The sequence below is a fragment of the Macaca thibetana genome, chromosome X (genome assembly GCF_024542745.1).
Source record: "Macaca thibetana thibetana isolate TM-01 chromosome X, ASM2454274v1, whole genome shotgun sequence".
NCBI lineage: Eukaryota > Metazoa > Chordata > Mammalia > Primates > Cercopithecidae > Macaca > Macaca thibetana.
In genome coordinates, this window is record NC_065598.1 from 67,472,010 (window position 1) to 67,610,922 (window position 138,913).

Consider the following 138,913-nt stretch of genomic DNA (forward strand, 5'->3'; position numbering starts at 1 on the left):
AATCACGCCTGGCTAATGTTTGGTACTTTTAGTAGAGACGGGGTTTCACCACGTTGGCCAGGCTGGTCTTGAACTTCTGGCCTCAAGTGATCCACCCACCTTGGCCTCCCAAAGTGTTGGGATTACAGGCATGAGGCATGAGCCACTGTACCCGGCTTTTTTTTTTTTTTTTTTTTTAAAGACAGGGTTTTACTCTATTGCCCAGGCTGGAGTGCAGTGGCACAAACACAGCTCCCTGCAGCCTCAACCTCCTGGGCTCAAGCAATTCTGCCACCTCAGCCTCCGAAGTAGCTGGGACCACAGGTGCTCACCATCGTGCCCAGCTAATTAAAAAGATTTTTTTTGGTAGAAATGGAGGTCTCATCATGTTGCCCAGGCTGAGGACTTTCAAAGGTTGGAACCATAGAGCTCTACAGGAAGAGTTAAAGAGGAAACTCTAAGGTTCCTTGAAACCCGAGGGATTGGCTGGACACGGTGGCTGAAGCCTGTAATCCCAGCACTTTGGGAAGCCAAGGCAGGCAGATCACGAGGTCAGGAGTTCGAGACCAGGCTGGCCAACACTGGTGAAACCCCGTCTCCACTAAAAATACAAAAATTAGTCAGGTGTGTTGGCGCGTGCCTGTAATCTCAGCTACTCAGGAGGCTGAGGCAGAAGAATTGCTTGAACCTGGGAGGCGGAGGTTGCAGTGAGCCGAGATCACACCACTGCACTTCAGCCTGGGCAACAGAACGAGACTCCATCTCAAAAACAAAAACAAACAAAACAAATAAAAAACCTGAGGGATGAAGCATTGTGGATGTTATTTATGCAGGAGGCTAGGACCAAATTCATGTGGGTGTGAAGTGTAAGCTCGGGGTGGCCTAAGATATAAAGGGCAACCTGGGGTCTTGAACCCAGATTGGAGATCACAAGAAATAGGATTTTTGAGCTAGAAGAGACTTTAGAGATCTTCTCATATATCACTCTCATTTTACAAATGAGTAAACCAAAGCCAAAAGAGTGAAACTGTCTTGTTTAGGCTCTGGAGTCGGACTGCCTGGATTTGTACCTCTGCTCTACCACTTAGCAATTCTGGACCTTAAGCATGTCTCCTTATCCTAACTCTCATTTTCCTCTGTGAAATGAAAACAGTAACACCATTGAGTTTATATATTTGTTGTGAGACTAAATGAGATAATCCACATAAAGCACTTAGCATGGTACCTAACACACAATAAAAACCCAATAAACATTACTTATCAATATTAGTGTAATTAGCATCATTATTCAACTAGTTAGTGACAGAAATATGACAAGGACTCAGATGTCCTGACTCAATCTAGTGCTCTTTTCACTGTACCAGAGTTATGTCTATGGTCCAAAAAAGTGGTGCCAACTCAAGTCTATGTGGGGCTGGGCATGGTGGTGGCTCATGCCTATAATCCCAGCATTTTGGGAGAGGCTGAGGCTAGTGGATAACTTGAGGTCAGGGGTTCGAGACCAGCCTGGCCAACATGGTGAAACCCCATCTCTACTAAAAATACGCGGAGGTTGCAGTGAGCCGAGATCGCGCCACTGAACTCCAGCTTGGTGACAGAGAGAGACTCCGTCTCAAAAAAAAAAAATACAAAAATTAGCTGGGCGTGGTGGCAGGTGCCTGTAATCCCAGCTACTCAGAAGGCTGAGGCAGGAGAATTGCTTGAACCCAGGAGGTGGAGGTTGCAGTGAGCCAAGATCACACCATTGCACTCTAGCCTGAGCGACAGAGGGAAACTCCATCTCAAAAAAAAAAAACTATTTGGGACTAAAATCTGAGTACTTCACTCTAGGGTGCACTTTATGAGCAAGTACCAACCCTGATGTCTGGAAAATAGTAGACCCTTAAGAAATATTCATTGGCCAGGTGCAGTGGCTCACACCTGTAATCCCAGAACTGGGAGGCTGAGACAGACAGATCGCTTGAGCTCAGGAGTTTGAGACTAGCATGGGCAAAATGGTGAAAATCCATCTCTATATAATATACAAAAATTAGCCAAGAATGGTGGCACACATCTGCAGTCCCAGCTACTCAGGAGGCTGAGGCAGGAGAATCACTTGAACCCGGGAGGCAGAGGTTGCAATGAGCTGAGAGCGCACCACTGCACTCCAGCCTGGACAACAGACTCTGTCTCAAAAAAAAAAAAAAAAAAAAGTCATTAACTGAAAATATTTTTATTTATTTACATATTTATTTGAGACAGGGCCTCACTCTGTCTCCCAGGCTGGAGTGCAGTGGCACCATCACGGCTCACTGTAGCATCAATCTCCCAGGCTCAAGCAATTCTCCCATGTCAGCCTCCCGAGTAGCTGGGACTACAGGCATGAGCCACCACGCCCAGCTAATTTTTTATTTTTTGCAGTGATGGGGTCTCACTATGTTGCCTAGGCTGTGAAAAGATTTTTTAAAACAATAATAGACAGGGTTGGGAGGGTGGCTTCTAAAACAAGGACTAGGCTGGGCATGGCAGCTCACACCTGCAATCCCAGCACTTTCGGAGTCTAAGGTGGGTGGATCGCCTGAGCTCAGTAGTTTAAGACCAGCCTAGGCAAAATGACAAAACCCTCTCTCTACCAAAAAATACAAAAAATTAGCCAGGCGTTGTGGTGCATGCCTGTGGTCCCAGCTACTTGGGAGGCTGAGATGGGAGGATTGCTTGAGTCTGGAAGGTGGAGGTTGCAGTGAGCCAAGATCGCACCACTGCACTCCAGCCTGGCAATAGAGTGAGACCCTGTCAAAAAAAAAAAAAAAAAAAAAAGAAAGAAAGAAAGAAAAAAGACAAAGACTAGAAATCTTTCACAGAAACACATAAGAAAAGACTTAGGGAAGAGAAAAAGCAAATATATGGACGTTCTATATACGTTTGTGAAGATCGGGGATGAATAGAGGTGGTACCTTCTGAGAGTCCTTGAATTTTTTTCATTATTATTTTTGTTAACTCCTGCATTTTCCATGTGTTTATTAGCAAAAATCCTATAAAAATGCTACATGTGAATTGTGTGTTTCTTCAGAGCTGGGTAGTAAGAAAGAAGTGGGGAAATGTCAACCTCAAATCAAATTCATAGAGCCAGTTTGGCAAAAGACCTGTGGTGGGGGCATGGCACCCAAGTAGAAGAGTAGACAGTGGCAGAGAAAGAGTCAAGAGAGCCAAACCCCTATGACCTTGAAGAGGAAAAAAACAAATTGTGAATGGGGGGCCATTTGAGAAAATAAACTCTGGGGTTTCAAACTGGGAGAAAAGCCTGTGTCCTCTAAATCCTGCCATTATCTGTTTGTAGCTTACAGCTACACTGGTTTCTGGGGGCCTCCTATTAATCTTGTTTCCTGCCCAATGTCTTTTTATTTTCCAAGACCATCTTGCTAATTCTGTCTCTTGACTAATGTTATTTTGCAACATTTTCACAGCTGAACAACCCTGACCTCTCTATCTGCGTGCTTTAAAGTCACGATGGTGTTTTTACCATCCCACCAATCCTTTAGCTCGTCCTCCTAAATTATCTGGTCCTATGACGTGTGGTCATTTTTATCTGTCCAGGATTTCAAGGTATACTCTCAACAGCAAAGGCTCCACAAACATCTGTTGATTGATGGTAGAGTTTATAATCTAGTTGGGGAGACAATATGCCCTCATGAAATGAAAAGTCATGTAAGCAGAAGCACAAAGTTAAAGAACACAAGCCGGGCGCGGTGGCTCACGCCTGTAATCCCAGCACTTTGGGAGGCCGAGGCAGGTGGATCACTGAGGTCGGGAGTTCAAGAGCAGCCTGGCCAACATGGTGAAACCCCGTCTCTACTAAAAATACAAAAATTAACCAGGTGTGGTGGCCCTCGCCTGTAATCCTAGCTACTAGGGAGGAAGAGGCAGGAGAATTGCTTGAACCCAAGAAGCGGAAGTTGCAGTGAGCTGAGATCGCACCATTGCACTCCAGCCTGGGTGACAGAGTGACACTCTGTCTCAAAAAGAATAATAATAATAATAAATAAAAATGCAAACTGAGTTCATAGAGGTTCAGGAGATGCAAATTGGAGAAGTGACCTGTCAAGTTGAGCTAGTCAGGGAAAGTTTCCAAGGGCAGGTTCGTTTTGAGCTTTGAACTGGAAATTTAAGGAGGTGATGGACATGAGTTGGTGGAGAGGTGGACCTTTTCAAACAAATGTACAAAGGGAGACAATGCAAGATACAACTCAGGACAGGACAGGTTCCTGCCCCACCCTGCCATTTCCCTGTCTCAGTAACTCTGCATGATCTGCCACCATACCTGTTTCACTTAGAAGAGAGCTCCTTGTGACCTAGTGCCACAAGGCTCTCTCCTCTGCCAAATTCACCACTCATGCAGCACTTACCAAGTACCCTTAGCTGGGGTGAAGGAAAAGGGGGCATGTGCAGGGAATGTTTGTAGGCATTGTGAGCAACTATGTCTCATCTCTCTAGTCTGGACCTCAGATGGGAATATATGGCCTTCTGTATACACCTAGGTGACAGGTGGAGGATAAATGCATGTTGGAGCAGAAGAAGGCAGGAATATGGAGAACCAATATGGCTATTTTACAATGATCAGGCTAATATCACTTTGAAGGCCCAATGTGCTGCCACCGCTGAAAAATCCTTGGTCGCATGGAGATCCTTCTGCACAGAAGGAAGACCTTGTCATCACAGAACATAATAGCAACACTGCAAGTGGCAGACAAGTCAAATTACAGTCTCTGCCCCTCAGAGGTTGCTGTCTAACAATAGGAACAGGGCCAGGCAAAAAATGCATAGGACATGTTTATTTAAAAGTTAAATGTCCAAGTGCTATTTGTGATATTTCATTTAATAAATGATATTTGTCAAGCACTGTGGCTCATGCCTATAATCCCAACACTTTGGGAGGCCGAGGCGGGTGGATAGCCAGAGGCCAGGAGTTCAAGACCAGCCTGACCAACATGGTGAAACCCCGTCTCTACTAAAAATACAAATATTAGCTGGGCACGGTGGCAGGCGCCTGTAATCCCAGCTACTCGGGAGGCTGAGGCAGGAGAATCGCTCGAACCTGGGAGGTGGAGGTTGCAGTGAACTGAGATTGTGCCATTGCACTCCAGCCTGGGTGACAGAGCGAGACTCTATCACAGCTTATTGGGAGAGACGGATAAGTAAACAAATAATTACAATACAATATAGTTTGTGCTATATAACATAAGACTGCACAAAGTGCTTAGGAATGCAGGAAAAGAAAGGAGAACTAATCGCACCTAAGGGAGACAGGGAAGGCTGAATAGGAGTTTTCAAAAATAAGAGACATGGAAAGGAATGACAAGAGGGATGATATCTCAGGATGCAGAGAGAAAGGTATAAAAGGGCATGGTATTTCCAGGAAATAGTGTGAAACTCTGCTTGTAACTTAGTGTGCAGGAAAGGTGTGAAGTGGCCTGAATCTGAGGAGCCTGGCATGCCTTGCTAGGGAATTTGAACTTTGTCACACAGGCAATGGGGAAAATCAGAGGAAGATTTAACCAGGGAAATTACATGATCAAAAACACAAAATTTATAGCTGGGTGCGGTGGCTCATGCCTGTAATTCCAGCACTTTGGGAGGCCAAGGCAGGTGGATCGCTTGAAGTCAGGAGTTCTAGACCAGCCTGAGCAACATGGTGAAACCCCGTCTCTACAGAAAAAAAAAAATTAGCTGGGCATGGTGGCACATGCCTGTAGTCCCAGCTACTCTGGAGGTTGAGGTGGGAGGATTGCTTGAGTGCAGCAGGTCAAGGCAGCAGTGAGCCAAGATCACGCCACTGCATTCCAGTCTGAGTGACAGAGCAAGACCCTGTCACAAAAAAGAAGGAAAGAAGGAAGGAAGGAAGGAAGGAAGGAAGGAAGGAAGGAAGGAAGGAAGGAAGGAAGGGATTATACGATCACATATAAGTTATATAATCCCAGTTCTGCCTCCTTGGGCAAGTCAATCTCTGAGCATCGTTAGTGTCTGCATCTATAAAATGGGGATAATAGTTGTACCTACTTCATGGGGTTGAATTGAGGAGTAAATGAGGAGTAAATGAACTAATGTTCGTAAAGCAATTTGCACAAAGACTGGCACATAATAAGGGCTCCATAAATTTTAGCCATAATTACCAGACATGTTTCTTAGAACGGTAACCTTGTTGGCAGCTCTGAATATAAACTGTAGTGAGGAAAAGACTGATGGAAGGAGATCCAATACTGCACCTTTTTTTTTTTTTTTTTTGACAGGGTGTTATTCTGTCACCCAGGCTGGAGCACAGTGGCATGATCTTGGCTCAGTGTAACCTCCACCTCTTGGGCGACTATCCCACCTCAGCCTCCTAAGTAGCTGGGACTACAGGTGCATGCCCCACACCAGGCTAATTTTTCTATTTTTAGCAGAGATCGGTTTCACCATGTTGGCCAGGCTGGTCTTGAACTCCAGACCTCAAGTGATCCGCCTGCCTCGACCTCCCAAAGTGCTGGTATTACAGGCGTAAGCCACTGCACCCAGCTGATCCTACAATTTAAATGCAGTTATAAATAGGTCTTGAACTGGGATTTGGATGTAGAAAGTTACGGAGATGAAGAGGTAACGGGTAAGTCTAGCTTGGGAGACTGGGTAGATCAGGACTACCATAAGCCAAATTCAGAGATAAGGGTAGCCAGAGGATAGGGGTATGGGTGCAGGAATAGATAATGAGTTTGGGACCTGTTGAATGAAAGTGAAGCCGTTGGAGATGTGAACCTGGAGAATATCAGTGTTGAAGGGAAGGCCAGAAGAGCCAGTGGAGGAAACTGATTGGTAAGTAAGACCTCACTGTCGGTGGGAACTGCATATGGGGGGATGAAGGCGGGTGGAGGGAGGAGGAAGGGGGTGAGGGGGAACACCACCGTGGGCTAACCATTTGTTTATGTTACACAAGCCCCTCCACCCAACTCTCCAACGTGCATACATCCTATGTTCTAGTCAGTTCCTTGCTTCTTGCTTCTTGGCCTCCTGCTTCTTGAAGAGAAGATTTTTTTTCCCTTTTGCCTTCTCCTAAATGAAGGAGGGAAAGGGCTAGCACCTCTCAATCTGGTCACCTAGGCGACTCCGAATCACAAGGGAGACGATGGAAAGGGGGAAAGGGCGAAAAACGATTCTTAAGAAAAGAAAGAGTCCACGACGACTTCTAATAATTAAAGTTCCACCTCGTTATATCCTGCCACGCCGCTCTCCTGCCGCCGTATCGGGCTCCTGGCCGCGAAGCAGGACGGGAGATGTAGTCCTCAAGAGTGACCAGGGTGGCACGACTGAAGAACTCGGTTTCCCGACTGGCTTTCGAGGCGCGTGCGCAGATGGCTGCCCCGGCGAGTGGTAAACAGAGACGTCAGGAGGGGGCTGCTGCTTGGAGCAAAACAAAAGGGAAACCCGGGGGGCGGGGGGTGGGGGGGGTTGATAGGGGAATCGGTGCGGGAATTAGGGAGGCCGCAGCCGCGGGGACCCGGACCCGATTAAGAGTGGCGAGAAGGGAAGAGGCGGGGGAAGGGGGAGTCAGGGGAGGGGCAAGTGACGCGGGGGAGCGGGGCGTGGGGGAGGGCAGCAATCCGGGTGGAGGAAATTTGGGAGGAGTGTCCGGGGGGCAGCAACTTAAAAGGGGGAGGGAACTGCGGCTAAGGAGACGTTCGGTGATGGGAGCGCAATGTATGAGGGGATACCGTGCCTCAGGTTTAAAAGAGCAGGAAGCTAAGTGAGAGGTTGCAGAAAAAGTGTTTTCGCTCGGCAGAGGTTACAGGTGGCATCTCGGAGAGAGCTCTGAGGCTGCAGGCTGTAGTCGCGAAGGGGATCGGAGAACTGTGTGAAGGGACAGCTTAGGGACTAGCGTCCTGGGACTAGGGGGAAGTTCGCGACTTTCTGAGGACTGGCAGGAATGTGCCTCCTGGCCCTCGATGCTTCCCCCCTGAGGGGAGGCATCGTGAGGGACTGTGGCAGGCTTCACTGAACGCTGAGCCGGGGAGGTCCAACTCCACGTATGGATCCGGGGAATGAGAATTCAGCCACAGAGGCTGCCGCGGTCATAGACCTCGATCCCGACTTCGAACCCCAGAGCCGTCCCCGCTCCTGCACCTGGCCCCTTCCCCGACCAGAGATCGCTAACCAGCCGTCCGAGACGCCCGAGGTGGAGCCAGGTCTGGGGGAAAAGGTACACACGGAGGGGCGCTCAGAGCCGATCCTGTTGCCCTCCCGGCTCCCAGAGCCGGCCGGGGCCCCCCAGCCCGGAATCCTGGGGGCTGTAACAGGTCCTCGGAAGGGAGGCTCCCGCCGGAATGCCTGGGGAAATCAGTCATATGCAGAACTCATCAGCCAGGCCATTGAAAGCGCCCCGGAGAAGCGACTGACACTTGCCCAGATCTACGAGTGGATGGTCCGTACTGTACCCTACTTCAAGGACAAGGGTGACAGCAACAGCTCAGCAGGATGGAAGGTAATTATGACCCTCTTACCTTCTTCCCAACACCATCTAGCCCCTGGATTCCCTAGCCTCCCTTACTTCTACTCTGGGGCCCCTTTTACTACCTCCCACCCCCACCCCCTTTGGGAAGCCCAGAGATCCACCTTCAATCTCCAGTTAGACAAACATTTACTTAGTACATAGTATATGCCACACTCGGTGCTTGATGCTGAAGGATCACAGATGAATAAGACACTGTCCCTGCCCTGGAGAAAATCGAATTCTCTGCTCACTGCTCAACACTCGCAGCACTTTGGCTTGGGCTGCCCCAAACACTTATTCCCACAGAGAAGTCTTTATCCTATGTACAGCAGGAACTGTGTGGATTCTCCACATGAACCTACCCTTCCCTCCTCCCCCACCTCCCACCCCAACACCTTTTCTCCCATTCCTGTGGGATTACTTGGATTCCCTGCTTGCCTCCCAATACCTCAGTGTAGTGGTACTGTTCTAGCACTGCTCTACCTGGGAGGAGGGAGTGCAGTGGCAAAGGGTGAAAACAATAATATTCATGGGGAAAGGTAGCTGATCTTATGCACTAAGAAGAAAAAGGGCTGTGAGCTGCCACCTGTCTCAGTTTACCCTGTGCTGCCAAGAAACTCTCCCTTGTAAGGGGCTATCCAAGTTTTGGGGGGAAGTCATCCTTTACTGTTAAGGAATATTAGTCATAAAGAGGAGGTAGGGCTCTGACTTTAGAGCATGAAGTTGGGAGTTCCCTTGGCCTTCCGTGAAGAAACTGTGAGGGAAGATCTCAAAAGATACTCTGAAAAACTTGTCCTGAGAAATATGGGGCTCTAATCACAAAATTGGGGAGCTTCAAGCCCTATTGCTGGCTTGTACCTCTGTAGGTGGTGAGGTCAGCATATAACCAAGTACAGAGGGTTGGATGAGCAGAGGAACTTCCCCTAGGTATAGGAGACTGAGGGATCAGATCTGTGCCGTCCCTAGGGGCTGGGCAGAACAGAAGACAGGACAGCTGACTGAGACCCTTGGCACTATTTCTGGGTAGACTGCCACGCCACAGTCTCAGCTCATAAAAAGCTCAACTCCTTGGACCCAGCCTACACAGCTGTTTTTCTTTTCCCTTAGGTTCATTTTCCAGTGTAGAGGAAATAACAAGTTGTTAGTTATATTGTGGGAGTATCGTCCGTCCTTATAATCTACACTTATGTGGGGCTTTAGAGTTTACAAAGTAGTTTTTAAATTTTTTATTTTATTAATCTTTACAGCAATTCTGAGATTCCACATTTTACGCATTAGGAAACTACGTACCGAAAGGTTAGGAAACTCACCTAATAACAGCAGGGTGAGGACTTGAACTCAGGTCTAACTATAAATCATACTCTCTAAGAAGAGCCTGGCTTGCTCTAATTGGAATGATGGCAAAATCAAATCAGGCTGAGCCTGGGACTTCAAGGCCCACCACCCCCCCCGCCCCCGCCCCCCTCTGAGGGAAGTCTCATGCCTGAACTGGCCTCCCTGATGATATGCCAAGGTTACTCCCACCCCACCAGGGGGCGGCACTCACTTAGAACAAGAAAGTTTAGATTAGGTGGTTTGGGGAGCAATTAGCAGTCACCCCTACCACCCTGCCCTCCAACATGTAAGAGTTATGGGCTTTTGGGAAACTGACCTCTCCAATTAAGAGGCTGTGTACCACTTGCTAGTTCCAAGGCCTAAAGAAGAGGAGACAAATGGGCCTTGTGGCTATTAAGTAGTAGAGAAAGGAATGGACCTTCTCAAGTAGATCCAGAATTAGAGGATAAAAAGAGGAGAAATCATAGTGCCAGGTCATGGTCATTGTGGTCCTTAGTTACTATGAGGTGAGGTCGGATGGACAAGTGCCACTCCTTGAAGGAACGTCAGCACAGTTGAAATGCCATTACCTCAGGGTCCCAGGAACACAAGGCGTTCTTTGGCTAAAGAGCCCTGGAACAAGAAGCATCATTTGCCAGGCAAAGGGTCTCCTTATCTTAAGAGCACCAGTCAGAGAAACAAGTAGTTTCTGACCGTCCCATGGCCTCAGCCTCCTAGTTGCTCCAAGCACTTCTGGGCTCCTCCTGAATTTCTAAACTAAAGAGCTCCATGTGGGAGGTCAAATGCCCCCAAGGTTGAAGAGTTTATGCACAAATTCCTGAGAAATAGGGGAAAGGCACTGGAAAGGAGGTAGGGAAAAGAAGGCAGGTTTCGGGAAAGGGGGGTGGCCAGGGGAGGGCCAAACCCCTTGTGTAACTAGCCTGCCCCGCGGCAATCAGTAAATATAAGCTGCGCTGGGGGCTGAAGAAGCTGCCAATCTCAGCTCCCTGGCCACTGGAAAGCATCGTCTCTCTAGTAGAATGTCACCAGTAAGGGAGGAAGGGAAAACATACAGCTTCTAATACCCAAGACACTGAAGAGCTGGCAGAGCCTCAAGGGGAACCTCACCATTGTCAACCCAGGGGCAACCCACCAATCAGGTACAAATATTGATTATGTACTGTGAGCTTGAGTAGGTATTGAGTATGTGCTGTGAGCTTGGTGCTCTGGGAGGGCTCTGTTGGGGGATGTGGGACTGGAGGACATTACACTTGGCACTTACACTCGATGAGACGAATTACATGAAACCGTAAACCACACAATATAAATTGGGTAAAATTGTGTGGTGCAGATTTTTAAAATACTATGCTAGAAATCTGGCTGCCAAAGTCAAGCAGCCGCTTTATAAAAGAGGTGGAACTGAAGCTTGGTCTTGACGAAACTAGTAAAACTTAGAGAGGGGAGATCCCTCTTCGGAAAAGAGGGGAGGGGAAGATTGCACCTCACGTATTTGAGGCACAGCAAGAAACCTGAACCTGAACTGAATGTAGTTGAGGGTGTGTGTTGTGGATTGGAAGAAATAAGGCTGGGATTCAGGGAGGGAAGAAAAAGGAATCTTTAAATTCTATAGAGAGCTGGGTGGCCCAAATGCTCTGTGGGGAATGGAGCACCTGCTGTGCTGAGATTCCTGCCCTTCAGCCTATTCAGAGAACTGGCTCTGGGCAGGGCGGGTCCATCCTGGGCTGGTGCTGTACCACTGTCCGGTAAACTCCACCCAAACCCGCACGCAAGGAAAGGGGTTGAATGCTCTTTCCCACCTGAACCTAGTTCTTGCCGGGCGAGGAGCACGTCTCCCCAATGCGCACCAGCCCCAGGTACCCCCCACCCCCGGCAAAACACACATAGAGCCCTGGGAGGAGCACGGTACTAGGAGCTTTTCCAGGGTAGGCACCCCTGTGCCCTTTGCAGTGGGTTATTACATTTTATCTCCCACCCGCTGTACAGAGAAGTCTGGAGCAGAGGCTGAGCAGCTTGTCTGGGAGCGGGAAATGTGTGTGGTCTCCCCTCACACCCCACCCCCATCCCTACTTCTACCAGTTTTCCCCCCTGGATTCAACTTTCTTTGAGTCTCTAGGAATACCCCTGCTGTGTTCCAGCATCCTTTTATCTTTTATCTTTTTTCTCTTTTTTTGTAAATTATTTAAAGTTTTTCTTAAACTTTAATGACCTGGGAAATGAACCCCCGAAATGAACCCCGCTGTGGTGGTGGCACCAAATCCTAACCCCTAGATCTTTGTGGACCAGCATCCTCTTAGACTTGACCGCTGGCCACACTGGCCTCCCCTACACACACCTCACGGCCCTTTCCTGCCTTCTCTGCCCCTCCAGAACTCGATCCGCCACAACCTGTCCCTGCACAGCAAGTTCATCAAGGTTCACAACGAGGCCACTGGCAAAAGCTCTTGGTGGATGCTGAACCCTGAGGGAGGCAAGAGCGGCAAGGCCCCTCGCCGCCGGGCCGCCTCCATGGATAGCAGCAGCAAGCTGCTCCGGGGCCGCAGTAAAGCCCCCAAGAAGAAGCCACCTGTGCTGCCAGCTCCACCCGAAGGTGCCACTCCGACGAGCCCTGCCGGCCACTTTGCCAAGTGGTCAGGCAGCCCTTGCTCTCGAAACCGTGAAGAAGCCGATATGTGGACCACCTTCCGTCCACGAAGCAGTTCAAATGCCAGCACTGTCAGCACCCGGCTGTCCCCCTTGAGGCCAGAGTCTGAGGTGCTGGCGGAGGAAATACCAGCTTCAGTCAGCAGCTATGCAGGGGGTGTCCCTCCCACCCTCAATGAAGGTCTAGAGCTGTTAGATGGGCTCAATCTCACCTCATCCCATTCCCTGCTATCTCGGAGTGGTCTCTCTGGCTTCTCTTTGCAGCATCCTGGGGTTACCGGCCCCTTACACACCTACAGCAGCTCTCTTTTCAGCCCAGCAGAGGGGCCCCTGTCAGCAGGAGAAGGGTGCTTCTCCAGCTCCCAGGCTCTGGAGGCCCTGCTCACCTCTGATACGCCACCACCCCCTGCTGACGTCCTCATGACCCAGGTAGATCCCATTCTGTCCCAGGCTCCTACTCTTCTGTTGCTGGGGGGGCTTCCTTCCTCCAGTAAGCTGGCCACGGGTGTCGGCCTGTGTCCCAAGCCCCTAGAGGCTCCAGGCCCCAGCAGTCTGGTTCCCACCCTTTCTATGATAGCACCACCTCCAGTCATGGCAAGTGCCCCCATCCCCAAGGCTCTGGGGACGCCTGTGCTCACACCCCCTACTGAAGCTGCAAGCCAAGACAGAATGCCTCAGGATCTAGATCTTGATATGTATATGGAGAACCTGGAGTGTGACATGGATAACATCATCAGTGACCTCATGGATGAGGGCGAGGGACTGGACTTCAACTTTGAGCCAGGTACAGTATCCCCTAATCACCACAGCACCTCATAGCCTGTGACCACTCCTAGGTGCCCAGTTAGTCCCATGATCTGGGCGAAGGGGAGATTTAGGACAAGTGGTAGCCAGATCTCCCGGGGGAACTGGAGGGAAGATGTCATATTAGAGTAGCATGGTTTCCGGACGGGACCTCCAGGCCCCTCAGCTGTGCCCACCCCTGCAAGGTAGCACAGAAAAGGTACGTGTGTGGAAGCGGGGTAGGTGCCACCATCTTCTTTGGTGGGAATCTGGATGATAGAATGTTGGCAAGCCCCAGATAAGCCTCTTACCTTGTTCTCCGTTTCTTCTTCCCATAGATCCCTGAGCCATGGCTGGAAGCTTTCTCCCCTGCTTCAGAGGTGGAGCCAGGCGTGTCCATATCTGCTCTTTACCCTTGAGCCCTCCCCAGGAATTTGGGACCCTGCTTTAGAGCTAGGGTGGGTCTGGTCACACACAGGTGTTGAAGAAATTATAAAGATAAAGCTGCCGCATCTGGGGACAATATGGGGAGGGAGATGGGAGGGGAAAGGGGAGAGGGTTTTTCTCACTGTGCCAATTAGGGGGTAAGGCCCCCTCTCAGGAGCCATCCTCGGCTTTCCCTATTCCTACCCTCTAGGCTTTGTAGCGAGATGAGCAATGCTGTTGGAAATGCGAAGTCACCAGTGGCCTTACCCCTGCCTTTGGGAGCAGGATTTTTTGTAGAGAGTCTTAGCTGAGCCAGGCTAGCTGGAGCCTGGGATTTCTATGCAGTGGCCCCTTAGGCCAGTGATGTGGGGTGGGTGGGCAGTTTAGGGGATCTGGAAGGGCCAAGGTCTGAGCACCGGAGTGGCTCGCCAGGCCAAATCACCCTTAGAAGGCTGCAGATAACAGAAAGGCTTTTTATAAACTTTTAAAGAAATACAAACACAAATATAGAGATTTTTTTAACCATGGCAGGGTGCTAGTGGTGGGCAGAATGCTTTTTTTTCTTTCTGAAGGCTTTGTGATAGTGACATGATACAAACACTACAGACAATAAATGCTAGGAGAGACACACGGAAGTGGGGAGAGGAGGGGAGTAATAGTAAACACAGGGAAGAGCTCCCCTATGGACCAGGTGTAGAGAAAGGTCTATGCAGAAATAAGTTGGAGTTTCCCCTAACGAAAAAGCTAACCCAGGTCCCCTCATTCCTTCAACTTGTACCTGGAAGTGTGTGTTGTTGGGGTGCAGCCACACTCTTCTATGACCCAGCATGGGTTAGTGCTACAGTGGGAGAGTAAATTGAAGGCCTGGAATTAGCTTGGGGCCAGGGAAGGGACTGGGAGGGGAGAGAAGAGGAGGGAAGGATTTAGGATGGTAAAGTTAGGTACAGAGACCTCCCTGTTCAAGGCCCCTGACAGCTGTCCCTGCCCTTCTTCCCCTTCCCTGACTGCAGGGGTTATGTGGAAGTGTGTGTGGCAGCAGGGAGGGGAGCAACGGGGAAGGGGGAGCTGGGGAGCTTGGCTGAGGGTCTGGGAAATGAGCAGGGATGGGGGGGAATGTGGATCAGGTTTACTAGCACCTGCCAGGGAGGCCATCTGGGGCTCCTTCTCCACCCCAGCCCCCAAAGCAGCCCTTCCCCCAGTGCCCTTTGCATTGTCCCCTCCCCCACCCCTGCTGTGGGTTCCCATCATTTCCTGTGTCAGCGCCTGGCCTACCCAGATTGTATCATGTGCTAGATTGGAGTGGGGAAGTGTGTCAAATCAATAAATGAATGAATTCAATAAATGCCTATAACCAGCTCTGGTTTCTGCTGCCTTGCTTCTCCCCTTGGATAAGGGGGAGGGAGGGTGAAAGGCAAAGGGCGGGAGGAAGAAACTGCCCAGAGGCAGAGACATGGAGGAGGGTGGGGGAATTTCAGCCTGGGGAGGTGGTGGAGTGTGGGGGTGGAGGGACACCTAACCCCTGCAGGAGTAGGCGGGCTGTGAGATAGGCCTCCCAAGGGGAGGTAGTCTGGTTTGAGAAGACCCCACCCCCTACTCCGTCCCTCAAAGGCTCATTGTACTAGACTTCACAGCCTTCCTCACTCCCACCCATGTGCTTGCCCCAGCCCTCTCCTGCCGTTCCCATCCACCGTCAGAGCCTCCTCGGTGCCTGGGGCGTACGTACTCAAGCCTTAGTGCAGATACTGGGAGAAGGAGTCTTTCTAGAAAAAGAAATCTCACGTTAAATTCCAGTAATGTCACACCTAGTATTACTTCTTTTGCTTGGTGGTTTTATTGAGTTGGCGACGTTTATCCTTCTTCAAGTCTGGTCTGTTCCTAAAGGTCGGAGACTTGCGAGTGGACTTCTTTTTCTCTGATCGTCCTGATAGCTTGGACTAGAAAAAGAAAGTAAGTAAACAAAGAGGCCCCTGCAGGGAAAGTTTCTATAACCCAGGGCCAAAGGAAGGAAAAAAGAAATTGGAGGCAGGAAATTCATCTCAGAGGGCTGGGATGGAGGAACATTCAGTCGGCTGGTGGGAGAGGTGGGTGCTGGGGCAGACCACATTTGGCGAGTCTTACCGGGACACTCGCAGTAGGTTCAATTATAACGACCTTCTTGGCTTCTTGCATTTTAAGCATCTGAATTCGTCTCCTCTCCAGGGCGTCACATTGTATGCGCAGTGCAACTAAGAACAAAGAAAAGGCACCTGCACCTCTGAGAACTAGAGACCTTACCCTTCCCGATGCTCCCATTCATTGTTCAAACCATCAGCTGGAACCCCACCTGGCCTAAGATGGAAATGCTGGAATGGTGATAGGGAGATATACGGAGAAGATGGCCAAGAAATAGGGGAAGCAGGGAGTAACGCATGCACATTCCACCTGGTGTGAGCTAAACATCCCTCCTAAAGTGGACCTGGACCCTGCCCCCTTTTTCCTAGGCTCCTATCATCTGACCTACAATATCTCGCTAGTCCCACCCTACATTCTCCATCACACAGCTATATACTGTACCCTTCATGTTCTTCCCTCCCCCATTTCACTTCTTACCAAGCAGCCGAGGCTCCGGATTCTTGAGGAGAGGCACAAAAGCTCTGTAACCATTCTCCAGCCTGGTTCCTGTGAACATAGCCGTGTGCTATCTCCACCCGTCAACCAGTCTCCACCCTTCAGAAGCCCAAGATTCCAGGACCCAACACTAAAGACTACCCACTGGCCGTGGTGGCTCATGCCTGTAATCCCAGCATTTTGGGAGGCCGAGAGTTCCAGACTAGCCTGGCCAATTTGGTGAAACCCAGTCTCTACTAAAAATACAAACAAACAAACAAAAAAATAGCCAGGCATGGTGGTGGGCGCCTGTAATGCCAGCTACTCCAGAGGCTGAGGCAGGAGAATCGCTTGAATCCAGGAGGCGGAGGTTGCAGTGAGCCAAGATCATGCCACTGTTTCAGCCTGGGTGACAGAGCAAGACTCCATCACAATAAATAAATAAATAAATAAATAAATAAATAAATAGATAGATAGATAAATAAAAAGACTACCTTGCCGGGTACAGTGGCTCACGCCTATAATCCCGGCACTTTGGGAGGCTGAGGTGGGTGGATCAACTGAGGTCAGGAGTTCAAGACCAACTTGGCCAACATGGTGAAACCCCGTCTCTACTAAAAAATTAGTTGGACCTGGTGGCAGGCGCCTGTAGTCCCAGCTACGAGGGAGGCTCATAGGAGAATCACTTGAACCCGGGAGGCAGAGGTTGCAATGAGCTGAGATCGCCCATTGCACTCCAGCCTGAACAACTGGACAACAAGAGCGAAACTCCGTCTCCAAAAAACAAAACAAAACAAAACAAACAAACAAACTACCTTGAGCTAGTGGATCTTACTTCTTCCCCTTAGGTATGGACTTAGGGGAGAGTATGTGTCAGATAACCTATTATTATAGAGGTAGTGCCCTTCCTTAGGCTGACTAGAGATAGTCAATTTGGATCTAGTTGAGGGCGTTCTGTTTTTTGAGGGTGTTCTGTTTTTTTAATTTGGTTTTGGTTGTTTTTGGTTTTGTTTTTGGAGGCAGGGTCTTGTTATGTTGCCCAGGCTAGTCTCAAACTCCTGCCCTCTATCAATTCTCCCGCCTTGGCCTCTCAAAGTGCTGAGATTACAAGCATGAACCACTGTGCCCAGCCTTGGATGCCTTGTTTTAAAGATAAGGTTCATAATCTATCTTGAAGGCATTGTTCTGTTTCTGGGGAACATTCCTGAGCCTCTACCTGGTGGCCCACGCTCCACCTTACAAACGTAGTAGGTGCTTCGAGCTGTAAGGTATTTGCTGGCATACTCTGCATGGGTGGGCTTCATCAGGAAAAGCATCTTCATTTTCCCCGTTTGTTCACACAAATCGATGGTGCCTGGAGGGAGATCACAGGGTAATTGGGGCAGCTAAGGAAAGAGAGTGGGAGCAAAAGGAGCCAGTGATCCTATACAGAATGGGTTGGAGGAAGCTGTAAGGATATGAGGAACTCCCTTCTTGCCAGGAGGAGGGCTTGGGGGTTAGAGATGACCCAACTCCTTCTGACCTTTGGCCATTAGTCCCCTCCCCAAGCTCCTCACTTGTTTTAGGCAACTTTACTTTACTGCGGATGTAATACAGCAACACAACGACAGCACAGTTGGTATTGACCAGAAACTGCTGATTATCTGAGAAGAGACAGGATGGGACACATGGGCCTGTTTCTGTGATCTCCACTGCCCTCAGATCCCTCCACCCCCATCCACAGACTCTAGTTCTATGCTGCCCCTCACCTCCATGTTTGATGAAGATGAACATGCCCTCAGGATCGCCTCACTCTTCACAAAATGCCCTGATGAGTCATGCAGAAGGAGGTGTTCTAGAAGCCTTGTGTGGGGCAAATAGGCCTATAGGGTTGGTGGACTGGAGAGGCAGATGGATTTCATAGGCTGAGGATGCCCAGGCTGGACAGGCAGGAGAGAGCTGTTGGTAGTTGTGGATAACCAGTATCCCCAGGGGTGGGGCCTGAGGCTGCAGTTGAGGGATTATGAGGTCAGAAGTGGCAGGTGTGGCCAAAAAGTGGAGTAATGATAAGGAGAGAAAAACTTGGGTACTTGGGTGGGGTATGTTAAAGATTAGTTGGAAAGGGGGGGCAACATGGTAAGTCTAACTCTTTTTTTTTTTTTTTTTTTTTTTTTTTTTAGACGGATTCTACCTCTGTTGTCCAGGCTGGAGTGCAGTGGCACAGTCTTAGCTCACTGCAACCTCCGCCTCCTGGATTCAAGCGATTCTCCCGCCTCAGCCTCCTGAGTAGCTGGGATTACAGGAGCGCACCACCATGCCCGGCTAATTTTTGTATTTTTAGTAGAGACAGGGTTTCACCATGTTGGCCAGGCTGATCTCGATCTCCTGACCTTGTGATCCACCCGCCTCAGCCTCCCAAAGTGCTGGGATTACAGGCGTAAGCCACCACGCCCAGCCCATTCTAAGTCTAACTCTAAACTAAACCCTGGAATGAGTGCAGGGCACCTGGAAAAAAGTCAGTTTCCAGAACAGTACTCTTTTTCTAGCGAATTGGTAATACTCCTGCCTCCACAGCATAAATGTACTACTCCTTTTTCTTCCCCTCCCACCCTCCTTGTATCCCATGTTTCCCCTACTCCTCACCCCCATGACAGACATTTTTGATGATTATCAACAGAAACTTTATTTCTCATCGGTTCAGGAACAATCAGAGGGTAGATGGAAAGAGGAAGGGAGAGAAAGAGGGAGGGAGGAAGAATCCTGTGGAAAGGAAGGGCCAGACTGAGGGAGATGAAAAACATGTACAGGGCAAAAGGGTAATTCTCAAGTGGGGAATGCCGAATGAAGAGGCGCTTACATGGGGACACAAAATTCCAAATCAGCCACAGTGGGGTGAGGTGACTATGAGACGCGGATGGGTTGAATGAAGGAAAGTTAGTACCACTTAGGGCTACAGGACCCTGGGGTTCTTCTGTCAGAGGATTGGGGTTCAGGTTTCAGGCTTCAGGGTGTAACATGGGGGGGCCCAGTAGGGGCTATGCTGGTTGCATGGGGAGGGCCCAGGCCCCTCCCCGAGGGCCCCTCCTTTTGGGGGAATCTCACTGACGAGGCAGAGTCGTTCACTGTAGTCTGGCTGCAGACTCTCAGCCAGTCCCTTAGACACACCACTCCAGGCCTAAAGACAGATATGTCCAGGTCAGGGGTCAATTAGGGGCAGGAAGTAAAATACTGAGCTCTGTGCCAAAGGAGTACTCATGATGTCTGCAACCACTGTAATTGATTACAGAAGGGATACACAGACTCCTGGGCCCCCAATACCAGTTTCCATCTGCCTCACTCAATCTATAATCTGCGCTTCTGTGTGTGTCTCTCTCTGCATAGTCCATCCCCCATTTGGTCGGCCACATCCTGACAGTTAGCGCAGGGCCTCCTTCTCTCTCCTCTCTGCCCCCACCCCCACACTCTGTCTGTCTTGCTGGCAGGCAGTTGGCAGTTGATAGACTGCAGCATGCTTATGACAGCGTTCTCACCGAAAAGTTCCCGTGGTATTCAGTAACAAGATCCTCTAGGTTCTTCAGGGTGGGAATTCGGGGCATCGTCCTGACAGAGGAGAAAGAGGGAGCAGGAGCACATAGGTTAAAGCTTTTTTATCACCCTTCTCCCAGTTGTCCCATATGAAATAAAGTGATTCTGTGTTCTCTGTGCCTGTGGCTTCCTTCCATCACCAAACTCTCTTGGGTAATCTCTCATTTCTTACTGTCTCATCCTTTACTCCTAAAGACCCTGCAAAACCCTCCTCTGCTATTCTCAGCTACTGTTCCCCTTATTTTTCTGGGCTTCTCCAAATCTCACCGTTCCAGCCAGAAATACACACAGAGAAGGCTGATAATCAATCCCATGGAGCCAACGGAGATAACCACGGCTTCCAATGCAAACAGGAAAGGATTCTCTACAGAAAAAAGAAAAGCAAAGTGGACCTTATATTTGTTGTGCGCCTACTACATGCCAGGCACTGGTGCCAGGCACTGTGCTGAAGATATATACTCTGTTTAATCCTCACAACAGCTCCTGTGAGGCAGGAACAATTATCTCCATCTTATATCTCAGGAAACAGAATCCAAGAGTTTAGTGATGTACCCAAGGCCAAAGAGGTAGTAGTATGTGGCAGAGCCTAGATCCAGCTGGTTCCAAAGCCATCTTCACTTTGCAGGCTCTCTAGGAATGCTTCAGGGAAATCCTATACACTCTATAGCCCCCTTGAGTACCCCTAAGCCTCCTTCTCAATCCACCCCCTCTAACAACACACTAACCCAACCCTACACAGAAAAACCTTGATTTCTAGAGGTTGGGGTTGGACAGTGTGGGGAGATGGGGCACCAAGTTTGGGGGCTTTAGTGATAGGGGAGTGGAGCAAAACACAATGGTGTTAGAAAGGCTGGGGTGTTGGGCTTATGGATTGGGGTCCTGTGGGCCCATTTTACCTTTTGAACTATTGCTCCCCCAGTGGATTGGGTGGCTCCATTCACTCCAATGCTGAGCACTTCCACAGAGTGGGTTAAAGCGGCTCCGAACACGAAACGTGTAGCGTTTCTGCCCATCCACACTAGGCAGGGAGAACTTATGTCTATAATCCACTGACTGTTCCTTGAGGAAAAAGAGGATGAGGGAAAGTAGGTGTCTGTGAGAGAAGAGAGAATTAAAACATACCCCTGAACACCCACCAGTATCATCTCTGCTACTTCCCAGTTTCTCTCTCCTGAGTACTCAAGCCACACTGCTCCCTTCACTGACTTGAATCTAATGCCTCCCCTCTGGATCCCCTTAATGGCTTCCTTTTATTTACTTGTTTATCTGGTATCAGGAAGAGTATGGGTAGGGAATCCTTAATGAAAACTCACTGGTGTCAGGCATGGTGGCTTACACCTGTAATCCCATCACTTTGGGAGGCCAAGGTGGGCAGATCACCTGAGGTCAGGAGTTCAAGACCAGCCTGGCCAACATGGCAAAACACTGCCTTTAGTAAAAATACAAAAATTAGTCAGGCATGGTTGTGCATGCTCCCAGCTACTCGGGAGGCTGAAGCAGGAGAATCACTTGAACCCGGGAGACAGAGGTTGCAGTGGGCCCAAGATCGCCCCACTACACTCAAGCCTGGGTAACAGAGTGAGGCCATCTCAAAAAAAAAAAAAAAAAGAAAGAAAGAAAGAAAAGAAAAGAAAAGAAAAAAAGAAAACTCACTGGGGATTACAGGGAAAGGAGTTGGAGGAGGGAGGGTAGGGGGTGAGCAGAGAAGCTGGGAGGCAGAGAACAGGAGCTTGATATTAGGTCCTCCTATCTGTCTGGTTGAATCCTTTAGCCCCACTTGCTTGGCCTTAGCTGCTACATTCACATCCCTAGTCACTCACAGTCCAGCTGTGGTCCCAGTCAGTCCGGTACTGCACCAAGTGCTCCAAACAGTGGTTCAAGAATCTGTTGTTCCAGTTCAGTTCTAGCTGGGATTCACTCAGTTTGCGAAGTGTTAGGTTCTCCGGAGCCCAGGGGATCACTGGAGATATGCGTGTGTATGTGGTCATTCCCCTGGCCTAGATAAGTCAGGATCCTGAAGGTAGTGCCCCTAATACCTCCTCCCTTCCCATCCTGATCCCCTACCTCCTTTTTTCTGCCCATCTACCCTTATGATAAAATAACACTACTCCGTAGACTCCAATGTCCCACAGTATCCCTGGTCTCTTGACCCTTTCTTTCCAAATTACCCAGATTCTGCAGTTTTAGCATCTGTGTGGCCTGTCTCCTGGGTTCCCGTGGGTCCTGGAGCTGAACAACAAATGTTTGGTAGAGGTGGATCTCCTTTTTTTGCAACTGACAGCCAGAAGTGATTTCTTCAGAGAATAGATAGTGGCTGCACTTCTGGACTTTATCATTATCCGAATTCTTGTACCTAGAGGAGAAAGGTTGGAAGGAAGAGGAACAGTGGGGCCAATCTGGGTACCGCAGCTATCCAGAGCCTAGCCTCATCTCCCCTCAACCGACTTATGACTTACCCCAGGAGAAAACAGTGGGGCACCTGGGAGACTTGGTACCCTCTTTCTTGGTCTCTGATCCAACCCACCTCTTGTTCTTCCCCTCCCCATCTTCCCTTCCCATACCAGTAATGCAGAGTGAGGTTGGTAGGCTGGGGCTCAGAGCTGCTGTTCCAGGTGCAATTCATGTACTCGACATTGAACACAAAACACTGAACCTCTGGGAGGGGCAGAGTGGAAACACTGAGGGAGTCAGTGGGCATAGAGGTCAGGAAGAAATCTAGATTGGGAAGAAAATGAAGGCAGGGAGGGAAAGAGAAGAAATGATGGTCAGAAGGAAGAGGCTGAGCATGGTGGCTAATGTCTGTAATCCTGGTGCTCTGAAAGGCTGAGGCAGGAGGATCACTAGAGGCCAGGAGTTTGAGACCAGCCTGGGCAACATAGCGAGACCCTGCCTCAAAAGAAAGAAACAAACAAACAAAAAAGAAAGAAGAAGTAGCATGAGGCAGGGAACCCTCCCCCTTCCCCTTCCCATTCTACTTTTCAATTCTGCCCACATGATTGTAATGGCCAGTGGCAGGTTCCAGATTTCTGTACAGCCCCTTCCCACAGCCACCCTTCTCACCAGCCCCCTCCAGTCCCAGATTTCCCACCAGTTGTGGCGTCTTCATTCCCATTGGGCGTCAGAATTGCCGTGTTCAGCGCCACTCCCAGCAGGGGCAGCTGCAGGACTAAGAGGGATCTGAATGGTAATGATGGCTTCAACATGGCGCTTGCTCTTCATTCCCTGGGTGTAGTTTGTCTGTGTCAGGAACCTGGGTCCCTCACCCACCACCCCTCCCCACCCACACATTTCCTCTGTCATAGCTTCCGGTGGAAAGAACCTTATAAACCAGGGCTTTACAGAGGGTGTGGCAAATGTGTGCTGTGTGACAAAGGCCAAGTCCTCTCAGAGATTAGGTGCTGCTGTAAGGTGGCAAACATAAACTAAGGCTGGATATACAATAGTGTCAGAGACTCAAAAATCCTCAGTCCACCTAGATCCTGGGAAGGATCTGTTCACTACCACTGGCACCATTCTCAACCACCTTCTCCTCTAAATCACTACCTTCTATAATGGAAGTTCTGAACCCCACCCCCGACATCACCATCCTATGCCATGCCTCTTCCTTGACTCGGTCACCCTTAAATCTCTGTCAAAGCTCTACTGTTTTGGGAGGATGGAAAATACCGTCTTGGCTCCTGTGGGCACATATACAGCTGTCTTTCCTCTGATCTAATCCAAACCAGAATACCCACCCTTAGCTGCTGCCTGAGCTGGGTCCCTGTTGAGACTGGCGAGGAAGTGTGACTTATAATAGAAAAAGATTCTAGAAATGGAGAAACAACAATACTAGCTTCAAGCTTCCCATCTTCCCCCAACTCTGCTTCTCTTCCTGCCTTCCCCACCTCAGTCGATGGTATCGTCACCCTCTCGGTCACCCAAACTTGAAACCTCAGAATCAGCTTCAATTTCTCCTCCTCTCTCACCCGGAGAATATAACCCACTCTGCTTCTCTGGTGTTTCTCCCAACAGTTTCCTCCTTTCCATTACCACAGCCACTCTGCTAAATCAGTCTTTCATTAGCTCTAGTCATGATTCTTTCTAGACTCCACCAACTGGCCTCCCTTTCAAAAGGTCCTCTGCTCTCTAATCCATTCTTCAAGTTGTTGCCAGTTTTACCTTCCCGCAAAACACAGAGCTGATTGGAGAATCAGAAACTATTTATTCAGCAAACATTTATTAAGTCTTTAATATGTGCCAGGCACTGTGCTTATGTTCTGGAAATAGACCAATAAGACATCCTCATATTTCCAGATGCTCACAAAAAAGTGGGGAAGACATAAACAAGTAATACAATACAGTGTAACAAGTCCTATAGCATAAATGTAGAGATACTACAAAGTATGTGAGCACAGAAGAGGAAGTAACTAAATTTACCAAGATGGAGAGAGGGGTAGTTTAGTGAAGGCTGTGCTGAAGAGGTGCTATTTCAGTGGCATCTAAAAGAATGAGTGTAATTTTACCAGACAGAAAGTGAGGTAGGATACCAAGCAAAGAAAAAGAGCACTTGCCTGGGAGTCTCAGGAAAACTGGACTATATGGCCCAGTTTAGTATTTAGTATGTATCTTTAGTATGTATTAGTTTGCTACGGCTGCCATAGTTATCCCCAAATTGAGTGGCTTAAACCAACAGAAATTTATTCTCTCAGCCGGGTGCAGTGGCTCATGCCTGTAATCCCAGCACTTTGGGAGGCCAAGGCAGGTGGACTACTTGAGGAGTTTGAGACCAGCCTGGCCAACCTGGTGAAACCCCGTCTCTACTAAAAATACAAAAATCAGCCAGACATGGTGGCGCACACCTGTAATACCAGCTACTCGGGAGGCTGAAACACGAGAATCACTTGAATCTGGGAGGCAGAGGTTGCAGTGAGCTAAAATTGTGCTACTGCACTCCAGCCTGAGCAACAGAGTGAGACGCCATCTTAAATAAATAAATAAATAAATAAATAAATAAATAATAAATATTTTTTAAAAAGGGGGAAAAAAAAAAAAGACATGTATTCTCTCACAGTTCTGGAGCCCAGAAGTCTGAAATCAGTGTGGCCAGGGTTGGTTCCTTCTGGAGGCACTGAGGAAGAAGTTGTTCCATGCCTCTCTTCTAGTCTCTGGTGGCTGCCATCAATCCTTGGTGCTCCTTGGCTTGCAGACACATCATTCCAATCTCTGCCTCCATCTTTGCATTACCTCTTCTTCTCCTTTACATCTCCTTTATCCTCCTCTTCTCTTACAGGGACACCTGTCATTGGATTTATGGCCCACCCTAATCAAGGGTGTTGTCTCCTAGGAGCTTTGCCTTAATTACAGCTGCTAAAAGCCTTTTGTCAAAGAAGGTGACATCCACAGGTTCCAAGTGAACATATCTTTTTGGAGGCCACATTCAACCCACTACAGAGGGCATTCTCCAACTTAAAAGTCTTCAAAAGCTACTCATGGCCTTCAGAATAAAGTCCAAGCTCCAGTGATCAATTCCAGCCACACAGGATATGTCATATGCATTGACTCTCTCTGGAATTAGTCTCTTCCTTTCCGTAGGCTAAAATCCTTCAGAGGGCAAAACTCCGTCTCTACCAAAAATACAAAAATTAGCCACGTTTGGTAGCACTCACCTGTAGTCCCAGTTACTCAGGTGGCTGAGGCACAAGAATCACTTGAACCCAGGAGGCAGAGGTTGCAGTGAACTGAGATCGCACACTGCACTCCAGCCAGAGTGACAGAGCAAGACTCTGCCTAAAAAATAAAAAATAAAAAATAAATCCTTCAGGGTTACATGCCTATTAGAATAGCCAAAATCAACTGGGCAAGGTGGCTCACGCCTTGCCTGAAATCCCAGCACTTTGGGAGGCTGAGGCGAGTGGATTGCCATGGCAACACAGCAAGATCCCATCTCTTGTTTGAAAAAAAAAAAAAAAAAAAAGAGGCCGGGCACAGTGGCTCACACCTGTAATCCCAGTACTTTGGAAGGCCAAGGTGAGTGGATCATTTGAGGTCAGGAGTTCAAGACCAGCCTGGCGTACATGGTGAAACCCCATCTACTAAAAATACAAAAATTAGCCAGGCAGTAATGGCGCATTCCTGTAATCCCAGCTACTTGAGAGGCTGAGACAGGAGAATTGCTTGAGCCTGGGAGGTGAAGGTTGTGGTGAGCCGAGATTGCACCACTGCACTACAGTCTGGGTGACAAAGTGAGACCCTGTATCAAAAAAAAAAAAAATGCCCGAATCCAGAACACTGACAACACCAAATACTGGCAAGGATGTGGAGCAACAGGAAAAACTCTCATTTGTTGCTGGTGGAAATGCAAAAATGATACAGCCACTTTGGAAGACAGTTTGGTAGTTTCTTATAAAACTAAACATACTCTTTCAGCAATCATGTTCCTTGGTATTAACAAAGGAGGAGAAGACTTGTGTTCACATAAAAACCTGCAGACGGATGTTTATAGCAATTTTATTCATAATTGCCCAAACTTGGAAGCAACCAAGTTGTCTTTCAGTAGGTGAGTGCATAAACTGTGGTACATCCTGAAAGTGAAATATTATTCGGTGCAAAAAGAAATGAGCTATTAAGGCCGTGAAGAGACATGGGAGAAAACTTCAATGCATATGACTAAGTGAAAGAAGCCATGCAGAAAAGGCCACATACTATAGGATTCCAACTATAAGACATTCTGGAAAAGGGCGAAACTATGGAGACAGTAAAAAGATCAGTGGTTGCCAGGGGTTGTCGGAGAGGGAAGGATGAATAGGTGGAGCAGAAAAAGATTTTAGGTCAGTGAAAATATTCTGTAAGATACTACAATGGTGGACACATGTTACTCTTTTATCCAAACTCACAGACTGTATAAGATAACATCAAGAGTGAACTCTAATGTAAACCATGAACTTTGGGTAATGATGTTCAAGGTAGGTCCATCAACTGTAACAAATATACCATCTATGTGTGAGGGCAGACAGTATATAGGAATTCTCCGTACCTTCCTCTCAATTTTGCTGTGAACCTAAAACTGCTCTAAAAAATTCTTTTAGGGTCGGGCGTGGTGGCTCACGCCTCTAATCCCAGCACTTTGGGAGGCCAAGGCAGGCGGATCACGAGGTCAGGAGATCGAGACCATCCCGGCAAACACAGTGAAACCCCGTCTCTACTAAAAAATGCAAAAAAACTAGCCGGGTGTGGTGGCAGGCGCCTGTAGTCCCAGCTTCTCGGGAGGCTGAGGCAGGAGAATGGCGTGAACCCGGGAGGCGGCGGAGCTTGCAGTGAGCGGAGATCGCGCCACTGCACTCCAGCCTGGGCAACGGAGCAAGACTCCGTCTCAAAAAAAAAAAATTCTTTTAGTCCGGGTGCTGTGGCTCACGCCTGTAATCCCAGCACTTTAGGAGGCCAAGGTGGGTGGATCGCTGGAAATCAGGAGTTTGAGACCAGCCTGAGCAACACAGCAAAACCCCATCACCACCAAAAAAAAAAAAAAAAAAGCAAAAATTAACCAAGTGTGGTGGCTTGCACCTGTGGTCCTAGGTACTTGGGAGGCTGAGGTGGGAGATTTGCTTGAGCCCGGGAGGTGGAGGTTGCAGTGAAGTGAGATTGCACCACTGCACTCTAGCCTGGGCCACTGAGTGAGACCCTGAAGAAGGAAGGAAGGAAGAAGGAAGGAAGGAAGGAAGGAGGGAAGGAGGGAGGGAGGGAGGGAGGGAAGGAAGGAGAAAAGAAAAGAAAAGAAAAGAAAAGAAAAGAAAAGAAAAGAAAAATTATCTTTTAAAAATATCCTTCAGGTCGGTGGCTCACGCCTGTAATCCCAACACTTTGAGAGGCCGAGGCAGGTGGGTCGCCTGACCAGCCTGACCAACATGGAGAAACCCCGTCTCTACTAAAAATACAAAAAAAAAAAAAAAAGAAAAAATTAGCCAGGCATGGCAGCACATGCCTATAATCCCAGCTACGCAGGAGGCTGAGGCAGGAGAATCGCTTGAACCAGGGAGGCAGAGGTTGCAGTGAGCTGAGATCGCGCCATTGCACTCCAGTCTGGTCAACAGGAATGAAACTCCGTCTCAAAATAAATAAATAAATAAACAAATAAATAAATAAATAAAATATCTTTCAGGCTGAGCATGGTGGCTCACACCTGTAATCCCAGCACTTTGGGAGACCGAGGTGGGAGGATCACTTGAGGTCATGAGTTCGAGACCAGCCTGGCCAACATGGAGAAACCCCGTCTCTACTAAAAATACAAAAATTAGCCAGGCGTGATGGCGTGAGCCTGTAATCCCAGCTACTGGGGAGGCTGAGGCAGGAGAATCACTTGACCCTGGGAGGCGGAGGTTGCAGTGAGCCGAGATCATGCCACTGCACTCCAGCCTGGGCAACAAGAGCGAAGCAATAAATAAATAAAAGCAATAAATAAAATAATAAAGAAATAAAACAAAATAAACAAAAATATCCTTCAGAGTTAGTTCAAATGTTACCTCAGCCTCCCAAGCAGCTGGCATTACAGGCGCCCACTACCACACCAGCTAATTTTTGTATTTTTAGTAGAGATGGGGTTTCACCACGTTGGCCAGGCTGGTCTTGAACTCCTGACCTCAAGTGATCCACCCGCCTTGGCCTCCCAAAGTGCTGGAATTACAGACGTGAGCCATCGCTCCCGCCTTGAATTACTTTTTCTTTCCATTGTGATTCAATAGCATTTTATTTTTGTTACTGGTGTTATTTTTGTTTATTGTTATTTGCTACTTTTGTTATAGCACACTGGCTGTCTTTTCTCTAGAAGGCAATACAAGGCCGGCACAGTGTCGCACGCCTGTAGTCCCGGCTACTGGGAGGCTGAGGCAGGAGGATCGCTGGAGTCCAGGAGGTTGAGGCTGCAGTGAGCCGTGATCGCGCCACTGCACTCCAGCCTGGGTGACAGAGGGAGAATCTGCCTCAAAATAAATAAACAAATAGCAATACGACAATAGGATATTGGCTCTGGAATTGAGAATCTTAGTGCCAGCTCTGTTACTCAGTAGCTGTATAATACTGGGTAAGTGAATTTTCACACTTTGAAAACCAGCTTCCTCATCTGCAAAATCGAGCCAATAATAATCCCTAACTCATGAGGCTGTGAGCAGATTAAAGGAGATAGTGTCTGAAAAGCATCTGACACAGTAGGTGCCTCTTTCGCTAGACCAAGGGTTCTTAACCTGGAGTTCATGGACCCTTAGGGGATACATGGATGAGCTTCAGGGGATCTAAGAATCTAAAGTAACATTTTGCATGTCAATATATGCATATTATTATTATTTCTGGGAAGAAGGTCCATAGCTTTCATTAGCACCTTTAAGGGTTTGTGAATCAAAAAAGTTACTCTGCGGTACCCTTGGGCAGAAAAAAACAAACAAAAAAGGTTAGACAACTCGATGGTAGACCTTGAGGGATTAGAGCCAGCCTTTCAGGGTTTAATAGGTTCTTTCTCATGCATACGTAGTTTCTAATGTTCACAATAGCCCCTTGAAGGAGGTGTTAGCGCACCTATTTTTCAGATGCCGGAACTAAGAAACGAACTGATTTGTAATAGACGGAGTTCCTAACCAATGCAAATATTATTGAAGACTTTTCTAGGCCAAAACCGAGCTAGGCTCTGGGAACCGAATTCCAGTCAGAACTCAGCACCACAGAGGCCTCCCTCTTCCCTGGTTTGCATCCCCAGCTCACTCTGCGCCTCCGGAACGTTTCATAGATTTTTGCTGAGTGAAATCAACTTACCGCCGCCGCCGCCGAAAAACTCCCGGGGCACAGAGCTCCGCCCCCACCGGGCCAGGCCCCACCCCCTCTGCGGTCGGTATTGTCCGATGGTTCCCGGCGTCCCTCGGCTTCCCTCGGTAGTTTCCGGCAATGGTCGAGAGTTTCTAACGTGCCCCCTTGTTGTCTCTCGGCCGCCGTCCTCTCAACCACCGCCCCCCTTTTCGGCTCCCTCTCCCCCTTCCCGTTCCCCCAGTCAGCCTGGCCCTGCTGGCGCCTCCGGCGCTACGGGCTGGGCAAGATGGCGGCCTTCGGGATCTTGAGCTACGAACACCGGCCCCTGAAGCGGCCGCGGCTGGGGCCTCCCGATGTTTACCCTCAGGACCCCAAACAGAAGGAGGTGCGTTCGAAAATCGGGGCTCTGGAAGGGCCGGGGGCACGCGGTCAGCCTAGGAGGAGGCATTGACGTCTGGGAATGGGGGGCGGGGCGGTTCGGTGAGAGCGAAAGTCCCGAAAGGGGGAAGAGTAAAGTGGGCTGGCGTGGGAGGGCAGGACGGGGCGCGGTGGGGGGTTCCAAGGTATGAACAGGGGGTGGTGTAGGGGCCGCACCAGAAGCGCCCTCCTCCACACACATCTCAGAAAGTTGTCTGAGACAGCTTGGTGGGGTACGGCTGCTCGGATGTTCGCAAGAGAAGAGTGATGTTTGAGGGCGCCCTGGGTGATTGGGAATCGTAGTGACCATGGGGGTGACGGTGGGGTCCAAGTGAATGTAAGGGCCCAGCTTTAAGTAACGATCTGTGCTACACGGAACCCTCCTCCTGCCCTTTCACCTTGTTCCTTCGCTTCTCCTGCCCTACTCTCCCATCCCCTCCCCCTCCCCCTAAGGAAAAAACAACTAAACGCCGCTTTCCTGCCTCAGGATGAACTGACGGCCTTGAATGTAAAACAAGGTTTCAATAACCAGCCTGCTGTCTCTGGGGATGAACATGGCAGTGCCAAGAACGTCAGCTTCAATCCTGCCAAGGTGAGACAACTCTGCCAGGCTGAAGGAAAAGGCTGGAAGAATCTGAGAAGGAGCAAAGGCCCTGGGTAGGGAAGACTTATAGGGACAACCTAAGTGGCTGAGTTTGCCTTCATGACCTAATGCTGTCTCATTGGCATTTGCCCAGCAAAAGGCAGGCCACCTGTCTGCCCCTTCTTCCCACCCTGAGGTACAGTTTTCTTCCCTCAGATCAGTTCCAACTTCAGCAGCATTATTGCAGAGAAGTTACGTTGTAATACCCTCCCTGACACTGGTCGCAGGAAGCCCCAAGTGAACCAGAAGGACAACTTCTGGCTGGTGACTGCACGATCCCAGAGTGCCATTAATACTTGGTTCACTGACTTGGCTGGCACCAAGCCACTCACGCAACTAGCCAAAAAGGTAAGGTACTGTTTCCTGTCCTTCAGGCCAAGGAGGGAGCATAGGGTACCAAGTATCCTCCTATTCCCATATTAAGCTACATGGGTGTCAGCTCATGGGGATAATAGAGACCTCACTATTTGCAATGTCCATCCAGGTCCCCATTTTCAGTAAGAAGGAAGAAGTGTTTGGGTACTTAGCCAAATACACAGTGCCTGTGATGCGGGCTGCCTGGCTCATTAAGATGACCTGTGCCTACTATGCAGCAATCTCTGAGACCAAGGTTAAGAAGAGACATGTTGACCCTTTCATGGGTGAGTAACTCCTAACACCAGGTGTACGGCTGATGGCTTCAAGGAGGGATAGAGACACCCTTGCAAACATTCTCCTTCTTAATCTAGATTCCTTGTTTCTGCTTGTTTCTTGCATTTGCTTGATCAGTAAACACTGAGAAATTTGAGTGTCTACTGTGCACATATACTGGTCTACAAAAACGTCCAGTGCATAATCTCTGCCCCTAGGATACTAGTAGTCTAACAGGGCTGCTAAGGTATATGTACAAATAACATAATTAAATATAGAAGGTGGTGAATGTCAAGCTAGGAGCAGAAGGTTCTTTGAGTGGACAAAAGATTACTTTCTTATGGGGATACCCAGAAAGGCTTTAGGAAGGTGGGATTTGACTAGAGACGAAGGATGAACTGAATTTACAAATATGGTGGGTGATTGGGAGTGGGGTAAGGTATTCTAAGTAGAAGGATATTCTTTTTTTTTTTTTTTTTTTTTTTTTGAGACAGAGTCTTGCTCTGTCACCCAGGCTAGAGTGCAGTGGCAGGATCTTGGCTCACTGCAACCTCCACCTCCCGGGTTCAAGTGATTATCCTGTCTCAGCCTCCCAAGTAGCTGGGATTACAGGTGCCCACCCCTGCGCCCGGCTAGTTTTTGTATTTTTAGTAGAGACGGGGTTTCACCATCTTGGCCAGGCTGGTCTCGAACTCCTGACCTCGTGATCCACCTCAGCCTCCCAAAGTGCTGGGATTACAGGCGTGAGCCACCACACCGGCCAGTAGAAGGAAATTCTAAGCAGAAGGATAGTATCAAATAGCCCTTTTTCCCTGTTTCCTCCAGAATGGACTCAGATCATCACCAAGTACTTATGGGAGCAGTTACAGAAGATGGCTGAATACTACCGGCCAGGGCCTGCAGGAGGTGGGGGCTGTGGTTCCACGATAGGGCCCTTGCCCCATGATGTAGAGGTGGCAATCCGGCAGTGGGATTACACTGAGAAGCTGGCCATGTTCATGTTTCAGGTAGGGAGTAGGGCATGCTGTGTGGGGCATTAGGTTGAGCCTGAACTTGTACTCTGCCAATAGAGAACAGAATCTGCTTGCCACCTTGCCCCAGTTGTGGTTCTCTTCATCTTTTCATTTACTTTATCTGCTTCATCTCTAATAGTCCCCTCTTCCCTCCCCTGGTACCCATAGGATGGAATGCTGGACAGACATGAGTTCCTGACCTGGGTGCTTGAGTGTTTTGAGAAGATCCGCCCTGGAGAAGATGAATTGCTTAAACTGCTCCTGCCCCTGCTTCTCCGAGTAAGGCTTGGAATTTTGGTGGTGGTGGGGCAGGGGGAGTCTAAGAAGGATTTAAGGAAGAATAAAATGTCAGAGCAGGGTCCCCTGGAGAGAACTAGGGGCTCTGATGGTCATGTCTTCACAGTACTCTGGGGAATTTGTTCAGTCTGCGTACCTGTCCCGCCGCCTTGCCTACTTTTGTACACGGAGACTGGCCCTGCAGCTAGATGGTGTGAGCAGTCACTCATCTCATGTTATATCTGCTCAGTCAACAAGCTCGCTACCCACCACCCCTGCTCCTCAGCCCCCAACTAGCAGCACCCCCTCGACTCCCTTTAGTGACCTGCTTATGTGCCCTCAGCACCGGCCCCTGGTTTTTGGTCTCAGCTGTATCCTACAGGTAGGTACTAGGCGGGCCCAAGGAAGCATTGAGAGATAACCTGAGAAGAATCGGGTGCCCATCCCAGAGTATAGGGGTAATTCCAAATTGGATGTGGGAGTAGGTGCTGAGTACTTGCTTGGAGGTGGCTGTTTCTTGGTAATGGGGTGTTAGTCCCCTTTGGGGGTTTTGACCAGCCTCTCTCTCCCTTCCAGGGCTAAATAGTAGGCCCAGAGCCTTTTAGGAAAGTGAGTGAAGGGAGGGGATCAGGGGTGGAGTGATGCCTGTCTTGGGGGCCCAGTCAGAATAACTTTGGATCTGGAATCTACGGGTTTGGTCTTAGAATGGGATTCCAGAGGGGTAGCCATGTGAACGAGTTGGACTTAGCTGTTTCTATCTGGCAGACCATCCTCCTGTGTTGTCCTAGTGCCTTGGTTTGGCACTACTCACTGACTGATAGCAGAATTAAGACCGGCTCACCACTTGACCACTTGCCTATTGCCCCCTCCAACCTGCCCATGCCAGAGGGTAACAGTGCCTTCACTCAGCAGGTATGTCTGACCACTCGCCTGGTACTCTCAGATTGGGCTATGAGGCTAAAGTGCTCTCTCAGAAATAGTGATTTGGAGTCTGGTACTATTCTTCTAGCCTGGGGCTCTGGCCTTTTGTATGCCTTGGTACATCCTTATAGCCTTCCTTTTTAACATTGCAGGTCCGTGCAAAGTTGCGGGAGATCGAGCAGCAGATCAAGGAGCGGGGACAGGCAGTTGAAGTTCGCTGGTCTTTCGATAAATGCCAGGAAGCTACTGCAGGTATGTGTCGGAGAACAGATAATAGGAAGTATGTTTGAGGAAAGGATGGAGATAGTAAGGACATGTAGATCTGAGAGCCAGAATGCACTGGGCCTCTAGTTCAGTCCCCTTTACCACTTTTCCTCCTTAGGCTTCACCATTGGACGGGTGCTTCATACTTTGGAAGTGCTGGATAGCCATAGTTTTGAGCGCTCTGACTTCAGCAACTCTCTTGACTCACTTTGTAACCGAATCTTTGGATTGGGGCCTAGCAAGGATGGGCATGAGGTAAGCGAAAAGGGGAATAGAAGGAGCAAAAAACATTGCAAGAGCAATAATATATCTGAGGGGAAGTCATGGTGAGGCATTGAAAGCAGAGCATATCTGCAGAAATGATCTTACTGGGCCCAGAATGTTTTATGATGGAGTGCAGTCTTCAGGAAATTGGAACTCATTTCTTTGTCCCCACCCCTATCTTACTCCTCCCTCTCTTCCTTTGGTCTCCAGATCTCCTCAGATGATGATGCTGTGGTGTCATTGCTATGTGAATGGGCTGTCAGCTGCAAGCGTTCTGGTCGGCATCGTGCTATGGTGGTAGCCAAGCTCCTGGAGAAGAGACAGGCGGAGATTGAGGCTGAGGTTAGAGGGCAGAGATAAGAGAATGAGATTGGCCAATGGGAAGGAATTTACTGGGGTTGGAGACCAAGAGATGGAGGTGGTGGAGGGACCAGAGTTGAAGGTGTGAGAACAGAGGAAAGAAGTGGAAGAGAACCTAAAGGCAAAGTTACGGACATGAGGTGAAAGTAGAGAAGAGTGGATTGTTATCAGAATTAGAGATAACATCAAGGCTTCAGTTGGGAGGTGGTAAAGAAGATGGAGGTCAGCAGGGGAATGAAAATGAAAAGCATGGGGTAGAGGTCAAGCAGGTAGTAGTTTAAGGCCTACACATTGAGGAGTGAAGAAGCAGGTAAAAGTCAGTTCTACAATTTGTTCTGTCATCTTGCAGCGTTGTGGAGAATCAGAAGCCGCAGATGAGAAGGGTTCCATCGCCTCTGGCTCCCTTTCTGCTCCTAGTGCTCCCATTTTCCAGGATGTCCTCCTGCAGTTTCTGGATACACAGGCTCCCATGCTGAGTACGGACCCCTACCACTCTCTAGTTGCGTCTGCCTAGACTCAGTTACCCGCCACTGTCATCAAAAAGTATATTTCTCTCTTGGGCTCTATGCAGAATGACTTTTAGATGTAGTTCTAGTGATCCTCTTTAACTGATCATTTTACAGTTAAAGTAGAGAAATACAGAGAAGGATTAAAACAAGAGCTTGTGATTGAAGCATTTTCACTGCGTAAATCGCAACAAAGATATTACATTCCTTTCTGAGATGGTGTGTGGGGCAGCATGCGGGGTAACCAACCACGCTTTGTCCCTCGACAGTTTCTGGGATTTTTATTTTATCACTCCTATTAATTGCCTTAGGTGTGTCCCTCTCTCTTTTGGCCCACCTTTTTGTGTTCTCCTAACTCATGTTTCCTCATTCCCTTCCTCCAGCGGACCCCCGAAGTGAGAGTGAGCGGGTGGAATTCTTTAACTTAGTACTGCTGTTCTGTGAACTGATTCGACATGATGTTTTCTCCCACAACATGTATACTTGCACTCTCATCTCCCGAGGGGACCTTGCCTTTGGAGCCCCTGGTCCCCGGCCTCCCTCTCCCTTTGATGATCCTGCCGATGACCCAGAGCACAAGGAGGCTGAAGGCAGCAGCAGCAGCAAGCTGGAGGTGAGTGGGCTTTTCCTTGCCCTAGATCGTTTCTTCTGACATTTCTATCTTCATGGCTCCCAGAGGCCTCTAAGAGGGTCTTTTGCGTGGGGCAGGGGGGTAGTATTTTCTTAGCACTTGGTGATTGACCAAGCACTATCACATCAATTGTTTCATTGGTTCCTCCCATCAGCCTTGTGAGGTACTCTTGTCCCCATTTTCAAGCTGAAGGAAGCAGAGGCCTATACTGGTTAAGTGATTGGATGACTTGACTCCAGATCCTGTGCTTTCCACAATCTGGTCTTCTCTCTCCAATTCCCCCGTGAAGTTTTCTAGATGGTGGGAGCCGCTCCCTAGGGCTAAAGCAACTTTGCTTATGTTCTATGCCCTCAGGATCCAGGGCTTTCAGAATCTATGGACATTGACCCTAGTTCCAGTGTGCTCTTTGAGGACATGGAGAAGCCTGATTTCTCAGTAAGTTCAATCCTGAGCGTGGCAGAATCTGGCTCCTTTGATCTGCCCATTATGCCTGCGTTTGGCATTTCTTTACCCCCGCTCATCCCCTTTCCTTCTTCTCATGTTCTGCCTTCTCACCTTTCTCTCAGTTGTTCTCCCCTACTATGCCCTGTGAGGGGAAGGGCAGTCCATCCCCGGAGAAGCCAGATGTCGAGAAGGAGGTGAAGCCCCCACCCAAGGAGAAGATCGAAGGGACCCTTGGGGTTCTTTACGACCAGCCACGACACGTGCAGTATGCCACCCACTTTCCCATCCCCCAGGTACTGTTCCCCAGCACCTTGTGATGATCTGTTTTGAACCTAGATTGCTGTCCAAGGAATTTGCTGAGGGGTTGGAGCTGTTCCTGAGGATGTGGGTTGGGAAAGGGAAGGGCTTTAGCATGTGGATGCTGAGGGGTGTGGAGCATGATTTCAAGAGGAGGGAAGGAGATCGGTGCTGGAGTCTGATGGTGCTGCTGGGATGCAGGAGGAGTCATGCAGCCATGAGTGCAACCAGCGGTTGGTCGTACTGTTTGGGGTGGGAAAGCAGCGAGATGATGCCCGCCATGCCATCAAGAAAATCACCAAGGATATCCTGAAGGTTCTGAACCGCAAAGGGACAGCAGAAACTGGTGGGTTTGAGGCTCCTTAAACAGATCTCCCCCAAAGAGTGCCCTAGTCAGTCTTCCCTTCCCCAGCATAGGGAACTCCCCAGTCATGTCCCAATGTCCTGTCTCTTGGAGTCTCCTGAGAGCTCTAGTCCTTTTGAAACTTCCCCCCTCATTCCCCCCCTCTACAGACCAGCTTGCTCCTATTGTGCCTCTGAATCCTGGAGACCTGACATTCTTAGGTACCTCACAGTAAGCCCCATACTGCCCTCCCTCCCTCTCCCTTCCCTCCCTCAACCTAGCACCTCCCTGTACATATTCCTTTAAGGTCCACATAGTCTGTGGTCCTCTAAACCTTTGCTTCACTGTCCCCTTCCCTTCATTCCTCCCCCATCCCTTCCTTGACCCTCCCTTCCCTGTTTCCCTCTTCCTTCCTTCCCTCCCTCCCTCCTTCCCTCTCTCCCTCCCTCCCTCCCTCCCATAGCCTTCTCTCCATACCCCACTCCCTACCCCTAGTCAACTAGTTATCTTCCCTATCTTGACTGGTCCCTTTCAACTGTCCCCTCAGGTGGGGAGGATGGGCAGAAGCGGCGACGCAACCGGCCTGAAGCCTTCCCCACTGCTGAAGATATCTTTGCTAAGTTCCAGCACCTTTCACATTATGACCAACACCAGGTCACGGCTCAGGTGTGGGCCTAAGCCCAGCCCCTTTCCCACATTCTGGCCTCCTCTCCTGTTTTCCTTTTCTTCCCTATCTTCTCCCCGCTAGGCAGGCTAAGCCTCCTGGTCTCATCCCCTTCCACTGGCATCCTTTCCTGCTTCCCTGGTTCTTTCTTCTCTCCACTCCCGTCTCACTCCCACTGCCCTTATCAGGTCTCCCGGAATGTTCTGGAGCAGATCACGAGCTTTGCCCTTGGCATGTCATACCACTTGCCTCTGGTGCAGCATGTGCAGTTCATCTTCGACCTCATGGAATATTCACTCAGCATCAGTGGCCTCATCGACTTTGCCATTCAGGTGGGGAAGTTGGGGAGATGAGGGTGGAGGAAGGAGTTCGTGCCATATAGGGGCTATGGAGGGTCATAAGGACAGGGGTAAATGCTCCAGCCAGTTTCCCAGGCTATTTGAAGGGGCAAAAAGACTAGCACGGGGGAAGTGGAACATGAGCTGAGACTGTAGGAATAGAGACAAGTGCTCCCTGGGAAGGCCAAGAGGCAGATTAGAGCATTGGACACAGACCGTCCTCCCACTGTGGAGTTCATAGAACTGTATCGTGGATACTGGTTAGAGGTGGTGTTGATAGACTAAAGGACCGTGGCATAGGGTAACGAGCCCTTCTATCCTGAGGTGGCTCCAGCAGGAAGGGGCTCAGGCCCAGCCTTGCCAGCGTCCGCACAGGAAGGTGGGTTCTATGTAACATGAGGGGCCTCTTTGCATTTCTCACCCCTGTTCACTCTGCTAGCTGCTGAATGAACTGAGTGTAGTTGAGGCTGAGCTGCTTCTCAAATCCTCGGATCTGGTGGGCAGCTACACTACTAGCCTGTGCCTGTGCATCGTGGCTGTCCTGCGGCACTATCATGCCTGCCTCATCCTCAACCAGGACCAGATGGCACAGGTCTTTGAGGGGTAAGCAGGACATTGGAATAACTGAAACAAAGCTCTGGCGAATGCTGGTGGAAGTGGCCTGGGAAGAGCATGCACTTCCTCATACTCTGGGGAAGTGCCTGCCACTCAGATGGGAAAGGAATGGTATTTCCCAGAGGCTTGAATCCGTTTGGAGGAGCCCGCATACCATCTGCTGACCCTCCCAACCTTGCTTCTTCATGCAGGCTGTGTGGTGTTGTGAAGCATGGGATGAACCGGTCCGATGGCTCCTCTGCAGAGCGCTGTATCCTTGCTTATCTCTATGATCTGTACACCTCCTGTAGCCATTTAAAGAACAAATTTGGGGAGCTCTTCAGGTAAGAGCGGTGGAAGGTAAGGGGTAGCAAGTGGGACCTACTCCCTTCTTCCCATAACCACCCAACTCAGGAGGAGAGCATGGCCCGGGACCCTGCTGCCTGTCTAGGGTCATTTGTGGACTGTGTCCTCCACATACTGTTGTGTTACCAAGAGTGGGCCCTCTTCCTCAGCAGGCTTGCCTGCCACCTATATCTGTGGGGCCCAAACTCTTCCCCCTCTTCCTCGCTGCCTTCAGAGGCCCCAGTTCCTTATTCCCATGTGGTTCCTTTCCTGCCCAGTCCGTTTTGTCCCATCTCCCTTTTCTTGTCCCAAGATCCTTCATCCCTCACTTTCTCCTTTTTTTCTTTTCTCCCATTTCCTGACCATCCCTCGACCTCAGCAGACCTTCTTCAACACTACTATCTCCTTTCCTCCATCCCTGCAGCGACTTTTGCTCAAAGGTGAAGAACACCATCTACTGCAACGTGGAGCCATCGGAATCAAATATGCGCTGGGCACCTGAGTTCATGATTGACACTCTAGAGAACCCTGCAGCTCACACCTTCACCTACACAGGGCTAGGCAAGAGTCTTAGTGAGAACCCTGCTAACCGCTACAGCTTTGTCTGCAATGCCCTTATGCACGTCTGTGTGGGGCACCATGATCCCGATAGGTATGGGGTGTACTGAGTGAGGAAGGGCACCATGCCCCCACCTGAGATAGGGAGGGCTGAGGTATCTGGGAGGTACTACAACCTTGATTATATACTGGGGCAGAGATGAGAAGTTAATGGGTCTGAGGTTTTGTGGAGCAAGGGTTTTCCTGAGGGCATTTGTACTTTTCCCTAGGGTGAATGACATCGCAATCCTGTGTGCAGAGCTGACCGGCTATTGCAAGTCACTGAGTGCAGAATGGCTAGGAGTGCTTAAGGCCTTGTGCTGCTCCTCTAACAATGGCACTTGTGGTTTCAACGACCTCCTCTGCAATGTAGATGTGAGACTTGGGGTGGGGTCTTGCTAGTGGAGCAGTGACCAGGGCAGGGGCCGGTCATGATCCTCTGACCAGGGACAGAGTTCCATAGAGTGGAGGCACACTGCTTTGAGTGGGCCTCCACTCTGAGTCGTGGTGTCTGTCTGTTTTTTCCTCCAGGTCAGTGACCTGTCTTTTCATGACTCGTTGGCTACTTTTGTTGCCATCCTCATCGCTCGGCAGTGTTTGCTCCTGGAAGATCTGATTCGCTGTGCTGCCATCCCTTCACTCCTTAATGCTGGTGAACTACCAATCTGTAACCCCTAGCATTTCTAAACCTCAAATTTCAATACACACTGGACGGCCATCCTCTCATTGTTCACTGTGGGAGACCTTGCTGCGGCTCCCTGGCCTTCCCCAGAAGGCCAGTCCTTTGGTATGCTGAAGGCTAGAAGGAACCTGTTTTTTAGCCCTGGATTTGCAGCCCTGACCTTTCCAATTTCTGACCCTTCGACTGCATAACAGTTCTCTGCTCTACCTCGCTTTCAATATTATCTTGCTTTTTCTCCTTTCACTTTACCTCATCTTCTCTCCCATGCCCCTGCCATACACTTGCATGCATGCAGGCACACACACATACAAACCCACATGCATTTCAGCTTCATCCTTCCCAGATCTGTTTTGTCTTCCTTTTAGCTTGTAGTGAACAGGACTCTGAGCCAGGGGCCCGGCTTACCTGCCGCATCCTCCTTCACCTTTTCAAGACACCGCAGCTCAATCCTTGCCAGTCTGATGGAAGTAAGTGACCCTGATCTGAACCAGCCAACAGTAGAAAGTGTGGTTCCCCTGCCTCCATGGATTCCACTTTTGCTTCCCCTGACTTCATCGCCTTCCCCAGACAAGCCTACAGTAGGAATCCGCTCCTCCTGTGACCGCCACCTGCTGGCTGCCTCCCAGAACCGCATCGTGGATGGAGCTGTGTTTGCTGTTCTCAAGGCTGTGTTTGTACTTGGTACGGGGGTAGGAAGGGAGTGGTGCCAGAAGTGTGTATAGGGTGGAGTGCCAGCTAAACTACAAGGGACAGTCTTTCTCCCTTCTGAAGGTGGTCTCTCTGACCTTTCGGGAGGAGGGGAGGGAGAGAAGTATATTTCTGTCCCATAGGGCAGGATTTGGGGTGTTTCTGCCTCTGTGGGCCCAGGGTGGGTCTCCACACAGTGTTCCAATCTCACTCTGCCCTCCCTATCTCCCACCCGTGAACCACAGGGGATGCGGAACTGAAAGGTTCAGGCTTCACTGTGACAGGAGGAACAGAAGAACTTCCAGAGGAGGAGGGAGGAGGTGGCAGTGGTGGTCGGAGGCAGGGTGGCCGCAACATCTCTGTGGAGACAGCCAGTCTGGATGTCTATGCCAAGTACGTGCTGCGCAGCATCTGCCAACAGGTCAGTCTCACCTTCCTCTCACACCTCCTAAATGCCTCTGTGTAATATAGTCCTGTTTCCAGCCCATGATCACACCACCTCCCTACTATACATTGTGTTCCTTACCAACTCCAGCCCATCCCCCATATTCCTAACCCCCTCACTGGTTGCTCCCAGTCCCTGATTGTCAGCTTCCTCAGGAATGGGTAGGAGAACGTTGCCTTAAGTCGCTGTGTGAGGACAGCAATGACCTGCAAGACCCAGTGTTGAGTAGTGCCCAGGCGCAGCGCCTCATGCAGCTCATCTGCTACCCACATCGACTGCTGGACAATGAGGATGGGGAAAACCCCCAGCGGCAGCGCATAAAGCGCATTCTCCAGGTAGGCCAAGGCTGTGGGGGCCGCAGAGGAAGCAGTGGGCCCAATCTGGGGAGGAACAATAGGAACCTTGAGAAAAGGAGAGGGGGAGTTAAGTAGAGAGGAAGACAAACAAGGATATAGTGGAGGGGAGAGGTAGCGAGAGAAACACGGCTCCAGCATGGGCTGAGGAGTAAGTCCAATAGGGTCTAGACTCCAGTGTAAGAGTATTAGGTGAGGGCATAGCTATCTGGAATGAATCTAGCTTATCAATGGGAAGCATAGCATCTGGGAGGCCTAGGCGTGGGCCTTGTATATTTGGCATTTTGGCCATGGCTCAGAACTGAATAGTAATGGCTACTACTTGCTGAGCATGTGTTTTGTGCCAGGTACTGTGCTAGGTACTCCGCACACATTTCCTCATTTAATCTTTATGACCCCATGAAGTAGATGAGCCTCCCTGTTTGACCGATGAGGAAACTGAGGCTTGAAGAGGTTAAGTAACTTGTCTAAGGTCGCATAGCTGATAAGTTTAGAGTCAATATGTGAACCCAGACATGTCTGTGCACTTTCCACTTCACATTGCCTCACACCTTCAGATGACCAGAGAGTGGAAAAATAAAGCCATTGAGGAAAAGCTAAAGGAATAAGGTCTCTTCAGCCCAGGAGAGACAGTGTCGAAGAGAGATTAGCTAACAGTAGCCTTCTGGTCTCTATAGGACTTTGAGAGATTGTCTTATAAAGGTCCTGTCAGGGACTTTGAGCAGTTGGTCTAAAACGAGAGAAGCAGGCTTCGACTTTAACATCAAGGATTTCAAGGTTAAGCATTAAGCAGAACTTCCTGATACGAAGGGATGGGAAAGATGTGAAATCTTTCCTGAACTGTTTTAAAAATTGGAAAGATTTTCAACTAGTTTGGACTATTTAAATGTAGTCTTTTTTTTTTTTTTTTTTTTTTTGAGACGGAGTCTTGCTCTTGTCACCCAGGCTGGAGTGCAGTGGCGCGATCTCAGCTCACTGCAACCTCTGCCTCCCAAGTTCAAGCGATTGTCCTGCCTCAGCCTCCTGAGTAACTGGGATTACAGGCGCCCACCACCACGCCCAGCTAATTTTTGTATTTTTAGTAGAGATGGGGTTTTGCCATGTTGGCCAGGCTGATCTCGAACTCCTAACCTCAGGTGATCCGCCTGCCTCAGCCTCCCTAAATGTAGTCTTTCTTAAAGATGGGGACATAGAGGTCCCTTTCAGACCTCCAGGAGTCTGTGATTCAATGTTGCAGGAGAACAGGAATTGGCCTCAGATTGGTGGGTAGCTGGGGGTAACACGATGATTACTAGCCTGGGTGTGGGGCCTCTATCACAGAACTTGGACCAGTGGACCATGCGCCAGTCTTCCCTGGAGCTGCAGCTCATGATCAAGCAGACCCCTAACAATGTGAGTAGTGCCCGGACCCTCCCTTTCCTGTGTTCACGTTCAGCTCCATGTGTCAGGGAGGCGGTCCACCACAGAAGAACCTAGATCCTACCCTTGGGCTCTTGAGCTGAGAGATAAGAGGGGATGGGAAAATGGTGAACAAGTGGAGCTGATGATAAGGGAAATGGGTTGAGAGTGTTGGAGCTCTGAGCTGTGGGGAAGCTTGGTGGTGGTGGTGGTGGAGCCTGTTTATCTGGCCATAGATGTAAGGAGGTATGTAAAGGAGAAGACAATGAGGAATTGGAGAAATACGGAGGTACTAGAGGACATGAGTCCCAACAGAGTTGGGTTCCTATCTCCCCATCAACCTCCGCCAGTGCTGTCCTTCTCCCTCATCTCCCATCTCTCCTACCATCTGCTTTCCTTCACCCTTAGCTACCTATTTTAGCACTTCTGTGCCTTTCATCCTCCCCAGGAGATGAACTCCCTCTTGGAGAACATTGCCAAGGCCACAATCGAGGTTTTCCAACAGTCAGCAGAGACAGGGTCATCTTCTGGAAGTACTGCAAGCAACATGCCCAGCAGCAGCAAGACCAAGCCTGTGCTCAGGTCGGATAGAAACATGTTAGGACCCATCCCCTTAGGAATTTCTCTGCTGGTAGCATGAGTGATGTCAGATGCGTGGAGATACCAGCATGTCCATCAGGGAAAGGAGAGGATGGATTGTTCCAGCCTTGCCTGGCTCCCCTGTGACCCTGTGTCCTCTGTTCTCCAGCTCTCTAGAGCGCTCTGGTGTATGGCTGGTGGCCCCCCTCATTGCTAAACTGCCCACCTCAGTCCAGGGACATGTGTTAAAGGCTGCTGGGGAGGAATTGGAGAAGGGTCAGCACCTGGGTTCCTCTTCACGCAAAGAACGTGATCGACAAAAGCAGAAGAGGTAAAGGGGCTTAGGGAGTGGACCAAGATTGAGAGGTAGAAAGGAGAAAAGGCAGGCCTGGGGAAGAATAAAATTGGGGCTAAGGAGAAGCATCATAGGAAAGTGGAAAATCAGAGGATAAGAGTGGGCATGGCTGAGCAAGAGGCTAGGTCTTAGGAGAGTAGAGTCTGGAGAATGAGGTTGGAAGTTGACTCCCAACCCACAGTCTCCCTTTTCTCCTCTTCTCTCCTCTCCTCTTCTTCTCTTCTCTTCTCTTCTCTTCTCTTCTCTTCTCTTCTCTTCTCTTCTCTTCTCTCTCTTGTCTCTAGCATGTCCCTGTTGAGCCAGCAGCCCTTCTTATCACTGGTACTAACATGTCTGAAAGGGCAGGATGAACAACGCGAGGGACTCCTTACCTCCCTCTACAGCCAGGTGCACCAGGTACAGATCTCTGGGCCATGGAGGTGGGCAGGAGGGCAGGGAAGGATGCACCTAAGGGGTTACTCTGTACTTGGAAACTTCAGTACTTTCTGATAAACATATTGGCTGTTGTGAGATGGAAACACGAAGATCCCTGAACTGCATATTTTATTTGTTTCTATTCTAGATTGTGAATAATTGGCGAGATGACCAGTACTTAGATGATTGCAAACCAAAGCAGCTTATGCATGAGGCACTCAAACTGCGGCTCAACCTGGTGAGAAGGCCAGCTAGGGAAAGAAGGAAGAGGGTAGGGCTAGAAATGCAGAGTGCAAAAGCCTCAGGTTGGGGAGAATGGGGGTAAGGATAGAAGCCCCAGGTTATTCTGAGTCTTGAAGTTTGTTTTGTTTTGTTTTGTTTTGTTTTGTTTTTGGAGTCGGAGTCTCGCTCTGTCACCCAAGCTGGAGTGCAGTGGCACCATCTCAGCTCACTGCAACCTCCACCTCCCGGGTTCAAGTGATTCTCAAGCCTCAACTTCCTGAGTAGCTGGGACTACAGGTGTGCGCCACCACACCTGGCTAATTTTTGTATTTTTCATAGAGATGGGGTTTCACCATGCTGGCCAGGCTGGTCTTGAACTCTTGACTTCAAATGATCCGTCCATCTCAGCCTCCCAAAGTGCTGAGATTATAGGCATGAGCCACCGTGCCCGGCCTGAGTCTTGAAGTATTAACCGTGTTCTCTGAAAGAATGCAGGGACTGAAAGTGGTTAAGGGGGCTGTATCACTGTGGTCATGGTCCAATAGATTATGTACCCTGGATCCTTGCAGGGACTCTGCCTCAGTATCCTAGATTCTGACTGGGCCCTAGAAGCACTGGAAACCCATTGTGGAATGTTGAATGGAATCCTGGAAATCATTCAGTCCAACTCCCATCACTTTCTAAGTATGGAAACAGAGGCCCAGAGATGTCAAGAATTCCCTCATTGTCTTGAGATCATATAGTAAATCATAGGTTCAACTCAAGCATGAACTCAGGCGTCCCAACTCAGATTTGAACTAAGCTTTCCTTAAACTCTGGCCTTGTCCCTGAGCCATCTGACTGACTTGTTGTGGCCCTGGCAGGTTGGGGGCATGTTTGACACGGTGCAGCGCAGCACCCAGCAGACCACGGAGTGGGCCATGCTCCTCCTGGAGATCATCATCAGCGGCACTGTCGACATGCAGTCCAACAAGTAAAGCATCCCCACCTGCTCCCTGCAGTTTCATACCCAAGAGGCTCCCCTTACTCCCACGTCAGGTGCACCCACTGAGATTGGTATGGCTGTTACTGTGGACTCCATGGCCCTGGGCTCCCCATATGGTTTTGGTGCCCTCGGGATGACATATTAAGCACCTCTCCCTGTTTGTGTCCTCTGCTGAGGCCTTTTTCTATCTTCACCTCTTTCTTCTCTGGTTTTCTCTCTGGCTTCCTGTCTCAGTGAGCTCTTCACTACTGTGTTGGACATGCTGAGCGTGCTCATCAATGGGACATTGGCTGCAGACATGTCTAGCATCTCCCAAGGTAGCATGGAGGAAAACAAGCGTGCATACATGAACCTGGCAAAGAAGCTACAGGTGAGCAGAGGAGGCAGGGACAAGGATTGCGGGAACCGGAATCTGCTGTCCAGCCTCAGGAACTTGCTTCTGGCTTGAGCCCTCTACCTTTCCTTCTCATGTCTATCTTTTCTTTGTTACTCATGCCATGAGCATTTACTGAGTGGGGGTCTTCTCTGTGCCAAGTTCTGTGCTGTCCCCTGAGACTTCCCATCCCTGTTTTCTGTATCTCTGAACTCTTGTCCCATCTTCCTGTGCCTGCAGAAGGAGTTGGGGGAACGCCAGTCAGACAGTCTGGAAAAGGTTCGCCAGCTGCTGCCACTGCCCAAGCAGACCCGAGATGTCATCACGTGTGAGCCACAGGGCTCCCTTATTGATACCAAGGGCAACAAGATTGCTGGCTTCGATTCCATCTTCAAGAAGGAGGCATGTTCCATTGTCTGCCCATGTCCCTTGCCTTTTTTCCCCTTTGGGCAAGAACTTTCCCTGCATCAGCTTTGTAGCTCCAACAGACTCATCAGATTCAGGAGCCCATCCAGTCTCTGCCAGTGAACACCATCTCGGGGGTTTTCAGCAAATCACTTAACTTTCCTTACATTTCATCTCCATCTCTGGAGTCCCACCCTCTTTCCTTCACCCTGCCCTCACCTTTTAACATACCACCCATTTCTCAATACCCTAACCTCCTCTTTCCTCTGCTCCACCTGCCTCATGTCCTACCCCACCCATCTATCTGGCTGACAGCCTGTATCTCTTTTATTTCTGTGTTTCTCTCCCTACACCCACCCATCTCGGCACAGTTTTATCTTTTCCCTCTCTGTCAGTTGCGTATTTGTTGAGTAACCATAATTATTGTGTATAGTTTAAAACCCAAAGTCTAACTCCTTCATATATACATTCTCTTCATCTGTCTTCCTAGTCCATCTGTCTCTTTTCCTCTGTCTCTGTCTCTCTCCGTGTCTGACTCGTTTGCCTTTCTTTGTCTCTCCACCTTTTTGTCTCTCTTCCTGTTTCTCTCTCCCTCTCTGACTCTGTCTTTCTCTGCCTGCCTAAAGGCAGAATCTCTCCCTGCCTTCCTCTCTCTCTTTCTCTGCCTTCCTTTTTCTGTCTGCCTCTGAATGTCAATCCCTCTCCCTCCCCACTTCCTCTCTGGCTTTCTCCCCAACCCCTTTCTCTCCCGGTCTCGGCTTCTCTCCCCACACGCCCGCCGCCCGCCCCGTTCATTCGTCTCCTCTCCTGGTCCTGGCTGGCTTCATCTTGCGCCTCCATACCTCTCCCTGTCCCCCACCCTTCACACTCTCCCCGCATAACTCTCTTCTGCATGTATGTGTGTATCCGTGTCTGTCTGTTTCTTACCATCTCTCTTGAATCTACCTATGACTTTCTACCCACTCCTACAAGTGCTTGCGGTCTCTCTCGTGTTTTCTAAGTCCCAACAGCTTATTGTTTTTCATTTACTGGAGCAGGGTCTACAGGTTTCCACCAAACAGAAGATCTCGCCCTGGGATCTTTTTGAGGGGTTGAAGCCGTCAGCACCGCTGTCTTGGGGCTGGTTTGGAACAGTGCGGGTGGACCGGCGAGTGGCTCGAGGAGAGGAGCAGCAGCGGTTGCTGCTCTACCACACACACCTGAGGCCCCGGCCCCGCGCCTATTACCTGGAGCCGCTGCCACTGCCCCCAGAAGATGAGGAGCCCCCTGCTCCTACCCTGCTAGAGCCTGAGAAAAAGGCTCCAGAGCCCCCCAAAACTGACAAACCGGGGGCTGCTCCACCCAGTACTGAGGAACGCAAGAAGAAGTCCACCAAGGGCAAGAAACGCAGCCAGCCAGCTGCCAAGACAGAGGTGAGCGTCTCCCCCATGACAGTTCTCCCACAGCCTCTTACTTCATGACGCTCCAGTTTCTGGTTTGTGGGAGGGGTGGGGGCGCATAAGGAAGGGGTGCCATTAGAATCATAATAAAAATTAACCATGTACGAATCCAGCTCCTCTTTACCTCATTCTCCCCCAGCTCCCCGACCCCACTCAGCTACAACCCACTCACCCTCTTCTTCTGTCACTCACACAGGACTATGGAATGGGCCCGGGTCGGAGCGGCCCTTATGGTGTGACAGTGCCTCCAGACCTCCTGCACCACCCAAACCCTGGTTCCATAACCCACCTTAATTACAGGCAAGGCTCCATAGGCCTGTACACCCAGAACCAGCCACTACCTGCAGGTGAGTGCCAGCCACTAGGAATGCTGGAGGGACCTAGGTGTATACTCCCCCTGCCCAAAGGGTGATGCCGTTCCCCTGAGGAGCTATGGATGTCAAGGACACTGAGCAAGAGACAGAGGGATGAGGAGCCTAGAGGTCAGCCCACTCTCCTTTCCAGGTGGCCCTCGTGTGGACCCGTACCGCCCTGTGCGCTTACCAGTGCAGAAGCTGCCCACCCGACCGACTTACCCTGGAGTGCTGCCCACAACCATGACTGGCGTCATGGGCCTAGAACCCTCCTCTTATAAGACCTCTGTGTACCGGCAGCAGCAACCTGCGGTGCCCCAAGGACAGCGCCTTCGCCAACAGCTCCAGGCAAAGATAGTGAGAGGGGCAGTAGGGAGGGCTGTCAGGGAGAGGGGCTTTTGAGGGTCACAGGACTGAGGAGACACGGGATCTTCACAAGGACACTCAGAGCAGGAGACACAAGAGATGAGATGGCAGCAAGCATTTCCTGAGTTTGAGTTGTTCTCTTCTCTCCCTTTAGCAGAGTCAGGGCATGTTGGGACAGTCATCTGTCCATCAGATGACTCCCAGCTCTTCCTACGGTTTGCAGACTTCCCAGGTAAGAGCCTGGGATTGTGAGACTCGGGGGATGAGGCAAGCTGCTTTGCATACTCTCAGCCCTGATTCCCTCTCTCCTCCTTCCCTCCAGGGCTATACTCCTTATGTTTCTCATGTGGGATTGCAGCAACACACAGGCCCTGCAGGTACCATGGTGCCCCCCAGCTACTCCAGCCAGCCTTACCAGAGCACCCACCCTTCTACCAATCCTACTCTTGTAGATCCTACCCGCCACCTGCAACAGCGGCCCAGTGGCTATGTGCACCAGCAGGCCCCCACCTATGGACATGGACTGACCTCCACTCAAAGGTACCCAAAGTAGTGGTGAGCTAGGAAGAGATGCAGAGGTATAAGGGAGCATTTGACTTGGGAAAGCCCGTGCCTGAAGGTGATGGGACTGGTCAGAACTTTCGGAGACGTCAAGAATACTTATCTGGCCACATAGCCCATAACCACAGAAGTCTCGAGCTGGAAGGGACCCTGGAGACCAATAGTTTCATGTGTACTTCCTTAACAGTTCTTTGAGGCCCAGAGAGGGGAAATTGTTTATCTGACTCATGGAAAAATCTGGGCTGTGTGGTAGCTCACACTGGTAGTCCCAGCACTTGGGGGCCCAAGGTGGGAGAATCAGTTGAGTCCAGGAATTCGAGGCCAGCCTGGGCAACATAGGGAGATCCCATCTCTAAAAAAATAAAAAAACATATTTTTTTGAAACAGAGTCTCACTCCAGTTGCCCAGGCTGGAGTGTCGTGGCATGATCATGGCTCACTGCAGCCTCGACCTCCCAGGCTCAGGTGACCCTCCTACCTCGGCCTCCCAAGTAGCTGGAACTACAGGTACACACCACCACGCCCAGCTAATTTTTTGGATTTTTAGTTGAGATGGGGTTTCGCCATGTTGCCCAGGCTGGTCTTGAACTGAGCCACCACACCTGGCCAAAAAAAATTTTTTTTAAATTAGCTGGGCATGGTGGTGCATGCCTGTAGTCCCAGCTACTCAGGAGGCTGAGGTGGGAGGATTGTTTGAGCCTGGGAGTTTGAGGCTGCAGTGAGCTGTAATCGCACAATGAGCCAAGATTGATTGCGCCATTGCACTGCAGTGGTGACAGAGTGAGACACTGTCTCAAAAAAAAAAAAGAAAAAGAAAAAAAAAAATATCTGGAGTTCATAGATGAACTACATGATAAGGAGTCCTAAAGCCGGTACCGGCTTTAAATACCAGGTTGAATACCAGGATGGATTAATGAATGAATCCTCCCACCATGGTTAATGTTAGTCAAGCCTTAGTTCAGGCCTTGTAACCATGTTTAGAGACTCCAAAGCTTGGGATTAAGAACACTGGGGAGTGGACTAACTGCCCATTGTGTGGCCAGCACTATACCAGGACTGGGTGAGGTGAAGAAAGATAGCAAAAAACCCCAAAATGCATAGTTCCTCACTACAAAGAATCTTTACTATAGCTGGGGAGATGAGACTTACAGAAGAACATTGAGAGAACACTCTGAGCAAAGATATAATCAGGTATGCAGTTGTATGCTATGAGGTAAAATGCGGATTGAGAAAAAGTACGGGGTAGTATCTGTGGGCCTGACTCATCAGAGAATGTTTCATGAAGGAGGTCAGACTTGAGTTGGCCTTTGAAGAATAGCTGTGATTGGGATTTGTGGAGAAGAGGAAAGGGCATTCCAGGTAGAGGATGTAACATGAACAAAGACATGGGGACAAGAATGAGATGGTGTCTGGGGAGAAGGGCCTGGATGGAGTGTAAAATCTGTGCTGGGGAAGTCACTGGGGCTAGGCTAGGAGGGGGCAGGCTGAGAGATGGCCTTGAATGCTCAGCTGAAGAATTGAGACACAGTCCCAGTAAGGACTCTTTTGATCAGAAGAGTGATAGGAGGAGTTGGGTATGTTGCAAGACTCCTTGGAATGAATGCATAGCATGTGTACTGGGAGGTGCAAGAAGAAGACTTCAGGCTGGGCGTGGTGGCTCATGCCTGTAATCCCAGGACTTTGGGAGGCCCAGGTGGGCAGATGACCTAAGGTCAGGAGTTTGAGATCAGCCTGGTCAACGTGGTGAAATCCCGTCTCTACTAAAAATACAAAAATTATCTGGGTGTGGTGGCATGCGCCTGTAATTCCAGCTACTCGGGAGGCTGAGGCAGGAGAATTGCTTGAACCTGAGAGGTGGAGGTTGCAGTGAGCCGAGATTGCATCATTGCACTCCCACCTGGGCGACAGAGTGAGACTCTGTCTCAAAAAGAAAAAAGAAGACTTGAGACGGGGAGCCTGGCCAGTAGACTCTTGGAGTGATATACAGGTGTAGTAGAACAACTTGAAATGTTATTGGGGAACAACAACAGCAACAGCAAAAAACCTCAATGAGTGTTTATAGAATGCCTATCTTTTTTTTTTTTTTTTTTTTTTTTTTTTTTTTTTTTTTTTTTTTTTTTTTGAGATAGAGTCTCGCTCTGTCGTCCAGGCTGGAGTTCAAGCAATTCTCCTGCCTCAGCCTCCCGAGTAGCTGGGATTACAGGCGCTCACTACCACGCTCAGCTATTTTTTTTTGTATTTTTGCTAGAGACGGGGTTTCACCATGTTGGCCAGGCTGGTCTGGAACTCCTGACCTCAAGTGATCCGCCCGCCTCAGCCTCCCAAAGTGCTGGGATTACAGGTGTGAGCCACCGTACCCAGCCCTATTTTTCATTTTTGTAAGAGAAAAAATAGCTAATGCAGATGAAAAATTCCTAACCATTAAGGTTATGAGACACTAAAATAGAGTATCATCTTATGCAACTTATTCCCCAGACTGGAAGTCTGGTTAGTGACAAGAGGAATGAATGAAATAACCTGCTAACGTTTCTTTCAGGTCAGGGACCCGAGGTTTATACTGACCCCCTCTCCCCACCTCCCTCACACCTTGACCTCTGGTCCTCTTGTCTTTGGAGGTTTTCACACCAGACACTGCAGCAGACACCCATGATAAGTACCATGACTCCAATGAGTGCCCAGGGCGTCCAGGCAGGCGTCCGCTCAACAGCCATCCTACCTGAGCAGCAACAGCAGCAGCAACAGCAGCAACAGCAACAGCAGCAGCAGCAACAGCAACAGCAACAGCAGCAGCAGCAGTACCACATCCGGCAGCAGCAGCAGCAGCAGATCCTGCGGGTAAGGCACTGGGGAAATTTCCTCTGGGACCTGGGAGCCCAGGGAAGAGGAGAGGCACAAGTTCTTCCCACACAGTTACCAAGACTAAACGAGGCAGTGTATCAAAACACCTAGCAGAGCAGCTGGCCTCTAGTGGTGCTGGAGAAGTTAGTTTCCTACCCTCCCCCTTTTTGTTTTCTGGGAATCATAGTAGGAGAGAGTTGGACATTGTCCACTGGGTACCCTAGATTTGGTTTCTTTCTGGGCAGCTGTCTAAAAAGGGAAGGCAGTAGACCCCGAGCTCCCACCCTGCTTCCTCATCCCCTGCCCTCAGCCCTCCAGTTCTGAGTCTTAGCTTTCTCCCTCTGCTCCTTCTGAAGTATCTTTTATGTTCTTATAGCAGCAGCAGCAGCAGCAACAGCAGCAGCAGCAGCAGCAACAGCAACAGCAACAGCAGCAGCAGCAACAGCAACAACAGCAACACCAGCAGCAACAGCAGCAACAGGCGGCTCCTCCCCAACCCCAGCCCCAGTCCCAGCCCCAGGTAGCTACTGGACTAGAGCCCCAGGCTCAGGGACAACTGCCCAGGTTGGGCATGCAGCCAGTGAACTGGGTTGGGGACAGTATGGAATAGGGTAGAGGTGGGAGGCAGGGCATGGCACCCTAAAGAGGGATTGGGAGGCCAGGTGCGAGGCTCACGCCCGTAATCCCAACACTTTGGGAGGCCGAGGCAGGTGGATCACTTGAGATCAGGAGTTTGAGACCAGCCTGGCCAAGATGGTGAAACCCCATCTCTACTAAAAATTAAAAAAAAAAAAAAAAAAAAAAAAAAAAGCCAGGCATGGTGGTGGGCACCTGTAATCCTAGCTACGTGGGTGGCTGAGGCAGAGAATTGCTTGAACTTGGGAGGCAGAGGTTGCAGTGAGCCGAGATCACACCACTACACTCCAGCCTGGGGGATGGAGTGCGACTCCGTCACAAAAACAAAAACAAACGGATTGGGAAAGGAGGTTAAAGAAGGAGAAAAGTTAGACTTCAGTCTTCCACTTCCTATTTCCACCCAGTTCCAGCGCCAGGGGCTTCAGCAGACCCAGCAGCAGCAACAGACAGCAGCTTTGGTCCGGCAACTTCAACAACAGCTCTCCAGTAAGCCTGCCTGCCTTCCCAAGGAGAACCCCATGGAATAAATTTAGGGGGCGGGGTGGGCCAAAGTAGCTGAAAAGATGGCTTCAGGCCCAGGTTATGAGAGGAGGCATTCCATTCCATCCCCTTCCCTTGATATCTGAACAGCTTTCCTCGTGCATACCCACACCCCTGCCTGGTCTTCCATCCCTGATAATCTCTGGTTTTTCACAGATACCCAGCCACAGCCCAGTACCAACATATTTGGACGCTACTGAGCCACCTGGAGGAACTGCTTGTGCACTGGATGTGGCCCCACCCTTTCCTCTTAATTCCCAATCCCGTTCCTGGGCTAGCACCAGTAGTGGTTGGGGCGCTTCCCTCAGGCTCCGTTTTTAATAAGTTTTTAGTATTTTTGTTAATGTGAGGCATTGAGCTGTTGGGTTTTGTATATTATTTATATAGAGACCCCAGAGCTGTTGCACCCAATACACAGAGCTTCTTTGCAAAGGGAGTGTGTGAGTTCTGCATGTCTGGGAAGGGTGGTCTCTTGGGAGAATGCTGGGGGCTGGATCAACAAGTCAAAGTCTTCGTTCTATTCCAATCATCTCCCCTGTTTACCTTACACTCTAAATTTCTTTTTTTTCTTTCTTTCTTTTTTTTTTTTTTTTGAGACGGAGTCTCGCTTTGTCGCCCAGGCTAGAGTGCAGTGGTGCAATATCAGCTCACTGCAACCTCCGCCTCCCAGGTTCCAGCGATTCTCCTCCCTCAGCCTCCTGAGTAGCTGGGATTACAGGTGTGTGCCATCACGCCCGGCTAACTTTTGTATTTTTTTTTTAGTAGAGACAGAGTTCCACCATATTGGCCAGGCTGGTCTCGAACTCCTGATCTCATAATCTACCTGCCTCAGCCTCCCAAAGTGCTGGGACTACAGGCGTGAGTCACCGCGCCTGGCCTAAATTTCTTACTTCTAATTGGATTGCTACCCTCTCTTCCTCTTCTTCAACATGGCAACACGTTAAAGTACAGGGGCCCTTAGTCTCTTTTTATTTATTTTTGAGACGGAGTTTTGTTCTTGTCGCCCAGGCTAGAGTTCAGTGGCACAATCTTGGCTCACTGCAACCTCCGCCTCCCAGGTTCAAGTGATTATCCTGCCTCAGCCTCCCGAGTAGCTGGGATTACAGGCATACGCCACCACGCCTGGCTAATTTTTGTATTTTTAGTAGAGACAGGGTTTCACCATGTTGGCCAGGCTGGTCTTGAACTCCTGACCGCAGGTGATCCGCCCACCTCGGCCTCCCAAAGTGCTGGGATTACAGGCATGAGCCACCACACCTGGCCCCTTAGTCTTTTAAGAAGCGGCAGTGAACCTTCTCAACTAAATGTTGCAGCCATAAGCTTTCCTCCATGGGGGATATACCATTGGGATTGAGGAGGGGCCCTTAGGCCAGGGGAAACATCAATGGAACCTGATTCTTCCACAACACCCCAGATGTTGGGCCTCAAACAAGCTGGGGAGGGTGGAGATGACAGACACTGCCTACGCTTCTTGTCATCTTGTGTGGTCCCCATCATGCACCAAGTGGCATACCTTTCACAGGACAGAGAACTTCCCTGAGAGTCACATGCCTGGATGAAAAATTGCCCTCCATTGGCATGTGCCATCATAGAATAGGTCGTGCAAGGACCGCTTGGTTCTAGGAGGAAGAAAGACCAGTAAAAATAAGCACCCTTTCTCTCTCTGCCCTGCTGCCAGAACTGCCTGTTCTCACATGACCCACCTTGGCAGTTACCCAGGATGACTGTTGCTCGCTCCCATTTTACAGTAGAGAAAACTCAAAACTGTTACCCCAGAGTCACATTTCGAGCTGTGGCAGGGCCATTCTCACCCTCTTGCTTTCCAGTTTGAGTTCTAGATCCAAGGCTGTCCAGGAGAGCCAACTCGTTTACTACAATGGAGTCTTGGAGTCTTGGAGTCTTCTGCCCTGCCTAGCTAGGGCTGGAAGAGGATCAGCCTCAGCCTTGTGAGTGGGTGGTACAGGATGATTTGACAACTTAAGGATAACATGCAAGCCATAGTTGCACCCTATTACTGGGAAGTGTCTAGTGTGCTGGCAAAACCAGGAGCGCCAATCAATACCCAAGTTATAAAAAATAAAATAGCCCTCTTTGAGGCCCACGAAGCCCTTGCTTATATGGGACTTACCAAGTTTAAGAGTTGCGTGCACAAGGAATGGAACTCCTTGACAGCGTAAAGGCAAACGTGACCGAAACTTTCTTCTCCCTTACTCTATCCTGCCAAACATTCTGAGGAGTCACAGGAGTACAGGCTTGGCTGGGATGAGGGACATTCAGCGGGGCTTGGGGGTTGCTAACAAACGGCAGGTGCGCCACATACAAAAACACAAGACACAAAGACACTGAACCTGGAGGGGAGAGACTGAAATGGTCAGACAACTGGCATGCTGACAGTCTGAGTCTGACATGCCCCAGCAGAAGCAGCAGAAGGGAAGAGCACTGACCTTTGGGAGAGTGACAGGATGAGAGCAGAGTGGCCCCACTGGTTGCTGCTTGGGTAGTGCTGGTGCTGAGAAGGGATGCTGACTGAGGTGGAGGTGTGTTTTTGTGTAGTATGACTGAGGGTTCCTGCAGGCAGTGCCTCAGTTTCTCCCTTTGGGTCAAGGTCTCAAGCTTTGCAGGTAAAGATTGGGCTAGCTGCCCTGGAAGATCACCTGTCTGATAGCTTGCAATCTGAGGTGTGTGTGTGCGCGTGCATGAGAGGGAGCGGAACGTGCCTGAGCATGGGGGGAATTGGGCCATGCCCCAGGACTTGAGCCATCTCTGGCACAAAAGGAGTTAATGGCAGGGACCGCGCCCCCCCGTGTCCGGGCACGCGCAGCGCGCCCCCTCGGTGCGCGGGCACAGCAGCCAGGCTGCCGGAGAGCTGATCTCGGGGATTCGGGTGCGGAGCCCTTGGCCTGGAGGCGATATGGGTGGTCCGTGGCCCGGTTCAGTCGCTTGCAGCAGCCCGGGGAACAGGTGAGGCCGCCTGCCCCGGTCTCTCATCCTCTAGCTGCCCATACCTTGCCCCCATCCTAACCCCTCCCAATCCCAGGCTCCTCCACTCCCCAGCCAGTGGCCCCCATCCCTCTCAACCCCATGTTCTCCATCGGCACCCCTGACCCCCGATCCTCCCCTGCTTCTGTTCTCTCCTCTACCTCCTCCCTAAATCCCGCATCCCTATCATCCTCCCGCCCATGGTTCCTCTATTTCCACAGCCCATCCTGCATGCTCATCAAAATACCCCTATTGAGGGCCCCCAGCCCCATCCCGGGATTGCACATTGCCAGTCCCCCCTCCCCTGCAGTGCAGCTCCATCCCCCTTCCATCATAGCATCTCATAGCCAGGCTCCCTCCCCCACTCTCTGCAGCCCCCCCACCCAATGGAGGCCTTTATCCTATCCTCCCCCATTCCAGTGCAACTCCATCCCCCAATCCGTTCCAAGCCCTCATAGCCCCCAATACTGCAGTTCTCAATATTGGTCCATTCCTGCACAATGCCCCGCGCCCAACACCTCTGCAGCCCCAAAAGTACCCCCAGATGCCATTCTCATCCCCGGCATTGCTGCCTCCCCTTGTCTTCTCCCAAATTGCAAGTTGGGCAAGGATGGAGATCTTGGCCTTGGGGATTCACAGTGGGTCCTAGGGTACAGAGGGCGTTTGGGGGTCGGTCCGATTGTCTAGGTGTTCACGGGGGAGGGGCTGCAGGGAATTGACTCAAAGGAGAATTTGGCATTTGGCGCCGAAGGGTTACTGGAGAGGGGGTTATCCCGAAAGGGTTAATGGAATTTGTGGGGTGGGGGCAGCACCGAGGGGGTTAATGTGGGGGGGTTGCTGGCGGGGAAGCTGTGTGAATGAGCGGTCTGTGCCCTGGAGTTGCCATGGAGACGGTGAATGGGGGGATTGTGTGAACTCAGCTGCGGACTATCCCCCCCCATACACACACCCACCCACTCCCTCCTGCCCCACCTCCCTACTCCTACCCCTTCCTTCCCCTTCCCCTCCTCCCCCGACCCGGGTGCATTCTGGGCAGTGTCTGGGATCTTTCCCCCCAATACTTTGCTCCCCATTTCCTCATTTCCTCTGAGCCCCCACCCCTTAAGCCACTTTACCCGCCCTCCCTCCTCTTCCTTTTTCTTCTTTCTGTCTCTCTCTCTCTCTCTCTCTCTCTCTCTCTCTCTCTCTCTCTCACACACACACACACACACACACACACACACACACACACACACACACACATTCTCATTCCCCTCTCGTGGTGGCTGATTGCCGGGCGTTCCCAATCTCCCTCCCCCACCCCTTCAACCAGTTCTTAAAGGAGCAGGCCTGCAATCTGGGAAGGCGGGAGAAACGGAGGAAAACTAAATGTGCATGTGGCGTGCATGTGGCGTGCATGTGCATGTGTGTGCGTGTGTGTGCGGGAGCATGCGGGAGTATCTGTGTGTGCCTGTGTCTATGTGTTGACTGTGTAACTGTGTCAGAAGGCCTGTGTGTCTGAGTGTGTTGCTATTTCTGTTTCTGTCTCCACCTATGTGTCACCATTATGCTGCATGTGTCTGGATATTTACCTATGCGGGTATGTGTGATTATATTTCAGTAAGTCTCTGTGTGTGTCTCTGAATGTATCACTCTGTGAGGCTCTGGCTGTGTGAGGCGCTCTGTCTCAGAATGTGGGACTATATGAGGGGATCTCTGTGGGTTTGGAATGTATGTCTCTGTGAGTGAATATCGCAGTGTCTGTGATCCTGGCTTGGTCTCTCTCATTCCCTCTTTGAGTCTTTGTGAGTTTATTTCTATGAGTCTCTGAATATGTGTTCCCCACGCTCCGTTGTTTATTTTATAATACACCGGAAGAGCATCCACAATGCCTAGGGTGCTAGGCAGAACTCTTTCTACCTCACTTCTGGAATTCGGTGTGAATTAAGAGAGAGCCAACTGAAAGGACCAAGGCTTAAGGATTTGGGAGCAGTGAGGGCTGAGGAGAAATGTACAGAAGGGGCGCAGGAAGGTCCAGGGACTCCGGTGAATGGCTGTCCTGCCCTCTGCCCTGCCTGAGGGTGAGGGAGTCTCTCTGTGGGACTCTGCCGATTCGCTGCTTTCTGTTCTTGTGTCTTAGTGTCCCGGAGTGAGGTTGACAATCCCACCCTGTCCTGAAGTGGAGGTCCCTGTGTGGGCTTACCAGGTCCCAAGGGCTACACAGCTCCGTTCAAGCAGCATGCCCGGGGACCTGAGCTCCATCTTTGTTTCTCCCCACCCACTGGCTGTCACACGCTACTCTGGCTCCAGCCGACCCTGATGAACCTCTTTGGCTGTGGGGTTGAAGTTGGGCACCGGGAACTTGCAGTGGCAACAACTGTCACTGTCAAACCCCTTGGATTGTCCAGCCATGGCCAGGCACATAGAATGGTTCTGATTGGCAGTGGATCATCTGTGAGTCCCTGGGCCCCTGGCCATGTGAAACCTCTCCTGCCTATAAGAGAATAGCCCAAGCCCAGCGGGGCCCCCAAAGACCAACTCTGTCGCCCTCCCAGACCATCTTGGATGACACATACTTCCCTCTTTCCACAGGCCTGTCTGGCCCTGAGGGAGTCCCTTTTCTGAAGCTGTGGTGCTTGGACGACCTGCTCTCTACGTTGCTGGGCACCTGTAGGTGTCCCTCGAGAGCTCAGTTTTGAGGTTCAAGTCAGTGTGGCCATGAAGGGGCTGCCTATTGGGCTGATGCTGTGACCCTGGAGTCTGCCTCTCCTGCCAGTCCCCCTGCCCGGAACATGTGGCTGCGGCTTGGCCCGCCCTCGCTGTCCCTGAGCCCCAAGCCCACGGTTGGCAGGAGCCTGTGCCTCACCCTGTGGTTCCTCAGTTTGGCGCTGAGAGCCAGTACCCAGGCCCCAGCACCCACAGTCAACACTCACTTTGGGAAGCTAAGGGGTGCCCGGGTACCACTGCCCAGTGAGATCCTGGGGCCTGTGGACCAATACCTGGGGGTGCCCTACGCAGCTCCCCCGATCGGCGAGAAACGTTTCCTGCCCCCTGAACCACCCCCATCCTGGTCGGGCATCCGGAACGCCACACACTTTCCCCCAGTGTGCCCCCAGAACATCCACACAGCTGTGCCCGAAGTCATGCTGCCAGTCTGGTTCACTGCCAACTTGGATATCGTCGCTACTTACATCCAGGAGCCCAACGAAGACTGTCTCTACCTGAACGTCTATGTGCCAACGGAGGATGGTGAGTGCTGCGGCCAGGCACTGTGCCCTCCCTGCCTCCCGCCTGCCCTGTTGTGTTTGTGGCTTGCATGTGGTTGTGTGCCCTGCAGCATGCGTCTGTCTGTCTGTGAAAATGCTTCTAACCATCACTCTGCTTGGCCTCCCACCCCCCTCCCCGTTCTTCCCTCTCCCAGCATTGTCTGAGCTCCCATGTGTGAGTGACACTGTTGCCAGGAGGGGCCTGGCCCGGCCTGAGAGCTGTGATGGGTCTAGGTCCAGTGCTGGATGGGGGTCCCCTGGGGGAGTATGGGTCACGACTGGCAGCTGCCCGCGGGAGGATGCTGGCTCCACCAGGCCCCCCTGTTGCCATTCCACCTGCTTCGAAAGGTGGTAGGTGTGTGTGGCCAAGGACGCTGGGTGTGTGGGTGGCGGGGGGCAAGCCTGGTGGGCAATGCTTAGGTGCCGCCTCTTTCACTAGCTGATGCCTCCTCCCGCGGGGGTCACACTAAGGTAAGTGACAGAAACAAGGAGATGGTGGGACAGGCTCTCTGCCATGTGCCGCCTGCAGAGCAGCTCAGCTCTTGGGGCCTGGGGGGTGGGGGGTGCATGCCCCTGGGCAGAGGCCTCCTGTTATTTTTTAGTTTTTTATTCATTTTACAGTAAAGCGGATTTCCAAGGAATGCGCCCGAAAGCCCAACAAGAAAATTTGTAGGAAAGGAGGTAGGTAGCGAGCCGGCGGGGAGGGAGAGAGAGAGAGAGGGAGGGCTGCCTGCCCACCTGCCCTTGCCCCCAGGACCCAGCCTTCCTCTAAGTAGCCCAGGCTCAGGGGGCAGTGAGCAGGCATAAGCGCCACCTCATCCGAGGGCCCTGGCTGCCTTGCAGGGAGGATTTGGTGGCCTAAGGCAGCCTCAGAGCAGAAGCAGCAACCCTATTTCTTTCAATATTCCCAGCCCCAAATTCCACCCTAAAGTGTGTGCCAAAAGCAGAGCCAGTGGCTCTCTCGGTGACACCTCAGGAGAAACTCTAGGAAGCCAAGATGGAGCCAGAGGCTCCACCCTTTTCCTAGTGGGTGGAGCCAGAAGACCACCCCTTCTGTGTTCTTTCTCCTGGATTGAAAGTCTAGACTCAATTGTCCCACCCTGAAGCTTAGACCAAACACGTGTACACAGGTTTAATAACTCCTGCCATACACACCTCTGCCTCCCACCCCACCACCTCTGGCCAGAGTGTAGCTGATAGACCCAGGCTGCTCTGGTGGCAGAACTTGGGGGTCTCTGGGAACTATGGACTTTAAAGGAGGCACAAGATCCTGAATTTTAAATTTGCCCTCATGCTGAGAGGAGTTTCTCCCCCTGTATAATAATTCTTCCTGTTGGAATATCACTTTATGTTTTCTGTAAAGTGCCTTGGCATTTACCTTGTAGAATCCTCCCTACATCTCTGGAAGCATCTAAGGCAGGAATCAGTATCCCAATTTTACAGATGAGGAAACAGGCCCAGGGGAGTGACTTGTTGCTGCTCAAGGCCCCCGTCGCTGGTCTGTGGCAGAGCTGGGACCAAAACCTGGGTCTCTTGACCCTCAGGACATGTTCTTTCCACTGTAGCACACGGAAGCAACTCCCATCTGCTCATTCCCATCTCCCCAACTCAAAAAAATGGTGAGATGTGGCTGGACTGGGGAGAATTAGAACAGTAACAGCCTAAGGAACAGGTGGAAAAATCACAGCTTGATCCCTACAACCCTCTGGCAAGCTGGGAGTTTGTTTTCCTTTGATGTCCTAGGGCAGGGTTTCCCAGAATGGGGTTGTCAGGATTCCTGGGATGGGGTGCTCCTTACTGAATAAGAATTTCTGGGGGCAGAGCCTGGGAATCTATATGTTGAACATGAGCCCTGAGTGCTTCTAATGCACACCTGAGCATGAAGTAAGACCCGCTGCTCTAGGGATAGTATTTCACCACAGCCCCATATCCCACCCAGGACCTCACACACTATAGGCAATTGATGTTTTTCGTGTAATTCAGAAGCATCATGGTGCTGCAGAAAGAGTACAGGTCTGGGAAGCACAAGGCCTGAGTCCCAGCTCTGCTGCCAACTCACAGCGAGACCTTAGCCAAGTCTTTTCCTTCAAGAACCTCTGTTTCCACATCTGAGGTTGGTAGGGGACAGTTCTGGCCTTAGCATTCCATTAGTCTATAAATGAATTCAGGAAGAAGGTCTCTTAAACCTGCAGGAGCGGCTGGGCACGGTGGCTCACGCCTGTAATCTCAGAACTTTGGGAGGCTGAGGCGGGCGGATCACGAGGTCAGGAGATCAAGACCATCCTGGCTCACACGGCGAAACCCCATCTCTACTAAAAATACAAAAAATTAGCCGGGCGTCGTGGCGGGTGCCTGTAGTCCCAGCTACTTGGGAGGTTGAGGCAGGAGAATGGTGTGAACCCGGGAGGCGGAGCTTGCAGTGAGCCAAGATCGTGCCACTGCACTCCAGCCTGGGCGACAAAGCAAAACTCCGTCTCAAAAAAAAAAAAAAAAGAAAAAGAAAAAGAAAAGAAAAGAAACCTGCAGGAGAGGAGATGGCATTCACATTAACCATTTCTTAGGAAGAATGATCTCCCAGTAAGAGCCTTGGGCTGTCCAGTCCAGCCCTGAGAGTGTGGCCAGAGAGCAGACTGGAAGCCCCGGCTCAAACATGCACATTTACCAATTGTGATTGTTGACTGTGGGCAAGGCCATGTGCTAGGTGTTGTTGGGATGTGGAGGGATGTAAGGTAGAGGAAAGATCTAGAAATGACTAAAGGCCTAATCACTGCTCTGAAGAAGCTCTTAGCCTTGTATTAAAACTCAGCTGGTTTGGCCGGGCGCAGTGGCTTATGCCTATAATTCCAGCACTTTGGGAGGCCAAGGTGGGTGGATCACTTGAGTTCAGGAATTCGAGACCAGCCTGGCCAATATGGTGAAACCCCATCCCTACTAAAAATACAGGCGCATGGTGGCACGCACCTGTAGTCCCAGCTCCTCAGGAGGCTGGGGCAGGAGAATCGCTTGAACCCGGGAGGTGGAGGTTGCAGTGAGCTGAGGTGGTGCCATTGCACTCCAGCCTGGGCAACAAGGGTGAAACTCCATCTACAAAAAAAAAAAAAAAAAAAACAACTCAGCTGGTTTCCCTAAGTCCCATGGGCCAATCAGGAAGTGGGTTCCAGACAGTGCAAGGGAAGGCATTTGGTCATTTCGCTGTTCAAATTAGTTCCCTACCCAGGACCTGGTGGCCATTTGGAAGAGTGACAAATCCCGCCTCTTGAGGGAGACCCATCCCCAGAGGTCGTTAGGGTTGTGGTGTGCAGAGGTCTGGGGGCTGGCCTGGCTGGGATCCCTCAGCGGCACAGGGTCTGGGAATGGTGGTCGGCAGTCAGGCTGGCCTGGGTAAGAGGCATGGCAGCTAGGAGCCGCTCAGCAAGTGCCAAGCTGAAGGAGCAGAGGCATCTGTGTGAAGGAGGCTGGGACAATGCAGCAACCCAGGGACACTCTCAGAGGGGTTCACAAGGGATGTATCTTCTAAGTCAGGGATGATGGGAAATGAAGGGTTTCCTGGGGAAGACCTGCCCCCTCTCCCCAACACCCCACCCCATCAAGTTGGAAGGAATTCGTGTCGGGATAAGTGACTCCTTTCCGTTTGGTAGGCTGTCCACAGTGTGAGGGATGATACCCATGTCCCATTAGGTTTCTGAGGACAGCAGTGGCAGGTGTTGAGCTAATGTATTAAGACGGTAGGTGCCACCGGAAGTTCAGGGAGCCAGAGGCAATTTCTCCCCTAGAGCTGTGCTCTTGTCCTAGTTGAAAAGCCATTTTGTAGGATGAGGGCAGTTCCTGTTTTGATGAATGGCTGTAAGGAAATCTAGTCATCAGAGTCCAGACCGGCTGGGAAAGAGGGCTCTTTGCTCCTTCCAGGCTGAGGGTATCTGATGTCATAGATGCAAGAGAGCAAGCCCTGGGGTGGCAGCACAGCCCCCTCTGTTTCCACACACTGACCAGCATCCAGACAGCCGGTCCTCTCCCTCCTTGGCCATCACCAGGATGCGCTTCTAGCCTCCTTAGAACAGGAAGGAGAATTTGTGCCAGCTTAGCTCCAGATCCTAAATGTTTCCCTTCTCACCTCTAGTCTCTTCTTTTTTCTCTACCCTCCTTTCCCCTTCTCTCCCCTCCCCTCCATGCCCCACTGCTTTTCTCATCTAATTCTTCCCTCCCCTCCCCTTTCCCCCACCCCAGAAAGGTGGCATGATGCAGTGGAAAGATCATGGGCCTTGGAGTCAAGCAGACCTGGGTGTGAATCGCACCTCTAGCACTTCCTAGCTGTGTGATCTTGAGCAAGTCACTTTACCCCTCTGAACCTCAGTTTCCCCATCAGTGAAACAGGAATAAAGATAGGACCTATCTCATTGGGGTATAAGGATCAAACAATATGGCAGAAATAGAGTGTCTGGCACATGGTGAATATTCAGTACATGGTTGGAGCTGTGACCATTATTCCTATCTCTTTGTTTCTCTTCTATTTTTTTTTCTCTCTCTCTCACCATCCCTTTCTCCTCTTCCCCTTTCTTCTCTCCCTCTGTCCCTCTCTGGCTCTCTCTACATCTCAGAGCAATGCTTGCTGCTCTCGACACTGGTTCCTGTGGGCAGGAACCCCATTTGCCATTAACCAGAGCAGGGGCTCCAACAAGGAAGACCAGACGGAAAGCTTCATCTCCCATTTTCTCCTGTGGGGATCAGGGTCAGCTGAGGCCCAGCTTGAACCTGCCCACTGGGCCCCAGGAGCTCAGGCCTGGGGTCCCTGTACACATCTCTGCCCTAAGTACCTCGTATCCACAACCTCCACACTTGCTGGCAATGTCGCCCCTCACCCTTGGTACCTGACCCTGCTCTCCAGCTCAACCTGCCTGTGTACACACGAGCAGCCCCTTCCACCCAGAATGAATCCTTCCCCTGAGTGGGTCTCTGGCTCTGTGCCCTGGCCCACTTGCTGCTACCTCCTTCCTCACTGGAAAGGTAGTTGGTTGAGATGGGCTGTCGGGGACAGGGAGGCGGGGCAGGGCGGTGCAGAGAGGCCAGCACAGCAGGGACCTGCAACACCATCATCCTGGTGAAGGTCTGGGCCTCAGCCCACCCATTCCCTCAGTTCTTGCCATCCCTCCTGCCTGTCCTGGGCCCAGGCCCGGAGCTGGCTTGCTGGGCCACACTGCAGTCATGCTGTTTTTGAATTCTCTCTCTGTTTTGTTCTCTGTTCTGTGCTGTTGTGTCTCCCCGTGTCTGGTCCCCAGGATCCGGCGCTAAGAAACAGGGCGAGGACTTAGCGGATAATGACGGGGATGAAGATGAAGGTATTTGGGGGCTGCAGGGCGCGGCGGCTGGTGCATGGCACAGAGCCCCTCCCCTTCTCGATGGGGAGAAGCCCCGTCTGTCTGTCTGTCTGTCCGTTGGTGTGTTTCTGTTCCTGTACAAGGCCGTTGGGCTGTTCATCTGTCTTTGGCCCCGTTGGCCACTGGGAGTTCCGGGGTGATGGACATGGCTGGCAGGAGCAGGGGACCACAAGCAGAGCCATGGGGAGGACATCCTCCTTGCCTGGGTCTCCCGCCCCTTCCCCATCTTCTGTGGTTCAGAGGCACCTGCCCCTACTGAGCAGCAGGGAGAGTGGAGAGAAAGCAGGACCACTGAGGGTGGGGAGAGGACAAAGGCAACGGAACGGCAAGGAGATTACCTGTGTTTCAGTGAAGAGACCCCTGTGTCTCACGGGGAGCCTGGCTTCTGGGAAAGGGACCCCGCAGGACGGCGAACTGGGGAGTGAGGCAGTGACAACCAAAGGGGCTGGAAAAGCAGCACCAGAACCTCCCCAGCCTTATCCTAGAAAAGAGAGAGATGGTCTCGGGGCCAGGGGCTGCAGTAGGTACAAGACAAGGCCAGAAAGAGTGGGCTAAAATGCCAGGCTAAGGCCAGGACACCACAGCCATCAATAAATGGCATGAGATCCTTGGGCAATGATCGGACCAGCCTTCCTCCTTGGAGAAACAAGTTCTGTTTGCTCTGCAGCAGAGAGCATCCCTTCCTCCTCCATGCCCTGGCCCCGCCCCTCTGTCCCGAAGGGGCCAGGCAGCTCAGGGGGGCCCAGTGGTGATGGGTAGGGCTGTGCTGGCATGGCAGAGAGTACTGGTCCAGTTCACAGACTGACAGGCTACAGGCAGAGGTGATCAGGCCTGGAGCCTTCTCTTGACTGCCCCAGCCCTGATGCCGTGCCACCTGGGCTTGGAAGCAGCTGCTTGATGGTCCCTTGTTGAATGGCCTCTGGGGAGGCTCCATCTTCATCTTGGTGCTGACTGGGAGCAGGCTCTGTCATTCTTAGTTCTGCCCCATCCCCAATGCTTCTGGTTAAGTCTGCCCGGGGAGAATGGGGAAATGGGCACATGGCTAAGAAACCATGTCAACAAGGTTCCCCCCACCCTATCTCTGCCATTCACTCCCCTTTCCCCACATCCTTCCTTGTTCTCTCCCTGTGCCACCCCTTATTCCCACACCTCTTGTCTCTGTCTGCACTGGGGGGCCAGCTGCTGCCAATGGCCGTTTTTCCATGTAACTGGTCTAGTCTTGGGGGTTTCAGGGCTCCCCAGCTCCTGCTCTCTAAAGCCATGTCAGGTCCCAGGACTCCTGGGTGCCCAGGGCAGCGACTCACCTGATGTGGCTAAAGGACCAGCCCTTCCTCTTTCTGCTGCCCCCCGCCCCCAGGGCCCAGCCATGGCCCACTGAGGCCTGGCTATATCACATGCCTGGCTGCCTTCAGCTGGGAGACACTTGAAACCAGAGCCTTCAAAAACATCACTGAAGTCCCACTGTCTCAGGCTGATGCTTGAGCTCCAGGTTGAGCAGCCTCATGAGTCCTGCCCTCAGGGATGGCGGTGGTGTCCTGGCACCTGGGATAGCTTTGCTGCCCGCACCCACCCCCCGGGCTGGCGGGGGTTGGGGAGGAAGGGCATCCCACCCAGCCTGTGTCTCACCCCTTCTCCTTGCAGACATCCGGGACAGTGGCGCTAAACCCGTCATGGTCTACATCCATGGAGGCTCTTACATGGAAGGGACAGGCAACATGATTGATGGCAGCGTCCTCGCCAGTTATGGCAATGTCATCGTCATCACCCTCAACTATCGGGTTGGAGTGCTAGGTATGGTTCCCTGTCTGGTGCCTAGAAGGAAGACTGGCTTCTTAAGGAGGGGAGGAAAGAATGCTGGAGAATTTAAAAACAGAGAGCCTTGCTTCTCTAGCTGGTGCTAATAACCACAGTCAAAATGGTGTTATCCTCTGGCCCCTACCCAAATGCTAGGGGCTTCCCCATATCCCCAGGCCCTTTCTTAGAAGGTTTAGATGCCACTGGAAATTCAATTCAAACTTCACACCTTCTCTCAGGTCCCAAGCCAGGTCTCTGCTTCCAGACTTTCACTTGGCTGGGTTTTGTAGGATGCTTCAATTTTCCACTGTCCCGTCTTCACCTCTACCCACCCGCCCCATATCCCTAAACACCCCACACATGTACAGATATTCCTTCCAGTCCACTCCATGGCCACACACCTATTTACCTTCACGTGTTTACACATCCACCCCGCCATGCAGCTGCAGGCAGACGGTGCTTTCTCACTCACCCCCACAAAGTACACACACCTAGCCCCACATTCACATCTCCAGGCCCCTCACACAGAAACACATTCTCCCAGCACTCCAGGTAACTCCACTCACATAGTCTCTCCAGAACACACACCCGCACACCCGCACACCCGCACACGCGCACACCCGCACACCCGCACCCACACACGCGCACACCCGCACACGCGCACACCCGCACACCCGCACACGCGCACACCCGCACACCCGCACACGCGCACACCCGCACACCCGCACACCCGCACACGCGCACACCCGCACACCCGCACACGCGCACACCTGCACACCCGCACGGTCTGTGTACTCCACATCTGCACCCCGCAGATGGCTCTCACCCTCTGCATGTGCACACACATGCTCATGTGCTTCTCCCCATGTCTCTGGAGCCACATCTACACCCATACCCATGACGCATACACACCCACACCCACACTTTACCCCCGTATTTACAGCCCACACAAAAACCTACACCCTGCACATCCACGTCCACACCCAAACTCCACACATATACACCTTAAACGTATATAAATATTCCTTCCACCCACCCCACACACATACCTGTACACGCCCGTATCGCCCTGCACACCCCACTTCTACATCCACTTTACACACCCACCTGCTACCACACACACCTGTCCCTATCTCCTCAGAAACACAAACCAACATTCCCCTTCCCTACACACATATACTCTTACCTGTTTGTCCACACTGTCCCACCCTACACATACACAGATACTACACACACACCATATCCACATCTACATACATCCCACATACTGCCCTTATGTCGTTCCCCTACACATACACTCCCCCACACACACACATCGTGCATGCATGCATATACATGTGCACACTCTTCCATACACAGCCTGCATATGTACACCCAGCACACACCCACGCACTTCTCCCCTCACCCCACCCCACAAATACATACACATCCGTGTACATGGGGGCTGCACCTGTATCCATACATGCACACACATCTCTACCCATGCCCAACCGCATCCCCCCAAGTCCCCCCACACTTCCTTACCCCGTATATGCACACATACACACTCCTTGTACTCTCTCTATGCATGTCCCCTGCACACTCCCACCCATCGCACACATACTCCCATTCATACGCGCTCATTGCCCAAATGCCTCCTCATATGCACCCATACACCTCCCCACCCGCGCATTCTCTGCTGTGCACAAGCTTGTGTCAGTCATTTAGGCTGCCCCTGAACCCTGTACCTTCCTTGGTGACCACCCATGCCTATCTATGGTGAAGGTCTTGAGGTAAATGAGGTGCCTCAGAGAGGGTGACTAAGCACACAGGGCCCTGCTCATGCTTCCCCAAGCCCCGCATCCCTGTAGTGGCATGAAGAAGCCAACTTCTTCCTGGAGAAGAGTTTCAGCGGGAGTATAGGCTCTTGGTCAGGTCTGTAGGCATATGGGTGCTAAACCAGCAGTTAGGCATGGCTTATTCCATGGCTAGTTAGGGGACATGACCGTATTTTATTTCATTTCATTTCATTTTTATTTAATTTTTGAGACAGGGTTTCACTCTTGCCCAGGCCAGTTTTGAACTCCTGAGCTCAAGTGATCATCCTCCCACCTCAAGGGCCTTATTTTAATTTTTTTTTTGAGACGGAGTCTCGCTCTGTCACCCAGGCTGGAGTGCTGTGGCCGGATCTCAGCTCACTGCAAGCTCCGCCTCCCGGGTTCACACCATTCTCCTGCCTCAGCCTCCCGAGTAGCTGGGACTACAGGCGCCCGCCACCTCGCCCGGCTACTTTTTTGTATTTTTTAGTAGAGACGGGGTTTCACCGTGTTAGCCAGGATGGTTTTGATCTCCTGACCTCGTGATCCGCCCGTCTCGGCCTCCCAAAGTGCTGGGATTACAGGCTTGAGCCACTGCGCCCGGCCGGCCTTATTTTAATTTGCTTTTTCTCTTTTTTTTTTTTTTTTTTTTTTGAGACAGAATCTTGCTCTGTTGCCCAGGCTGGAGTTCAATGGCACTATCTTGGCTCACTGCAACCTCCACCTCCTGGGTTCGAGTGATTCTCCTGCCTCAGCCTCCTGAGTACCTGGGATTACAGGCACCTACCACCACGCCCGGCTAATTTTTGTATTTTTAGTAGAGACAGGGTTTCACCATGTTGGTCAGGCTGGTCTCAAACTCCTGACCTTAGGTGATCTGCCCGCCTCAGCCTCCCAAAGTGCTGGGATTACCGGCATGAGCCACCACGCCTGGCTCTTAATTTTCTCTTGACTATATTGCTTTGTCAGTTCCAATCCCAGAGGCCCCGGGGCTGCATTTCACTTCTGGGTGCAGTTGTATGCGCAGAATGGCAATCTTCTCTTGGCTTACAATTAATACTATGTGAGATAGGAAGGTACCTTTTTGGGGTTCAAACTGCAGAAATGATATTCCTTGAAAAAAGCAAAGTCTGTGTCCCCTTCATTGGCACCTGGGACACTGAATATGGAGCATGCAGGCCATTCACGCTGGTCTCCCCAGGGTCTGGTAGGCTTGGGATGTTGGGATGTCATGGTTCTGTCCCTGCCCCTCTGTCTTTCTGCATTACCTCAGACACCATGGTGAGGCTCTTGTAAGCTGTTCTGTCCTGTTGAATCTCATGGTACCGTGAAGGTGGCTGGAAACCCGCACACTAGGGCTGCACACTTTCTTTTTTAATTAATTAATTAATTAATTAATTTTTTTGAGACAGAGTCTCACTCTGTCACCCAGGCTGGAGTGCAGTGGTGCAATCATGGCTCACTGCAGTCTTGACCTCCCAGGCTCAAGTGATCCTCCCACCTCAGCCTCCTGAGCAATTTGGGATTATGGATTACAGGTGTGCACCAACACACCCAGCTAATTTTTGTATTTTTAGTAGAGACAAGGTCTCACTGTGTTGGCCAGGCTGGTCTGGAACTCCTGACCTCAAGTGATCCGCTTGCCTTGGCCTCCCAAAGTGCTGGGATTACAGGCGTGAGCCACCGCGCCCAGCTGGGCTCCATAGTTTCTAGAGAGGAATGAACGTGCAAATGTAATCACAAACAGATATACAGACACATGTACACGGTAGTTCAAAGCCAAAAGTAATTTTGCTACTTTCTTTTCTTAGAGTGACAGAAAACACTCAACTCAGCTGCTTAAAAAAATATAAACACAATGCTCCATTCTATAAGGTTTACTGGAAAATACAAAGAATATTAAAAATGTGCTTCAGAGCAGCTAGGGATGAAGAAAGAGAGCACGGAAAAGAGGGCGAGAGACAGGAGAAAGCAAAGAAGAGAAGAAAAGGAGAGGACGAGAGAGTCAGGGAGAGGAAGCAGAGAGGAGACAGAAGGAGAGACTTAGGATTTGGAGAGAGGCTCGGCATTTCACGTAGGATGTGAACTCTCCACAGTGTCAGTTGGGAACTGCGGGCCGCACAGAAGGCTGTCGCTGGTGAGCATTCCGTATGATATCCTGATTTGCTGATTACTTCAGAGTCCTTCAGCTGCTGTAATCCTTAAGCTTCTACACCAGAAGTTCTTAACCTTTTGGGGGGTCTTGGACCCTTTTGAGATTCTGATGAAAGCTCTGGACTCTCCCCTGGAACGATGCACACATGCACGCGCACACACACACAGACACACACATGCTTAAGAAAACAATTTTACAGGGCCAGGTGCGGTGGCTCATGCCTGTAATCCCAACACTTTGGAAGGATGAGGTGGGTGGATCACCTGAGGTCAGGAGTTCAAGACCAGGCTGGTCAACATGGTGAAACCCTGTCTCTACTAAAAATACAAAAATGAGCTGGGCTCGGTGGCGGGCGCCTGTAGTCCCAGCTACTCAAGAGGCTGAGGCAGGAGAATCGCTTGAACCTGTGAGGCGGAAGTTGCAATGAGCCAAGATCATGCCACTGCACTCCAGCCTGGGCAACAGAGTGAGACTCCATCTCAAAAGAAAAAGAAAGAAAGAAAGAAAAAACAATTTTACAGATCCCTCTTAAGTTCATCCATGAAAATCAGGTTAAGAACTCGCACTTGACAGCCCCCTGTCATTTGGATAACCAGAACAGCACATCTGGGGGGCAGGAACATTCTTCTTTGGGCTTAAGCAGTTGATGATCAAATATTACTGAAAACTCAGAAGGAGTCCTACACTGAGATTTGCTCAGAAGTTCCTCACCACTTCCTACATACCCTTCAGTTCCTGTTTTGGAACACAAATATAATCAATAAGCCCATATTGGATCCTGGGTACATATAAGATGTTTTTGTCTCTTGACACCAGATGTAGAACATGAGTTTGTCCCTGATGCTTGGGAATTTTCCTGTGTAGTGGAGCCTTTGTTGTTTTGTTGCCCAAAGCATCCCAGAACAGGTGGCTTGTTTTGGACCCCAGTCACAGGCATTCATTCACTCTCCTTCCCATCAGCTTTCCTGAGCACTGAACTCATCAGGTGGATCACTCTAAGGTGCTTTTCTTTTTTCTTCTCTTTTCTTTTTCTTTCTTTCTTTTCTTTTTTTTTTTTTCTTTTTGAGACAGAGTCTCGCTCTGTCACTCAGGCTGGAGTACAATGGCGCGATCTTGGCTCACTGCAACCTCCGCCTCCCGGGTTAAAGCAATTCTCCTGCCTTAGCCTCCCAAGTAGCTGGGACTACAGGCACCTGCCCCCACGCCCGGCTAATTTTTGTATTTTTAGTAGAGACGGGGTTTCACCATGTTGGCCAGGCTGGTGTCGAACTCCTGACCTCAGGTGATCTACCTGCCTTGGCCTCCCAAAGTGCTGGGATTATAGGCATGAGCCATCACACCCGGCCTCTAAGGTGCTTTTCTAGATATCTTGGGTGATTCATGCATGTTGAGAATATCACAGGCTAATCCATGAATCCTCTCCAAGGCAGAGGGGTAGCTATTATTTGAGAAGGCCCCACTGGGCTTGAGGCCAACAAAGAAAGGGACTCCAGCAGGATATAGGATGTGGATATCCCTGAGGCTGAGCAAGCAGGAACTTGCCAAGTTTTTACTCCAGGTTCCAGAATTGAATCCTACGTGCTTGCTCAGGGACCCTCCAGGCAAACCGAAAACCCAGTAAACATCAAGTCTTGAGTGACACAAATATCTGGTTTTGTTGCAATCTGCCAGATTCCCCCATCTTCTGTTGACGAGCAGTTTACCATGAACTACAGTATAAACTTGGGTCCAGGGAGACTGGCTCCGATTTATTCTGACAGTTTATGGAGTTGGGTATTTCAGCCTTCATTCTCACACGGTTTCTGTGGATGGCTGAGTTACTGGGAACTAGCAGTGAGTGACCTCTCCCAGAATGCCAGATTTTGTGTGCTTGCGGTTGGTCAGGTTTGCTGTCATCTTCCTGAGCCTGTTAGAGATAGTATTTCTTTTTCTTTCTCTCTTTTTTTTTTTTTTTAAGATGGAGATTCATTCTTGTTGCCCAGGCTGGAATGCAATGGCACGATCTCAGCTCACTGCAACCTCCGCCTCCCAGGTTCAAGCGATTCTCCTGCCTCAGCCTCCCTAGTAGCTGGGATTACAGGCATGTGCCACAGGCGTGCCTGGCTAATTTTGTATTTTTAGTAGAGACGGGGTTTCTCCATGTTGGTCAGGCTGGTCTCGAACTCCCGACCTCAGGTGATCCGCCGGCCTCGGCCTCCCAAAGTGCTGGGATTACAGGCATGAGCCATCGCGCCTGGCCTGGAGATGGTATTTCAAGTAGGACTCTTCGTGGAGTAGGGATCATTGACATGGCATCATCCACATGCTTCAGGGCCCCTTATCCAGAGGCTCATAGGATCTGAGGGAGCAGAGAGTGATGGTCAAAGCCTCTATCCAATCACCTGAGGTCAGGAGTTCATGACCAACCTGGCCAACATGGCGAAACCCCATCTCTACTAAAAATACAAAAATTAGCCAGGTGTGGTGGCGTGCACCTGTAATCCCAGTTACTTGCGAGGCTGAGACAGGAGAATCACTTGAACCTGGGAGGCGGAGGTTGCAGTGAGCCAAGATCGTGCCATTGCACTCCAGCCTGGGCGACAAGAGTGAAACTCCTTCTAAAAAAATAAAAAATCCAAAAAAAAAAAAAAAAAATCCTCCATCCAGCCCTTTCAGGCCTTTGTTCCTAACCCAGGAAATTGATACATGTTGGAGAAGTCTGCTCTATTACATCCAAATGCAGGCTTTGCCTGCTGATCAGGGCAGACATGTTTGACACATTTCAGTAAATGATGCCTTGGAAAAGGCTGAAGCCAAGACCACTATTGCCTAAATGAAAGAAAAGGAAAAGAGAATACAGGGGAAGGAGAGAGGAGGGAGGGTGGACTGAAAGAAGGACAGTGATTTCTGCCAGAGGGTCCCAAGGCTTGGGCAGCTGGGTTGGATCATGGTCAACAGAGTTGGGGTTTTGAGGGATTTTGTTTGTTTGTTTGCTTTTTTAGAGATGGAGTCTCATTCTGTCCCCCAAGCTGGAGCGCAGTGGGGTAATAACAGCTCACTGCAGCCTTGACACCTAGGCTCAAATCATCCTCCAGCCCCAGCCTCCTGAGTGGCTGGGACCACAGGCATGCACCACCACAACTGGCTAATTTATTTTGTTTTAAAAATAAAAGGAGACAGGGTCTTGCTACATTGGTCAGGTTGGTCTCAAACTTCTGACCTCAAGTGATCCTCCCACCTCAGCCTCCTAAAGTGCTGGGATTACAGGCGTGAGCCACCGTGCCCAGCCAAGGTTTTAAGACTCAAAGGAGCAGTTTCAATTTCTGAATGGGCCACGCAAAGGAAAAGCTGGTTTCCTTGTCTGGAAGAGCAAGGGTTCCTTTGTTCATCCTCATGCAGGCTTTCTCTAATTCATTCTCATTTCCTCCTCTGCAACCTGGGGCTAAAGGGGACTTGTAACTAGGGCCCGGGAGAAAGAACTAAGTACTTTACATACTTAAATTGTACCAGAGGTAAATTAATAACACACTTGAAGAGGATGAGATGAGCTCTTTTGCAGAAGCTAGGTACAGAAGGACTTGAGAAAGACAGTGGTGAGGTCTTGTGACTGCTTGAGTCTATTTGAATTCAGCCTCTGCCTATGGACTGCAAGGACCACCAGAGAACTCCCCATGAGCTCTGGGAGCCTTCTCCAACATGGCCTCTCACAAAGTTGATTCCAGGTGCTGTGAATGAGCTTTTAACCGGGGAGTAAAAATACTGATCCAAGTGTGGGTTTCCAATGTGTAGGAGCTCCACAATTACCCACCTCCAAAGACTTCTTCCAAAAGCCTATGGCAGGAGAAGACAGAGCCTTCCAACGGACCCAAGGATTCAGGGAAGAGAGATGAAATAAGGCCGCAGGATCAGTCTAAAATGGAAGCAGAGTAGGGGGGAATATAGGACATCTCTGTGGGATAGCCAGCAGGTGGGCAGGAAGGTAGTCTCCATGGCAACAAGTCTCCACAGCAGCAAATCCCAGCAGGTGGGTGGGAAGGTAGTCTCCATGGTGACATGTCTCCTCAGCAGCAAATTCCAGTGGGGGGGCGGGAAGACCTGTTTCTGTGGTAACGCACTGCGCTACTTCCCTATTTCTCCACCAGATGAAAAAGATGGTCTGATCCAGTGGTTTCTCAACTTTAGCAGGTGTCAGCATCACCTGGAGAGCTTGTTAACACAGATTGCTGGGCCTCACCCCCAGAGTTTCTGATTCGTTAGGCCTCCAAGGGAGGGAAATGAGGACCTGCCCTGAAAATGAGGGGAAGGGGGCCATCGAGGCCCCAGAAAGAAGTGGAGAGGGACTGATTTGAACAGGAAGGGCAAGGAGAGTTTAGGGATTGTTGCCTCTTGGGATCATCTACACTTCCTTTGGAGAGAGAAGAACGGGGAAAGAGGAGTAGCTATAGAGCTACAATGTGCTGAGCATGTTCTAGATGATTATATTCGTTTTATCCTTGTTACAACCCTGTGAGGTATTTGTATCCCCATTTTACAGAAGAGGACACTATGGCTCAGAGATTTTAAACTAAGTGCCCAAGGCTACATGGCTGAGATGTGATAGAGCCAGGATTCAAATCAAGGACTGTCTGACTCCAAGGTTTCCATTCTATCTTGCCAGATGTTAGGGTAAGGTCCTCAATAGTAGCTCAGAATGCTGAGTTCTAGACATTTGCAGTTTCTGCAGTTTGTCTCCTACCTGGAGGCATCCACTTCAAATGGTCTGCAGACCCCTCCTTCCAAGCTGGATAACAGGTGGGAGGCAGGGAGCCGACCCCTCCTCTGTTGACGATGCTGGACATTGCAGAAAGGAGCACTGGTTTAAGTTAGCTAGGTGGGAAGAACTACGCTGCGTGCTCATTCTCTATCCCCACCTCCCCTGTTGACCCTGCCTGCCGTCATCACCCAAATCCTCCATCCCTCTGCCTTCATTGTCCTCATGCCCTTTGTCGAATCCAGGTTTCCTGAGTACTGGAGATCAGGCTGCCAAGGGCAACTATGGGCTCCTTGACCAGATCCAGGCCCTCCGCTGGGTGAGCGAGAATATTGCCTTCTTCGGGGGAGACCCCCGCCGGATCACCGTCTTTGGCTCGGGCATTGGTGCATCCTGCGTCAGCCTCCTCACGTTGTCACATCACTCAGAGGGTGAGTAACTCCTAGGGCAAAACATGAACTAGCCAAGTGCTGGCTGCCCAGCGTGCTCCATCCATGTCCCAGGGCATCCAAGGGAATCGGCCAGCTCTCTTCTACCAGCTTGGTATCCCTTTGGCAAGAAGTGGAAGAGAAATGTTCCTCTGAGAGAAGTACTTCTCCCAAAGCTGGAGAGGGAAGGAAGAGAATCCCATTTATGTCCCGGGAAAGCAAGATTCTCCTTCTGATGTGGGAGTCTTATCTGGGGGAGTGGGAATAGAACAACTGTCCCCTCAGAGGACAATAGTTTGACAGGGGTTGGGGGAGATCTTTCAGTATGGGAAGGACATGTTACTTCTCAGTAGAGATATAGGGTGGAAATTGGTTTCTAGGTCTAAGAAACACCCATTCTCTGCCTTTCTCTCTGAAGAACAAGTCTGTACAAGAGGGGAAACGTCCTAGAGGGGAAAGTGGATCTGAAATGAGAGTCCCTAACCCGTGAGGTGGGCTCCTTCCATAGGACGATGGTCTATTATCGGACTCCAGACCTCTTCCTGGACTGTGCAAGCTGCCGGGGAGATTTTCATTTTTGGCCTCTCTCCTTGTGGTGGGTCCCTTTGCCAGTGACCCTTCCAAGAGAGCAGAATAGGTCCTTTTTGCTCGGCAGGAAATGTTTTCTCCACCTCTGGACTACAGGGAACATTCTATCTCTAAGAGGCAAAGCTGAGCTTCTCAAGAAGGAAAGATCTTCCTGAAATAGGTGCCCTTTCCTTTTTTTTTTTTTTTTTTTTTTTTTTGAGACGGAGTCTCGCTCTGTCGCCCAGGCTGGAGTGCAGTGGCACGATCTCGGCTCGCTGCAAGCTCCGCTTCTCGGGTTCACGCCATTCTCCTGCCTCAGCCTCCTGAGCAGCTGGGACTACAGGCACCCGCCACCGTGCCCGGCTAATTTTTTGTATTTTTAATAGAGACGGGGTTTCACTGTGGTCTCGATCTCCTGACCTTGTGATCCGCCCGCCTCGGCCTCCCAAAGTGCTGGGATTACAGGCGTGAGCCACCGCGCCCGGCGTAGGTGCCCTTTTCTGAAGTAAGGAAATCTGTGAGCGAGGATGCTTTCTTTCTTTTTTAATTGAACACTAACCCCCTGAGTTAGGGACATTCTCACAGGAAGACCTTCTGTCTCTCGGAAGAAGTTATCTCTCTGAGAGAGAAGAACCACCTTCTTTGACCTAGAAATTCTGTCTTTGCCCCTCCAGGGACTACCCTGGTGAGGGAGGACTCAGGTGGGATCTGCATCTCTAAAGAGAGAGACTGTGTTCCTAGGTGACCATAGTGGGAACAGGAATCTCCCCTTTTTCCCCAAAGGAGGGTGAAATGACAGGCTGCAAGGGTGCCTTGGCCTGAAGAAACGTTCTGTGCCTCCTCCGACTGGGGACTCCTCCCCCTGGAGTGGTGCTATGCTTTGTCTCATAGGGGGCCTGTGTCTCTGGAGGTTTGACTTTTTTTTTTTTTTTTTTTTTTGAGACAAGATCTCGCTTTGTCCCCCAGGCTCTGTCTCCCAGTGCAGTGGTGCAATCACAGCTCACTGCAACCTCCGCCTCCCAGGCTCAAGTAATCCTCTTGCCTCAGCCTCCAGAGTAGCTGGGGACTACAGGTGCATGCCACCATGCCCGGCTAATTTTGGGGAGAATTTTTTTTTGTAGAGACAGGTTTTTGCCATGTTGCCCAGGCTGGTCTCGAACTCCTGAGCTCAAGCGATCCGCCTACCTCGGCCTCCCAAAGTGCTGAGATTACAGGCGTGAGCCACTGTGCCTGGCCAAGGTTTGACTTCTTTAAAGACCTGTTCTCTCTGTTTTTCTGTAATTGATGCATGGAGAATAATTTTTGGGAAAATGAGGCTGTCTTTTAAGTAGTAATCTATCATTTCTTTCCCTCTCTTTCCACTCATGCAAACTGGCTTTCTCTTAAAGGAATGGAATTGTGTGCCTAAGGGACAAATTCTCCCTTGGGAATGTTGGGTCCAGGGAGGGAATGATATCCTTTTTTTTTTTTTTTTTCCTAGAGGGGGAAAATTATCTTCTTTTTGAGTTTGGGGGACTGGTTCCCTCTCTGCTGGGGGAAAATCTGAATTTGAAGTATCAGTAGCTTCAGATAAAAGGAAAGTCTCTGCCAGGTGCGGTGGCTCATGCCTGTAACCCCAGCACTTTGGGAGGCCAAGACAGGCGGATCACCTGAAGTCGGGAGTTCAAGACCAGCCTGACCAACATGGTGAAACCCTGTCTCTACTAAAAGTACAAAATTAGCCTGGCGTGGTGGCGCATGCCTGTAGTCCCAGCTACTCGGGAGGCTGAGGCAAGAGAAATGCTTGAACCTTGGAGGCAGAGGTTGCGCTGAGCCAAGACCCCGCCATTGCACTCCAGCCTGGTCAACAAGAGTGAAACTCCATCTCTAAAAAAAAAAAAAAAAAAAAAAAAGCAAAGTCTCAGTGGAGACCACAGATGGGGAGCACAGGTTCCCTGGAGACTTTCAGACCCCAAGGCCTTTGCCCTTGGGCTCCTTCCCCAAACCCTCAGAATGTGGGGCTCTTGCCTGCCTGCATTTCTCATCTCTCATGAAAAAGACTCCTTTGTGGTGCAAGTGCCAGCTCCCTGGTGGTGCGCTGGCACAGAGCTGGGCCCAGCTGGGCAGGAAGCAAGAGGGGAAGACAAGGAGAGATAAAGAGAGGCGGCATAAGGGGGCTGACGTCTGGGATTCAAGGGGTTAATTCTTCCTGACATTGCCTTAACCCCTAAGTTACCAGTCATTGCACCAGGACAGGGAAGGGATGGAGGAAGCTGTCAAGGAAGGGGTTCAGCAACCCCTCCTTTGGCCCTACATCATCCCCTGCCAAAAGAGTTGTTCCCCCTTCCTAGCCCATTTAAACCATGGGGCAGCCTCAGTGACAAAGGAATGAGGGGATTTATGGCTATGTATGACACGACAGATCTGACCTAGTGCTACCTGTCTTCTGTAGGACTTTTCCAGAGAGCCATCATCCAGAGTGGCTCTGCTCTGTCCAGCTGGGCTGTGAACTACCAACCAGTGAAGTACACCAGCCTGCTGGCAGACAAAGTGGGCTGTAATGTGCTGGACACCGTGGATATGGTGGACTGTCTTCGGCAAAAGAGTGCCAAGGAGCTGGTAGAGCAGGACATCCAGCCAGCCCGCTATCACGTGGCCTTTGGCCCTGTGATTGATGGTGATGTCATTCCTGATGACCCTGAGATCCTCATGGAGCAGGGCGAGTTCCTCAACTATGATATCATGCTAGGTGTCAATCAGGGCGAGGGTCTCAAGTTTGTGGAAGGGGTGGTGGACCCTGAGGATGGTGTCTCTGGCACTGACTTTGACTATTCTGTCTCCAATTTTGTGGACAATCTGTATGGCTATCCTGAGGGTAAGGACACCCTGCGAGAGACCATCAAGTTCATGTATACAGACTGGGCAGACCGTGACAACCCTGAGACCCGCCGTAAAACACTGGTGGCACTCTTCACTGACCACCAGTGGGTAGAGCCCTCAGTGGTGACAGCCGATCTGCACGCCCGCTACGGCTCACCTACCTACTTCTACGCCTTCTATCATCACTGCCAGAGCCTCATGAAGCCTGCTTGGTCAGATGCAGCTCATGGGGATGAAGTACCCTATGTTTTTGGGGTTCCTATGGTAGGCCCCACTGACCTTTTCCCCTGCAACTTCTCCAAGAATGATGTTATGCTCAGTGCTGTCGTCATGACCTATTGGACCAACTTTGCCAAGACTGGGTAAGGAGAAAATAGGGTTTTTTTTCTTCTTTGAGACCCCAGCATGCCCTCCCCTCCGCTCCTCTAGCTAAATCTCTTCCATCATATCCCTTCCTAAGATGTTCCCAAAATCTTGCTTGGTACCCCTTCACTCATCTTCCTACCTCCCTTTCCTGAGTCTTTCATGCCATTTTTCCTTCCTTCAAAAATGTCGTTGAGGCTCAGAACTCAGTTAGCATCGGGACTAGGAAGGAATGAGAGTTACTGGAAGAACTGTGAGATTGAGCCAGGCCCAGTGGCTCACGGCTGTAATCCCAGCACTTTGGGAGGCCAAGGCAGGCAGATCACTTGAGCCCAGGAGTTCAAGACCAGCCACGGCAACATAGAAAGACATAAAAGGAAAAGCATTAGCCGGGCATGGTAGTGTGCACCTGTAGTCCCAGGTACTTGGGAGGCTGAGGTGGGAGGATCGCTTGAGCCCCGGAGGTTGAGGCTACACCGAGCTGTGATCATGCCACTGTACTCTAGCCTGGGTGACAGAGCGAGACCTAATCTCAAACACACACACACACACACAAACACACAAACTACGGGATTCAAGGTTTGCTGGTCAGAGGTCATGCGAAATAGGAATGCAGTACTTCAGAAAGAGCCTTCAGGGCCAGGCGCGGAGGCTCACACCTATAATCCCAGAAGTTTGGGAGGCTGAGGCAGGCGGATTGCCTGAGCTCAGGAGTTCGAGACTAGCCTGGCCAACATGGCGAAACCCTGTCTCTACTATAATACAAAAAATTTCCCAGGCGTGGTGGCAGGCGCCTGTAGTCCTGGCTACTTAGGCAAGAGCATTGCTTGAACCCAGGAGGCAGAGGTTGCAGTGAGCCAAGGTTGCAGCCTGGGTGACTCTGTCTCAAAAAAAAAAAAAAAAAAAAAAGAAAGAAAACAAAAGAAAAGAAAGAAAGAGACTCCAGGTTCAGCAATTTCTGCTTGCTTAATGAAAGAAAGAAAGAGCCTTTATTAGGGGGCTCCTGGCAAAACTGGGCAGCTGAAAAGATTGATAAATGCTCAGTAGCATGTGCAAAGAAAAAGCATCTATAGCCTTAATATTAAAGGATGAGTGCCGGGAAGGAGGAGATAGGAGTTCAGGCTCTGGGGAAGAAGCAGGTGTGGGCAGAGCAGGGGGACCCTGAAAAAGATGGAAACGGTAGGAAGTTCTGAACTGGGAAAGAGGTTTGGCTGTCACAGGAAAAATGCTGGGCCTTGTCCTCAACCAGATAGAGTGGTGACCCCAGATTTCCATGTGGTATTTCAGGGATCCCAACAAGCCGGTCCCCCAGGACACCAAGTTCATTCACACCAAGGCCAACCGCTTTGAGGAAGTGGCCTGGTCCAAATACAATCCCCGAGACCAGCTCTACCTTCACATCGGGCTGAAACCAAGGGTCCGAGATCATTACCGGGCCACTAAAGTGGCCTTTTGGAAACATCTGGTGCCCCACCTATACAACCTGCATGACATGTTCCACTACACGTCCACCACCACCAAAGTGCCGCCTCCGGATACCACCCACAGCTCCCACATCACCCGCAGGCCCAATGGCAAGACCTGGAGCACCAAGCGGCCAGCCATCTCACCTGCCTACAGCAACGAGAATGCCCAGGGGTCCTGGAACGGGGACCAGGATGCAGGGCCACTCCTGGTGGAGAACCCTCGTGACTACTCCACTGAATTAAGTGTCACCATCGCCGTGGGGGCCTCCCTCCTGTTCCTTAACGTTCTGGCCTTCGCTGCCCTCTACTACCGTAAGGACAAACGGCGCCAGGAACCCCTGCGGCAGCCTAGCCCTCAGCGGGGAGCCGGGGCCCCGGAATTGGGAGCTGCTCCAGAGGAGGAGCTGGCAGCGTTACAACTGGGCCCCACCCACCACGAGTGTGAGGCCGGTCCCCCCCATGACACGCTGCGCCTCACTGCGTTGCCCGACTACACCCTGACCCTGCGGCGCTCCCCAGATGACATCCCACTCATGACCCCCAACACCATCACTATGATCCCCAACTCCCTGGTAGGGCTGCAGACATTGCACCCCTATAACACCTTTGCTGCAGGGTTCAACAGTACCGGGCTACCCCACTCACACTCCACTACCCGGGTATAGCTCCAGCTCAGAGCACAGCCAATGTCCCGGCTCCCTCCCTCCCAGATCCAGGAACACACGCACACACACACACACACACACACACATGCAGACACACACGCACACACATATATGTATACGCACGCACCCACACCCTACAGCAGACCCACCCGCACAAACATAGACAGATGTGGACATGCACCCGCATGTACAAAAACACAAATACGGAAGTAAACCTGAACAAACCCTTTAAATGGGGACGCAGATGAGTCCTTGGGAAACCGAGGACCCATGAAACAGCAGCTGAAGCCAGCTCCCTGAGCCTGACCACAGACACTCCTGGGGGGCCTGAAAGCAACAGCCGGACACCCCCTTGGTGCTCGCCTTCGGCCTCTCTTGGAACTGCACCACCGACCAACTCCAGACTTGGGAGCTCTTCCTCCCCAGGACTTGGTCTTTTTTCTGGGTCTTGTTTTGTTGATTTTTCTTTTTTAATTTTGGAACAAATGCTTTTCCAACCCGTGAGTGCTAAGAGGCTCTGGAAGGGAGGGCTCCAGGCCCGAAGGTCTCTCTGGCTCTAGGACCCCCCAGTGCTCACACAATCAGACCAAGGAACAGGATCCCCAGGAAGGAAACAGATTCAAGCAAGACCATGGGGTGGAAGGAGAAAGGGGCTAGCACTGGATGGGGCTGGAGGGCCGTCGGGGAGAGATCTCCAACGCTCTCTGTGTCCATGTGGAGGGCTGCAGAGCCTGCAGGGTGACCTGCTTCCCCAGAAGCCAACAGCGTTGGCCTGGCCAGACCAGGGGACCTTAGATTTGGGGAACAAGGTACTACGGAAGCCACATCACTATTGGGCCCCCGGGTCTGATCTGGGTTTTGCCTCTGCCCTTGGGGAAATGCTATCAGAAATTCACCCCATTTTCTTTACAGTCTCTTTTGTGTCTGTCATTTCTCTTTCAAAAAGGCGGTGTTTTTGTTGTTGTTGGCTTTTTTTTTTTTTTTAAAGAAAAGTTCTTAAAACACTAACGGAAACCCACGGAGTTTGTCCTTTGTAAAAATTTTAAACACAGTGTCTTGATATAAAAATAAAAAATCCAGTTAGCACTCCCAACCTGCCTCCCTTGCACAGGCCTTGCCCCAACAGACCTCTGAACAGGGTGCCCCTGTGGGCTGGGAATCAGGCAGTCTCCCCCTGCCTCCTGTATCTCTAAGCTGATACGAGTCTGGGCTGCACTGTGCGGGGTTGGGCGGGGGGTTGGCGGCCCCTGCGTGAAGGCCTCTCCAATCTTAATCAGGTTGCTCTTCCCATCCCCCTGCCCCCAGCGCGCTGGGTTCCTGCAGCTGAAGCCTCATCTCAGCACTTCAGGCCTCCTAATGAAATGGCAAAAATACTTCCTTCCTCCTCTGCTATGGCTGCGGCCTCCTCCTCCTCTTCCTTCTCCTCCTCCTCCTCTGCTGCAACCACCCTGCCCTCACCTTGGACTGGGGGCTGGGAGGAAGTTTGACCTCTAACATGCTGAAATTCTTTCTCCTATCTGAATCCAGTGCAGCGTCAGACGTGGACTCCCTGGCCTTGAATGACTGACAGAGCAGGGGCCCTCTCCTTCCCCAGGAATACTTGTTTGCTGCTCTGTGAATTAGAACTGGAGAAGTCCTTGGGGCCCTGGGAGCGATTTTTCTACAGGATTGTGATCAATGACTCCCTGTCAACCCTGGGGCATGGATTCAGTGGGGCCCCACAGGGTTAGCATTATGGGATTTCACATTATTCTCAGTGACTTGAAAGACTGAAATGGGAGTGTGCTCGGCAAGTATGATAGTTGGGTGGGGTTGCTGATACCTCAGAAAGCAGGAATAGAATTCTTCAAATGACCCTGACAAAATGAGGGAGATGAACCATCACAAGCAGGACCATGTCCAGAGAGGACGAACACAGGTAGTGTGCACAAAGACCAAAACCCAGAACTAATACACTAATATGGTACACTGGACAAGGGAGATGGGCAGTGATTGACTTGACACAAGTATAGTTAAAAAGAAGAACTGGGGAGATGGTGTCAGGGTACATCACAAGTGAGTCCATGATATAAAACTGGTTTTCTCCCTCCTTTCCTCCCACCCTTCTTTCCTTTCTTTTTTCCAAAACTAATGTGGATCCTGCATATAGTAACAAAAACCCAGCATGGAGGAGCTGAGAAGCCATCCAAGTGTGAGATTTAGAACCAGAAGTCACCTGAGAGTCATCTAGTCCAACCCATTTATTTTATAGTTGGGGAAATGGGCCCAGAAAAGCCCGTCACAGTTAGTATTAGAAACAGACGTAGGATGCCACCCAGCACTACATGACCCTTGCCACAGTCCCACTCAACTTGTTCCATTCTACCTGCCATTGGTCATACCTTTCAAAGCATGATGGGTCTACCTTTGACCAACACATTTTTAGCATAAGTGGAAAGCTAGAGAGGATCTGGAGAAGAGCATAAATAATGCCACAGGACTGGGTGCTGTGTGCGTGTGTGTGTGTATGTGTGAGTGTGTGTGTGTGATCTAGAAAGGAAAAAGCTGATGAGGTAACATTCAATGGTTGTAGAGCACCTACCATGTGAAAAGTGTGCTATACCCATCTTCAAAATTTAACTCCTAAATAAGGACAGAGCTGATGACCTGTTCTCCATTTCTTTTGAGAACGATAGAAGGGAAAATGAGATCAAGTGACATACAAGGAATAACTTTGCTATGAATAGGAAATGATCACAAGCACCTAGTGAGTCCTCAATAACAGTTGCCAAATTGAGTGAATGGCTACTAAGGGAAGCACTGGTATTTCTCATCTTCCTGAAAGCAGAGGGCTAGATTATATGCCTTTTTTTTTTTTTTTTTAAACAGAGATGGGGTTTCACCATGTTGCCCAGGCTGGTCTCGAACTCCTGGGCTCAAGTAATCCTCCCACCTCAACCTCCCAATTGACCTTTTGAAGTCAATCCAGAGTCTTTGTTCTTATGTTCCATTCTTTGATTGGTCCATTTGAGATATTACGTGGCCTCCTATTTGAGACCATATCTGGCCTCCCGCTCTGGAGTGGGAAGTGTACCTCCAAGTTAGGAGGGCTCTCTATTTTGGGATGATTTAGACACTGCCTCTCCTCTAAGAACTCAAGGCGCCATAGCAAAACCAGCTCCAATCCTATTAGGGACCCATCAGTGAGAGATTACAATTGGTCTTCACACTTTTGAAATGTCTAGGTGGAAGAGGTGATCTCCAAGACAGGCAGGATTTCAATCTAATTGACAGTCAATTCCATGCCCATGTAGCTTCAGGTTCTCAGCCCTGTTGCTGACAGCTGGCCCTGGGCCCAGCTAAAAAGCCCAGCTCCTTGTTTGAAGTGAAGTTGAGGATATACTTGGATTTTATTTAACATTACAAAACGCATTAGTGCCTAGATGGGGTCAGTCCACATCCCTAGATTTATCTGGTTTCTATTTTAGTCTTTTAAGGAGCTGGACACAGCTATCATATGATCTGAATTTGTAGTGTGTGTGAAGGGTCAGAGGTTGGTCACTGTGGAAATCTCCATAGCTTGAAGTATGGTTACCAGGACCGTAGGCTTGGCCCTGTGCTAGTTTACATACTATGGGGGATAGAAGACACCAGTTGCATACGGTCAGGAAAACAAAACGGAACCACAATCAAATGAATGAAATGCATGTGCTTCAATTGTATGGTAAAGGTTAAAGGGATTGGAGAAACTGTAAAAGAGGCTATGATGGGATTGGGGTGGGTGGGTGGATAGAGTGGGCATTGGAGGGAAAACACAGCCAAATCATGGAGATGAGAAGGTCTAGGTGTGCTTGAGGGGACTGGCCAAAATGGTGGGAAATCAGCTTGGTGAGGCAGCTCATGAAGATCTTCACAGCAGAAGAGTTTGGCTACTACTGAATGAGCAACTGGACACCCTGATTGAACTCTTTTGCGAATGGTTTTATGGTGGAACAACAAAGCCTCCTCAGCTCCTCTTTCACTCCTTCTCTTCTACAAGGAAAAGGATTTTCACACTAGAAAGGACAAGGTGAACACCAGAGAGAAGCTCCTGAAGGCAGTCTAGTCCAAGAGAGCCGTAAACTGCCCTGAGTAACTCCATTTCATTGTCTGAGTCAGTAACATCCCAGGGCACTTAAGGACTTGCAGCTCAAATTGCAGGACAACGGGTGGTGGCCCTGAAAACCCCATAGAGAAGGGAAGAGATACGTGCTGCAGCCTAGAGATGGGCAAACATGGCCCCACTTTGACAGATGGGAAAAGGTAAACTCCACAAACTTTAGATCAATACGTTTGATATTGATGGAGGGCAAGATTCTAGGACAGATGATTAAAAGGATGGTTGGTGAGCACTTACAAAAAGAAGCAACAGCCGGGTGCGGTGGCTCACGCCTGTAATCCCAGCACTTTGGGAGGCCGAGGAGGGCGGATCACGAGGTCAGGAGATCGAGACCATCCTGGCTAACATGGTGAAACCCCGTCTCTACTAAAAATACAAAAAATTAGCCGGGCGTGGTGGCGGTGGGCGCCTGTAGTCCCAGCTACCCCGGAGGCTGAGGCAGGAGAATGGCATGACCCCGAGGTGGAGATTGCAGTGAGCTGAGATCGCGCCACTGCACTCCAGCCTGAGCGACTGAGCCAGACTCCATCTCAAAAAAAAAAAAAAAAAAAAAGAGGCAACGATCACGCAGTCCCCACGTGGATTCAGGAAAAACAAATCATGCCCCGCTGGGTTAATTTCCCTTGACAGAGTGACCGGAGAGGTAGAGGAGGGAAAAGTTATCACCCACAGCGTATCTGGAGTTCAATCAAACATTGTCTCAATGCTTTTGGGACAACATGTATACATGTGGGGTGGGTAAAGGTAAACCTAGGCGAATTCTTAACTGGTTGAATGACTACATACAAAATAGTTCTGTTTTAATGTCACTAGATCAAATTTACAAATTACACAAAGTTGGTAAAGTCCCTTATTTGAACTTCAAAATGTGGCAGTACAAATGTAAGATGTGAGAGATGTGGCTTAGAGGGGTTTTAGAGTGAATGAAAGCTTATGAGTTGAAAGTGTGGTTTGGTTGCTATAAAAAGTATTGTGACCTTGGGCCATATTACTAAGAGTACAACTTTCAGAACAAAGGAGGTGATCATCTTGTGCTACTCTGCACTGATCAGACCACATCTGACGCCCAGTGTTCAGTTATGAGCACCAGACTTCAAGGGAGATGTTAACAAAAGTATATCCAGAGAAGAGTGAGAGGACTGAAGAATCCCAGGAGAAATTTGTCTACTGTCAGTGAATAATTACTGGGCTCACAGTAGATTTGTTCTGTGTGACTTCAGGGCTCCAAGATCTAATGGATGGAAATTATAGGAAAACAGATTTGGGTTCAACATAAGGAAGAGGCTCCTTTTCCTTCCTTTTTTATAATGAAAAATTATAATAAAAGTTTCAGCTCCTGATTCCAGCCTCTTGAAGTCCTTTAAAATGTATTACCAACAGTTTCAGAAACAGAAGAAAAATGTCCTAATCCCAACATCTAAACGTAAGCATTTTGCTGTGTTTGGGAAGAACTTTCTAGTATTAGTAGTACTCTCTGCAATTAAAATGGACTGCCCCTAAAAGTAGGCAGCTCTCCATCACAGAAATATTCAAGCAGGGACTCCATGTTGGTGATGCAAAGACGATTAAAGCATCTGATAAAGGACTGAACCAGATGACCTTTAGGGTTACTGAGATTCTATCGTACATGAGCTGGAAGGTCTCATGGTAGAATATTCAAGAAAATATTTCTAGAGCCTACGTGCAAGGTGAGCTGGAGGAGGAAAGCCTGGAAGCAAAGATAATAACTAGTTCAGAGGTACCTACTCTGAGGGCTACAACTATTTTCGCCTCCAACCACCCCCCGCCCCGACTTGAATTTCCAAATTATAGTGTCAGAAGTAGCTTTAGGCTAGGTGCGGTGGCTCATACCTATAATCTCAGCACTTTGGAAGGCCGAGGTGGGAGGATCTCGAGCCCAGGTGTTTGAGACCCGCATGGGCAACATAGGAACACTCTGTTTCTAAAAAACAAAAAAATTAACCAGGCGTGATGATACATGCCTGTGGTCCCAACTACTCAGAAGGCTGGGGTGGGAGAATCACTTGAACCCAGGAGGTCGGGGCTACAGTGAGCTGTGATCGAGCACTGCACTCCAGCCTGGGTGACATAGAGAGACCTTGACTCAAAAAAAAAAAAAAAAAAAAAAAGAAAGCCTTACTGGTTACCTAGTTCCCCTCCCTTATGATCTGGTGCTTTATTCCCTTCTGCAATCTCCTTGCCAAGTAGTTATTTTGCCTCTGCTTAAATATTAAATACTTCCATTGATAGGAAATTCTTGTCCTCCCCAAAAAGACTAGTGCATTTTATAGCATCTTAAACCATTATGAAGTTCTACCTTATGTTGATTCAAAATCAGCTTTCCCACAGCACCCACCCATTGCTCCTGATTGCACACTGTTACAAAGCAAAACAAGGTGAATCCCCCTTCTATATGAGGACTCTTCCAACACTTGTATTGTTTTCTCTTTTTAATGTTTTTATTTATTTTAATTATTATCATTATTTTTAGATGGAGTCTTGCTCTGTCATCCAGGCTGGACTGCAGTGGTGTGATCTCGGCTCACTGCAAGTTCCGCCTCCCAGGTTCAGGCAATTCTCCTGCCTCAGCCTCCCGAGTAGCTGGGACTATAGACACACACCAGCTAATGTTTGTATTTTCAGTAGAGACGGGGTTTTGCCATGTCGGCCACGATGGTCTCGATCTCTTGACCTTGTGATCCACCCACCTCAGCCTTCCAAAGTGCTGGGATTACAGGCGTGTGCCACCAAACCCAGCCAAAAATTTTTTTAAATATTTTTATAGAGAAGGGGTCTATGTTGCCCAGGCTGGTCTCCAACTCCTGGGCTCTTGTGATCCTCCCACCTCGGCCTCCTAAAGTGCTGGAACCACAGGCGTGAACCACCTTGACCTATCCCAATATTTCAAACCTGTATTTGAAAACTGGATCCTGAACCACCATCATCACCCTGTTGATCCCTACTCCAGGTTAAATAGCTCCAGTCATTCATACACAGTGATTTTCAAGTCTTCCCACACTTCTGGTCTCTTGCTTTTGTACATGCTCCAGGTTGCTAACATCCCTGTTCATATACGGTAATTCAAGGCTAAAGACAATCATCCACTGTGGTCTAATGAGCAGACAGGAAAGCAGAACTGTAATCTCTCCCATTCCAGACCCTAACATATTAGCATTTGGGGCAGCTAGTGTCAAAAATAATGAGGTTACAATTACTCCAAACACTTAAAACCTTTTCACACATGTCTCTCTTACCTTGCACTTAAGCATTTGGTTTTAAAAACTTGATTATGAAACTTTACATTTCATCTTCCTCGTTCATTATGGACTCTTGGGATTCTTTCTGAAGCCAGCTTCATGTCATTTGCAAATTTGATCAGTGTGCCATCAATGTCCTCATCCAAGTCATTAATTAAATTATTGGCTAGGCAAAGGACCTCCCTCCAGGCTGACAAAGATCCGTTAGTCACCAGCTGTGAATACACCCAACTGTCCTGTCTTCACCCCACATTTTTCCTTCTTATCTACAAGGACATCTCACGCCAGGGCATTCTTCAACAAAACAAGATTGCATTTTGAAATTCTTTTTGGAAACAGGGAGTGGGGAGGAGAAGGGAGTGGGAACGAAAGGCGTTTGACCTTTAGATCTTCTCCTCCCTTCTCCCCAGCCCCCAGGATGAGCCCTGTGGCTTCAGTCTCCAAGAAGGAATTTTCCAACCAACAGCTCAGATGTAGAAAGTTGAAATAACTTGACTTAGGGTCAGGAAACATGCATTCAGATCCATCTCTGCCTCTTCCTAGCTGGATGACCTTGGTTGAAGTGTTTAACGTCTCTGAGTCTGTTTGCTCATCTGTAAAATGGGGACAGGCCGATTACACCTACCTCACAGGGTTGTTGTGAGGATTAAATGAGATGTATGTGAATGTGCTTCGGAAACTGTAAGCGTTATACAAATGTAAGATATTATTATTATGACTGAATGCCTACTGTGTTCCCCAGTATAGGCTATAAAAAGATGAATACGACGTAGTCTTTGCCCTCAGGGAGCTCACAGTTCTGTAGGGGAGATATGTTCACAAATAGCCATGGTATAAAGTATAACAGGGCAAATGACCCAAGTTGTTACAGTAATTCAGAAGAGGGAGCAGGCCCTTCAGACTGGGGGGAACCAAAAGAGAGGCTTCAAAGAGTTTGATCTGTACCCTGACAAATGGGATGGATCTGACACATGGACACGGCTGAGAGAGGACAGCATTCCAGGTGGAGGAGTCTAGGAATGGGTATTTATGGAACGCGTCTGTGGTGCTGGAAGCAGGCCTGTTTGATTGTAAGAAGTAATGAGGCTGGTCAGCCACATCACAACTTTTTTAGACACGGTCATTTTCAGCATGCCCAGGGTAGAGCATTCAGTCCTTCAGAATGAGGACTAGAATTTAAGCAGAGCCTCTGAGGTCTCATGTCCACTGTTCAACTGACCTCCTTGGAGAAAAACAACTCTTCTGGAGGGTGGAGGCATCCACAAAGGTTCTAGGAAAATCACCCTTTTCCTCTTCTGAAGCTGAAAAATAGGTCTCTGGGAAGAGCAGGGACTAAGGCCATATTTAAATCCTAAAAATTGGCCAGGCGCGGTGGCTCACGCCTGTTATCCCAGCACTTTGGGAGGTCAAGGCGGGCGGATCACCTGAGGTCAGGAGTTCCAGACCAGCCTGGCCAACGTGGTGAAACCCCATCTCTACTAAAAATACAAAAATTAGTTGGGCGTGGTGGTGGGCACCTGTAATCCTAGCTACTCGGGAGGCTGAGGCAGGAGAATCGCTTGAACCCAGGAGGCAGAGGTTGCAGTGAGCCAAGATCACGCCATTGCACTCCGGCCTGGGCCACAAGAGTGAAACTCCGTCTCAAAAAAATAATAATAATAAATCCTAAAAATCTTCAGCTGGAAGTGGCTCTGGCTTAAGAATTCAAGAGTTTTAATTGAAGGAGGGTCATCCACCATATCTGAAAGGCTTCACACTCTTCAATTTCATGTGGGGAGTGGGGAGGGAGAGGAAAATAGTTCAAGGGCTCTCAAGGTCCATTTCCTGATGGTTTCTTTGGAGCTATGGTTATGATTTGGTGCCACCTGGTGTCCAAGACAGAATATAGCGCCCTCGTGTAGAAGCTGCCTTCCCCCTCCTTCCTAAATCAAGAGCACTGAACTGCTTCCCAGCATCTAGGGATGGGACTAGCTTCCTTCCAGCAGGATAGAGCCAGTCATTCAGAGGCATTCTGGGGTCTGTGTAAATAGAAAAGAAGAGGAGGAAAGGGAAAGTCCTGCACCAGGCTTCATAGCCATCCTTTCCTATGTTACCAAAGTTTCTATTTTTTCCCAGAGCACCCCTGGGGTAAATAGAGTATCTTCCCCCAGAGTACCTTCCCCAGAATACTACAGGACTGGGTTTGCCATGTCCCCCTCTCTCCACCCACACACATTCTCTTATGATGGCTTGAGTATCCACAAAAGATTATTACAATACCTCTCTCTCAGACGTGACCAAGAGAAATTGTCATGATTGTCTAGGGTGGCCAAGGGAGGAACAGTAAATGAGTCTTGTTCCCCACTCAGCTCAAGTTTAAGTGCTGTTTCTTCCTGAGTGGGCTATACTATTCTAGAATGACTGGGCTAGAATAGCTCCTCCGTAAGAAACCTGTTTATTGAAACTACACTTAGAAATCCTACAGCCCCTCTTAAAGGTTAGGGGAGGGAGAAACGGTGCCTCTGATAATAGAACAGATGGTGGCCCCCTTTTCCCTCAAGCCCCTTTCCTAAATAGATTCAACAGGATCAATAAAACTGACACTGCGGCTGGGTGTGGTGGCTCACGCCTGTAATTCCAGCACTTTGGGAGGCTGAGGTGGGCAGATCGCTTGAGGTCAGGAATTTTCAAGACCAGCCTGGCCAACGTGGTGAAAACCCATCTCTACAAAAAATACAAAAAATTAGCCAGGCATGGTGGCAGGTGCCTGTAATCCCAGCTACTCTGGAGGGTAAGGCAGGAGAATCACTTGAACCTGGAAGGCGGAGGTTGCAGTGAACTGAGACCGCGCCACTGCACTCCAGCCTGGGTGACAGCATGAGACTGTATCTCAACAACAACAATAAACAAACAAACAAACAAAAAAAAAAAAACAGGAAAAAACTGGAGTGGTCTGATGATGTCTTATAAAGGAGTATTAGTAGAGCATAGTTTGAGGGGATGGCTTGAACTGGGATGGCCAGAGCTGAGCAAGGATAAGACTGAGCTAATGAAAAGGTTAATCCTTCTGCCACTACTTCCATTCCTAGGTACCCTTAAAGTCTGAGTTTCTGTTGTGTCCACCTCAGGCTCTTCTGGGTGCTGGAGAATCCTGGACCAGCTCTCAGTTTGGATTGTCAATTGCAGGTGAGGGGCATGAAAATGGCAGAAGTGCAAAAGAAAGAAACCATCAGCTAGATTAGCATGCTTCAATTCATGGATCACTACTTTTATTTGCCTCAATTCTTCCCTGGTCCCTACATTACAGGGCTGCCAGAGTGCATGCCCTCTAACTGTACTGGCTAAGAAGTAAACAAATTCCTTTTTATCTTTTAGTTAAGACAAGGCTGCAATTTTTGAAAAGTAACATTTGCTAGGACACTAATGGATAAGAAAGTAACCAAAAAAGGTAACAAGAGAACACACAAACTAATGGGCTTACAATGTTCACATTTCTTATCCTGTATCAACTAAAGTTTAACCATAGTTGGCCGGGCCTGATGGCTCACACCTGTAATCCCAGCACTTAGGGAGGCCGAGGTGGGCAGATCACCTGAGGTCAGGAGTTTGAGACCAGCCTGACCAACATGGTGAAACCCTGTCTCTACTAAATAAAAATAAATTAACCCCATCTCTACTAAAATACAAAAATTAGCTGGGCATGGTGGCACACTCCTGTAATCCCAGCTACTTGGGAGGCTGAGGCTGGAGAATAGCTTGAACCCGGGAGGTGGAGGTTGCACTAAGCTGAGCCACTGCACTCCAGCCTGGATGACAGAGCAAAATTCCATCTCAAATAAATAAATAAAGCTTAACCATAGAGGAGGCCGGGTGCAGTGGTTCACGCCTGTAATCCCAGCACTTTGGGAAGCTGAGGCAGGTGGATCACCTAAGGTCAGGAGTTCGAGACCAGCTGGGCCAATATGGTGAAACCCTGTCTCCACTAAAAATACAAAAAATTAGACAGGCGTGGTAGCAGGCACCTGTAATCTCAGCTACTTGGAAGACTGAGGCAGGAGAATTGCTTGAACCCGGGAGGCGTAGGCTGCAGGGAGCCGAGAGAGTGCCATTGCACTCCAGTCTGGGCAACAAGAGTAAAACTCCGTTTCAAAAAAAAAAAAAAAAAAAAAATCATAGAGGAAGTTATCTGGTTCAATGTATAGGGCACCTTAGCAAATCCTTTTTTGCCAGGGCAACCTTTCCCAATTCATGATAGGTCAGAGGTTAGACAAAGCTGCCTAGACCTGAACCTGAAGGTTGGTGCAAAAGTAATTGCGGTTTTTGCAATTAACGTTAACGGCAAAAAACCGCAATTACTTTTGCACCAGCCTAACAGATCTACTGAGTTTCACAGTACCTGGTGGAATCAGTTTCCCATACTGCTCTGAGTGCAGAGACCCTAGTGGGTGCCTTCTATCCTGGCACGTGCTGCTTGCCGGTTCTACAGTCACCCTGGCCCTTGGGTTTCCCCCACCCTCCTCCCACCCTTTTCAGGCCTCCGGAAAGAGAAGACCCCCAGTGAAACTCTACCCCTTCACATAGTTTTGATGACTTAGGACATGTGTTCGGACAAATACAAATAAACGTGCTTACGATTCTAATTAGAAAAAGACACTTAGAATTGAGACTGCTTCTGAAAATCTGATCCTGTGCTGGCAGTTCCTGTTGATATCAGCTAGTATTTCGTTTTAGTCCCCTAAAGTGGCCATGTGACCTTGATGGCAAACGCCATCTTTCTGCGGAGCACGCCTGCGCTGCATCAGGCTGCTCTGACGGCTCTCTCGCGCTCCGCCTTTTCCGATTTCAAAAGCTTTAGACCGCCCACCAAGACCCTTTTTCCGGTCGGAGAGGCCAGGTAGGCTCTCAGTTCATTTGCGGAGCAAACGTGATTGACACAATCTGCGTCTAATGAATGTTCGTCTGCTTCCCAGCTCGGATTACTAGTTCCGCTCCCTTTCCCAGCTTCTTTTTGATGACTCATCCTTCAAATTCTTCACACGCTCGCCTGATTCCCGCCCCTCCCGTCCTCTCTCGCCTCGTTCCCACTTGACGCCCACCCCCCACCTCCGCCGCCTTGCTCTAGGGAAATGGATTTGGTGAATCCTATCGAGGATCGTTTTTTACAGTGTATTTTGAACATATAGAAGCAAAAAGCACAATTTCCGCACAGGAAAGAGGAGGTTCATTTCCTTATAAGGAGCTTAACCCCTCATTGTTCTTTGAGCTTTCTCCCTTCCGCAAGATCGGGGTGGGGGCAGGGGCGGGAGAAACGACAGCGGGGCTTTTGCCTCTCGGTTTCCAGTTCAATTCCAGACCCCCCGCAGCTCTGAGTCCCTAGCAAAGGTCAGCTGCCTTGCCCCAACCGCCGGCCCCACCGAGAGAGGAGTCTGGGGAAGTATAATCCAGGGTTGAAGATTTACAAACATTTCTCCGGGTCTTGGGCATCTGCAGTGGGCACCTGCAGTGGGCACGTATAACAGTTTTGCCGGGGACTGCAAATGCAAAATTACAGCCCTAAAGAGGAAACAGACCTTCAGTCGTTAGGAGGAGGGGGAAAGGTAGGAGGAGTAAGAAAAGTAGGGAGCTGCCGGGCGCGGTGGCTCAAGCCTGTAATCCCAGCACTTTGGGAGGCCGAGACGGGCGGATCACGAGGTCAGGAGATCGAGACCATCCTGGCGAACACGGTGAAACCCCGTCTCTACTAAAAAATACAAAAAACTAGACGGGCGCGGTGGCGGGCGCCTGTTGTCCCAGCTACTCGGGAGGCTGAGGCAGGAGAATGGCATGAACCCGGGAGGCGGAGCTTGCAGTGAGCTGAGATCCGGCCACTGCACTCCAGCCTGGGCAACAGAGCGAGACTCCGTCTAAAAAAAAAAAAAAAAAAAAAAAAGAAAAGTAGGGAGCTGAGACTGAAATAACAAGCTGTTCTGGACCCAAACTCCTGAAATAGGCGAATGAATGGACTTCCACCTGCACAAGAAATCCTAGCTTTCCTGGATAGGGTCAAATGAAGCCAATAGAACATCCATAGTGGGAAGTTGGCAAGAGACTGGCTAAGTTTGCCCCCTTTGGGCTGCTGCTTGTAGTCTCATTTGCTTTTTGATGCTCACGCAACCATCACCACTTCTCTGCTGTGTGTCTTCATCCCACAGCTAAAGCATGTGATTGAAAACTTGCAGTTTGACCTAAGTTTAACACTGCCTTGTATAGAGCTTTGTGAATAATGGGTGCAGGATCAATTCCCCGGAGCCTGAGTATCATACCAAAGGCTAGAGACTCAGGGGCTTCCTAGTGTGCAAAGTGCTCTCAGACTCAGGCACATATTCTGAGAGAGCTTTTGCATTTTGGTATTGGATCTCCAGGAGAGGGGAGGAGTTTCCGACTGGGAAAACAAAGAAGGTGCTAAGAAATAGGTGGCCACCTTATTTTTCGATTCCCTCCTAGGCAGCCCTGCTGCTCTCCCTTTGGAGGCCCCTTGGCTAAGTCTCATCCAAAGTTCATTTGCATTGTCCAGCTTGCCCCTCTGGCCTCAGAGAGGAATGTAGCCAATGAACAGGAAAGAGGAGGCATGCTTTCTGTCCCTGCTGGGGTGAAGAGTAAGTGGAGACACAAATCCTACCCCCTCCCCAGCTTCTGCTTCCAGCGCCTCTCCTTCATCTTCATCACAAAACGTTTCTAAGGCATTTGTCTGTCCAATACTCCGTCCACATTAGTTTACACGCAGTCGTTGTCTTGACAATCAGAGACAACAAGGGCTGAGTGACACTGAAAATGCAGAAAGCGGCCAGTCATGGTGGCTCATGCCTGTAATCCCAGCACTTTAGGAGGCCGAGGCAGGCGAATTACTTGAGGTCAGGAGTTCCAGACCAGCCTGGTCAACATGGCGAAACCCTGTCTCTACTAAATTACAAAAATTAGCTGGGCATGATGGTGCATACCTGTAATGCCAGCTACTCAGAAGGCTGAGGCAGGAGAATCGCTTGGACCTGGGAGGCGGAGGTTGCAGTGAGCCAAGATTGCGCCGCTGCACTCAGTGAGACCCTGTCTCAAAAAAATAAAATAAGAAAGAAAATGCAGAAAGCACATATATGCAGGGTGGGGAGAAGTAGGTTCATGTGTAAAATATGTAATCCACAAATGTTCACACCAGCCACACATCTGAGATCAGTGCAATTTCACGGGGAAGGAATCAGGATAAATGCATGTAACAGATGAAAAGTGGAAGTGGGCAATTGTGAGAGTTTTTGATTTATCTAGGCAGATTGGGACCAGGAAAGCTATTGGCTCTCGACTGCACAGGATTCCTAGAGGACATGGGATTGCAGAAATATCTGAGCGACAGAACCAAATGGTGATAAGGTACTTGCCTCCTGAGGTGGGAGTGGGATTAGCAAATGGAATAGACTTTGATCAGGAAATGGAATAACCAGCGATTGTTATTTCTTTTCCTCCTCCCCTCTCAACACACATTTGTTGAGTGCCAATTCTGTCATAGATACTGGAAACATAAAAACAATAATGATAGAAAATAGTTCTTGGATATTTACTTGGGTGCCAGCTACTATATTAAGCATGTTATCTTCTTTAAATCTCACAGTGACGTTCTGATGTAGGTATCATTATCATGCCCATTTTGCAGATGAGCCAGCTGTGGTTCAAAGAGATGAAATGACTTACCCCAAGACCACACAACTGGTTGTAAGTGAAAGAAGTGGGATTTGAATCTAGGAAATTAAAGTCTAGAGCCTGTGCATTTAATCAGTATGCTCTACCTTATCTTTTAGCAGGACAGTGATAGAAATTGGATTCCTTTGGTGACAGGGGATGCTAGAACAGGGAGGGTCAGGACTGTGAGAGCAGACAGATGGTCCAGGGTAAAGCAGATCCCAGAAGTAGAAGCAGAGCCTCAGCCAGCTATTTAGACAGGCAGGTAGAGCAAGCATCTGGGTAACCAGGATGCAGCAGAAGCCAGGAGGAAGCCCAGACAGGCAGGTGGTTGGCAGCCAGAGTGTCTGGCAGCCAGTGACAGAGGCCCTGCCATGGGGCCTGGGCTTCCAGGGAAGGATGCCAGGTGTCAAAAGGTCTGGCAAGAGCTAGACAAGCACTATCCCTGTGAAGATGAAGGTGCCAGACAGGGCACTAAGATAGGATGCAGGAGCTGGGGGCACCAGAACAGATGCTTCAGGTAGGGGCTTCTATACAACAAAGCAGGAAACAGTCTTATGAGAGCAGGGACCAGCTTCACTCATTCACCCTTCAATCTACTCTTTGAACAACATTTTTTGAGCTCTTGCCATGTTCCAAGTACTATGCTAGGCTCTGAAGTAACACACAGTCCGGCAGGGGAGCCAGACCTGTTTTACAGGTATCTCCAATACTGTGTGATAAGTTCTATATTAGAGGCACAGACAGTGTGGGGATGGGGGTGGGGAATACTAACTTAATCCTGACAGAGTTCTCAAATAATTGTTTTGGTTTTGTTTTTTTTTGTTTTTTTTTTTTTGGATGGAGTCTCGCTCTGTTGCCCAGGCTGGAGTGCAGTGGTGCAATCTCGGTTCACTGCAACCTTTGCCACCCAGGTTCAAGCGATTCTCCTTCCTCAGCCCCCTGAGTAGCTGGGATTACAGGCATGGGCCACCATGCCCAGCTAATTTTTGTATTTTTAGTAGAGACGGGGTTTCACCATGTTGTCCAGGCTGGTTTTGAACTCCTGGCCTCAAGTGATCCGCCCTCCTCAGCCTCCCAAAGTGCTGGGATTACAGCCATGAGCCACTGTGCCTGGCCCACAAAGAATATTAACTCTGAGCTGGATCTTTAAAGAAGAGAAATTTTGGCCGAGCGCGGTGGCTCACACCTGTAATCCCAGCACTTTGAGAGGCCAAGGCAGGTGGATCACGAGGTCAGGAGATTGAGACCATCCTGGCTAACACAGTGAAGCCCCGTCTCTACTACAAATACAAAAAAATTAGCCGGGCGTGGTGACGGGCACCTGTAGTCCCAGCTATTTGGGAGGCTGAGGCAGCAGAATGGCGTGAACCCGGAAGGCGGAGCTTGCAGTGAGCCAAGATCATGCCACTGCAGTCCAGCCTGGGCGACAGAGGGAGACTTCCATCTCAAAAAAAAAAAAAAAAGAAGAAGAAGAAGAGAAATTTTCCAGGCTCAGAGTGGTGGGGAGGATTTCAGACAGAGGGAATAAAGTTTTGAAAGAGTAAGGCACATTTCGGGGACAGTAAGCAATTCATACAGGACAGTGGGTACATGGTAGGGAGGGGTGGGGAACATGAATCTGAAGAAGACCTAAGGCAAAATTTTAAAGGCTTTTCTGAGAGCTGCTGAAGATCTTGGATACTTCAGCATACCATAGGTAAAGGGGAGCCAGCTGTGGTCTTTATGTCAGCAAGTACCTGGATTACATTGGGGTGTTTTAGAAAGACCGAAAGTGATAGTACCCGGATGCACTGGAGGCAGGCAGATAACCCAAGAGGTTCTTGCAATTGTGCAGGCAAAAAAAAAAAAAAAAGAATGATAGGAGCGGCCAGGCGCAGTGGCTCACGCCTGTAATCCCAGCACTTTGGGAGGCCGAGGCAGGCAAATCACAAGGTCAAGAGATCGAAACCATCCTTGCCAACATGGTGAAACCCTACTTCTACTAAAAATACAAAAATTAGCTGGGCATGGTGGCACATGCCTGGAGTCCCAGCTACTCGGAAGGCTGAGGCAGGAGAATCACTTGAACCCAGGAGGCAGAGGTTGCAGTGAGCCAAGATTGCGCCACTGCACTCTAGCCTGGCAACAGAGCCAGACTCAGTCTCAAAAAAAAAAAATGATAAGAGCTTGAACTAAGATAGTGACAGAGAAGATTAGTTTGGGAAAACATTTCTGAAGGAGAATTGACAAGGCTCAGTGATTGATGTTGTCAGTGAGGGGGGAAAAGGAGTCATAAACAACTCAAAAAATTTTGTGCTTGAGAAACTGGGCCTGTGGTGACATCATTCACGTAGGGACTGGGAATCTAGGATGGGGAGCAGGTTTTACGGAGGGAGATAAGTGATTCAGTTTGGCATATGTTGAGTTGGAGGTACCCAGTGGTGTGCTGGAAGACATTTAACTACTGGCTCTAGATGGTGGGAAAAGCCTTGACGAACCAATTCCTGTGGTAAATACTCCCACCCCTAATTTCAAGCCACCCCTAATGTGACATCAATCACTCGAAAAATTCCTAAAATTTTAACAACTGGTCTCAGAGACCCATGGAAAGAACTATACCAGATACTTTGAGAGCACAGGCTTCTGATGGCATTGCTTAAATAACTTTGAGACTGTACCACTGGACTAAGTCGAGATTTCCAGAACTCCAGTGGAGAAGCCGATGGGGTCACAAAACTGCTAACCCAGTATCTTAACAGAAAAAGAATTAATTACATAGGACTGAATAAACTGATGAAAGATTATTATGGTTTTTATTTAGAATATTGCTGCTGGATTTAAGAAAGCCCTTTTCTCTTTTCAGTTATCTATAGTCATAACAACTAGTAGATTATACTTTTATTTATTTGTTTATTTTTATTTATTTGAGATGGAGTCTCGCTCTGTCGCCCAGGCTGGAGTGCAGTGGTGCAATCTCAGCTCACTGCAAGCTCCGCCTCCAGGGTTTACGCCATTCTCCTGCCTCAGCCTCCTAAGTAGCTGGGACTACAGGCGCCCACCACCACGCCCAGCTAATTTTTTTTTTGTATTTTTAGTAGAGACGGGGTTTCACCGTGTTAGCCAGAATGGTCTTGATCTCCTGACCTCGTGATCCGCCCACCTCGGCCTCTCAAAGTGCTGGGATTACAGGCGTGAGCCACCACACCCGGCCTATTTATTTATTCATGTATTTATTTTTGAGACGGAGTCTCACTCTGTCACCCAGGCTGGAGTGCAGTGGCGTGATCTTGGCTCACCGCAACCTCTGCCTCCCAGATTCAAGTGATTCTCCTGCCTCAGCCTCCCTAGTAGCTGGGATCACAGACGGTGCCACCACGCCTGGCTAACTTTTGTATTTTTTAGTAGAGATGGGGTTTTGCCATGTTGGCCAGACTGGTCTCGAACTCCTGACCTCAGGTAATCCATTCACCTCAGCCTCCCAAAGTGCTGGGATTACAGGCATGAGCCACCGTGCCCAGCTTTTATAAACAGAAATGAGATATTTATCTTCTCTCCCTGACTGATTCCTATGGAATTTGGGAACTCTTATTGAGTACTCTTATTTTCATGGCAATATAATTATCTGCATAAATTCAATAAGAATCTGTCCTCTTCTAACAGGACATAATTGAAAACATTGGTTCTATAACCGGGACTCTGACCAGAATGTCATATTCAAGAATAGTATGCATAGAATGAGATATGACCAAACAGTTTTAAGAAGCTAAGGTTGACTTTATGGACCAAATGCTTACAAAGCCCTCATGAGAAAACTGACCTGGTACCTGGCTTATAGGGATCCCAACCTTATTCTTGTTTACAAAACAAGCCTGGTCTCATTAGATTCAGTGTTATTCCCCGGGCATGATGGCTCATGCCTGTAATCCCAGCACTTTGAGAGGCTGAGGCGGGTGGATCATTTCCCCAGGTAAGACAAGGTCACTTCATGGCAGGCAGGCTCAAAAACCTTAGGATATTTATGGGACCTTGAGAAGAGAGGAATTCACCCAAATTTATAAGTACTGCACGTAAAATCTGGTCACAAGTTCTTGGCTTGGCTTCCTAGCCTCCAGAAGGCTTTTAAAAATCTAATATGAAACTCCAGCCGGGCGCGGTGGCTCAAGCCTGTAATCCCAGCACTTTGGGAGGCCGAGACGGGCGGATCACAAGGTCAGGAGATCGAGACCATCCTGGCTAACATGGTGAAACCCCGTCTCTACTAAAAATACAAAAAACTAGCCGGGCGAGGTGGCGGGCGCCTGTAGTCCCAGCTACTCGGGAGGCTGAGGCAGGAGAATGGCGTAAACCCGGGAGGCGGAGCTTGCAGTGAGCTGAGATCTGGCCACTGCACTCCAGCCTGGGCGACAGAGCGAGACTCCGTCTCAAAAAAAAAAAAAAAAAAAAAAAAAAGAAACTCCAGGCCAGGCACCGTGGCTCATTCCTGTGATCCCAGCACTGTAAGAGGCCAAGGTGAGTGGATTGCTTGAGCCCAGGAGTTTGAGACCAGCCTGGTCAACATGACAAAACCTCATCTCAACTAAAAATATAAAAAAATAGCCAGGGATGGTGGCATGCACCTGCAGTCCCAGCTACTAGGGAGGCTGAAGTGGGAGGATCACCTGAGGCCAGGAGGTCAAGGCTACAGTGAGCCGAGACTGCGCTGCTACACTGCAGCTGGGGCAACAGAGTGAGACCCTATCTCAAATAAAAAGAAAAGAAAAGAAAAAACTAATATGAGTTTCCTTATTAAAAGTTACAGCAAAGCAAACTGAAAAAGTCCTATGTGGCCACATACCATTCTTCCTGCTCTTATGTAAATAATAACCCCAAGTTATTTTATTTATTTATTATTTATTTATTTATTTTGTTTATGTATTTATGTATTTATGTATTTATTTTGAGACGGAGTTTCGCTCTCGTTGCCCATGCTGGAGTGAAATGGCACGATCTCGGCTCACTGCAACCTCCGCCTCCCGGATTCAAGCGATTCTCCTACCTCAGCCTCCCGAGTGGCTGGAATTACAGGCATGCACCACCATGCTCGGCTAATTTTTTGTATTTTTAGTAGAGACAGGGTTTCTCCATGTTGGTCAGGCTGATTTCGAACTCCCGACCTCAGGTGATCCACCCGCCTCGGCCTCCCAAAGTGCTGGGATTACAGGCGTGAGTCACTGCACCTGGCCCATTTATTTATTTTTGAGACAGGGTCTCACTCTGTCACCTAGGCTGCAGTGCAGTGGCATGATCTTGGCTCATCGCCACCTCTGCTTCCTGGGTTCAAGCGATTCCCCTGCCTCAGCCTCCGGAGTAGCTGGGATTACAGGCATCTGCCACCACATCCAGCTAACTTTTGTATTTTTTAGTAGAGACGGGGTTCACCATGTTGGCTGGGCTGGTCTCAAACTCTTGACCTCAAGTGATCCACCTGCCTCAGCCTCCCAAAGTGCTGGGGTTACATGCATGAGCCACCATGCCCAAACAATAACACCAAATCTAATGAAACCAGACTTGTTGTGTAAACAAGAATAACCTTACTGGCCTGGGTGTGGTGGCTGGCTCATGCCTATAATGCCAGCACTTTGGGAGGCTGAGGCAGGTGGATTACCTGAGGTCAGGAGTTCGAGACCAGCCTGACCAACATGGAGAAATCCCATCTCTACTAAAAATACAACATTAGCTGGGCGTGGTGGTGCATGCCTGTAATCCCAGCTACTTGGTAGGCTGAGGCAGGACAATGGCTTGAACCTGGGAGGCGGAGGATGCGGTGAGCCGAGATTGCGCCATTGCACTCCAGCCTGGGCAACAAGAGTGAAACTCCATTTCAAAAAAAAAAGAATAATCTTACTCTGATTATTTTTTGTTTGTTTGTTTTTGTTTTTTGTTTTTGTTTTTGTTTTGAGACAAAAACAAAACGACCCTCTGTCACCCAGGCTGGAGTGCAGTGGCGCCATCTTGGCTCACTGAAAGCTCCACCTCCCAGGTTCACGCCATTCTCCTGCCTCAGCCTCCCAAGTAGCTAGGACTACAGGTGCCCGCCACCATGCCCAGCTAATTTTTTTTTTTTTTTTGTATCTCTTAGTAGAGATGGGGTTTCACCATGTTAGCCAGGATGGTCTCAATCTCCTGACCTCGTGATCCGCCCACCTCAGCCTCCCAAAGTGCTGGGATTACAGGTGTGAGCCACTGCACCCGGCCTCTTTTTGTTTTTAATTGAGACAGAGTCTTGCTCTCTCACCTAGGCTGGAATACAGTGGCATGATCTCGGCTCACTGCAACCTCTGTCTCCCGGGTTCAAGCGATTCTCCTGCCTCAGTCTCCCAGGTAGCTGAGATTACAGGCACGTGCCACTATGCCTGGCTAATTTTTGTATTTTTAGTAGAGATGGAGTCTCACCATGTTAGCCAGGCTGGTCTCAAACTCCTGACCTCAGGTGATTCCCCTGCCTCGGCCTCCCAAAGTGCTGGGATTACAGGCGTGAGCCACCGTGCCGGGCCTTGTTTGTTTGTTTGTTTTTAAACTCCCCTTCTGCACACTGATTTTGGTTGTCATTGATCAAAAAAGGGGGTGACTATAGAAAGAAATTTTATGTTTCAATAGAAAACTTTAGCACACCCTTGTGGGTTATTAGATTCTAGTCCTGTTCATTGTCTTTGAAATATTTTTCACCACTTGGCAATCTACATTTTACGTTTTACTTTGTTATCTACCTATAAGTTGGACTAGATTCTGCTGTCCTGTGCATTTTGTTAGTCCTCAACAAATTCTCAATTCTTCCAGTTTCCTTCAATATATAGCTATAACTCTCTAAATTGATCTTTCCAATTATTTTCCCACCCTCCTGACTTGGTGACACTGGGAACTAAAACCTGACTGCCTAGATCCTTACTGGGACTCTAGATTGTCTTGTAGCTGACTTTCTTTCTCCCCAGGATCTAAAGAAGCCCTACAAGTGAAAGCAAGACACCTTGATATAAAACTTCAAAAGGATTCGTCACCAAAGCCGATCATGTATGAACAACCTTCATGCCTGCTGTTGTGTGGGCCACTCAGGAAGTTCAGTGGAACTTCCATGCTCTTCCATGCTTCGCTCCAGGAAATAACCATGCAAACTGCAAATCAGAAAATCCCTTGGCTTGCCACTGCTGTCCTCACTCCACCATCTAAAGATGCTTCAAGCCCAGTGTATAGAAATCTTCTCAACTGGTTGTCCTCTGGACTCATGAATTTATAGTCTGCTCCAACCATCAGTCTTTTTTTTTTTTCTTTTGTTTTCACAGAAACCACCCTCATTAAATACCTGATTGCAAATATCCTCTACTACCAAGTCTCAACACATGGTTCAGCTGGTCCTTAATGAACAAAAGGCTACTGAATAAGAAATGATTTTAAATTGTTCAGAGGAAAGAAGAATGTCACTTCTTGCCTTGAACAAGAGGAAGGACTGAAAAAGAATCTCTCATTGACCAAACTTTATTTAGGCTCCTCTGAGCTCTCTTTTTGACTAGGCCTCTACGTTGGCCCTTGTCCTTCCTTGTCCTGCCCAGTCAAGTCTTAGCAGGGAATCCTGCTAAGTTATCCCCATCTCGTTAATATCTGATCAAATTCTTCATTGCCCCACTTTTTGCTTTGTTTTGTTTTGTTTGGATGTTTTGTTTGTTTGTTTTGAGACGGAGTCTCGCTCTGTCACCCAGACTGGAAAACAGTGACGCGATTTTGGCTCACTGCAACCTCTGCCTCCTGGGTTCAAGCGATTCTCATGCCTCAGCCCCAGAAGTAGCTGGGATTACAGGCAACCGCCACTACGCCTGGCTAATTGTTGTACTTTTATTTTATTGTATTGTATTTATTTATGTATTTATTTATGTATTTATTTATTTATTTTTCAGACAGAGTCTTGCTCTGTCGCCCAGGCTAGAGTACAGTGGCATGATCTCGGCTCACTGCAACCTCCACCTCCCAGGTTCAAGCAATTCTCCTGCCTCAGCCTCCTGAGTAGCTAAGACTACAGGCGCCCGCCACCACGCCTGGTTAATTTTTTGTACTTTTAGTAGAGACAGGGTTTCACCCTATTGGCCAGGCTGGTCTCGAACTCCTGACCTTGTGATACGCCCGCCTCGGCCTCCCAAACTGCTGGGAATGCAGGCATGAGCCTTATTTTATTTATTTATTTATTTATTTATTTATTTATTTATTTTATTTTATTTTATTTTATTTGTGGAGACAGAGTCTCACTCTGTTGCCCAGGCTGGAGTGCAGTGGCACGATTTCAGCTCACTATAACCTCTGTCTCCCAGTTCAAGCGACTCTCCTGCCTCAGCCTCCCAAGTAGCTGGGATTACAGGCGACTGCCACTACGCCCGGCTACTATTTTTGTACTTTTAGTAGAGACGGGGTTTTGCCGTGTTGGCCACACAGGTCTCAAACTCCTGACATTGTGATCTGCCCACCTTGGCCTCCCAAAGTGCTGGGATTACAGGCATGAGCCACCGTGCCCGGCCATTCCCCTACTTTTGATCTCTAAATCCTTAGTCCTACTCTTGATGTCTCCTCTCAATAATTGTCCATCCACTGACCCCTTACACCACTCCTCAGCTATAAATAAATCCCCACGTGTCCTTACTGTATTTGTATTGTATTTGGAGTTGAACTCCACCTTTCTTCCCTATTGGAATAGAATAGTCTTTTCTTTCTTTCCTTCCTTCTTTCCTCCCTTCCTTCCTCCCTCCCTCCCTCCCTCTCTTTTCCTTCTTTCTTTCTTTCTTTCTTTCTTTCTTTCTTTCTTTCTTTCTTTCTTTCTTTCTTTCTTTCTTTCTTTTCTAGAGACAGGGTCTCACTCTGTCACCAAGCTAGAGTGCAGTGATGTGATCATAGTTCACTGTAGCCTTGAGCTCCTGGGCCCAAGTGATCCTCCTGCCTCAGCCTCCCAAGTAGCTAGGACCACAACAGGCTAATTTTTTATTTTTTAATATTTATCTATTTATTTATTTATTTATTTATTTTTTTTTTTTTTTTTGAGACGGAGTCTCACGCTGTTGCCCAGGCTGGAGTGCAGTGGCGCGATCTCGGCTCACTGCAAGCTCCGCCTCCCAGGTTCCCGCCATTCTCCTGCCTCAGCCTCCTGAGTAGCTGGGACTACAGGCGCCCGCCACCGCGCCCGGCTAATTTTTTGTATTTTTAGTAGAGACGGGGTTTCACTGTGGTCTCGATCTCCTGACCTTGTGATCCGCCCGCCTCGGCCTCCCAAAGTGCTGGGATTACAGGCTTGAGCCACCGCGCCCGGCCAATTTTTATCTATTTATTTCATTATGTATTTATTTATTCTGAGACGGAGTCTTGCCCTGTCGCCCAGTCTGGAGTCCAGTGGCGTGATCTTACCTCACTGCAACCTCTGCCTGCCGGGTTCAAGCAATTCTCCTGCCTCTGCCTCCCGAGTAGCTGGGACTACAGCTGCCCGCCACCATGCCCGGCTAATTTTTTGTATTTTTAGTAGAAACGGGGTTTCACCATGCCAGCCAGGCTGTTCTCAAACTCCTGACCTCGTGATCCACCCGCCTCGGCCTCCCAAAGTGCTGGGATTACCAGGCATGAGCCACTGCTCCCAGCCTATTTTTAAATTTTTATTTGTTTTTCTTAATTTTTAAAGTATTGTGTAGAGATGAGGACTTGCTGTGTTGCCCACCCAACTACTCGGGAGGCTGAGGCAGAAGAATTGCTTGAACTTGGGAGGCAGAGGTTGCAGTGAGCCAAAATCGCAACACTGTACTCCAGCCTGGGTGACAGAGTGAGACTCCAGCTCAAAAAAAAAAAAAAAAAAAAGGCCGGGTGCGGTGGCTCACACCTGTAATCCCAGCACTTTGGGAGGCTGAGGCGGGCGGATCACGAGGTCAGGAGATCAAGACCATCCTGGCTAACATGGTGAAACCCCGTCTCTACTGAAAATACAAAAAAAATTAGCCGGGCGTGGTGGTGGGCGCCTGTAGTCCCAGCTACTCGGGAGGCTAAGGCAGGAGAATGGCGTGAACCCGAGAGGTGGAGCTTGCAGTGAGCCGAGAGCATGCCACTGCACTCCAGCCTGGGCAACAAAGCGAGACTCCATCTCAAAAAAAAAAAAAAAATTAACAATTGGCTGCCAGTATAAGCTGACTTCAGCACATCAGTAGAGGTGCCTGAGGAACATCCAAGAGATGTTTACAAGAGCACTGGAAACACAGATCTAGAGCTAGCAAGTTTGGGGCTGCTCTGCCTTTATCCTCATCCTTGCCCCACCCCAGCTGTTCCTGCCTATGATGAGCTGATGAGTCCAGCTGATGAGCCTGCCCACGCACCTGTACTCTGAGGCTATGCTCCCCTCAGCCTTGCCTTCGAGTCCAGCAGGTCAGGATGAGGAATCTGTCCCCCGCATACCAACTGGATTGGTAATTTAACCTTTTTCACAATTAAATGCAAGAGTGTCTTGCTAGACTCTCCCAGGCCACAGTTTAGCTTAGTTCTCACCTGAATATTCTGGCAAAATTTCCCAAACTTTAGTTATTCAAGTATCACATCCACAATTTTTGCTCTATTTGCGTGACTACTTGTACTACTATTTACTTAACATTTTTCTTTAAATTGCCTTTAAATCAACTCCTTCCCTCTTTTTGTAATATTGCCTCTTCCGAAGCAACAATAATCTAACTCACCCTAAAAAAAATCCATGAGGAGTATGTCACACTAGAGACCAACATTCTTTCTCTCAAGAAATTCAACACAGTCATCTTGAGACAGATTTCTGTTTCTTTCTTTTTCCTTTTTTGTTTTTGAGATGGAGTCTCGCCCTGTTGCCCAGGCTGGAGTACAGTGGCACGATCTCTACTCACTGCAAGCTCCGCCTCCCAGGTTCACACCATTCTCCTGCCTCAGCCTCCCAAGTAGCTGGGACTACAGGCGCCCACCACCACATCCAGCTAATTTTTTATATTGTTTAGTAGAGATGGGGTTTCACCATGCTAGCCAGGATGGTCTCCATCTCCTGACCTGATCCGCCATTCGCGACCTCCTAAAGTGCTGGGATTACAGGCGTGAGCCACCATACCCAGCCCTTTATTTTTTCCTTTCTTTCTTTTTCGAGATGGAGTCTCGCTCAGTCACCCAGGCTGGAGTGCAGTGGCGTGATCTTGGCTCACTTCAACCTCTGCCTCCCAGATTCAAGCGATTATCTTGCTTCCACCTCCCACTTAGCTGGGATTACAGGCGTGTGCCACCATACTGGCTAATTTTGTATTTTTAGTAGAAACAGGGTTTCATCGTGTTGGTCAGGCTGGTCTCGAACTCCTGACCTCAAGTGATCCACCCGCCTTGGCCTCCCAAAGTGCTGGGATTACAGGCGCGAGCCACCGCACCCGGCCTTCTTTTCTTTTCTTTTCTTTTTTTTTTTCTTTTTTGCTTTTCTTTTTTTGAGACGGAGTCTCACTCTGTGGCCAAGCTGGAGTGCTGGAGTGCAGTGGCATGATCTTAGCTCACTGCAACCTCCACCTTCCGGGTCCAAGGGATTCTCCTGCCTCAGCCTCCCAAGTAGCTGGGACTACAGGCGTACGACAACATGCGCAGCTAATTTTTGTATTTTTAGTAGAGACGGGGTTTCACCATGTTGGCCAGGATGGTCTCGATCTCCTGACCTCGTGTTCCACCCACCTCGGCCTCCCAAAGTGCTGCGATTACAGGCATGAGCCACCGCACGCCTGGGCAATAACACTGACTAATGAGACCAGGCTTGTTTTGTAAACAAGAATAAGGCTGGGATCCCTGTAAGCAAGGTACCGGGCCAGTTTTCTCACGAGGGCTTTTTTAGCATTTGGTCCATAAAGTCAACCTTAGCTCCTTAAAACTATTTGGTCATACCTCATTCTCTGTCTCAAAAAAAAAAAAAAAAAAAAGGAACAGGATGTGGTCATCACCCCCAAGGTCTCATAGTGTAGTAAGAGACAGACATCGAGATCCAGGAGCACAAGAAGGGAAGATAATTTCTATCAGAAGAAGGGGTTGGGAATCTGAGAAGTCTTCACGGAGGAGATGACATTAGAGTTGGGATTTGAAAGATGAGGAGAAGTTATCCCAGTGAAGAGTGGGGAGGGCATTCCAGGTAGAGGGACACATGAGCAAAGGCATTCAGATGTAAATGTCTGTGACATGGTTGGGGATGACTAACAGTTCAGTGCAGCTAAACTGCAGGCTGCTAGGGGCTAGACTGTGAAGGGACTCCTTTAGCCATGTTCAGGAGTTTGGACTTTATTCTGTAATCTAGATAATGGGAGCCTTCAGAGATGTTTTTAAGCTGGATTGATCACATGTCCGGAATTGGAAGGGTAAAATTGCAAGTGGCGAGACCATTTGAGACACTTTCATAATTGTCTGAGCAGGAGGGGATGAGGGCCTGTTCTAAGCCAGTGAAAAAATGCTGGGGGAGAGTGAAGTAGAAGTAGAAATAGAGAAGTAAGGGAGGTGATCTGATTTAGGAAATAAAGATAATGACTTGATTTTTAGATCGATTATAGCGAAACTATTAAGCTCTCAGGCTGTGGAATCAGGAAGAATCTTGACTACATGACACCCCAGTTATGTGACCTTGGACATTATTTAACATCTCTGGGCTGGGTGCTGTGGCTCATGCCTGTAATCCCAGCATTCTGGGAGGCCGAGGCGGGAGGATCACTTGAGCCCAGGAGTTGGAGACCAGCCATAGGTAACATGGTGGAACCCCACCTTTACAAACAATAGAAAAATTAGCCATGCATGGTGGCAGGCACCTGTAGTCCCAGCTACTCAGAAGGCTAAGATGGGTGGATCACTTGAGTCCTGGAGACGGAGGTTGCAGTGAGCCAAGCTTACGCCACTGCACTCCAGCCTGGGCAACAGAGCAAGACTCTGTTTCGAAAAAAGAAAAAATCTCTGACCCTCAGCTTCCTCATCGACAAAGTGGGGATAATAAAATACCTACCTTGTAGGATTGTTATAGGATGTAAAGGAGATAACATATGTGATATGCTTAGTACAGGACTCACAATTAAGTACTGAGTGTTAGCTATTATCATTAGTATTATTAATTTTACTGCAAGCTAAATTTAATAATTTAAATAATACTATTTAATTTAATACTATTTAAATTTAAATCATACTATTATCATTAGTATTACTAATTTTACTGCAAGCTCAATTTCAGTGACTGGTGGAAACGTCCAATAGACAGTTGGAAATGTGAACTGAGGTGCGAAAGGAAGGTGTGAACCAGAGATTTCTGATCCACCTTGTAGAGATAACAGTTGCTATAGGAGTGTGACTAAGTATCTGTGGAGGGCAGAGAATGAAAATTTTTTTTTTTTTTTTGAAGCAGAGTTTTGCTCTTGTTGCCCAGGCCGGAGTGCAATGGTACGATCTCGGCTCACCGAAACCTCCACCTCCCAGGTTAAAGTGGTTCTCCTGCCTCAGCCTCCCAAGTAGCTAGGATTACAGGCATGCACCACCATGCCCGGCTAATTTTGTATTTTTAGTAGAGATGGGGTTTCTCCATGTTAGTCAGGCTGATCTCAAACTCCCAACCTCAGGTGCTCCGCTCGCCTTGGCCTCCCCAAATGCTAGGATTACAGTCGTGAGCCACCACGCCCGGCCAGAGAACGGAATTTTACAGAATGTTCACATTTAGAGATGGTAGGAGAAAGGTCATAGAAAATTAGTGGCTTGAGAGGGAGGGGTCCTTACCTTGGAGAGGATCTTTAAATTGCTAATCAGTGGCTTCATTTAAGTCCTCAGTCTCTGATGCCTCTGCAGCACTGGATGCAAGTGACCTCTTAAAGCCTCCTTTCAGAATCTCTCTTCAGTTTCCATGGTGTTCTGTACACTTCGATCTTCTGTGATTATGCATAGATGTCACAGCTGAGAGCCTTATAGAGCTTACTTACTCCAGCCCCCTCATTTTACAAATGAGGAGACTAAAGAGTCAGAAAATGGAAGTAGCTTGTTCAAGGCTCACCGTCAGTTGTTCCTTCCTTGTCTTCCCCCCACCAGCTTCTCTCACTTCCCATGGTTCTTCGCTCTTTGCTCTCATATACTCATTTCCTCTTTTGATAAACTCATCTGTCTGCATAGCTTCTAGTGTTGCTTTCAGGCTTTTGGTTGCCAAATCGAAATCTCTCCCACCCTTGCCTCTCTTCAGAGCTGCTATCCCACCCTTTGTACAGTCAGCTAGATGTTCCACTAACACCTCACACCCAGCATGTCTGCACATCATCTTTCCCCATACAACTAGCTTCCCTCTTTGACTCCACTATCCTATTAATGGCACCTCCACTTTCCTAGTTAATCCTTTACCAAGTCTGGTAAGTTAGTCCTACATAAAGCCCCATGCAGTATAGTCGTTAAGCACATTCCAGCTGTAGGAAACCTTAAAGGTATTTATTTCTCCCAGCTTCGCCTTTTCCTTTCTCTTTCTTTCTTTTTCCTTCTTTTTTTTTTTTTTTTTTTTTTTTTCCTGAGACGGAATTTTGCTCTCGTTGCCCAGGCTGGAGTGCAATGGCGCGATCTTGGCACACCGCAACCTCTGCCTCCCAGGTTCAAGCAATTTTTCGGCCTCAGCCTCCTGAGTAGCTGGGATTACAGGTGCGTGCCACTACACCTGGCTAATTTTTGTATTTTTAGTAGAGATGGGGTTTCGCCATGTTGGCCAGGCTGGTCTTAAACTCCTGACCTCAGGTGATCCACGTGCCTCGGTCTCCCAAAGTGCTGGGATTACAGGCATGAGCCACCATGCCGGGCCAGCTTTGCCTTTTTTGAAAGAAAAAAATGAGTCTGTGGGAGGCAAGGCAATACAGCCTGTGAATAGAAGTCAAGACTAGAACCCAGGGGGCCAGACGTAGTGGCTCACGCCTGTAATCCCAACACTTTGGGAGGCCGAGGTGGGCAGATCACCTGAGGTCAAGAGTTCAAGACTAGCCTGGCCAACATGGCAAAACCCTGTCTCTACTAAAAATACAAAAATTAGCCGGGCATGGTAGTGGGCGCCTGTAGTCCCAGCTACTTAGGAGGCAGAGGCAGGAGAATTGCTTGAACCTGGGAGGTGGAGGTTGCAGTGAGCGGCGGTCACGCCACTGCACTCCAGCCTGGCCGACAGAGTGAGACTCTGTCTCAAAAAACAAAAAAAAAAGACTAGAACTCAGGGATATTGGAAACCCCGTCCAATGTACTTTGTACCACACCACATTGCCTCTTGCAATCTTATTAGATTTGTCACTTCCTTTTCATCATTATTGCCACCTCCCTAGATTAAACCTTCATAATCTCATGCCTAGATTGTTGACATGGCCTCCTACCTACCTTTGCAGCCTCTAGCCTACCTAGTCCCCAGTGCATCCTGCCACGTTAATCGCCCTAAAGCATTGTTTCCACCTTGTCTTTCTCACTGAAAAGCTTTTAGTGGTTCCTCACTGCCTACAAAATAAAAAATAAAATTCAAATTTCCAAGCCAGGCACTAAAACTCCTCCAAAATCTGGTGCCAGCCCACCTTTCCATGCCTCATTACCCACATTACCCTTTTATACCCTATGGCCCAGCCATATCCAATACCCTGTGTTCCTTGAACAGCTTATACACTTTCATGCCCTGTTGCCTTTTTACACGCTGTCCTCTCAACTTCAAGCGTTCTTCCTTTGATTTTCTCCTGATCCAATGTCTACTACTCACCTTCCAAGGCCCAACTCAAACGTCCTAGTGCATGAAATTATTTCAGATTCCCCTAGTCAGAATTAATCTCTGTGAAAACATGTGTGACAAGACTTCCTGTCATAGGTGTTCAGTAAATGTGACTTCCCATCCCCCTTCCCCTTTTCACCTGTGTTCCCATAACATATTGCTAATACCTCTGTTTAACACTGATTTCACTTACCTTGTAGTAGAGCTACTTATTTAAACAACCAGTGAGACTCATCTCATTCATTTTGCATCCTCCACAGCCCCTAACAGAGTTCCTGGTACACGATAGGTACCAGGAACTTAACAAATATTTATTGAAATGAAATCTGTGGTGCCAAGTTTCATTAGTAATTCAGCAATACCCACTCCTGTTTCTGAACATGAAGTGATATGTTGAGAGAAGAGAATCTGGGAAACCTTGTTGGAAAATCGCCAACAATTTGCTTCAGAGCAGTCTCAGTAACTTTCAACCTGACTGTTTGCTTGAGGATGATGAGGTATGAGGTAGGAAGGGTGACAACTCAAATAAGGTTCTTGTCCACGCGTTCTTTTTTTTTTTTTTTTTTGAGACAGAGTTTCTCTCTTATTGCCCAGACTAGAGTGCAATGGTGCGATCTCAGCTCACGACAACCTCCACCTCCCTGGTTCAAGTGACTCTCCTGCCTCAGCCTCCCGAGTAGCTAAAATTACAGGCATGTGCCACCACGCCCAGCTAATTTTGTATTTTTAGTAGAGATGAGGTTTCTCCATGTTGGTCAGGCTGGTCTCAAACTCCCGACCTCAGGTGATCCACCCGCCTTGGCCTCCCAAATGCTGGGATTACAGGCGTGAGCCACCAAGCCTGGCCTGTCCACGCTTGCTTGCTTGCTTGCTTGCTTTTTTATTTATTTATTTTTTTGAGACAGAGTCTCACTCTGTCAGCCAGGCTGGAGTTCAGTGGCGTGATCTCAGCTCACTGCAACCTCTATCTCCCAGGCTTAAGCAATTCTCCTGCCTCAGCCTCCCAAGTAGCTGGGATTACAGGCGTGTGCCACCACACCCGGCTAATTTTTGTATTTTTAGTAGAGACGGGGTTTCACCATGTTAGCCAAGCTGGTCTCGAACTCCTAACCTCAGGTAATCTGCCCGCCTCAGCCTCCCAAAGTGATGGGATTACAGGCGTGAGCCACCAAGCGTGGCCTGTCCATGCATTCTTTAAAATCAGCTGAGGTCCAGCTGAGCACGGTGGCTTACGCCTGTAATATCAGCATTTTGGGAGGCCAGGACAGGAGGAACATGAGGCCAGGAGACCGAGATCATCCTGGCCAACATAGTGAAACCACGTCTCTACTAAAAATACAAGAATTAGCTGGGCATGGTGGTGCGTGCCTGTAGTCCCAGCTACTCGGGAGGCTGAGGCAGGAGAATCACTTGAATCTGGAAGGCAGAGGTTGCAGTGAGCTGAGATTGTGCCACTGCACTCCAGCCTGGCGACAGAGTGAGACTCTGTCTCAAAATAAATAGATAAATAAAATAAAATAAAATAAAATAAAATAAAATCAGCCTTAAGTCAATGCAGGCCCATCATCCCAAGCCAGTGGGTTACAAGTAGCTGGAGAGAGCAGTGACTGGTGCTGAAGAAGTGAGGAAGTGGAAGCAGAAGCTCCTTGGAGCCATTCAGAAAAAGAGGCTACCATGATCCAGAAGTCAATCTTTCCCTGGAAAGGAATTATTGACCTTGGAAGAGTGGGTAACCATGATGGATGATGCGGGCCAAGTAGGTTGGCGTGTGTGACACACCTTTATGGTCTCTCCAGGCCATACTGGACACAGCTTTTATAATAGCTAAGGCTGCTGTGCAGATCATTCCAATTCTGGAAGTGCTGCCTGAAATGTGGCCAAGATAAAAAGATGACTGGATTCTCATGCTGACAGCTGAAGGACAGCTTGAAGGCCTCAAGTCATTTCTTTGTTGATCACCTTCATTCATTCATTCATTCATTCATTCAGTCAATCATCATCAAACATATTCTAAACACCTACTATGTGCGAGGCACATAGGTGCTAATACAAAGATGAATGGTTCCCTGTCCTTAAAATGTATTTTGTCTAGGCCAGGTGCGGGAGCTCATTCCTGTAATCCTAGCACTTTGGGAGGCTGAGGCGGATGGATCATTTGAGGTCAGGAGTTTGAGACCAGCCTGGCCAACGTGTTGAAACCCTGTCTCTACTAAAAATACAAAAATTAGCCGGGTTTGCTGGCACATGCCTGTAATTCCAGCTACAGGGGAGGACGCTGAGGCAGAATTGCTTGAGCCCAGGAGGTGGAGGTGGCAGTGAGCCAAGATTGCGCCACTGCACTCCAGCCTGAGTGACAGAGCCAGACCCTGTCAGAAGAAAGAAAGAAAGAAAAAAAGAAGGAAGGGAAGGGAAGGGGAAGGGGAAAGGGAAGGGAAAAGAAAGAGAAAAAGAAAAAGAAAAAGAAAAGCCGGGCACGGTGGCTCATGCCTGTAATCCCAGCACTTTGGGAAGCCGAGGCAGGTGAATCACCTCAGATCAAGAGTTTGAGAGCAGCCTGGCCAACACACTGAAATCCCGTCTCTACTAAAAATACAAAAATTAGCCGGGTGTGTTGGTGCGCACCTGTAATCCCAGCTACTTGGGAGGCTGAGGCAGGAGAATCACTTGAGCCCAGGAGGCGGAGGTTGCAATGAGCCGAGATGGCACCAGTGCACTCCAGCCTGGGCAACAGAGCAAGACTCTGTCTCAAAATAATAATAATGTCTCATGTGATGACAATTTTATTTTAAAAGCATATATATATATATATATATATATATATATATATATATATATTTCTTATTGAAAAATGAATTTAAGGGGCTGGGCACAGTGGCTAACTTCTGTAATCCCCAGCAATTTGGGAGGTCAAGGTGGAAGGATTACTTGAGCCCAGGAATTTGAGACCAGCCTGGGCAACAAGGTGAGACCCTTCCTCTACAAAAAATTAAAAAATTACCGGGATATGGTGGTGCATGCCTGTGGTCTCAGGTACTCAGGAGGCTGAGATAGGAGGATCACTTAAACCAGGGAGGTTGAGGCTGTAGTGAGCTGTGAGCTGTGATCGTGCCACTGCACTCCAGGGGACAGAACGAGATTGTCTCAAAAAAAAAAAAAAAAAGAAAAAAAAATGACTTTAAGGTTTCACATCTGTTAGTAATGTTTTTTGTTTTTTGGGGATTTTTTTTTTTTTTTTTTTTTTTTTTTTTTTTGAGATGAGGTCTCGCTCTCTCTCTCAGGCTAGAGTGCAGTGGCGTGATCTTAGCTCACTGCAACCTCTGCCTCCTGGGTTCAAGCAATTCTTTTTCTTTTTCTTTTTTTTTTTTTTTTTGAGACAGTGTCTCGCTCTGTAGTCCAGGCTGGAGTGCAGTGGCATGATCTCGGCTCACTACAAGCCCCACCTCCCGGGTTCATTCCATTCTCTTGCCTCAGCCTCCCGAGTAACTGGGACTACAGGCGCTTGCCACCATGCCCAGCTAATTTTTTTTATTTTTATTTTTAGTAGAGACGGGGGTTTCACCGTGTTAGCCAGGATGGTCTCGATCTCCTGACCTCATGATCTGCCCGCCTCGGCCTCCCAAAGTGCTGGGATTACAGGCGTGAACCACTGCGCCCAGCCACTCAAGCGATTCTTGCGCCTCAGCCTCCAGAGTAGCTTGGATTACATGCATGCACCACCATGCCCGGCTAATTTCTGTACTTTTAGTGGAGACAGGGTTTCATCATGTTGGCCAGGCTGGTCTCAAACTCCTGACCTCAAGCGATCTGCCTGCCTCGGCCTCCCAAAGTGCAGGGATTACAGGCTTGAGCCACTGTGCCTGGTGACTATTTTTATTTTCACCCTTACCCTTATGATTTTGTTTTTTCTTTCTTTTTTTTTTTTTCCTTGTTTTTTTCCTTCTGAGACAGAGTCTCACTCTGTTGCCCAGGCTGGAGTGCAGTGGCACAATCTTAGCTCACTGCAACCTCCACCTCCTGGGTTCAAGCAATTCTCCTGCCTCAGCCTCCAGAGTAGCTAGAATTACAGGTGCGTGCCACCACACCCAGCTAATTTTTCTATTTTTAGTAGAGACGGGGGTTTCACCATGTTGGCCAGGCTGGTCTCGAACCCCTAACCTCAGGTGATCTGCCTGCCTCAGCCTCCCAAAGTGCTGGGATTACAGGCATGAGCCACCATGCCTGGCTGATTTTCCTTTTTTAATTTTCAGTTTCTTATTTTATTATAAACCATTATTTCTTCTTTATTTTCTTTATGTTTTAACTTTTAAGTTCAGGAGTACATGTGCAGGTTGTTACACAGGTAAACTTGTGTTATGGGGGTTTGCTGTACACATTAAACCTAGTACCCATTCGTTATTGTTCCTGATCCTTTCCCTCCTCCCACTCTCTGCCCTCCAATAGGCCCCAGTATGTGTTTTTCCCCTCTCTGTGTCCATATGATTTTCTTTGTACTTCTCAGTTTTTCTGTAAAGAACAGGCATTACAGCCGGGCATGGTGGCTCACGCCTGTAATCCCAGCACTTTGGGAGGCCGAGGCAGGTGGATTGCTTGAGCTGAGGAGTTCGAGACCAGCCTGAGCAACACAGTGAAACCCTGTCTCTACCAAAATACAAAAAATTAGCCGGTCGTGGTGGCGTGTGCCTGTAGTCTCAGCTACTTGGGAGGCTGAGGCAGGAGAACTGCTAGAACCCAGGAGGCGGAGGTTGCAGTGAGCCGAGATCTTGTCACTGCACTCCAGACTGGATGACAGGGTGAGACTCCGTCTCTGGGGGGTAAAAAAAAAAAAGGAGAAAAATAAAAGGATAGGCCGGGCGCGGTGGCTCAAGCCTGTAATCCCAGCACTTTGGGAGGCCGAGGCGGGCGGATCACAAGGTCAGGAGATCGAGACCACAGTGAAACCCCGTCTCTACTAAAAAAAATACAAAAAATTAGCCGGGCGCGGTGGCGGGCGCCTGTAGTCCCAGCTACTCAGGAGGCTGAGGCAGGAGAATGGCGGGAACCCGGGAGGCGGAGCTTGCAGTGAGCCGAGATCGCGCCACTGCACTCCAGCCTGGGCAACAGCGTGAGACTCCGTCTCAAAAAAAAAAAAAAAAAAAAAAAAAAAAAAAAAAAAGAAAAATAAAAGGATGAAATGTTTGATGAAGGTGGGAGTGGTCAACTGTATCAAACACCTCAAAGAAGTGCAGTGAGGCTAGTCCTGAAGGGTGTCCATTGGATTTAGCAACAAGGTGACCTTGGCAAAAACCATTTAAATGAAATGGGGAGTGGTGGAGGAAGCCAGGTTGGAGGGGAATTGAAGAGTAAATAGGAAACGAAGAAGTGTAGACAGCAAATATAGAGTTGTCATTGAGGCCAGGTGCAGTGGCTCATGCCTGTAATCCCAGAATTGTGGAAGGCCGAGATGGGAAGATCACCTGAGGTCAGGAGTTCGAGACAAGCCTGGTCAACATGGCAAAACCCCATCTCTACTAAAAATTTAAAAATAAAATTTAAATTAGCGAAGCGGGTGGGGCGCAGTGGCTCACGCCTGTAATCCCAGCACTTTGGGAGGCCGAGGCGGGCGGATCACAAGGTCAGTAGATCGAGACCATCCTGGCTAATATGGTGAAAACCCGTCTCTACTAAAAAAAATACCAAAAAAATTAGCTGGGTGTGGTGGCAGACGCCTGTAGTCCCAGCTACTCGGGAGGCTGAAGCAGGAGAATGGCGTGAACCTGGGAGGCGGAACGTGCAGTGAGCCAAGATCGTGCCACTGCACTCCAGCCCAGGACACAGAGCAAGACTCGTCTCAAAAAAAAAAAAAAAAAATTATCCAGGCATGGTGGTGGGCGCCTGTAGTCCCAGCTACTTGGGAGGCTGAGGCAGGAGAATCACTTGAACCCAAGAGGCAGAGGTTGTGATGAATCAAGATCAGGCCACTGCACTCCAGCCTGGGAAACCGAGCGCGACTCCATCTCAAAAAAAAAAAAAAAGTGGCCGGGCGCGGTGGCTCAAGCCTGTAATCCCAGCACTTTGGGAGGCCGAGACGGGCGGATCACGAGGTCAGGAGATCGAGACCATCCTGGCTAACACGGTGAAACCCCGTCTCTACTAAAAAATATACAAAAAACTAGCCGGGCGCGGTGGCGGGCGCCTGTAGTCCCAACTACTCGGGAGGCTGAGGCAGGAGAATGGCGTGAACCCGGGAGGCGGAGCTTGCAGTGAGCTGAGATCCGGCCACTGCACTCCAGCCTGGGCGGCAGAGCGAGACTCCGTCTCAAAAAAAAAAAAAAAAAAAAAAAAAAAGTGTCTTTCAAAATATGTGGTTAAGAAGGAAAAGAGAGAGAGCAGAATCCCGGTTTAAGATATCTTCCAATTTGGGGGCCAGGCACTGCGGCTCACGCCTGTAATCCCAGCACTTTGGGAGGCCGAGGCCGGCAGATCACTTGAGGTTGGGAGTTCAAGATGAGTTTGGCCAGGATGGCAAAACCCTGTCTCTACTAAAAATACAAACAAATTAGCCAGGCATGTGGTGCACACATATCATCCCAGCTACTCAGGAGGCTGAGACATGAGAATCGCTTGAACCTGGGAGGCAAAGGCTGCAGTGAGCCAAGATCGCACTACTGCACTCCAGCCTCTGCCACAGAGTGAGAAAAAAAAAAAAAAAAAAATCTTCCAGTTTGGGAATCCCACTCTAAGTGTGGTAGCTTTAAACATGCTGAAGGCAGGTAGGTTATGAAGGTCATCTGACATCCAGCTTTTCAATGTAAGGGGTATATACAGCAGAATGCGGAATTGGAAGTGGTAGCCAGCTCAGGGTATCAACATCAGAAATTGCTCCTCAGAATCAGAGATAAACTTATTATTATTATTATTACTACTATTATTATTATTATTATTACAGGCACCTGCCACCTTGCCTGGCTAATTTTTGTATTTTTAGTAGAGACGAGGTTTCGCCATGTTGGCCTGGCTGGTCTCGAAATCCTGACCTCAGATTATCCATTCGCCCACCTCAGCCTCCCAAAGTGCTGGGATTACAGGGTGAAGCCACCGTGCCCCGCCAGTAAACTTATCATTATTAAAACTGAGCAAAATAGCTGGGCGCGGTGGTCATGCCTGTAATCCCAGCACTTTGGGAGGCCGAGGTGGGTGGATCACAAGGTCACGAGTTCAAGACCAACCTGGCCAATATGCTGAAACCCCGTGTCTACTAAAAATACAAAAATTAGCTGGGTGTGGTGGCACGCGCCTGTTATCCCAGCTACTCGGGAGGCTGAGGCAGGAGAATTGCTTGAACCCGGGAGGTGGAGGTTGCAGTGAGCTGATATCATGCCACTGCACTGCAACAGAGGAAGACTCCGTCTCACACACACACACACACACACACAAAAGCTTCCTCCCTGCCCCCAACTCCGCCTCCAAGGCTTGTGATGCGTATGAACTAGTTATGGAAGTTCGTATGACTCATGTAACAACAATAAGGCGCTTCTTCTCCGAGAAAACACCAAATGGCAGATGACACCGGGGTACCCGGAGGCCCTGGTGGCCCTGGGGTGGGGAACCGCAGTGGCTTCCGTGGAGGTTTCGGCAGAAAATATGGCACATATACACCATGGAATACTATGCAGCCGTTAAAAAGGATGAGTTTGTGTCCTTTGTAGGGACATGGATGCAGCCGGAAACCATCATTCTCAGCAAACTATCACAAGAACAGAAAAGCAAACACCGCATGTTCTCACTCATAGGTGGGAACTGAACAATGAGATCACTTGGACTTGGGAAGGGGAACATCACACACCGGGGCCTATCATGGGGAGGGGGGAGGGGGAGGGATTGCACTGGGAGTTATACCTGACGTAAATGACGAGTTGATGGGTGCTGACGAGTTGATGGATGCAGCACACCAACATGGCACAAGTATACATATGTAACAAACCTGCACGTTATGCACATGTTCCCTAGAACTTAAAGTATAATAAAAAAAAAAATCCAAATCAATAAAGTAATAGTATATAAACTGTAAAAAAAAAAAAAAAAAAAATTGAGTTCTTCTAAAGGCCTGAGGTCATTCAATGACATTTACCTCCAGGTGATAGTAATATCTTCGGTTTTCTAGATGGCATGTATCTTTTAAAGTCATGATGCTGATTGCTGCTATCTAAATAATTGACCTACCTGGAAACTAGGCAACTGAATTATAACAAGGTTTTGTGGTATTGTTTAAGCTTTAAAAGATCAATTCTATTCAAACTGAAAAACAAAACTGTGGTTTAAGAGTAGTATTAAGCCGGGCGCGGTGGCTCACGCCTGTAATCCCAGCGCTTTGGGAGGCCGAGGCGGGCGGATCACAAGGTCAGGAGATCGAGACCACGGTGAAACCCCGTCTCTACTAAAAATACAAAAAATTAGCCGGGCGCGGTTGTGGGCGCCTGTAGTCCCAGCTACTCGGGAGGCTGAGGCAGGAGAATGGCGTGAACCCGGGAGGCGGAGCTTGCAGTGAGCCGAGATCGCGCCACTGCACTCCAGCCTGGGCGACAGAGCGAGACTCCGTCTCAAAAAAAAAAAAATAAATAAAAAAATAAGGGCTTCTTTTTTTTTTTTTTTTTTTTTTTTTTGAGACGGAGTCTCAGTCTGTCGCCCAAACTGGAGTGCAATGGTGCGATCTCAGCTCACTGAAACCTCTGCCTCTTGGGTTCAAGCTATTCTCCTGCTTCAGCCTCCCAAGTAGCTGGGACTACAGGTGCCTGCCACCATGCCTGGCTAATTTTTGTATTTTTAGTAGAGATGGGGTTCACCGTATTGGCCAGGCTGGTCTCGAACTCCTGACCTTGTGATCTGCCCACTTCTGCCTCCCAAAGTGCTGGGATTACAGGTGTGAGCCACCGTGCCCAGTCAATAAGGGCTCCTTTATCAATATGTGTAGCTCATTTGCAGAGACAATATTGTTTCTCTAGGAATAAGCCAAACCCCAGTGCATTCTATGGCTCGACCCAGCCCCAGCACTGTGAAGTGGAATGTCAGCAGTGAGAAAAAGCTGTTTACGTTCATTGGAAAGCACTAGCTCAGATTCAGAAATAAGTAACTGCTTGACATTCTGCAAAGTGCCCTCATGCTGGCAGATGCAATGCCACTGAACATCCATTTCCTAGGAGACAATGAAGTAGCTCAATTATCCTTGTCTTTTGTAGGAAGAAAACAACCAAAATGGAGGCATCTTCAGAGAGCCTTCAGAAGCGTCTTCAAAGCCCTTGCTTTATATCTGAAGCAGGGGATCCCAAGATTGTGGAATCCTTATTCTGGATGTGTCTGCTTCTGCCATGAGCAGAGGGAGGAGGATCCTACAGGCATCCAGCTAGAAGAGCTTTCACCCGAGGAGGTCCAGGGTGGCAAAGCCTTACAGGAAAACTGTAGTTGTCTATCAAAGGGAAAGGCAAAGATGAAAACAAAAGGGAGGCTGGACATGGTGGCTCATGCCTGTCATCCCAGCACTTTGGGAAGCCGAGGTGAGATGATTACTTGAGCCCAGGGATTTGAGACCAGCCTGGGCAGCATGGCAAGACCCCCTCTCTACAAAAATAAAAATAAAAAATTAGCTGGACATAGTGGCATGCACCTGTGGTCCCAGCTACTCAGAAGGCTAAGGTGGAAGGATAGCTTGAGCCCAGGAGGTCGAGGCTGCAGTGAGCTGTATTCAGGCCACTGCACTCCTGCGGGGTGACAGAGTGAGATGTTCTCTCCGAAAAAAAAAGAAAAAGAAAAAAAGAAAAGGAAAGAAAGAAAAGAAAAAGTGACTCCCGCCTGTAATCCCCAACATTTTGGGATGCCAAGGCAGGTGGATGGCTTTGGCTCAGGAGTTTGAGACCAGCCTAGCCAACATGGTGAAACCAGATCTCTACTGAAAATACAAAAATCATCTGAGTGTGGTGGCGCCCACCTGTAGCCCCAGCTACTCAGGAGGCTGAGATGGAAGTGCCACTGCACTCCAGCCTGGATGACAGAGCAAGACCCTGTCTCAAAAAGACAAAGAAAGAAAAAAAAAAGAAAGAAAGAAATAGGAAGACAAAATATTTGGCCAGAAGACTTGGGAGCAAGATTGTTCTGATTGTTCTGTTCAGGTGCAAGACACAAATTCAGACCAGGCACAGTGGCTCATGCCTGTAATCTCAGCAATTTGGGAAGCAGAGGTGGGAGGATCACTTGAGCCAAGGAGTTTGAAACCAGCCTGGTCAGTTTGGTTGACATAGCAAGACCTCATCTTCAAACAAACAAACAAACAAACAAACAAACAAAAAACAGATTGAGGAGAGTAGGTTAGTTAGAATATGAATGTAGGGTCCTGAGTCAGGCACCAAAGGGGAGAAAAAAGATGGATGTAAAGAATGAAGGGTGGGGCGCAGTGGCTCACACCTGTGATCCCAGCATTTTGGGAGGTTGAGGTGGGCAGATCACCTGAGGTCAGGAGTTCAAGACCAGCCTGGCCAACATGGTGAAACCTCATCTCTACAAAAATTAGCTGGGCGTGATGGTGGATGCCTGTAATCCCAGCTACTCTGGAGACTGAGGTAGAAGAATCACTTGAACCTGGGAGGCAGAGGTTGCAGTGAGCTGAGATCGTGCGATTGCACTCCAGCCTGGGTGACAGAGGGAGACTCCATCTGAAAAAAAAAAAAAAAAAAAAAAAAAAGAATGCAGATGAGCCAGGCTCAGTGGCTCACGCCTGTAATCTCAGCACTTTGGGAGGCCAAGGCAGGAGGATCACTTGAGCCCAAGAAGTCAAGGCTGCAGTGAGCCATGATTGCTGCACCACTGTACTCCAGCCTGGGTGACAAAATGAGACCCTGTCTCAAAAACAAAAACAAAAAAGAATGAAGATGTATTAGAGCTCCGGTTTGTTGTTGTTGTTGTTGTTTGTTTGTTTGTTTGTTTTTTTGAGACGGAGCCTTGCTCTATTGCCAGGCTGGAGTGCAGTGGCGTGATCTCGGCTCACTGCAACCTCTGCCTCCCGGGTTCAAGTGATTCTCCTGCCTCAGCCTCCCAAGTAGCTGGGACTACACGCACACGCCACCACGCCCAGCTAAGTTTTGTGTTTTTAGTAGAGACAGGGTTTCACCATGTTGGCCAGGATGGTCTCGATCTCTTGACCTTGTGATCCACCCGCCTCAGCCTCCCAAAGTGCTGGGATTATAGGCATGAGCCACTGCGCCCAGTTTCAACTTTGCTTTTGTTCTCCACTCCAAACTGTCCTTAGAGTAAATGGTATATGTCTAACTCTCAAGTGAATTGGGGCACTATCTGGTACAATTCTTCAGAAACCTCCTTGGAAAAATACTGATAACTCCCTCTCGTTGGCTTCTTCAAAGAATATGAATTCCTGGGGCATAGATTCATTCATATGATCATGTGGCCTTTTGAAAAGGATTTGTGAAAAATAATACCAATTATGAGTACAAGACCACTTCCATGTTTCCCTTGCACCTCTCACTGGGAACAGTTTGCATGATTTTCCACAGCCTGAGCTGGCGTGGGGATTTGGGAAATGTTCTGCAGCTTCTCGGCGTTAGCCATCTCCTTAAGCCTATGGACCCATTTGGGAAGAGTTTTTGCCTGTGTGTCATAAACAACATTTATATTGGAAGCTGTCCCTTTGATTTCTGAGTCATACAGCAATGCTGTCTCATTGATCAAAGCCATACAAAATGCCACATTTTGTTCGGTAATGAGACCCAGGGACAGGCTGGATGATGGACTCCACATGCGAGGCTGTGCTGCTGCCTGCCATCCCAGAAAGCCTCAAGATTACCGTTGCTGAGGCAGCTGCCACAACTCCCTGATGTAATGAGCAGAGCTCTCACCAGGCTGCCGATTCTGTTTATGAGGCCTAAAGCTCTGAACTATGACAATGTCGGTGGTAAGATGTGCTTTTAAATAATGTGATCGGTTTGTTCCATCAACTCTCTTGGTCTTCAGTGGAACAGGAATGAGGAAAGCCCTTGTTTGGGCTGATGTTTGAGCCATGCTGGAGACAGCAGGCTTGTGTTTAGGGTCTCTTACCTGTCTCAAGATTTAATGAAGATTTCCTTGAGTGAATATCAGGAAATAAGCAGGCTGATTTTTTTTTTTTTTAAGACGGAGTCTCTGTCTGTCGCTCAGGCTGGAGTGCAATGGCGTCATCTTGGCTCACTGCAACCTCTGCCTCCCGGGTTCAAGCGATTCTCTTGCCTCAGCCTCCCAAGTAGCTGGGATTACAGTCATATACCACCACGCCTGGCTAATTTTGTATTTTTAGTAGAGACGAGGTTTCTCCATGTTGGTCAGGCTGGTCTCGAACTCCCGACCTCAGATGATCTGCTCGCCTCAGCCTCCCAAAGTGCAGGAATTACAGGCATGAGCCACTGCGCCTGGCTGTAAAGTTTTTAAATATTCCCCCAAAACATTCATTGTAATGAGAAAGACTGGGCAGAGCACCTGTTATCTCAGCACTTTGGGAGTCCAAAGTGGACAGATCACTCAAGTTCAGGAGTTCGAGACCAGCCTGGTCAATATGGCGAGACCCCCATCTCTACAAAAAATTTGAAAAGTAGCCGGGTGTGGCGGCACACACCTGTAATCCCAGCTACTTGGGAGACTGAGATGGGACGATTGCTTGAGCCCTGGGGGTGGGTGGAGGTAGAGGCTGAAGTGAGCTGTGATGGCGCCACTGCACTCCAGCCTGGGTGACAGACCATGACTCTGTCTCAAAAAAAACAAGAAGGAAGTCTGCTTAGGATTCCAGGTAGCAGCTGAATTCAGCTGCATCACAGGAGCAAATGGATTTACATTGTTTGCTGTAGTCATTTTCCCTTTGTCCTCTTTTTTTTTTTTTTTTTTTTTTTTGAGACAGAGTCTTGCTCGGTCGCCCAGGCTGGAGTGCAGTGGCGCGATCTTGGCTCATTGCAAGCTCTGCCTCCCGGGTTCATGCCATTCTCCTGCCTCAGCCTCCCGAGTAGCTGGGACTACAGGCGCCCACCACCAAACCCGGCTAATTTTTTGTATCTTTAGTAGAGATGGGGTTTCACCGTGTTAGCCAGGATGGTCTCGATCTCCTGACCTCGTGATCCGCCCGTCTCGGCCTCCCAAAGTTCTGGGATTACAGGCTTGAGTCACCATGCCTGGCCTGCTCTCCCTCTTTTCCCTCCCTTCTCTCTCTTTGCCTTTCCTCTCTCTAGCAGCCACACTCCATCCAGAAGATGGGCTCAAGTAACAGTCAACAGGCAGCAGACAGGTCAATTCTAGCAACAGTATATTTTATACAGCTACAAAGTATCCAAATAGACTTCCTATAGTTTAGAACTATAAGCACCACAAAGAAATCCTGCCAGAGCTCCAAGGAACAATGAGTACACACTAATATTAACCTGTAGTTTCCCTTCCTAGGAACTCCGCTATGTATAGGAACTCTCTCTTCTGGTCAAACAGGTCTGCCTACCGTTCCCCAAACACAGCTCACAGCTTCCTGTCACCTGAAATGTTTGTCCCTCCATCTCCTTTATGACCCACATCCAACTCTGCCTTTCTGTTAAACCTACCCTTTTCTTCTGCATCTGAACTTCTGGCATCTCATATCTACATATGGCATTTAGGAGAAACTCCCTTGTAGTTACTCAGGTGAGTGTCTCATCTGTCCTGTTAGCTTAGAATCTTCTGGAGTCAGGGACCACCTGTAACTGATTCTCAGTGGGACCCTGTAGAGCTCATCAGCTGTGATATAGTGGTCAAGTGAACAAGTTCTGGAGCCAGACTGCCTGGGTTCAAATCCAGCTTTGTTACTTACCAGTAGCCAGCTAACCTCAATTATGTCACTTAACCTCTGTGTGCCTTAATTCCCCTGTAACACGAGAATATTAGTAGTGCCTACTTTGTAGGGTTATTTTGAAAATCAAACAAAGTAATACAAAACACTTTGAACATTGCCTTTTATGCATTCAGTACTCGGGAAACGGTAGTCCTCTTTATCCACTACAACTTGTACTCTCAGAGGGAAGAATGGTGTTCAGCCTGTCCCCCACCCACCATGATGTCCAGCTCAGTTTTGCCTTTCACCAGGTTTACCAGGCACAACTAAAGGATTCCCTATCTGGCTTTAAATGTCCTCTATACTCTAAGCCTCTTAACTGACTGACAGTTTCCTCCACAGCCCCTCAACACAGTCCTACCTCCTTACTGGCTCCCAGATATGCTTTGCTCCTTCCTACTCTGTGCCTTCACTCACACTGTTCCTCCTCCCTGGAATGCTAACCCTGTCCTTCCCCTTCCGGCTCCTACCTGTCTTTTACGTCTCCACTCAAACCTCACCTCCTCTAGGAAGCCTTCCCTGATTACTTCAGTTTACTCTCATCATTCCCTTCTCTGGACTCTCTCAGGAATCAAAGTTACAACCACATGATTGAATACACACTGATATTTTTCACAGCAATTTATTGGGTCTTGGTCCCCTCTCCTCCAGAAGTTCGGCAGGGCATGATAGCTCACACCTGTAATCCCAGTGCTTTGGGAGGCTGAGGTGGGCGGATCACTGGAGCCCAGGAGTTCAAGACCAGCCTGGCCAACATGGCGAAACCCCATCTCTACTAAAAATACAAAAATTAGCCAGGCGCCTGTAATCCCAGCTACTTGGGAGGCTGAGGCAGAAGAATCGCTTGAACCCGGGAGGCGGAGGTTGCAGTGAGCCAACATTGCGCCATTGCACTCTAGCCTGGGTGACAGAGTGAGACTGCAACTCAAAAAAAAGTTGATAAATCTCTTATGAACAGTTGGGATGTTTTCACCTCCTTTGCTACCTGCACCCGGCACGTAGCCCTTTGTTGGGTTCCTAGTAGATGTCCAACACTCATGGACTGATGTATCCATATGCCCAAGTTTGGCTAAGGAAAGCTGAGGCCCTGACTCCCTTTCTAGCAGTGAGCTCAAGCTGGAGTGAAGAACAGAAGGCAGGGGGCCAGTTTCTCTGCTAACTTCCCTTATTTCTCCACTGCCATTCAGGCCACAGAACCCAGCAGGGTCTTCAGGTAAGCCGTCAGTGGTGCAGACCTTGAAACTAGACTGATCCCTCAGTTAATGGTTGACATTCTCTGTTTACCTTAATGATTGCCAAGATTCATTGCTGCACATGATACACTTTGCAGTTCAACTGCCTTGGCCTTGAGGGTAGAAAGCAATTTCTGAGGTTTTAGGGTTCTGGGATAGGATTAGAAATACTTTGGTCCGTCCCCAGCCACTCAGGATGTGGACAATAAGCAAGTGGCTGAAGGGCACCCTGGTACTGCCATATGGTGGGAAGCACTGCCAGCTCCCATCTTGACCTCAGGTGCCAGCAGGCATCACCCATGGCTTTTTCCTCCCCGTTGTCATATAATGTGTTTATTTATTTATACTTTTTGTAGAGATGGGGTCTTACTATGTTACCCAGGCTGGTCTCAAACTCCTGGCTTCAAGTGATCCTCCTGCCTTGGCCAAAGTGCTGGGATTACAGGCATGAGCCACCATACCCAGCCCTGTCATATAGTTTCAGAGGCTGGGAGCTAGAAGGGTTGACCAGGATGGCAGCCTGTACAGGATCCATCTCTGCAGCTTGCCTGCACTGTGGATCTACCTAAGGCTAGGGCATGGGGGAAGCCTGAGGGATGCTGAGGAGCACAGATCCAGCTGAGTCTCCCAGAGAGACTAAACATGGGTGGGTGACAATGATGCCTCTCTTCCTCTGGGACAAGGCAGTGACTCCAGGCTATGTGATCTGTCTCTCCAAACTCATAGGGCGCTCAGAGGATCAATCGTGTTTAATGACTGTATGTGGGAGGAGGTGGGGCTGGTTAATGTTTGTCTGGTTCCTCTTGGGCTGTGGGCCATTTCTGGCTCTGGCCCTGAGCTCGTTGTCCCTCCCCTGGGCTGGGCTGACAGTACCTGGTGGCATAGGGCAGACACACCTGCAGACATTCTCTGGGAAAGGGCAGCAGCAGCCAGGTGTGGCAGTGACAGGGAGGTGAGGAGACTGGGGGCTGAGGGAGGTGGGCCAGGGAGGGCTGATGTGGCACAGGGGGCCGGAAATAGGGGCCGGGTCTTGCCTTCTATTGACCTCCGCCTTCAGTCACTTAGGTCCCTTCCATGGTTCCTTCTGAAGCTGGGGTGAGGCCCCTCCTACCAGGTGCCAGGCTTGCTTAGCCTCTCTCTGCAGCCTCTTTCCAAGTTCGGTGTTGCTTCTCCTCTCACTTTTTTTCCTTCAGCCAAAGATTCCCCTATTTCCATAGGGTCAGATTCGCAGGAAGACTTGAGGGACCCCCTAGGTGCAAGGTGGCCAAGTTTGTCTCTCTGAGACATTTCCTGCCGCACAGGGTTAGGGTTTAGTGGGAATGTTGGGCACTGCCAGGTGCTGTTTTCCTTCCTTGATTACAAGGCAAACCAGGCATGCACCCAACACGGTACTGCGAGTGGATGAATAAAGCGTGTTCAGCGGGCTGCAGAGGGCTAGCCAACAGGGCCAAGGATTTGGGAGCGTGTGTTTCCACTTTCTTGAAGGAGGCGGACAGACTCAAGCTGAACTTGGAGTAATTGATGGTTTGGAGATTTTTTTTTTTTTTTTTTTTTTTTTTTTTGAGACAGAGTTTCACTCTTGTTGCCCAAGCTGAGGTGCAATGGCGCAATCTTGGCTCACCGCAACCTCCGCCTCCTGGGTTCAAGCGATTCTCCTGCCTGAGCCTCCCGAGTAGCTGGGATGACAGGCATGCCCCACCATGCCTGGCTAATTTCGTATCTTTAGTAGAGACAGGGTTTCTCCATGTTGGTCAGGCTGGTCTCAAACTCCCGAACTCAGGTGATCTGCTCGCTTCGGCCTCCCAAAGTGCTGGGATTACAGGTGTGAGCCACCATGCCCGGCCGGTTTGGAGATCTAAAGGAGAGATGTTCCCCAGCTGTTTGAAAGTTTTGCAGCTGTTGGGAATGGCACAGCAGAATGTGTAAACTTAGAAAACGAGATGAGGAGAGGAGAATACAGACAAGAGGGGTTTTAATGGAGAGAAGTATAGATTAGAATGCAGCCTGGCAATGGAAAAGGGACCCAGGCTTGGGTGAGGGGCCAATACGATTCCTACTCATTCCTACTCGCAGCACTTGCTTACCACCTGTGTAGTAAGTTACTCAGCTTCTGTTAGCCTTCATTGCCTCACCTGTGAGTTGCAGACAATAGCTCCTGGCTGACGGGGTTGTTGTGCGCGTGAGAGTCTGTGACTATACACACAGGGGGCACTCCATAAATGGCAGCTGTTATAATAACCCAAGCAGAGAGCAACAGGAAATCAGGTGGGTGATGGAAGAGTAAGGGAGTAGCGTCCAAACAATGGGGAAGGGAGCTGGCATGAGCAGAAGCTCTCCGAAAAGACCGCAGCAGAGAGGGGGAAAGAACAAATTGGAATGAGCTAGACTGGACCTGACCCAAGCCTGGCCACGGAATACGTATGGCAGGGTGGAGAGGCTAAGTCCAGTGACTGAGATACTGTAGAACCACAGGACGGAGGCAAGAGAGAGAAGCAGGGGAAGGGGAAGGGGAAGGGGAAGAGAGCTGGAGGAGTTTGGCCTTAGCCACACCAAACTGATGAAGGCAGCCAGAAATTCCTAAGTAAATCTCAAAGAAAACCCCATGTCCCTTCCTGACGAGTGACTGCCTGTGAAATGGGGGAGGGAGCATGGAGTCGCAGGCTGAATGTAACCCCATCCATCCCAGCCCGTCCCTCTTCCCCAAACCCCACATCACAAGGATTTTCCTGTAGTTGGAAGGATAGGGAGGAGGTGAGGGCAGAAACAGAGAGACAGAGACAGACTAGACGAATGTGTGTGTGCACGCGCGCGCGTGTGTGTATGTGTGTGTACGTGCCAGCACACGCAGGAAAGTGTATAGGTTTTTGAATAGTAGGCCTGGTCTCGGTTAGAATGCAAACTCCTTAAAGGAAGAGAGGCCGCCATAAGCAGCACTATATACAAATACTTTGAGGCAAGAAAATAAACTTGGAACTTGATTCTACCATTTAGCAGCAGTGCAATTGCCGTTGAGGCAAATTACTTAACGTCTCTGAGCCTCAACTTCCTTGTCTGAAAAATGGGGATAATATTACAGGACTGTTGTAAGGACTAAGTGAGATCACCTGATTTTGCACTGTGCTTGAGTGCTAGGGCAAATCTAAATTTGGCCAAATCTAAATTAGGGCCAGAGCCTGACAAGGCCAGAGAAGTCCTGTCTAATTAAACATGAGAGCAAAACACACCTGCAGCAACACCGAGGATATCAATACCTGGACTTTAACCCAAAGTCACAATAACAGTTTGGATTTCAAAATCAGGTCACTCCCCTGGATGTTTTTAGAATGAAATCCTTGAGGCATTGATGTTGACATAGGGATCAGTTCTCCTTCCACAGGGAACAGCAAAAATTGAGATCACAGCACCCAGACAAGGGTCCTTAGAGGCCCCACAGGGAGCTACTGGCTATGTCCCAGAAGCCTCAAGAAGAAAAGAGGCGGAGAGTTACAAGAACCTAGAAACTCAGGGGTGGCCAGGATGTCTGTGGCACACCCCTGAAGGGCAGAAAAAAGAGAACAGCTAAGGTTTGCTTTGCAGTTTGAGAAAGCAGCCCAAGAAAGGTAAGGAAAGGGAAAAGCAGACCAAATCAAGAGGCAGCAAAAAATCCTGGGACAGAAGGAGAGGGAAAGAGTTGTCAATTGCTACAACAAAAGTACCTTAGAAAAAAAAGAGCTGGGCCGGGCGCGGTGGCTCAAGCCTGTAATCCCAGCACTTTGGGAGGCCGAGGCGGGCGGATCACAAGGTCAGGAGATCGAGACCACAGTGAAACCCCGTCTCTACTAAAAATACAAAAAATTAGCCGGGCGCGGTGGCGGGCGCCTGTAGTCCCAGCTACTCAGGAGGCTGAGGCAGGAGAATGGCGGGAACCCGGGAGGCGGAGCTTGCAGTGAGCTGAGATCGCGCCACTGCACTCCAGCCTGGGCGACAGAGCGAGACTCCGTCTCAAAAAAAAAAAAAAAAAAAAGAGCTGGGCCAGGCACAGTGGCTCACGCCTGTAATTCCAGCACTTTGGGAGGCTGAGGCAGCAGGATTAACTGAGGTCAGGACTTCAAGACCAGCCTGGCCAACATGATGAAACCCCATTTCTACTAAAAATGCAAAAATTAGCCAGACATGGTGACACGCACCTGTAATCCCAGCTACTCAGGAGGCTGAGGCAGGAGAATCGTTTGAACCTGGGAGGCGGAGGTTGCAGTGAGCCGAGATCACACCACTGCACTCCAGCCTGGGTAACAGAGCAAGACTCATCTCAAAAAAAAAAAAAAAAAAGAAAGAAAGAAAGAAAGAAAAGAAAGGAAAGAGTTGTCAATTGATAGGAAAGGAGAGAAGGGGCTAAAAGAAAATAGGACATAGCAGTTTCGAATCTCCCTCCCTGTTCCTTCTTTTTTTTTTTTTAATCTCCCTGTTCCTAAAAAATACCCACAGAAAGTAAAGTTATACTTGTAGCCAAGTAGAGCTTATGGGAAAAAGTATGTGCTCTGTGAGAATCACGTGAACCCGGGAGGCAGAGCTTGCAGTGAGCCGAGATCGTGCCACTGCACTTCAGCTTGGGCTACAGAGTGAGACCCCGTCTCAAAAAAAAAAAAAGTATGTGGCCAGGCGCAGTGGCTCACACCTATAATTCCAGCACTTTGGGAGGCCAAGGTGGGCGGATCACGAGGTCAGGAGATCGAGACCATCCTGGCTAACATGGTGAAACCCCATCTCTACTAAAAATACAAAAAATTAGCCAGGTGTGGTGGCGGGCACCTGTAGTCCTAGCTACTCAGGAGGTGAGGCAGGAGAATGACGTGAACCCGGGAGGCGGAGCTTGTAGTGAGCCGAGATCACGCCACTGCACTCCGGCCTGGGTGACAGAGCGAGACTCGCTCTCAAAAAAAAACAAAAAAAAAAAACTGTGTGTTCTAGAGTCAGCTTGATCTGGCTCAAATCCCAGCTCTATCACTTAACTGACTATGTGACTCTTAGATAAGTCCTTTCACCTTTCTTTGCCTCAGTTTGCTCATCTGTGACACGAGGATAAATCAAAACTTACCTCAAAAAGTTTTTTTGAGGATTAAACGAGAGTGCATGTGCAGGGGCCTGGCATATAACAGGTACTCAATAATTTTTTTTTTAATAAAAATGCTACAGTTTTGGGAGGTCTTATTATTATTATTATTTTCTGAGACAGGCTGGAATGCAGTTGGCACAATTGAAGCTCACTGCAGCCTCGACCTCCTGGACTCAAGAGATCCTCCTGCCTCAGCCTCTCGAGTAGCTAGGACTATGGGTGAATGGCACCAGCCACCATGCCTGGATAATTTTTGTGTTTCTTTTTTTGTAGAGATGGGGTCTCACTATGTTGCCTATGGCTGGTCTTGAACTCCTGGACTCAAGCGATACTCCCACCTCAGCCTCCTTTTAATTTTTTTTTTTTTAAGAGACAGGGGTCTCCCTGTGTTGCCTAAGAATAACCTGGCCAGGGGCCAGGCGTGGTGACTCACACTTGTAATCCCAGCACTTTGAGAGGTCGAGGCAGGTGGATCACGAGGTCAGGAGATCGAGACCATCCTGGCTAACATGGTGAAACCCCGTCTCTACTAAAAATACAAAAAAAAAAAAAAAAAAAAAAAAGCTGGGCATGGTGGCACGCGCCTGTAGTCCCAGCTACTCGGGAGGCTGAGGCAGGAGAATGGCGTGAACCCAGGAGGCAGAGCTTGCAGTGAGCCGAGATCACGCCACTGCACTCCAGCCTGAGTGACAGAGTGAGACTCCATCTCAAAAAAAAAAGAACCTGGCCAGGTTATTCTTTTATTATTATTATTATTATTATTTTTTTTTTTTTTTTTTTTTTTTTTTTTTTTTGAGACGGAGTCTCGCTGTGTCGCCTGGGCTGGAGTGCAGTGGCGCGATCTCAGCTCACTGCAAGCTCCGCCTCCCGGGTTCACGCCATTCTTCTGCCTCAGCCTCCCGAGTAGCTGGGACTACAGGCGCCCACAACCGCGCCCGGCTAATTTTTTGTATTTTTAGTAGAGACGGGGTTTCACCGTGGTCTCAATCTCCTGACCTTGTGATCCGCCCGCCTCGGCCTCCCAAAGTGCTGGGATTACAGGCGTGAGCCACCGCGCCCAGCCTATTATTATTATTGTTTATTTTATTCTTTTTTTTTTTTTTTTAAGAGACAGAGTCTCATTCTGTCACCCAGGCTGGAGTGCAGTGGCATGATCTCGGCTCACTACAACATCTGCCTCCCGGGTTCAAGTGATTCTCCTGACTCAGCCTCCTGAGTAGCTGGAACTACAGGCATGCGCCACCACGCCCAGCTAATTTTTGTATTTTTAGTAGAGACGAGGTTTCACCATGTTGGTCAGGCTGGTCTGGAACTCCTGACCTCAGGTAATCCACCAGTCTCGGCCTCCCAAAGTGCTGGGATTACAAGCGTGAGCCACTGTGCCTGGCCTTTTTTTTGGTTTTTCTTTTCTATTTTTTTTTTGAGGCGGAGTCTCACTCTGTCACCCAGGGTGGAGTGCAGTGGCACAATCTGCTCACTGCAAGCTCCGCCTCCCGGGTTCACGCCATTCTCCTGCCTCAGCCTCCCGAATAGCTGGGACTACAGGCACCTGCCACCACGCCCGGCTAATTTTTTGTATTTTTAGTAGAGACGGGGTTTCACCATGTTAGCCAGGATGGTTTCGATCTCCTGACCTCGTTTTCCACCCGCCTCAACCTCCCAAAGTGCTGGGATTACAGGCGAGAGCCACCGCACCCAGACTTTTCTTTTTTTAAATACAATAGAGACAGGGGTCTTGCTATATTGCCCATGATGGTCTCAAACTCCTGGGCTCAAGCAATCCACCCACCTCAGCCTCCCAAAGTGCTGGGATTCCAGGCGTGAGCCACTGCACCTGGCCTAGGTTTTTTGTTTTGTTTTGTTTTCCCAAGACAGAGTCTCACTCTTTCCCCCAGGCTGGAGTTCAGTGGCGGGATCTCCACTCACTGCAACCTCTGCCTCCTGGGTTCAAGCAATTCTCCTGCCTCAGCCTCCTGAGTAGCTGGGATAACAGGTGCCCGCCACCACACCCAGCTAATTTTTAGTAGAGACGGGGTTTCACCATGTTGGTCAGGCTGGACTCAAATCCCTCAGTGATCTGCCCGCCTAAGCCTCCCAAAGTGCTGGGATTGCAGGCGTGAGCCCCTGCACCCAACCAGTTATTAATAATTCTCTGGCCACCTGTTCTAGAGTGTAACACATCTCACCACCTGAAGCATTTCTTTTTTCTTTTCTTTTTTTTTTTTTTTTTTTTTTTGAGACGGAGTCTCACTCTGTCACCAGGCTGGAGTGCAGTGGTGCAATCTCGGCTCACTGCAATCTTCGCCTCCTGGGTTCAAGCGATTCTCCTGCCTCAGCTTCCCGAGTAGCTGGGATTACAGGTGCGTGCCACCATGCCCAGCTAATTTTTCTAATTTTAGTAGAGTCGGGGTTTCACCATGTTGGCCTCGATCTGCTGACCTCGTGATCTGCCCACCTTGGCCTCCCAAAGCGTTGGGATTACAGGCATGAGCCACCGTGCCCAGCCTCTGAAGCATTTCTTTATGGCTAGCTGTGATGCCTAGTGCAACAGCTTTGCATGTAGAATCCTAGGCTTGGGAGAAAGGGCACCCATATCCCTGCTTCCCCATGCTGGTTGGCACATGACATGAACTCACTAAGGCTATTTATTTAGTTAGTTAGATAAAGAAACCTTGTTCTGAGAAGTAATCTATGTCCTGTGGACTGTCCTTCTTTCCCCTGATTCTTTCATCCCATTTCCCAACTTTCGCAGTTGCTGTTACCCCACCCCTTTCCTCTACAGCATAGAGGACCACCCAGGGCTGAATATGAGGCTTCTTCCACAACCACTTGCTCTGCTGTGGAGCATGCATTGGGGTCAGGAAATGACTCCAGGGATCACTGCATCTCCTATGGTCCAGCCCTGCGTGTCCTCCTCACATTCAGTTTCCTGCTGCTAGTATGATCTCCTTGCAACTTAATGGCAGAAGTGGCAAGAGATGGGAGAAGCCTTCTTAGCCTGCCTAAGGGATGGAGGAGAATTTCCTCCCTAGAGCAACTGGCAAGCTCCTGAAACCACGAGGTTACAATATGCACTTGGGGTTGGGGGCTGGTCTCAGACAGACCCTATAGGTCAACAACAGCATCAGGGGCTGCTCAAGGTCGCTCACGCCTGTAATCCCAACACTTTGGGAGGCAAAAGTGGGAAGATTGCTTGAGCCCAGGAGTTCAAGACCAGCCTGGGCAACATAGCGAGCCCCCGACCTCTACAAAAAAAAAAAAGAAAAATTCGCTGGGCATGGTGACACACATACCTGTGGTCCCAGCTAATTGAGAGGCTGAGGTGGGAGGATCGCTGGAGCCCAGGAGGTCAAGGCTGCAGTGAGCAGTGATTGTGCCACTGCACTCTAGCCTGGGTGATATAGCCAGACCTTGTTCCCATCCTCTTAAAAAAAACAAAAAACAAACAAACAAAAAAAAACCCCACAGCATTAGGGAGAAAAAGGAGAGATCTTGGGTTTGGCAGACCATTTACTCCCCCAAGGCAACTTTGTTTTCTCTTCCCGAGAAGAATTTTTTTTTTTTTTTTGAGATGGAGTCTTGCTCTGTCGCCCAGACTGGAGTGCAGTGGTGCAATCTTGGCTCATGGCAACCTCCGTCTCCGGGGTTCCAGTGATTCTCCCACCCAGCAGCTGGGATTACAGGCATGCACCACCACACGCGGCTAAATTTTTGTATTTTCAGTAGAGATGGAGTTTCACTATGTTGGCCAGGGTGGTCTCAAACTCTGGACCTCAAGTGACCTGCCCACTTCAACCTCCCAAAGTGCTGGGATTACAGATGTGAGCCTCTGTGCCCGGCCCCTGAGAAGATTCTTAACCCCTTTGGTCACCAACTATGATCCTGGAGCTGGGCTAAGAACTTTTGCAGATTGCCTCGTTGAATCTCACAATAACCCTGGGTATTAACCTCATTTATAGATGAACAAGCAGGCTCGGAGAAGTTTAGTAGCTAGCCCAAGGTCACATCAAGTGAAGAACCAGAATCCAAACCTAAAGCTATGTGACTATAGGTAAGAGTCACAGCCTATCTCCTGACCCTCTGTTTGCTCAGTGACTTTTTTTTTTTTTTTTTTTTTTTTTGAGATGGAATCATGCTCTGTCACCCAAGCTGGAGTACAATGGCATGATCTTGGCTCACTGCAACCTCCGCTGCCCAGGTTCAAGCAATTCTCCTGCCTCAGCCTCCTGAGTAGCTGGGATTACAGGTGTATACCACCACGCCCGGCTAATTTTTGTATTTTTAGTAGAGGCGGGGTTTCACCATGTTGGCCAGGCTGGTCTCGAACTCCTGACCTCAAATGATCCACCCGCTGCAGACTCCCAAAGTGCTGGGATTACAGGCATGTGCCACGGTGCCTGGCCTGCTCAGTGACCTTTTGCTTTCTCTTTCTGGCTTATGCTCACCGTGTGCCCACTTGACCACCCCCTGCATGAGTTCCCTTTCCTGAAACTCAAAGAGAGACGGCCAGGGTTTGCTCCATGACACTGGAGTTGGAATGTGCTCACGGATTGACAGCTTCCATACTTCTTGTGCCTTTATGGTTAACATTCGCCTTTGCTTTTTTGTTTGTTTGTTTTTGTGATAGAGTCTCACTCACTCTGTCGCCCAGGCTGGAGTTCAGTGGTGCAATCTTGGCTCACTGCAACCTCGGCCTCCTGGGTTCAAGTGATTCTCCTGCCTCAGCCTCCCGAGTAGCTGGGACTACAGGCTCGTCCCATCACGTCCGGCTAATTTTTTGTATTTTCAGTAGAGACAGGGTTTCATCTTGTTAGCCAGGATGGTCTTGATTTCCTGATCTTGTGATCCGTCCGCCTCGGCCTCCCAAAGTGCTGGGATTACAGGCGTGAGCCACTGCGCCCGGCCGTTTTTTTTTTTTTTTTTTTTTTTTTTTTTTTTAATGGTTAGCCTTTGCTTTCTACGGACACTGTCTGCAGAAGCACAAGGAGCCTGCTGTAGAAAGACTTCTGTCTCAGATACATTGTTTCATCCTACTTATACTACCGCTTTGTAACAGTGTGACCTTAAGGAGTTACTTACCTGAGCTTCAGCTTCTTCATCTGGAAAATGGGATAACAGGCTTCCTAAATGGGTCGAAAGAAAAAAGGTGTGGAACAACACTCAGCACAGTTCCTGGCTTGATAAATGAGCTCTCTTTCCTCTCCATATTCCGGAGGGGATCTAAGCCTCAGGGAAAATCCTGCTGACCTTAAACTTCTGATGGGGCCATGGGGAAGGGCCTCAGCCCAGAGCCTCCGGGTCCCCTGAGGTCCCCTCTTCACATCCACCTGCCTGAGTTTTATCTCCCTCCCCCGCGTGGCCATTCTTCTGGTGGGGCTATGGGGCGGGTGCGGCGATGGACCGGGCGGGCACAGAACAGGTGGGTGCAGGCTGGGTGTCCGGCGCTGGGACACAAGTGCTCTGTGTGTAGGGTGGGCGGAAGTCAGGGCGTTTGATCTGAATTCTAAAGGGCGTTGTTCAGAGCCCCACAAAGGTCTCATTGTGCAGACACTGGGTATAAAGCAGCATATGACTCCCCAGCACCGGGCGGTGATGAATTGGGACGCAGGCGCGGAGCCCAGGGACCACTCCCCCTGCACAGACATGAGACCATAGGGGACCTGTCTGGGTGGCCTCAGGGATAGGCGCTCCCCAAGGTAAGAGGGCTTTGTTGAGTTTGCCCCAGGTCTGGAGTTAAGGAGCTAGGGAACAGGGAGCCATAGGGGATGGCTGATATCGGAACAAGACGGGCTTGGCAAAGAAAGGGGCTGGCGAGAAAAGAATGTTGGATGAAAGCAAAGAAGGGGGATGGGGCTCAGGGAGGTCAAGTCAAGTGAGTGAGGAGGAGGAGAAGCTGGCAAGGGGATGGGGTGACGAGGAAAGTCATGACCATCCTTCCTTTCCTGCTACTGGCTCTTGGAAGAGTTGGGTGGGGGGAGTGCACAGGCAGTGCTATGGCGCCCGACTTTCCACCCCAGCTTTCTGACAGCTTGCTTCATGGCTGGTGTTTTGCAGGTGTGAATGAGGCAGGATGAACTGGACAGGTTTGTACACCTTGCTCAGTGGCGTGAACCGGCATTCTACTGCCATTGGACGAGTATGGCTCTCGGTCATCTTCATCTTCAGAATTATGGTGCTGGTGGTGGCTGCAGAGAGTGTGTGGGGTGATGAGAAGTCTTCTTTCATCTGCAACACACTCCAGCCTGGCTGCAACAGCGTCTGCTATGACCAGTTCTTCCCCATCTCCCATGTGCGGCTGTGGTCCCTGCAGCTCATCCTAGTTTCCACCCCAGCTCTCCTCGTGGCCATGCACGTGGCTCACCAGCAACACATAGAGAAGAAAATGCTACGGCTTGAGGGCCATGGGGACCCCCTACACCTGGAGGAGGTGAAGAGGCACAAAGTCCACATCTCAGGGACACTGTGGTGGACCTATGTCATCAGCGTGGTGTTCCGGCTATTGTTCGAGGCCGTCTTCATGTATGTCTTTTATCTGCTCTACCCTGGCTATGCCATGGTGCGGCTGGTCAAGTGCGACGTCTACCCCTGCCCCAACACAGTGGACTGCTTCGTGTCCCGCCCCACTGAGAAAACCGTCTTCACCGTCTTCATGCTAGCCGCCTCCGGCATCTGCATCATCCTCAATGTGGCCGAGGTGGTGTACCTCATCATCCGGGCCTGTGCCCGCCGTGCCCAGCGCCGCTCCAATCCACC

General features: G+C 49.4%; 6 protein-coding genes and 1 long non-coding RNA gene across 30 annotated transcripts in view; 4 read left to right on the plus strand and 3 right to left on the minus strand.

Annotated features, from left to right (window-relative positions):
• The first annotated feature begins 7,327 nt into the window (after positions 1–7,327).
• FOXO4 (forkhead box O4) lies at positions 7,328–15,008 on the plus strand. The gene is made up of 3 exons (XM_050776241.1): positions 7,328–8,461; positions 12,173–13,229; positions 13,567–15,008. The coding sequence occupies exons 1-3, from the start codon at positions 8,009–8,011 to the stop codon at positions 13,572–13,574; spliced, it is 1,518 nt and encodes a 505-aa protein (XP_050632198.1). The 5' UTR covers positions 7,328–8,008; the 3' UTR covers positions 13,575–15,008.
• Positions 14,427–18,391, minus strand: CXHXorf65 (chromosome X CXorf65 homolog). Its single transcript, XM_050776256.1, has 6 exons — positions 17,989–18,391; positions 17,797–17,883; positions 17,457–17,594; positions 16,244–16,312; positions 15,773–15,879; positions 14,427–15,588 (listed from the first exon to the last, which is right to left on the minus strand). The coding sequence occupies exons 1-6, from the start codon at positions 18,011–18,013 to the stop codon at positions 15,463–15,465; spliced, it is 552 nt and encodes a 183-aa protein (XP_050632213.1). The 5' UTR covers positions 18,014–18,391; the 3' UTR covers positions 14,427–15,462.
• A 485-nt stretch (positions 18,392–18,876) lies between these two features.
• IL2RG (interleukin 2 receptor subunit gamma) lies at positions 18,877–29,650 on the minus strand. Of its 3 annotated transcripts, XM_050776247.1 has the most exons (10): positions 29,579–29,624; positions 24,853–25,079; positions 22,893–23,026; positions 22,366–22,519; positions 21,973–22,157; positions 21,625–21,764; positions 20,701–20,863; positions 20,072–20,168; positions 19,750–19,819; positions 18,877–19,394 (listed from the first exon to the last, which is right to left on the minus strand). In XM_050776247.1, the coding sequence occupies exons 3-10, from the start codon at positions 23,005–23,007 to the stop codon at positions 19,209–19,211; spliced, it is 1,110 nt and encodes a 369-aa protein (XP_050632204.1). In that variant the 5' UTR covers positions 23,008–23,026; positions 24,853–25,079; positions 29,579–29,624; the 3' UTR covers positions 18,877–19,208. The 3 variants fall into 3 exon arrangements, with proteins under 3 accessions (XP_050632204.1, XP_050632203.1, XP_050632205.1); XM_050776246.1 differs by lacking the exon at positions 24,853–25,079 and having other exon boundaries at positions 29,579–29,650; XM_050776248.1 differs by lacking the exon at positions 24,853–25,079 and having other exon boundaries at positions 22,893–22,970; positions 29,579–29,642.
• A 5-nt stretch (positions 29,651–29,655) lies between these two features.
• MED12 (mediator complex subunit 12) lies at positions 29,656–53,182 on the plus strand. Of its 16 annotated transcripts, none has more exons than XM_050776211.1 (46): positions 29,656–29,954; positions 30,474–30,578; positions 30,786–30,977; positions 31,114–31,270; positions 32,085–32,266; positions 32,441–32,551; positions 32,676–32,930; positions 33,314–33,460; positions 33,622–33,721; positions 33,852–33,988; positions 34,208–34,339; positions 34,707–34,833; positions 35,247–35,476; positions 35,849–35,929; positions 36,061–36,231; positions 36,437–36,581; positions 36,749–36,799; positions 37,126–37,244; positions 37,431–37,574; positions 38,020–38,183; positions 38,387–38,518; positions 38,902–39,171; positions 39,347–39,491; positions 39,648–39,768; positions 40,164–40,265; positions 40,366–40,479; positions 40,731–40,906; positions 41,086–41,265; positions 42,604–42,675; positions 43,130–43,263; positions 43,430–43,591; positions 43,900–44,011; positions 44,178–44,267; positions 45,115–45,224; positions 45,471–45,606; positions 45,850–46,011; positions 47,052–47,426; positions 47,650–47,800; positions 47,958–48,163; positions 48,327–48,404; positions 48,495–48,549; positions 48,625–48,712; positions 51,348–51,567; positions 51,947–52,090; positions 52,611–52,692; positions 52,903–53,182. In XM_050776211.1, exons 1-46 carry the CDS (start codon positions 29,856–29,858, stop codon positions 52,944–52,946), a joined length of 6,510 nt encoding a protein of 2,169 aa, XP_050632168.1. In that variant the 5' UTR covers positions 29,656–29,855; the 3' UTR covers positions 52,947–53,182. The 16 variants fall into 16 exon arrangements, with proteins under 16 accessions (XP_050632168.1, XP_050632169.1, XP_050632172.1 ...); XM_050776212.1 differs by having other exon boundaries at positions 47,958–48,154; XM_050776215.1 differs by having other exon boundaries at positions 38,944–39,171.
• Positions 53,183–55,573: 2,391 nt separating this feature from the next.
• On the plus strand, positions 55,574–82,257 carry NLGN3 (neuroligin 3). Of its 5 annotated transcripts, XM_050776317.1 has the most exons (9): positions 55,579–55,707; positions 58,297–58,374; positions 58,810–58,953; positions 59,592–59,651; positions 64,244–64,303; positions 65,984–66,133; positions 75,062–75,247; positions 78,243–79,032; positions 80,321–82,257. In XM_050776317.1, the coding sequence occupies exons 3-9, from the start codon at positions 58,848–58,850 to the stop codon at positions 81,162–81,164; spliced, it is 2,196 nt and encodes a 731-aa protein (XP_050632274.1). In that variant the 5' UTR covers positions 55,579–55,707; positions 58,297–58,374; positions 58,810–58,847; the 3' UTR covers positions 81,165–82,257. The 5 variants fall into 5 exon arrangements, with proteins under 5 accessions (XP_050632271.1, XP_050632272.1, XP_050632273.1 ...); XM_050776314.1 differs by having other exon boundaries at positions 55,574–55,707; positions 58,297–58,953; XM_050776318.1 differs by lacking the exon at positions 59,592–59,651.
• LOC126946343 (uncharacterized) lies at positions 75,246–110,292 on the minus strand. Of its 2 annotated transcripts, XR_007722646.1 has the most exons (3): positions 109,995–110,292; positions 95,516–95,618; positions 75,246–75,420 (listed from the first exon to the last, which is right to left on the minus strand). It is a non-coding gene; the product is annotated as an uncharacterized LOC126946343 (long non-coding RNA). The 2 variants fall into 2 exon arrangements; XR_007722645.1 differs by lacking the exon at positions 75,246–75,420 and having other exon boundaries at positions 95,000–95,618.
• Positions 110,293–127,913: 17,621 nt separating this feature from the next.
• The window catches only part of GJB1 (gap junction protein beta 1), an 11,808-nt gene continuing 808 nt past the window's right edge, over positions 127,914–138,913 (plus strand). The window contains exons 1-2 of one of the 2 annotated variants that reach the window (XM_050776411.1): positions 127,914–128,020; positions 138,215–138,913. The exon at positions 138,215–138,913 is cut by the window's right edge and continues 808 nt beyond it. In XM_050776411.1, coding sequence (XP_050632368.1) covers positions 138,231–138,913 — 683 coding nt within the window. In that variant the 5' untranslated portion in view covers positions 127,914–128,020; positions 138,215–138,230. Of the gene's footprint in view, positions 128,021–137,714; positions 137,857–138,214 lie in introns of those variants that run through there. The other variant, XM_050776410.1, reaches the window with a different exon arrangement.

Bases quoted from the DNA above. Each gene is read 5' to 3' on its own strand.
- FOXO4 (XM_050776241.1), top strand. From the start codon at position 8,009: ATGGATCCGGGGAATGAGAATTCAGCCACAGAGGCTGCCGCGGTCATA. The intron at 8,462-12,172 runs GTAATTATGACC...CTGCCCCTCCAG, and splicing joins ACAGCTCAGCAGGATGGAAG to AACTCGATCCGCCACAACCT.
- CXHXorf65 (XM_050776256.1), bottom strand. From the start codon at position 18,013: ATGTTCATCTTCATCAAACATGGAG. The intron at 17,884-17,988 runs GTGAGGGGCAGC...GTCTCTTCTCAG, and splicing joins CATCTTCATCAAACATGGAG to ATAATCAGCAGTTTCTGGTC. The intron at 15,589-15,772 runs GTAAGACTCGCC...TTCTTTTTCTAG, and splicing joins AACCTACTGCGAGTGTCCCG to TCCAAGCTATCAGGACGATC.
- IL2RG (XM_050776246.1), bottom strand. From the start codon at position 23,007: ATGTTGAAGCCATCATTACCATTCAGATCCCTCTTAGTCCTGCAGCTG. The intron at 22,520-22,892 runs GTGGGAAATCTG...TTCCCAATCTAG, and splicing joins GAATGAAGACGCCACAACTG to ATTTCTTCCTGACCTCTATG. The intron at 19,395-19,749 runs GTGAGAACGCTG...ATCTGTCTTTAG, and splicing joins AATACCACGGGAACTTTTCG to GCCTGGAGTGGTGTGTCTAA.
- MED12 (XM_050776200.1), top strand. From the start codon at position 29,856: ATGGCGGCCTTCGGGATCTTGAGCTACGAACACCGGCCCCTGAAGCGG. The intron at 32,931-33,313 runs GTAGGTACTAGG...TCTATCTGGCAG, and splicing joins GTCTCAGCTGTATCCTACAG to ACCATCCTCCTGTGTTGTCC. The intron at 36,582-36,748 runs GTGGGTTTGAGG...CCCCCTCTACAG, and splicing joins CAAAGGGACAGCAGAAACTG to ACCAGCTTGCTCCTATTGTG.
- NLGN3 (XM_050776314.1), top strand. From the start codon at position 58,497: ATGTGGCTGCGGCTTGGCCCGCCCTCGCTGTCCCTGAGCCCCAAGCCC. The intron at 66,134-75,061 runs GTATGGTTCCCT...TGTCGAATCCAG, and splicing joins CTATCGGGTTGGAGTGCTAG to GTTTCCTGAGTACTGGAGAT. The intron at 79,033-80,320 runs GTAAGGAGAAAA...GTGGTATTTCAG, and splicing joins ACCAACTTTGCCAAGACTGG to GGATCCCAACAAGCCGGTCC.